Source organism: Apteryx rowi, unplaced genomic scaffold, assembly GCF_003343035.1.
Source record: "Apteryx rowi isolate R43461 unplaced genomic scaffold, aptRow1 scaffold_206, whole genome shotgun sequence".
In the NCBI taxonomy this organism is placed as follows: domain Eukaryota; kingdom Metazoa; phylum Chordata; class Aves; order Apterygiformes; family Apterygidae; genus Apteryx; species Apteryx rowi.
In genome coordinates this window covers 824,959-969,137 of record NW_020448375.1, presented here as the reverse complement: position 1 = coordinate 969,137, position 144,179 = coordinate 824,959, and the positions used below count along the sequence as shown (strand labels likewise).

The 144,179-nt window shown below is 36.3% G+C and overlaps 1 protein-coding gene across 10 annotated transcripts; it reads left to right on the top strand.

The window, feature by feature from the left end:
- The first annotated feature begins 84,076 nt into the window (after nt 1–84,076).
- Nucleotides 84,077–139,221, top strand: WDR11 (WD repeat domain 11). Of its 10 annotated transcripts, none has more exons than XM_026063977.1 (29): nt 84,077–84,251; nt 85,548–85,659; nt 89,889–90,042; nt 95,051–95,224; nt 96,574–96,760; nt 100,588–100,753; nt 101,891–102,005; nt 103,083–103,278; nt 105,102–105,202; nt 106,379–106,555; nt 108,415–108,499; nt 114,511–114,617; nt 117,000–117,075; nt 118,507–118,615; nt 118,953–119,077; nt 119,521–119,668; nt 121,540–121,646; nt 122,197–122,311; nt 124,069–124,240; nt 127,764–127,872; nt 128,710–128,772; nt 130,012–130,077; nt 130,888–131,059; nt 131,341–131,436; nt 132,366–132,531; nt 133,495–133,592; nt 134,621–134,766; nt 135,698–135,777; nt 136,935–139,221. In XM_026063977.1, exons 1-29 carry the CDS (start codon nt 84,166–84,168, stop codon nt 137,090–137,092), a joined length of 3,666 nt encoding a protein of 1,221 aa, XP_025919762.1. In that variant the 5' UTR covers nt 84,077–84,165; the 3' UTR covers nt 137,093–139,221. The 10 variants fall into 10 exon arrangements, with proteins under 10 accessions (XP_025919762.1, XP_025919761.1, XP_025919760.1 ...); XM_026063976.1 differs by having other exon boundaries at nt 106,376–106,555; XM_026063975.1 differs by having other exon boundaries at nt 105,099–105,202.
- Nucleotides 139,222–144,179: the final 4,958 nt, after the last annotated feature.

Sequence of the window (144,179 nt, the reverse complement as noted above, 5' to 3'; positions counted from 1 at the left end):
ACTATAGAGCACTATACACAGCTGTACATTGATGTCCATGTTTCCTTCTGAATTCCCTCTTTACTCAGCTCCTTCTCTTATTTTACTTAAAGGCAATACTCCATATCTACAGTTCTAGATAAGAGAAATCAATCAGTGACTCTGTAAGTATTTACTATGCTAAAAAATAATAGGCTGTGTGATTAATGTTCCTTGATTTTTCTTGTTTCTTGTCAGTGCCTTTTAAACAATTACCATGGTAATAAAGAAGCAATGATATGTCAGTGACTAGAATAGGTTTTGAAGAAATGAGGACAACATACTGATAAGATCTCCATTACATTGACACTGAAAAATTATGACCAGATGTAAGTCTTGAGCACTTGACTTTCTGGTTCTTCTAGTTTGTTTTAACTGGAAATTTCAGAAAATGTTTTTGCCTTTAGATAATATTAATCAGCTTATTTGCAGTTCTATTTTGAATACCAGATTTTTTTTTATTTTTATTATTATTAGGAGTCAAAAGCTGCCCCAAGAGTGTGGGAAAGGAGAGGCTGACCAGTTTCTTCAGAAAGTTCACTTTACCAGACTAACAATATTATATGGAAAGATATTGGATGGGGAACAGTATTAAAATTTAGGACAACAGTTAGAATACATTTAAACCAGAAAAAAAAGCTCACAATTTTCCCCAAGAAGAACCTCCTAAATCGTGGCTGGGAAACTAGATGTGGTATCATGGTGAATCTGATTTTCTATTATTTGAGTTGCTGGCTGTTTTTTTTGTGTGTGTAATGGATCATGAGGCAATTGTGTTTGTTGCCTTAATTATTTACTTCTCAGAAATGCTGTTTAGGTATGGTGATCTTGCTTTCTTGACATGTAGTAACTACCATTCCTTCTGAAAGTACTTGCGTGTTGGGAGGAAAAAAAGGCCAGCATCATTAAGGAACAGTTATCTAACCAACACACACAAGAATTTAGTATCTGTGATTATCATAGTAGTACAAAAAGGGGAGCATACAGATGGAAGCAAAAAGACTGCTATTTTGATCTTGCAATGTGGTTGATGTACTGTTTAACACATCATCTAAAAATAGAAAGAAAGGATTTTAAAGGGACATCCAATTTACCTTCCTATCTTCCTCTTTCTAACCTACCTGACCAATTTTTGCTTCAACTTCCCTGAGCAACTTTCAACAATATAGATTCTGACTTCATTTATTTTGCCCTTTCTACACGCCCCCCTCCCCATGCCATCCCAGGTGATGACTTTTATACCTCACCTTTTGCACATCACAGAACTGAAGGCTGAAAAAGGTGCTTAAGGTCACCTTGGATGATTTCCTTGCATAACACACATTGCAGATTACACCACTAGCTTCCTCTGCAGCAGTCCAACAAATCCAGGCTTGAAAAGACCAAACTACATCTGATCCCATTATGAATCTGAGGGGAAAGATACTATTCTCTTTGGCAATTGAACAGTAACTTTCACAAAATACATTAAAATGTATCCCAGCCATCACTTCTATTTTTCTTTACAAAATTTAACCCTTTAAATATGCTAATGTGCTATTATAAAGAAAACATTCAGAATCTGTATTCTTTAAATGTACCAATATTCCTTTAAAGTAGTCTGTGAACTGTCATATTGCCTCAGGAGAATAGTTTATAATTGCTCTCATAATGAAGAGTTGTTCACAAAGAAAGTAAGTCTATTTAAGTGTTTTCAGGAAACATCCAGGGTTTATATAGGCATCTCAGGTAAATAATTCCTGATTAATCACAGTTCCTTCACTCCATTCCTTGCCTCTCTCCTTGAACTCCTCCTACCTTGACATTTTTGTGTTTACTCTATCAGTGGACTTGATAGGATGCAGTGTACGTTTTTGACTTGAACCTATTAAGCAGAAGTACTTAACAGCAGTGATAATTTATAAGTCAGGCAGGGAGTGGTGACAAGACTTTCTCACCTAGTGCAATATTAGACAAAGCAAAGGTTTCACTTGGAAAAAAATGTATCGTAGTTCTGAGTTGATGTAGTCTTCTGGGTTGTTTCAGGTCCACATAATTTTTTTAGCAGTCATATGCAGTATGTAATCTTTATTGGAGAACTTGGGCTTGTTCTTCGTGATGATTTTCTTTCGTTTTACATAACGTTATTCCCATTGCAAGTATATGGTTGTTTTTTATATATGGAGAAAATATCACACACCTCATGTATACATTCAATAAGGTCAAATAAGGCTAATTTAAACTGTGACTTAACAGCATAAAAAGATGAAAATTATTTGCATGTCTAAAGTAATATCCCAATATCAAAACTGTAACTCAGAGCATTATCAAATACATGTAATTGTCTCAGTCACTCAACTGCCCATCTTATATCACATGGTAGAAGAAGATCCTGTTGTAGTTTATCCTTTCAAAGCCTAAATGTTCATGGAAAGACAAGCTTAATTTTTTTTCCTGTCTCATATAGCTTCAGCAAACTTGTGAGCTAAGTTTTCATTACAGAATCTTTTATGAATAATAGCTAAAAGTTAGCACCATCCATGGCATAGTCAAAAAAGACAGTGATTATTAAAAAAAAAAAAAAAAAAAAAAAAAACACAACAGGTTTTGAATCAAGAACTGAAGAAATCCAACTTCCAAACTATTGCGAGGAAATGCATTAAAAACATGTCTCTGCTTTTTTACACTTGTTAGAATATAACTTCCAATATTTTTACATCTTGGCTATTAAGCTTATTTGAAATTTCAGCAACTTTTAAAAGATGTCATTTTTACAGCTGAGGTGCTCCTCTTGATATTTGATTTTGACATAAATATGTCAGGTAGACTGGAATGACTGGCAGGTGCTGCTTCAGAGCTCTAGCTTGGCAAAAACTTCACTGGGAGTGTTTCTTTATTTGTGGGGAATGAGCATTTTTCTCTCACCAATTTACCTTTAGACACTCTACTCAAAACCACTTGTTAATTACTGATTTTGTAATGTGCCTTGTTATTCCATATAACTGAAGGTCCAGGTATTTGCTGAAAATAATTCATTTATAAGAGCTGATCCTTGATTTTATTTCTATTTGCTTGTGTAGTTCTCGGGTTTATTCTTTAGTAGTGATGTGTGGAGGCTGCCTTTTAGAAAGATGTGAAATTACTAGGTTTGAGAGTTTTCAACAAATCGTTCATAGCAAAAATACTTTTTAGATCACAATTAGCTCCCCATGCAGCATTACTGTTCATCCAAGTTAGGTAGTAATTGAGCTGTTCCTTGATTTGATGAACTAACCAGGCTGGATGCTTAAAGAAATATGTAAGATAATGGATCTCTGCAAAGGCAGTAGGTGTATGTGGGGGTAATTCCCTAGGATGAAGAAATGTTTTACTGATCGCTTTATGCAACTAACAGCGTTATGTTAGACTGTGTATCAACATTTTAGAATCTACATTCAGAAGTTTAGAAATAACTAGATACTGCATCTGATGAAAAGTTAATATATAAACCAGATACATTGGTTGAATTAACTCAGCAGGATTAACTCTCAGTTCTGCTGTATCTCACTCACATAAAATAAAAATGTGATCAGAGCTGCTGCTTTTTTCCTTCCTAACTTGTTTCTTCATTGCTTGTTCTCTACATGTCTCTGATAGTAACAGTGGGTTGGAGGCTGCTTCTCTAGGATAAGGTGTATGAGAGAGTGTCAGGGTCTATCAGAAGGTCTTACCAGACCACTGACGCAGCAATATGGCCTGGCGTCAATATATGGAGAGGAGCACGTTCCCTGGATCTTTGGAAGAAAGGAAGAGTTCTTTTCACTGTCAAACTGAAAACTTGGTTATTTCTTTAAAAATTCCTCTTTTGTTCTTTCCCAGCCTAAGGAACAAATTCTTTCTCTCGGCCTTTGCATGGCTGCTACGGCACTTATGCAAGGAGTAAAACAGTCATTGATTTGCAGCCACCATGCCTCCCCTCATCTGTGTGGCCCAGAGCTTTGACCCCTCTGCTGCATTGGCCTGTTACAGTTGCACCACTGCATGCTTTGCAATGCTAGTGCCTTTGCTAGGTTGGAAAGGCCATTAGAGATACATCAACATCCTTCTAAAATTTTGACAAGCAAGAAACGGTTACCAGGAATGTGGAACTTCTATTCTTCATCCTAGTCCAAAGCAGGCCCTAGATTTGCTGCTCCCCCCAGTAAACTGCAAAACCCGCAGTTTTGGTGAGGGTTTTTGAACAAGTCCACATTAAAGGAGTAGAAAAGATTTTGCAAGAGGGTTGGATGAGCTATAATAGATTTGTTAAAGATGTTCTCTGAGCACTCAGAGAATTTGATCAACCTTCTTTAAACTATTTGTTATGTAGAATAAAGACACATCCTTTCTCCAACATATAAAGCTGGAATAAGTGAAGTACAACTCAAGCTCATTATACATGCAGAGTGTGGAGGAAAAAGGATGAGCAGGGAGGCACTGTGGGGCGGAACATGGGAAGGTCGTAACGGGCGGAGCACTGCTGCCGGAAAAGAAGGCGGGGCTTTACAGCATTATAAAAGAGCAGGACGCGCTTCATTAAACGCCATTTTGCCACTCCTCATATTGGTGTCTGTGTGGTGATGGTCCGGGGTCTGGGGAGAAGGCCCCGTGCCTCCTCGGTAAGAACGAGAACGGTAACAGCAGAGATTTGTTCATTTGTGAATCCCCTAAACTCCTTCTCTAATAAAATCCAGTCATGTGGTTGTTTGCAGATACCAGCATACAAAACAGGTTGCAAGAGGGGTCAGACCAAGATTTGGAATTTGCAACATAAATCATGCATAATTTTCCCTCAATTGATTGAAGCAGCTGATTAGTATTGAATATTTTTTTCTCTTATTTGTAATTATACTCTGCTTACATTATTTATGCTTTTGCCCATGCTATATTATAATTGTTCATCCCACAATTAGATCTGGCTTTGTTTTCTCCTTTATGCTATCACCTTATTGCAGACAGCAGCCTTATAATGAGCCCTTGGTGCTCTCAGAGTACTTGTTTCTTGCTTAACATCTTGAAAAACTAAACAAACAAAATCTGTCCCTGTAAACCCCTCAAGGCTGACAGGCAAGCTGAGTATGAAATTTGCTACGTGCTAGCAATAATGCTGTCTACTGATGAGGAATGTTGTCTTCCAGCTTTTCTTTGGAGTTAATTTCTTGAAAGTCACGCCCATGCTGTAAGGAGGAGGTAATGAAGCTTTACTGAATAAAAAGCAAAAGTCTGTGTTGTCTGGAAATTATGCTGCCATTCCTGTTTTTGTTCTGGTTCACCTGTGAAATATAAAAGCACCCCAACTCTGAAAGAAGTGAAAAAAGCTTGAGTGGGCATCAAATCTGCTCCATGCTAGTGAGATCATCGCTTTTTTTCCCTCTGTGTGGTTTCTTGAAGTACTTAAAAAACATAACATCTCCTCAAACTACAAAGGAAGTACACTGACAAGTGTAATAAAGCAATTCTCAGCAGATACTGGCTTCTCTATCCATGCCTGCTTAGAGGAAGAGCAGAACAGCATGATCTGACCAACTCTTCTTCTTCAGTCTTTTTTGTATCCTCGGATATTTTTGGGTAAGTTCATGGTGTCAGTGTTGGTTTAAAAACAAATTTTAATCACAGTATTTGCAAGCCTTTGGAACAGTTATTGAGAAGCTAAAAATAGGGATTAGCTTCCAAGTGTCCATCCCTTGGTGGCAGCTGGCAGTGAAATATTCCAGTGACGTGACCTATGAGGCAGCTACTGAAATAACCCATAGCAGGGCAGAATGCAAGTCCTGATCATCCTGAGGCATGTGGATGGATAAAGTCAGCACTTTAACTAGATGTTAACTCCATCTGCATTACCAAGCCGTTTCTGGCCCCACACAGAACTGTTGCTCCCAGATTTTTGGTAATTGTCTCTATCACCCTTGCACGATTCATCTTTTTTCCTACCACAAAATTTAAAACACAATGTGTTTGTCTGACAAGAGAGATCTCACTGTGAACATAAAGCCTGCAGCTGGTTAGAAAAAAGATTCATATATAATATAATGAGAATACATTAGTAAAGTCCAGAAACAGTTACACCCCAAATTTCTACTACGTGGAAAAAATTCAAACAAAAAGGCTGGTGATGTTCATTTTGACCTCAGGAAACCCTTGCATAAATTGCTAAAATAGAATAGATTCTTGCTGCAGTTTCTTGCATAGTTTTCTTAATCATCAAAGTGATTCTTTGGCAAATTCTTTAGCTTTTTAAAGATTAGATGAGGACGAGGAGGCCACAGAAGCTTCAGAGAATTTTTTTTACCTTCAGCCTTATACAAGATATTTTTCTCTGTTGTGGATGTTTGCTGTGATCATAGTATATCTGGTTTAAACACAAATTAGCAAGGCTGTACTGTGCTTGGCTAAAGAACCTCACAGGACACTATTTTCTAAATTAAAGCATACATTCAGGTCGTTCTTGTCATTACTCTCCATCTCTTCACCTTCTACTGTCACTTAAACCAACCCCTGCATGTAACCATTTCTTCATGTGTTGAAAACATGTGGGATGTGATAGGCCCTCCTTCTTTAGTCCCCATCTACCTTTGCAGGTGCATTATTTGATGCACAGTTTGGATGTCACTTGGAGAGTCTTGAATTTATTCAGTTATGCTGCCACTTATCCTTTTCATTCTTTGACTGATGAGCTTCTATTGCATGCACAATCTCTCTTTTCATTACCACACTATGGGCTTTTACATTGTTATATCTGGAGTGATTATACATCCTGACTATGTGCTTCCCTGATTACAAGCTTCCCTTGTGAAGAGCTGCATCAGCACCCTGGTTTTCTGTATGATTTTTTTTACTTATCTCTCAAAATCTTAGCACTTCACTATGTGTTTGTTACCAGTCAAATTGTTCTTGGGATGGCATTCAGATATAAAGTTAGATATAAAGTTCTTTTATATATACATCAGTTGCTCAGTGTCTACATTATGCAAAATGAAATATATCCACTGAAGTCAATGGAACTAAACCACATTACACTGGAACCTACAATTTATACAGAATTTTTAAAAAATTGAATTTGAAAGGTTTTTTACAGTTAAATTGGTAATTCCAGTCTTACCTGATTTCAGCCATTGGAGGAAGACTGGTTCTAATTAGAATCTGATTCCAGAACTGAACACTTTATTTTTAATCTTTTCCCAATGCAGGTAATATAGATACAGTCTGCAAGTTTTGAATACTCTGGGCTCAAGAAAGGCTACACCAGCTGGCCTAGGAAGGTCTTGCTCTCCAGTGTCAGTCACACAGGCAGTATGGGCATACCTTCAGGCATTTGGGGTTTTGAGTAGAGAGAGGTTGATCTAATTCAGGACACTGGGGTGTTGAATCTCACCACCATCATTTATCTCTCTAGAAGCTATCCTCTTCATGCTCACCTCACTAGACTTTTCCTTCTGTTGGTCTTGGCTGAACAAGCTTTAACCTGAAATTCTTGACCCCATACCCACATTCTCCTGCAATGGTTTGCTATTAAGCAGGGAACATATACATGTTCAGATGGCTGTATATAAACGTATTAGTGCTGGATAGTAGTGATAAAATACTTATTACCACTGCATGATAATTAGATATTTACAGTTCATTTTTGTTCTGCAATACAACAAGAACAATGGAAAATATTCTTGTTCTGAATGCTGTTGCTGTTTATTTTTCTACTGCTATTTAGTTTTTGTAATCCAGGATTTAAATAGCCCCTTACCTAAAATAAGAATTCTTGTTTTTATTCTAAGCTTGCCTAATAGTTTAAGTCAACTCAAGTGAATGTGATGATAGACACAAAGCTTTCATATCAGTGAAGAATCCAAATACATTATGTTGCAGAAAAGATGCAGGGTGGGAGGGGGAGACTCTGCATCCCAAGATAAGCTGGAGATTCCAGAGACTGCAATATATTTCTCATTGAGCTGTGGGAGCCCTTTTAGGTCTCACTGTCCTCACAGAAAGTAATTTCCCAGCACACCTTTGGCAAGGGGCAAAAAGAGGCAACCTACAACCAGCAAATAAAGCACACACAGCAAAGTCATTTTAGTGAATAGATTATTGTCAGAAAATATGATTTCAGAGTGACAGTATTTGTTGCAAATCCAGATCTAGTGCAAGAAATAGCTTCAGCAAAAATGAAAATGGAAATATCCTTTACAAGTTAAAATATTTCCAGTTTCATGTCAAAGCAAGAAACTTAACAGAAAAGTTTTTTCAAGAAAGTTTAAAACAATCACTCTAAAAAAAAAAGCAACATGTTTTCAGTCACCTTTGGTACCATGCAATGGGCCAAATTTCAGGTGCTGGGCAAGGAACAATTGGTTTTCTTCATTTACTAGGCAGCTAAAGTAGGTGTGCCTATAGATTTTTGCATTTATTTCTGACAGTATCAGTACAGAAATTTTCTGATGCATTTCAAACACATAATTATTCTCAGCAACCTGCTGAGGCTAGAAATGGAAAAGCCTAAGGTATGGAGCACCTGCTAGGCTGACATTACATGCCCAGCATGCTACCAGCATCAGGGAGACTGCAGTATTGAGCCAGCACAGGGAGCCCTACACGTACAGATCAGGAATGGAGCAACGACAGCTGCTACTTAGAGTAGAAAATGATTTTGAGGCCTGTCTTATGCAGTGTCAGCTTATAAAGTCCATGCTTATTCAGTTGTCTTTATAAAGTCCATGCTGGTTGTACTGGGCTGTAACAGGAAATTAATCAACGCTAGAAAGGAAAGCCTTGATAGCATGATGTGACAGCATTACATTAGTCTATAAATATTACTTTTATTCATAGTAAATTGTCCTGGTCTTCTCTGAGTATTGGGAATGGCTTTTGGTCATGGACTTTTAAAACTTTTTTCTTGAAAGCTTGCAATACAATTAGTTGAGCAAAACCACACTGATGAAATGCAAAAATCCATCTTCTGGTTTTAATGACATTTGCACTTCCTTGCACTGCTCACAGATGGTTTCTGTTTTGTTTCCCATGACTTCATAAATGCATATGTTGTTCATAGGCAAAGGCAAAGAACCAGTATTTGGTTATGGAAGAAACTAGAACATCCTGTTGTTAAGGAGTCTTCCTCAGAGGTCAAAAGATGCTTCCCTGGCACATTTTGCACTGCCCCAGTGCATATTCTCTGCAATCCAGAGATGTTTCTTTCCCAGGTGAGTTACTTTAAAACAGATTTCATAATGCATGGTAACAGTTGGGGATGACTGGAAGAGGACTAAATACCACCTTTCAATCGGTCAGGTTTCTAATGAGACAAAGGCCGTGCTATGTGATTTCTGAAGGAAAAATACCAGACTGTGGGATTCCTTCTTCCGCTGCTATGATCTCAACATTTTGAATCTATAATTACAAGGCAACCAAGGACCCTTCAGGGTTTCTTTTTCTTGTTTTTTGAGTGATCAAGAAACCTTCATATATCCAGTGATATAAAGGGGAAGAGATCCTCATGTCCCAAGGCAGGCACTGGTGAAGCCTTGTCTAGAGTTTCCTGTGCAAATCTGGAAATACAAATGGGTAAAGGAAGATGAATGTGCACTGGAACAGGGGCAGACATGGCAAAATGAGCAGGAATAGGGAGCTTGTTTTATGGGGGAAGCCTAAAACACCTTTTCCTTTTGACCAAAACAAAATTACTTCTGTGAGGGGAAACAGCTCCTCACTCTAAGCACATTTAGGTAGGATGAAATTAATGCAGGAAGCATAGAAGCAGTACATTAAACACCAGGGCACAAGAAGAAAGAGACAGAAAATACCATGCCTGAAGTTGAAAGACTGCAAAATTGCTGATGTTTTCAAATAGCTTTCCACTAGGAGCCATGACTTGTGCTGTGTAAAGGGGGAGCCTGACACAGAATTACATGATGTTGGAGCCTGCATCTCGAAGAACTGGACTTGGCAGCTCTGTCTTATCATATCTGGTACTGCTGAGTGTCACTAGATGTGGCTTTGAGGAGAGGTTTGGAGGGTTAGTCAGGATTTTTTAATTTATAAGCCATGGCCCCAAAAAGCTGATATTCAGGAGAGCTGGTTATGATCATGTTGAACCTTCCAGCTGCAGATTTTTGTTAGAAAAGAGCCAAGAAAAAGGAGATGAGAGAGATCACAAAGGAATCCCACCACAAGAAGATACTGTCATATCCCATTTACTGTCACATGACTAATGCTGTTAGTGTGTTTTCATCTCCAAAGATCAAAGTAATCGTTACCTAGACTGGAGCAGAAAAACACTTAGCAAGACCTCATCTATATGCTACTGTTACAGCCATGTTTGTGTGACAAAGTCATGTCTGCATGTAAGTATATTTTTAGAAATGAATTTTGGGAAAATCTAGGTAGCTTTCCCATATTTCTTTAGTGAGAAAAAATTGTGCATATCCAGAGAATATGGGAATGGAGCAGCAGTATCCAGGGATTAAATTATTACAGGCTGTCCAGCTATGCAATGTTGTGGAAGCATTATGGGCTATTTGACTGCAGTTTCCTGGAAGCAAAAAATCTCAACCAATCTAAATATATAGAAGTATTTAGGTGGTCCCTGCTAGCCTATACAGAAGCAGGTTACAGCCTAGCTCAGCTGAGAGCTTTCTAGCTAGGCAAAGTAATTCATGATCAGCTGCCATACTTACCTTACATAAACACGCTGTACATGAGCTTAAACTGTCTTTAAGTCTTACTCTGTTGCTGGGAGGTTACAGGCACATGTTAGATGCCTTATTGTTTGCAGTTACAGGCAGGGACATCAGTCAATTAACTTCAGCCTTGACATTTCACAGACTTGTCTTAGTATTTGAGTCTTCTTTAGTGAACAAAAGCTCTCCTTCTGGAGAGAAAGGGCTGGCAGACATTTTGTCAGGGTAATTAAATCCAACAACGGTGCTGCCAGGGTTGCGGCTGTCAGAAATAACAAAGGAACCAGGCATGTATAAGCCAAGGGAATCAGGGAAGTATATTATGGCTTATATAAACCTTTGTAAGGGAAAAAAAAAAGGAAAAGGGAGTCCCCAAATAGCTAAATTAAAAGGTTTTTGCCACCTGAATCTTTCCACCATCCTGGATGTTAACCTGATGGATATTCTTCTCCCCAGCAAAGTTGTGCTGAATGTAATGAAAGGACTTACAGTGCTTAGCAGCAGATTGAGAAAACTTCACAGAAAACCATTTGAAAATTCATGGTCTCTTTGATGAGCTGATGTTTAATATACTTAATGATGCTAGTGTTAAGTAGCAGAATTCTTTACTGTCCTGAGGCCAAAGTTGCTTTAATAAAAGAGGCAAAAGATGTTGAGTCATGCACCTTCTGTCAGCTTGTCTCTTTAATTAACAATGAATATTAACTAAAATGTTAAGTAATCATCTCCAGTAAGTGATATGGAAATGAGTATGCTTCAGCTAGACAAGATTCATTGACATACATTAGTATATTCGTATTACATGGTAATGTTCTAATGGCTTCATGTTTTCAAATTTCTTTCCTTTCTTTTCCTGTTCATACTGACAAAACCCTATTCCTGAAAAACAAGTCCAGGCTCATCTTTACAATAGCTCTAATCCTATTAAATGTCCTGTATACATTCACCCTAAGTAAGAGGGGAGATAAAATTCTTGAGAGTATGATTTGTGCAGTGTTGGTCAAGCAAATAGAAACCTAAGCATCTGGGCAAAACCCACCTCCCTAAAAAAAGAGAAACTCTCTTTTCTGCCTGGCTTATGTTTGCCTTAAATTTTCAGAAATGACTTTGGACACAGTTTTACAACATCTGCTTCAAGGGACCCAGACATTCACAGTGCTGAGAACTCCCTCCCCTTAAATTCATTGTCTCAGGTTAGGTATCCAGAAACAAAGGCACCTTAAAATCAATAACCAGTTTTGAAAGTAGGCCCATTACTGTATGTATAAGTACATCTTATAATCTTTTAGCTACAACTGCGGTAGATGCATAGAATCACACAGACAGGTTATGCGAAAGTTGTAAGGAATTACTATACACTGAACAGTTCTATTTTTTGAGAAATTACCTTTGTTTCATTGGGATTGCCCTCTGTTAGATTTCTTATTACTTATTTTGCATTAAAAAAAAATCGTTTTGAGCAATATTTTGAAAATATATCTTTATTGGGCTCAACCCAAAAATCTCAGATTACAGATTCTCTAAATTTTGGGTTGCATCTAAATGTTCCAATCATGAATAATATTTACACACTTTTTTGAGATAGAGAGACCAACCCATGTAAAAAACTCCTTAAACTTTTGGCATATTTTAAAAAGAATCAGCATTTTCTAGTTAGTATATTTATATTGCATTTTCATGTTCTCTTAAAAACACATGGACTTAAGTCACAAAATTTGATTTCTCAGATAAGTATTCAGAAATAATCTGCAATGAATTATTATTTAGAGTTGAGGAATTCAAGTTGGACCTTCCTAAGTTTTGGTTTCTGGCTTTTATCCAGTGCCCATTTCTGTATCTTAACTGCCAAATCCCATTAAACTTTGTCAACTCAATTCCTTTGAGTCATAGGCAAGTCATAGGCATCATAGCTTGCCCTTCAAAGACGAATGATTTAATCAGAATCTTCTGGAAACTCCTATAAGAAAAGGACTCCTAGGAAGATGAGGAGAAACCTTTTATAGCTGTTCCATACAAGGTACTGGTGTGGTCAAGTTTTATTGTTCTGCCTTATGCGTACCTTTTCTCCATTCAGAACTGTGCATGATAACAGACACCTGACAGCTCAACTCCATATCAGAGAAAAGCAGATATCTAAATACAATTAACTACTCGAAATCCAGATTGCTGAAAATCATTTGCACTCATAACCATGGTACCTACAGTCCTATATTACATTTTTGGCATAAACCGAGTTAGTTCAGTCTCCGGAGAAGAAATTAATTCAATGTAGATATGTCTTTCAGAATGATCGGTAATAAATGCCAAGCTAATAAGTCAAAAAAAGCAATTGCACTGCAGTGTTACAACTATGCTTTTGACCACATTGTGTTCTGCTAAGGTGGGTTTATACGTTGCTGTAGGCTTCTGAAAAAGATTCAAGTGCCTTTATATCTCAGTCAGTTCAGAGAGGAAATAAAACAGTACTCAGACCTTTGCACGATCAACCCTTTGGCAGACCAATTAATTAACTCTCTGCCTGGATGCAAGAATTACAGGCTATTCAAATATTTTCTGCAATTTCTTTTTATTGCATAAAAATGATGAATTTTCAAAAGTCATCATCACCATCAAAAACAACCTGTTCTAATTAGACATACTTCACTACAAGAATAGTTGATGTTCATTTGTTCTGGTGCCATCTGCTATTACTGCTATAATAGACATTTCTGGGAAATTAAATATGGTAATGCTTTTTTTGTACCTTTTGTGTAACAAGAACTTATTTTAACATGTCTCTATCTTAAAAGCAGGCCAAAATAAAGGAGAAAGCAAACATGCAGCAAAAACTTACCTAGCTTTCAATGATGCTCAGTACTACTGTAAGCAGTTGAAACTCATTTTGTAGTTTTATTTCCCAAATACCTTGTGGCAGCCAAAGATCTATGAAAAATGTCAAGTTATCCATTTTCATTACTTCCAGAGGGTAAAGGATCTACTGTCTGTGTAGTGTCAGCTTTCCTCTTCAGACTGATGAGGATTGAATGGCCTTTATGAGAATGCAATTTAAGAGAAGAACTCTTCTTTGCTTTCACTGCAGGACTGAATACATATTCAAGCTGTTTCAAGCAAACACCAAAAATTTTACTGTAAAATTGCACTTTTGGTTATTAAAAGGGGAATTCATATTTGCTCTTTTTTAAAAAAAGGTATCATAATGAATTGGCTCAGCCATTCCTTACATCACTTGAACTGTATTGACTTCCTGCAGTCAGGGTGGTCAGAAGAATAACATAAGCCTGAAATATCTGAGTAGATTTTGTGTTGTCTTCTCTAATGAGAGTGAGTTCTTTTGAATCTTCACGGCTAGACTATTTTCCATATTTTTGTTATCACTTTAATTCTTGTGTTAAAAAGAAAACTGAACAAGAGCAAAATGTCATTGGCTTAATATATTTCAGTGTCAAAAGTTATGATCAACAATAGAAAATAGGGCAAACTGATGATTTTGGAAACAATTTCCTTTATTGTAACGTGCAATGTGAATAATGCAAACAATAACTGTCTATGAGAGCCTGACTAGGACGGTCTCACTTTCTGTCTGTGGCATGGCAAAATGACTATATATATATATATATATGTATGACAGTTTTAAGGTAGGACTGAGTTGGCAGACAGTATGTTGAGTTAAACTACAGCTTAGCTCAGACAGGCCCAGGAGCTTGGAAAAATAGTTCCTCAGTCCTTGTACGCTTCAGGTCAGTGGTTGCAGAAGGTATCCCCAGATGACGATTGTTGACTAACAGCCCAATTTAATGTCCTCTAGACAGTCAGTGTACGTATGTACCTGTTTTAAAATACCTTACTACAGTTCATAGGAGCTGCATGTTTCAATTACAATGGTCACTATTGTTTTTAGACCTAGCATTAGGTGCTAAAAGACTGAAAGTCACGGAGGAATAAACTAGTCTTTCATTCCCTCATGAAGGAGATTCTCGTGGGTTTGCATCAGAATGATCTCATGAATGGGCTGATGAATTGGTGTTGATTTTACCGTTGAAGAAAGATGCAGGATACCACTACACAGAGTTTGGGGGCTTCCAGATAGCATCAGGTATTCACCAGCAATTCTATAATCATCTGAAAACATTATACTTCTGGTATTAATTTTATCAGTCTGATAATGAACATCTAGATATATAGAGTTCAAATCCTGATGACTACAGAATGGAAAACAACATGAAAGGATCATTTTTTTCCATCCTTTGTGACAGCAAAAAAAACCATCATTATTTGAAAGATGAAAATATACATAGGAGTGCCAAAAATCAGGTTGGTCAAAGGCCTGATAAAGGTTAATGTATGATAGCAACTTTTCTATATTAATGAATTACTTTGAGGAATATACTTTTATCTCTCATAATAAATAAAGACATTTAAATCTGTGAGTTTAGTGGGGTTTTTATTCATTACAGGCCAGTGTACTAAACATACTGAATACTCATTTTTCTAAAATTTAAAAAAGATCTTGGGACATTCAGTGGAAATACAGGTTTAGCTTTATTAGGTTCTTCTTAAAAATGCAAGTCAAAATTGCCCATCTTTTTTTTTCAAATATCATACAGACTTTGAAATCCATGTTTAGACACATAAATATCTAGGTTTCAAAGATGATTCTACTAGACATCTGTGGCACCATGTTTTAGTATTTAATTACTTTTACTTAGATTACCAAATATGCAATTAGCAGTCTTACCTACAGATTAGTTTTGTAAACATTGCTCAAGCTGTTTCTAGAGCTTTGCCTGCCGTATGTGTACACCTATGCCCAATTTCTTCAGATCACTTTCTACAAAACTTAATGTCTTGTTTTTTCCTCTAAATTGGCCCATGATTTAAAATAATAGCTGCCAAAGTCTCAGTTCTTAATTATACACTTATAACCTGCAATTACATGGGTTTTGAAAGTGCTGAACTCTATCAAGTCTCTGTGACTTCTGTCTCTAATTATGGCAAGCCAAAACTGAGGTTCAGGATAGCTGTGGTCTGTTCTGAAGAAATCAGAGTGATTTATACTTTCTCTTTTCTCTCAAAGAAAGAAATTTTCTGTGGATTTTGATTCAAACTTGGCTCCCTTTCCTCCTGTCTACAGGGAAGTCACTTGCAGAGACTGATATTCAAGTAAATTCTGTTTTTAGCTTGAATTCATCTGCCTCTAAATCTAGCCTTATAGGATTTCAATTTAAGAAGATTTTTATTTGATTTTTCAAGCCAGCTTAGACTACCGCATGTAAAAGAGCTAAGTCTCTGATGCTATCTCCATGAATACTGGGGCTTAACTTAAAACCAAATACATTCTTTGACAGTTTTAGGCAAATCTTACTTTTAAATATATTTTATCCACAAATCACATACAATTTTGTCTTCTTTATGCCTTCATGCCCTCTACTGGATGTGAGTGCTCTTGTCCAGGCAATTGATACTTGGGCTGAATCCCAGTGATATGCATTCAGCCAGTCTGCTGCTCTGGGGTTAGGACTCTCTCCCCACCTTTCCACTGTGCAGTACGTATCTTCTTTTAAAAATACACAGCCTTTTCACCTCTTCCTCCTCCTCACCATGGGAGCAGAGTTTTTTTTTTTCTCTCTCTTTCTAAATAAATAATGGAAAGACAGCTTTGATCTTCTGGTTGGTAGAACAAGGTTTAGCAAGCTCAGGTTGCAAATGAATACCTCTTGCTGTCAGCTGCTGCCAATTTTTTTTTATATTTCAAACACTTGGTAGCAACTTAGGACATGTATAGTCAGTTATATCCCATTTCTGACCCATTCCATTCTTCACCTCTTTTTTCTGTGGCATTCAAGCTTGGCAGTGGTGGGATGCACTAAGGCAGATGAACATGCTTTGCACCATTTTCTTAGAGCAACAGACTTTTTAAAAATCAGTTTTTCAAAGTACAGCGCAAATGTTATCAACATCATCCTAAAATCCTCACTGTCTCTTCCATCAATTTCAACTCCTAACACAGCTATCTATTAAAATTAATTACATTAGTGTGTAGAGAAGAAGAGAGATGTCTTAAACAGATGCACATGATCAAAAACTACATGTCTTATTCCAAGGAAGATCTTGTCATTGTGGGGTTGAATTATTTTAGAGGAATTTCTTTTAATCTTTCTATACCTCTGTTGCATGGTTGCAATGGAGATGCAATATCCACAGCAGCTTAGACAAAGCAAACAACGATTCTATTACTATGTATTTATATTACAAGGTGCTGCCTCCATACAAAACTTTTGTCTGAACCTAGAACAATGTATCAGGATTCCCTTGTTCTTTTGATGGTTGTTAAATATTTAAATGCTGAACTTTACGACCAGAAAACAACTACATGGTTGGGCACTCTGGGGTCATTCAAAATTGGAATATCTGCCACTGAAAGAAAAAATAGAAGGCCATAAAGCCTGAGTCTTTCAGCTGAATTACAAACACAAATAAAATGCTCAAGTGCATCCTTGTACTTCAAGAAACAGAGGTTCTCAATACTCATCCTTTTAGCCACTAACAGATTTCATGAAATTCAAAGCTATTCATTACAACTCATAAGGATTTGTCCAGGTTCTGAGCTGCCTCATGAGGAGGGGAAGCTGAAAGGTAGCTTAAGGACATCTTCATGTTATTATCAGTATTAATAAGGATCAAGCCCTGTGCTAAAATCTAGGAATCCCAGACATGGATCAAGGAACATTTATACTTGGTACTCTTACACACAGAGTTTAGGTGATCATTGAAAGGTAACAAGGCAGATCTCTTGAAAGTTAGAATCTAATTCCCTCAAGCAGCTATTGAATTAAGATCATAGAGAATTTGTCTCTAACAGTTTATGAAGGTTGTAGAATAATCTAAACAGATTAAGTATGGGATTAAAATCACTGCATCAGAATATCTCTTTCCGTACAACCTCTTTTTGCCTTACTAGCTGAAGTAAAAAGGTTTTCCTCACATTATTTTGTTTATTTGAGAAAATCAGTTCAGGACAGTTCTGCAGCAATGGATAACTTGGTGCCTTTTATAGTAAATGAAATGTTTTGGGATTTCCTTCAGCATCATGGTTCATCAACAGAGAGGAAGAATTAAGTAACCATCCCCTCCTCAAAACAAGCGTGAAAAAAACTCCCTACAATCCTTTGCTGATTGAACCTGTTAAGTATATGCATTTCTGAGCTGTTTTATGAAAGACCACTATTGACACCGGAAGGGTGCCAGAGTTTGTGAGATTTCAGCACTGCTTAAGCGTGACCTCACCGAGCAGTGCTGAATGCCTCATGGGGAAGTGCTTGGTGAGTCTGGACATGCAGGAGCCAGGGATGATGACGTTTGTGTAGAGTACAACTAGCACTGTTAATTATTGTTTGGCAGGTCAGCACTGCCGGAACAACGAGGGAGATTTCTGGCTCAGATTACTGATTTGAATTTGGCTTCCCATTGGATGATATTAACTAGCTCTCTGTGCCAAATTTTTTAGTGCTTTTCTTTTTTTCTTTTTTCTGCCCTCTTTCATACCTCAAAATTTACTTTAGTCTCCACGCTAATTTAACTGTTAGCAGACTTCTGCACCAGGATTGTCTTCAGTTTTCCCCTCAAAAGTGATGCCTAATATCTGGATCTTTGTAAAAGACCATGTTATTTTTAATAGCTTCTCTTGAAAATGAGGGGAAGCACTACTACAGCTTTGCTCAACATACAGTAAAACATTACGATAAAAATAATACATTGGCATAAATTTGGTATAACCTAGTGAAGAATCCATTAGTTTAATTCACTAGCAATAACTCACATTGTTGGTAGTTTGACTTTCAATTTAGATTTTCTTATTGAAAGGCAAGTGGATGTTTTTAATATCTGTAGGTACCAGAGGAAATCATGATTCAAATTAAGATTAAACACAGTCTGATTTCCTAGAAAACAATATCAAAGACGTTTTGGGATCAGACTACAAAGAAGACAGGTGTTCATTTATAAACTGTTTACTGTTCAGCTCTTCTGCAATCTTTCTGCATTGACTACATTTCTCATAACATGAAAAAACAATGTGGTGATTCTCTCAGGAAATCTGGGGAAGAGTGCATTCCGATTAAAACACTCCTTCCCTTATTAATATGGTGAGGGTTTCTCTTTCCATTTCCTTCTGTTTTATCCTTATATACAAACTCAGAGAGGCTGTTCTTAGTGTTATGCAGGGAGACCACTAGGAAACAGCAGGTTCTGCAGGGGTTGGTGCTGGCAGCTGGGGTAGCAGTAATCTGCTTTCCATGGCACAGAACTAGTGTGAGTTGTTATAAGTTTTTCACAAGTGTGACACTAATATGTTAGGCTAAGTCAGTAACCTTCACAGGCATTTGCTTTCCATTGGACAAGGTGCTGTGTCCAGTAGCCAGGACAATCTGGGTAATTGCTTCCACATCCCTGTGTGAGAAAGTTATTGTCATACTGAAAGCCCTTAATGACAGTCATCAGAGCATTTTAAATGAAAAGACTATCTCAGACTTCAGCCTTGTTAAAGGCTGGTGAAGCCAAGCACTCTCTCCAGATCAAGAGAAAGAACAATCAAGGCCCATTCTGTAGAAAAAACAGCTGTGGATTGCAACAGTAGGTCAGAGTTAAACATTAGGTCCTTGCAAACCAAACTTGTGTTGTTCAAAATGGGACAAGAAGCAATCATACAAGACCTGACCAAGCAAACTACATAGCAACTTTATCTGAGGTCAGGTTATGGCTGCTATTTGCTTTAGCCAACAGAGTTGCAGTCATGAGACGTGTGAGAATGCCCTCACTTTTTCAACTGACAGATCAAGCTATGGGTGCTGTGTGCTGGAAGGCAGAAGAGCACTTGAGCAGCCGGGAGTATACACTGAAAGTGGGAGGATGGGTCTCCTGGTAGCAAACATACTGGAGCACCTTGGGGTTTTTAGTTTCTACTGTGTTCTAGACAAGAGGACTTTGGGAAGGGGGACAAATTGCTTAAACTTAAATGGCAAAATTAGACAAACATGGTAAGGTAGACAAGAAGAAATGCTAGTAAAGGCATTTAAAATCCCCACTTTTTATTGAACAGTATAGAATTGTTTCACATAGCATGGTCAAGAATATAAAATAAGTGAACTTTTTTTTTCTGAGTTTACCTGTATAACAAATATATACGTAAAAAATCAGCCTGATGGACACTGATTAGCTCCCCAACACAAAGAGCAATGATGCTATTCTCAGCTCCTGCCTAAAATATTATGGTACTTCACTTAAGAGTTGGCTTCACTTCCGTGATGAATAAAGACCTCTCTGCATGTACACAGCATGTAGGAGTTTGTAGAGCTTATTGTTATTTTTGCAAGATGAAAGGTAGTGTCTACATACAAGATGATAATATCCTGTGCATAAAGTCAAACTAAGACTCTCACACTGATTCTCAATTTAGATAGAAAAATGCTAAAATATTCTATATGTGTTTTGAAAACTCTGACAAGTTTAGAACAACCATAGGACAGGAAAATCTTAATTTTTCTGAAGACAGAAGTGCCTTAAAAGGAGGAATTCATATTCAAATACATTCAGGTCTCCCACTGTTGTATGCTCTTGAGAGACATGAAGCTTCATCCCAAACAAACAAGAAGGACTGAGATATCCTGGCAATGATTTATGGCCTCAGAATGCATGATCTTTGTTTACAATCACAAAAAAGGAGAGTTTCTCAATTCTCTATCCCAGTTATAGGAAGATGTGACTTCCTGATCTGGCCTTGGATAATGCAGAAAATCGTGGCACTTCAGAGATGTTAAAATTGGCCTGGATAAAAGTATACATGGAAATGTTCATGTGTGAGAGCACCAGAAGGACAATAGAGCAGGGTGAAAAGAATGGTGTATATTGACAGCCCTTACACCACTGACCCTGGCCAGACAATTTTGACTCACACATCTTGGCACTTATGAGTATGTGAGTACAAGAGGAGTGTGAGTAAGTGAAATCAGTTTGTACTAAACTAAGTATTACCTTCCCTTTCATAAGATTTTGCAATGAATTTTGCTACATCAGTGTCCTGCAGCATGTAACTCATTAGCAAGTTCCATTTTAAAATGAAGTAGATGTTTTGCTCCTATTTAGATTTTCTTGTGTTAAGATAAAAATTCTATATGACCACAAAATTATAATATTGGCTCTTCTGGGGTCAGATTGCTTTTCTTTTCCTTCATTTTTCCTATAAACTCCATCCTGGATCTGGAAAACCTTCATGACAAAAGTTTTATCAAAACTGGTTTAATCTCTAGAAAAATGTTCTGGCCAGCTCTAGTAAATGTTATGAAATAAAAACCTGCTTCTTACTGCTTTGCTTTTCCAAATAGAAATCATTTATTATCAGTGCCAATCAAACAGATTTCTGATGGCAATCTCTTTCTTTTCTCTCTGAGAAACAATGTTCCTCCAGCAACAAAACAGAAAACATGATGTTCCAAACAGTCATTGTAGGAGGTGTCTGAGAACCCAGCTTTCATCTCAGGTAGTCCTGTGGAGCCAACAGTAGTGTGACTCCCACAGGAATATCTGTCAAAAGTTTGTCACCACTGTGAGCTAAGGTGATAGCTCTGAGCATATTTCCCTGTTTTTGTGTTTATTTCAGGAGAGGTGGGGATTTGTAAGGTTCAGGCTCTGAAAGTTCAAAAGGAGGTTGCACTGGAGCAAGCAACATTAATTTCCTATTGCTGTAAGAGTAAAAAAATTTGGTGAGAACAAGATGTTTGATTTCCTGCCTCCTGCAAGCCAGAAGATAATATGGCACGCAATTTACTTGAATACACCACAGGAGCCTAGGAGAATCAGTTAACAAAATGAAACAAAATAGTATAACTTTGGAGATATCTGCTGTAGGCATAAGCAGGAATAGATAGAAATTGAAGAAACGCTGGCATGACTTAAACAAGAGCTGCTAGCTAGCCAGCTGACAGAGATAAGTCTGTATCAATGGGGACGAGAGCCGTCCATCTGGGGAAAAAAATCTGAATACTCTAAACATGTTGACAAAGCCAGTAATGGAACAAGTAATAACAATCAAATAGTACTGTCAGTAAGTGACTTTCACTTCAGACAGGCTACAAAAGAGACCAGAAACAAATAGATATGATGGGAATATAACCCTTTCAGAAGCCAGTCGGGTTTTTTTCCGATTACTCTTTTTCAAATTACCACTAATATAAATATATCTCTATGTATACTGGAAGTGAGAGAAAGTGCTTTTAGCCTAGAACCACAGCCCAAAGCAATATTTGACTCTAACAGAGCAGGGAATTACATGAAAAGCTGACAAAGCTGTTGCAAACTGTTCTCACCTGGCAGAGAACTCAGAAAAGCAGATCTTTCAAAGCACATAATCTTTCTGCTGGGTTATGAGGGAATCACAGACCCTTAATGAGCTGGAATGAATCTATCAATATGAGCTAAGTATTCTGGATATTTGAAGATCTGGCAGAGCTGATGAAATGAAATGTCATATAGAGAGTTTTATGCCTTTCCTCTTTAGTCCTAAAGGTTTATTGCACACAGAGGCAGAGATTGTCGCTCTCAGTGATGAGTAGTAGTGCACTGAAAGACCAAAACCACATCCTGTAAAATTAAAAAGCCCCAGAGGCAGACAGTCAGAAGAAAATTGAATCAGATAGCAATGGCTGAGAGAGAAGATATTTATTAAAAGCCTTCCAGAGATACTGACCATGCCCTGGAGGAATAGTTGTACATATGTTAACCACTGTGTGAGTCATGCATGTGACACCTGGCCAGTGATTTTTATGGGGATGAAAACTTTATTGTGTTCAATAGAAGGTCTGCTCCTCACTTAAACAGGGTCAGTATTGCATGCAAGTTATGGATCTTAAGCCAAGGAAATCATTTAACACTCTGAATTTAATTATGACACTTAAATGTTAGCCACTTAAACACCTCTGAAGAGCTAAACCAAACAAACTAAAAGAAGACTATAAGAAACAGTCCAGAAATTAAGGATGTCAGTGAAAGCAACTGTTAAAAACAGAAGATAGTTCAGGTGATCTGTGTGTGGAGGTTGGTACACTTGGTTAAGCAGAAGCACACCCTGTGAACAGAATTTCAGTGATTTGAAGTTCTCATCCCAAAATGTTTTATAGCACATACTAAGTGAAATACACACCTTGGACAGTAAACAATGGTGTCACATCTATATTTATTTATTGAAAGAGTGGCCCAGGATTAGGTACCTTACCCTGAAAGAGCTTCTGCTTGTGAATCTTGTGTTCAATTCGGTTTTAACCTCAGCACTACGTTTATTAGGCAAAGCCTGAATAGCAGACCAGGCATCAGCATTTTCTGATGGCTCATTTTGGCATGTCTTTGTTCAGCTTGTTCTCAATTCTACAACACTAATTCTTGGATACCTCGCTTTTCCTGTTAGAGCCTGGAAAGGGAATGTATTCTAGTAAAGGTTAACATTGCGCACTGCTGTGATGCAGGTCATTCTCTCAGAGTCTAAGTTAATATAAGGAAAAAATGAAGACAGCTGTGGGTTCTCTCCTAAATGCAGAAGAGATGTTGCACTGCCCTATTTTCCTGCAGCTGTGGGGTGACTGTTCATGGCTTGTACTGAGCTCTCTGAGATGGTAGGCACATAGTTCTTAGTGTTACAAACTGGGAGGACAAAAGGTCCAAGCAGTGAGGTATGGTAACTATCATTTTAATTCAAATTCAGGAGACTGAACATTTGTTGATAGTGTTGGCCAGGCAGTTAGTTTGATGATCCATTCTTTTTTTTCTTTTTTTTTTTTCCCCTAGACATTGAATCAAAGGAAATTTTAAAGGAACAAGGAGGCAATATGGTAAGACCTGATTTGTATCACAAGGTCCCTTATGTAGATTCCACTCTAGTAATATGAATTTAAGGAATGGTTCATTGCTTGCAAACGGCAGTCAAATTGCTGGTGTTTGCACAGAGTAGTACCACCAGCTTTGAAAATTTCATTAATGTTTTTGTTTATTTGTTTGTTTTGTGGCTCTGGAATTCTCAGTCTTTCCCTTTTCATTATAGTTTCAAGCACCTAGCATCTTCCTACATCAGTCTGCACAAGTGTATCATTTTGCCCATCAGAAATGTTATTTGAGATTACCATAGTAGTTCTAGCTTAATTTCGAGATCAAATAGGAAAGGACCATGAAAGAATAATATATGTTATGGAAAGTGATGGAATAAATTTGGTTTGGGGTGGTTTTTTTTTTACACCTACCTTATGCTTATTGGGGCCCAAACACTTATGCAGAAGAATATTCTTATTCATACAATCAAGCCCACTGTTGTAAATTAGGAATCAAAAATTCTGATAAACTTTTGCTGAATCACAGTGAGGATGAGTTAAAACATCTTGGAATATGTTTTAGACGTAACTTTTCATTATTTCCTCTAGACAATTAGCCTCAAAATCAATTTTACTTAATCACAGACTTTGCTCTTTCTAGAGAAATTGGTGCAAAAATTCCAGTATTTCAGTCCATAAACACTACCAAGCTTAGTGTGCCATTAAATAAATAGTGGCAAAATTTGTGTTCAGAATGCTACACCTTTACCTCTCGTTTGATATAAAATATTTACTAAAACAAATCTAGTCTAAATAAAAGTGACCTTCCTGTGATCCAGATACACTCTGGAGAATTCTAGATACCTAGATAGTATTCTAGATAGTCTAAATTCTAGATAGTCTAAATTTAAAGCTACATGGCTCTGACAAATTTCTCCATTAAAAATTTGTAATAGTGTCTCTTGTTCCATAATACATCAAAAATTAGCGCCTCTAGTTCCTTCAGAAAAATAAGAAGCATAGGGATAATTTATGTCCATATTTAGGCAAGATGGATAATCTGCTGCATTAGGGAGATGGCTTTTGGTTGCTGGCTATATAGTGAAGTGTGTGTGTAGAAAGATCCATTGAGCATTTCATCTTTTTTCTCCATGAATTTCCTACAAATGTGTCTGCATTTACCATAAGCAAACATTTTATTACAGAAATACCTAATCCTGAAATAGGATGCCCTTCACACTCTTTGGCAGAGTCAATTTGGAAAGTCTTCATGCTACTGTTTTGAGGAACAGATTAAGAGGAACTCACTCTGCTACAGCATGGACAGAATTTTAGCCATAGAACCACTGTAGATAGCACATTTGAAATTGTTTAAGGTCAGTATCTGATTTAACCCCATCTGCAGTGAGTTACTGTTAACACTTTGCCACAGAGCATTTCTGTACAATATTTGGTTACCTCCCCACTTTCTTCACTGTAGTTCCAGCTACAGTTAGCATAGATATTCATCTTACACCACTCTCCACTGTTGATCTCACAAAGCTCTTAATAAACCAGGTCCAGGAAGGGCAGATGAAACCCCTTGAAGTAGAGACACACTTGTGATGTAGAGTGCAGGAAACAGCTGCTGTGGAAATGGGCAGCTGGAATGAATAGGAACCCACCTGTGCAAAAGAATACACAGGAGGGGGCTATAAAGAGCATGTTAGCAGGTAGTATCAGTCTTTCTTCACAAACATGTTCTGCACAGAATAAATTCTAGGCTGTGTTTATTTTTTGCCTTAGAAACTTTCAGTTTTTTAAAAAATAGGTCTTTTGGATAGCTTTGATGCTTCTCCTGCTTATTTTAAAACCAGCACTGAAGTATGGCTTTCTGTCTTCTTGAAGACTGTGTTCAACAAAATAATTTTGATACGGTAGCAAAAAAATGTAAGTTTAATTTAATTCCACATATACATAATCAGGGATATTTTTCAGTTTTCTCCTAACCTCTGTGTGCATAAACCTTTTTTTCCTAATTATATATCTCTTTTTTTCTAAAATAAGACTTAAAAAAAAAAAGAAAAATAATTTTAAAAAACAAAGCTAAAATTATGTGCATGTTAATGCTAGCTGAAAAAAATACTGGCTTTCTACAACTCATTTCATGAAACTCTGAGGATTTTACAGGAGAAAGAGAAGGTCTCTCAGGGACAAAGAGCCTTAAATTTTAATAAGCAAATTACTAATTTTTAAAAGTTACTTATGCCTTACGTGTAAGAACTACATGAAAAAACATACTTTTTTATACAAATTCTACAGATTGTGGGAGAAATAAACTTATGTTTTTCCCACATGTTTCATCTCCCCACTCCCCCTGACACACCTCCTTAGTTTCTATTTTCTTTATATGAAGAAGTTATGATTTATCATGCAACTTTTGGTTTTGTTAATTATACCTACTATTGTCAGCAGATATTGAATGTGATTTAAGTCTGCAGTGCTTGCAGCTGATAAGACTAGAAGCTATGAAGTAAAACAGGGAAAAGCTAAAGAGAAAATCTGATCTTGCTCAATGATGAATGAACCTCTTCAAGAACCCTAAGGAATGGAAAGCAGTGAAAAACTTAATTTTCTATCTAAAAACCAGGGTAATTTAAGCATGTTTTTCAGATTTTATTCTCTGTGTATTTCTTTCTTTGGGGTAAAGCTAATGTCTGGCTGCAGATGCTTCAAATTTCCAAGGTTTCAAAGGTTTGAGTAAAGTTAACCTTAACTATTCTGTGTATATTTAAAATTCTTGAGATGAAATAGCTGCATAACTCTATTACTCTCTAATGTGCGCTGAAAACCCTAACCTCTGCTCATGGTGCAGTGTGAGTGTTGAAAAGTTGTGAGCTCAAGTTGGTGACAGATTTGTCTGAGATTAGAGATAACCAGAAAATATTGTGCTAGTTTGTACATTATATTCTTATGAGTGAGCTTCATGGTCATTTTAGAAATATGCCAAAAAGTCTGTGATTGGTTGGAGAATGCGTTCCAAAACTAGATAGGTAGTCTCACTTTTTTGACACATTTGATCTACCTGGAAGCAGGCTGTTCTGCACATAACAGGAAAAACTTGTTAGAAGAAGCATCCTTTGGCAATCCCAAATCTTTGGAGGTGGATACTGGTCATTTTTTGAGGCAAATACAATATAGAATCAAGTCATATCAGTTCATGAACATATTAAGAGATCTTTTTCTGAAAAGTTATAAATATTCCAACTCTCTAGGATATAAGACCTGCCATCGAAAAGAATTTCTATTCAGAAGCTGAAGGAAAGAGAGTCATTCACATGCACATGCACTGCAACATCACAGCAGCGACTGTTTAGGCCAGAATGTGGCCTAACACCTGATGCTGTTCATGGACACACTGGGGAGGGTGGAAGTAACGTGTCTGCTTTTCTCTCATTGCCTATATGTGTGTGTCTCTTTGACTCCCTTTCAAGAAGTCTGGTTCTTGCAAAGTACTGGAACTGGGATATTAAGCGACCTCAAGATTGCGTGCAGGAAAACTTTCCTGTCCCTCTACCAGTTGCCATGGTGTGTTAATTAGCTATCATGTAGGTAAAACCATACTTAAATTATTATTATCATTGCTATTTCCAATCTAGCAGGATGTGGTGGCCCACAAAGGAAGATCAATACCTGGAGACTCAAGACAGTTGTTTGGTATGGTATTTATTTCAACCACATAGAAATTAACAGAGCATGTAGGTATGTTTGTTACAGAAATAACAGTTTTAATAGCAGACTTCTGTAAGCTAACTGCTGTTCTGGTTGGCAAATTCTGATGTGAATTATTACATTAAGTTTGGCCTCGTGCTTTTCTGAGCTGATTGCCCTTTACTGGTAAAGGCACGCATATATTCCTAGCATCTGTTGTACAATTTCATGAGCCCTTTTGGTTGGGGGCAAATTCTGTGGTATTCTCAGTAAGATGCCATATTGTCAGTTTAGTCTTTCTTTTATAAAAGCATTTAAGTATGAAGGAATTTTGAAGGCTTTTTCAGGACTTGGGTGCCCATATCCTCCTACCCTTCTATATGATGTTATCAATTTATTGTTTTCTGTATTCTTGAAGGACTCCCTACTATGTATTTTTTTAACTTTATAAATATAGGTTATTGCATAGATTGAGATTGGTACCCTGCCCACATTGTTTAAGTGAGAATGGGTTCTAACAATTGCAGTGTATATTGTCTTTTAACAAATAGCTGATGTAAACTGAAAGTTTGGTGAAAGTTTTCCTAGGAATAACTGGAAAATGCAGGGTCCTCTTCAGTTATCTCTGACAGATATTTTCTATCAGAGCATTCCTGAGGTGGAGGGCTTTGAGAAGGAAGATGAATGGGGAAGGTGGGAGGATGTCACTGCAGCCCTGCCAGAAGCATGGTGCTATCCATTCTGCCTTCATGGAAGAAGAATGACCAGAGTTGTCATGTGATGCACGGTCCTGGTGAATCCTTTTTATCTGCAGAGGCAAGAGTCCTGAGATCAGGTGTCTGTAGCATCACTATCGGTATTTCTTTGGAGAAAGCATGCTCCAGATCAAAGTAGAGTGACAGCATCCAAAGGGCACTTACCTGTGCAAGGTCCACTGAACCTGGTCTGTCAACTTAGGATAAGTGTCTGCCAGATGCAGGGGCATAAATGCAGGTTTCACTGCTCAGTTTGTGAATCCCTTGTAACTTATTAGTTTGCAAAATTGTATACCTAAAAAGGATTTCTTTGGGCTATGATTTCAGGTATAAATTAAAGTACTCATCAAAAAAGGAGGATGGGAGAAAGGGGAAAAGAAAATATTTTTCTGCATTTTTATACCAGCTGAACTCTTGCGTTCCTCAGCCTTGTTTCATTGCTGAGGTTACAAAAGACCAAACTGCTAACCAGATTCTTATTAGAGTGCAGAGACCAAAATGCTTGGAGCTTGGGAGAGAGAAAAGAGATTTTTATAAAGAAATGTTCATATCCTTCTAGTAAGTTTCCCATAGCTGAGAAATATTCTTGCTGTTCCTTTCTTTGAGCTCTCCAAGCTAAAGCATAACAGTTTGTATAAAGCCATTTCCTAACAACTAAGAGTAAGTCATAGTAAATACACTGATTTAATAGAAGCAAGTTTGAAGCTCTTGCTAGTTGTTACAAGTCTTCCTTTGATATTTTGCTTAGAAGTTGACTAAAACAACCTTATAAACAACGCTTTCAGAGACTGGTCTTAACTACTTAAATCCTAAATGTGATGGCAGTTTTCTTAACAAAAGGTCAGACAAACAATTCCTTTAGTCCCTGCTTGAATGAACGGTTGGATGAATTTGGACATCTCACAGGAAATGTCATAATGTCAGATTCCAGTTTTAGAAAAGGTGAGATGAAGACAAGTGGGTTTCCAGTGCTACTATTATGTTAAGGTCACATCTCAAGAGCTGAAAATGATAACAAAAGATGGAACATCTTACTATCTCCGTTGTATGAAGAGGAAGTGAGAGCTGAAAAGCTTAACCGAGTTGACTGCAGTCTGTATCAGGGTTAGGAAATGACTCCATATTTCTTGTAGCCAAGTCTAGGCGGATGGTCCAGACAGTTGTTTCTCCCCAGCTGGCTGGATGTGAGGCAGCCGGAGAGGACACTGTGCAGCTGTACAGGGCAGCACTACATGAGCTTGCATGACATGCCAAGACAGACTGTGCTCAGGCATAGCCTTGTACCACTACGGTTCAGTGTACAGTTGGCACTTGCCATGCCATCTTAGGGCGCAGACAAAGCAAACACGTGCCTGTCTGCCCACCTTTGAAAGCATGCCTCAGTCACAGATACTATTTTTAGTATCACATGTGATTAGATGGCCCACTTCTTCCTGTAAAATATGATGTTTCTCTTCCTCAACATACAGATGTCAGATTTATGCCTTATGTTGTGGCTGCTGTGTTGGATGCATGAGTAAGGTCCCAATGCAGAGAATGTTTTCTCCTGAGCTGCTATATTCTGTATGTGTCAATAACCTGTTCTCATCCACAAACTCTATGGGAGACTGAGAAGATACCTGCTTTCCTCTTTATTCAGTGAACACTGAGGAGGTGTCAAGTGCTTTCCAAAGCTTGCTGTGGGATGCTGCTTCCTATTTCTGAAAGGTAATCAGCTCCTGCTCCTCTATGGTAAAGGATATTTTGAGCAGAGTGCATAATGACATCTGTATACAACTGAGATAAGGGTCTGAAGCTTGTTGTTTCTGTGTGATAAACCATTTTCATTTAATCAATGTTTGGCAATGGTTAGTGAGAGTATTGAATAAGGCTGAGATCGGGTGCTGCATGTTAAATAAGAGATTGGAAAGTGAAATAAGTATTTTTAATTAGCAGTTGATGTCCGAGAGCTGCAGCTGCCATAGCATGTTTGTTTACAATGAAAGAGCTAGTAAACGCCCAGTGAAAACACACTGTCCCCAGTGCTATGAGGTGCCTCAAGTCTTTTATTTCCAGTGTCAAAACCTATAAAATATCATTGCACTTATGAGGATTACTTTGAATAGCAAAATTCTGTGTTTGTTGGCCCTAGACATCTTCCTAACGCTTCAGAGCTCAGTGAAACTGTGGGGGACTTGGATTCAAAATTCTGTGTCGTGTATTTGTTTTATTCCTAAATATATTCTTTTTGCAATTTCTTTGCCATTGCAATGTTTCACTGGATCTGGATGAGGGCGGAGGGGAAGCCACAACCAGCTCATCCATTAGCTTTCATTCACCCTGGGCCTTCTGTAACTTACAAAAAACTGTTAGGAAAAACACCACGAGACTCATGATAGATGAACCCAATAGCAGAGTTTGATGCAGTGTGGGCAGAGCTTTATCACTTTTTCTTACAAGGATATAGAGAGTGACTGACACTTATCCTTGTGGGAGGACTCTGCTGCTGCATTAAGAATCATCAGAAATGTCCGCTGCACGACAGAGTTGCTTTTGGGTTGCAAAGAGACAAAATGAAAGACTTTCTTTTTCCCCCCCTTTTCTTTTTCATTTCAGCATTAGGTTATAAGGAAGCCAAAAGAGGCAGCCTGTCTTAAGCATGACAGTGCTTCTATCTCTTAAAGGAAGGCTGAGCTGGGAAGTAAAGACTTACCTATCTAAAAATATGAAAGGAACCCTATGCTTTCTGTTCTAACCACTAGAGTCCATGTTTATCCCCAGTGAGCTTTCCTGCTCTGCTTCCATGATCTGATTCCTCTCTGATTTGGTCTTAGGCCACAGACAATCACACCCCCTCAAGAGTGGGACCAGCACCCATGAGGACATGTGCTATGCTTGACAGAGGCTACTCAGCCTCAGCTAGGTAAATACTTGGTCTTCAGCAACCACATTCTCAATATTATGTGCCCAACAGCATATCTGCTTCTTTCAGATGTACCAGTTGGTGTAATAAAATTTATTACCTTCTCCTACAAACCTTGGCTTGCTTTAGTATTCTAACAAAATCTGAAGAGAAAAATAAAACACAATGTTGGCTCCTTATGTCTTTAACAAACATCTTCAAGTACTTCACCAAGGAATCCAGCCTTCTCTTGCTTTATTCTTGATATGTCTGTTTGAATAGAAATTACTGTAATTAACTCCAGATTTCAAAATATCAGCATGTTGAAGTGGCTGTGTACCCTCTAAATGAGCGTTGCTGGTAGAACACAGGCATTACAGAACACTGAGATAATTCCCATTCATTAGGCAAATAAATGAAAATATTAAGGACCTGGCAATAAATGGGAAACTAAACCTGTAAAATCTTCTTTAGAGGAAAACTTTAAGTAATCAAAAAGCTAATCATTATACTGAAATAAAAGAATTCAGCTTAATATGAGCCACCCTTTTCTGATTAAAAATAAGCAAAGCACTGCTATTCATTATTTTATATGCTATTGGCTGGCCTCCTATAAAAACTTTAGGTATCACTCTTCTAATGAAATGTCTTCAGGAAAACCTTTTTTCTTTAAGACAATAACTTTAAAAAAGCTGTTCTATCAGCAGGGCAGCTCTTGAAGAGAACGGAGATCACATTACTTATGTTTGCAGTGCTGAATATATATATTTACCTTGAGTGCAGGCAAAATAATGGAGCTGAGAAACTGATCAGTCCATAGGGCTGCTGTGTTGCCCTCAGTGGAACTGTCTGGACCTACAGAATCAGTGTGTAGCCAGATAGTGCTACAGTAGTTGGAATAAGCAACTCCAGAGATTACTCCTCTTGCAGTCTTTAAGCCAGCAGCCAGCTCAAGCTGCTCAGGACTTTAACTCATGGCTAATGGCTTCAGTGTCACTTTGTCTTTTCTTTTCCTCTTCTCCTCCCTTTCTGGACTATTTTCTAGGGGCCTGAACCTATAATTTCATGCCCTATTGTCTGTCCCCAGCTGTTCAGTGGCTCCTATCTTATATGAAACTGTAGGCTCAGGGGCCTGTACAGAAATCATGCCATCCGAGAACCACTCACAGTGTCTTGGGCAATAAGGTCCTGAATTCTGACTGTGCCCTTCAGGAATAATTACAGTAGAAAATTTAAAAGTTATTATATGGATGTTTGGTTCTTATTAAAATCTTAGCACATATATCAGATGAAATGAAAAGCTGAATGAGAAATGGGAGGCTGTGAGAATATGGAGTTGGCTTTGGTCATTGGTCTTAAGGGGTAAAATACATTATCAGAAACAAAATAAAAATAAAAGTGACTAATATTATATGTGCTACTCTCACGGTCAGGCATACAGATTCCTCTGGTAGAAGGCCAAATATGTTAGAGGAGTATACTATAAATTCTGCTGTTAATGATCTGGCAAGTGTGACTGGCACAGAGAAAAGCTGGGAAATTCCATACCCCAAAGTAGCAGATGTTGGCTGGATTAGCTATTATTTGGAAGGAAAAGAAAGAAAAGACATGACTGAGCAACAAGAAGAATCCAGTCTGTTTTCACATTGCATTCCTTTCTGGAAGGGTAAAGCTCACCACATTAACATTTTGGATTTGATGTTTAAAAACAAAAAACAAAAAATTAGGAGGTAGTTTCCAAAAGTAGAAATAATTCACTGACTATTGCACTCTGCTTTGCTACTGTGATTTAAAGAGTTATTTTATCAACAGGAGACCTCTCCAGTATCTGTACACTTTGTAACTGTGAGCAGACCAGTTTGGATAGAACATTGGAATGAAATACCGTGGAAAACAAATGTTTCACATTCTCTCTATCTGTTTTCCTTGGTCTACTTTTGAGGCTGCCTACCACTCCAGTAGACATTCTCACCAGTTTTCCTTTCAGGCTGATTTTCAGTATTATCCTACCTTTTCCAGTCATTTAAACTTCCTTCCTCATTGGATGGTTTCTCTTTCCTGAACATGCTGGCTATCTAATCCATCAATCTGCCAGGCTAACTAAGAGGAGTGCAAAGCCAGTTTGAGGCCACCTGACCCTGCAGAGTAGTGCCTCAGGTGTGAACCAATTTATCAACTGAGGCAACACAGGCAGCTATCTCCGATTCTCATCAGTCACCTCTGAGACTTACATATGGGACATCAATACGTAAAGAGGAGGTTTTGGAAGCGATACAAGAGAATTAGACAACATGCCTTGTATCAGTTTTAGTGGACAGCATGTAGCCACAACTCTTGCACTGCATTGCATGGAAAAAGCTCAACTGGTGTGTCATTTCTGTTGAAAATAGGGTAATATAATGGCAGTGGAACACAAGGATCACCTAGGTTCAAGGTGCAGGAATAGGGAAGAGTGTTTGTCTGTGACGTGGGAAGGAATCATTTGAATTGTCATGGGTGCATCAGAGAGAACTGGTAATGCGATACAGGAAATAGAGATTATAATCCTTGCTCTGCCACTAGAACATTATGGGACCTTACTTCTTCTGCTGGATATTGGCATTGAAAATAGTCATCTTAATCAGTAATACTGTAATGGTTTGAGAGTATAAGTGATGCCTATGCATAAAGATAAGAAGGACTTTCTTGTGCAAGTTCCAAGCAGAATAAACTGAAAACCCATGAGATCTTAAGTTGCACTTTGATCTCTTCATAAATAGTGGCCTGGATTGCTTTTTCTTAAAATGAAACAAAAAATAAGGATTAAGCAGAAAGGCTTATGTTTTTTGCTAAGGAGAAAGATCTGGCAGATAGGCCATAATGTTTCAGTCCTTCAGTGAAAATTGTGAGAAAGAGAATTTGCTAAAGAAAACCTAGGCCAAACTGAAGGATCACTGAAGTGTGAAGTTGCAGCACTATAGCATTACCTGAAACACATGTGTGATAAAGAATGACCAGGATGCTTGTTTAATAATAACATTAAGTACACAAGAGAAAAAGCACATTCATTACATGATAACTATATACCTTATAATATTATAATATATATATTATTATACCTTTACAAGAAATAAACAAAAACCTTATGGTTTCCTATTCTTTTTGCAGCAGGTACTCCTTGCTGATAGCGTAGGTTTAAGCAGCACTTGCTGTGACTAATGTTAGGCTCTCACAAACCTAGGTAACTTTTGTACAGACATTTAAGATCATCAAATTTGAAGTATTTTGGGCTTCCATATTTAGGAAACCATAGGTAGCTTACACATTGTTAATCTAACAGACCTGTAACTAAGGGCTTATTGACTTTAGCTGAAGCAAATCTCACTGTAGCTGTCTCAAGCTGAGAACCAACAAAATAAGCAGACAGCAAAAAAGTATGTGTGATCTGCCTAGCTTCACCTGGGAGCTCCATGATAGAGACAGAGAAAGTAAAACAGTCCTCTGGGGCAAAATTAAACTATCTTAACAAAACTACTCTCTCTCCTGCAGCTTCCGGAATTCACCATAGGCATGATAAATCTTCCCCAAAGAGAAGTGGAGTCCTGTAGATAATAGCCTTCTTCAGGACACTTTAAGGACATTGGTGGGATGTCATTAAAATAAGGGTGGTAATACTAGCTGGTATCTGGTAACTGTTAATGAAAAACTATGAAGATGCTTAGTGGAATATGTAAATGTAATAATTTAGGGAAAAAATTCAGTGTTTCATGATTTATTTAAGATCTGTTATGCAGTGTTTGTCATAGAAAGTTACTCTGAATGCAGAGGGGAAAATGTTGTTCTTCCAGCCACATTAAAGAGATTAAGTTTTATGATATGAAAATGCAGACCAAACAATTTTAGCCTCTTAAATGAAGCTGTGCTAATGTGGTTTTTTTGGAGACTAGAGGCTTGTGTACCATCTGCCCAGCAATTATTGACAGGAAGTGTTCTACATGTATCAAGAAAACGAGCCTTAAAAAAAGAGATTTAGCTTGGGTAATCCTATTTGAACTTCATTTGAAGTTTTATTGTTCATTTCACATGCTTAAGTTCAGGAAAACTTCAGGATTTTAACATCCACACATATGAAAACATTTCTAAAAAGGACAGAGGCAGAGTTTGTTTACAGCTCTACATCTAACCTTCTTAATTAACAAGCTCAAAAAAGTAGATTTCTTCGGTGTTTCTGGGTTTAATGAGTTTTCTTTTCTTTTCCTTGCCACAAGTGTGTCTGTTTTGCTGTAGATGTTGCAGATTCTCAATAGACCCTCTAAAAATCAGGGTCTAATTAGGACAATTGCATTTGAAAATGTTGGCTTAAATGACTGGCTCAAGGGCACAGAGAAACCTCAGAGCAGAGGATGAAAATAAGCACAGATTTCCAAACGCTTTGCCTCCTACTTTAGGGATAGAGAATCCTTCCCCTCTTGAAATGAAAATAAATGGTTTGTGTCCAAACTTTTTACATCTTTTCTGTTTCCAGCCAAGTTTTAGTCAATGTGTTTCACAAGCGCATTTTTTTTATCTAAAATATTTTACTCTCCCTAATTCTTCTCTATTTAATGCCAGATCTTTCTTCCTTCTTTTTTCAATGTGTTATGAAGTCTTCTTTAGCTTTCAGCCATGTCCTTTGTCTGCTGTTGTCTCATACTCATTTATATGTTAAAACAATGGCCTCTCTTCTATTATAAAAGTTCTCCAACTGCAGTTCCCATCTTCTCTTCTTCCACATCAACTCTTTCTCTAAACTCAATATTAATTTTCTAAATATCCAGTATTTATCACTAGAGTTCTGAAAGGACAAGTTTTAATTCCACCTGCTGCTGCTTTCTCCAATTAAGTTTCAGTTTCAGTGATGGAGAGGAAAGATGCCAAATTTTATGGTAATTCATGTCAGTTACTAATTTGAACCTGTCAGTATAACACCACATTTTGACACAGACAGGATACTCTTTGGGATACTCTTGGGATACTGTTTGTCTATTTATGTGTCGAAGACAAGAGATGACAAACAATAATGAAATGTATGCTGCTGTCAAGAGCAGTCATGGAAGATCATCTGCTAATTGTTTCCTTCCAGTACCTTCTGGAAAGCATTTTATTATTTTTGTCATACAAAACAACTGATTCTAATTGGCTGCTGGATAGAAGCAATGGCCTGCTACCTGTACAGAAAGGCCCTGATTAGAAAATTTAGTATTCCAGTAGCTTATTGACAGTCAGGTGAATGGAAAGTGCACCAAACTATTTTTAAAAATAAGTTCTAACAAGATTGTCTTCTGTTCTGTTTTTTTGAGCTCTCCAACTTGCTAAAAGGTGCCTTATATTTACTTATCTGATAACCTTGCATAAGATAGCCGCAAGCCATGGTAGGAGGTATAAGAAAGCAGGACAAAAGAATGTCAGGGAAGCTTTTCAGCATTGCTTCTTAAGTGCTTCTCTCCTGAATGTAAGACAATTGTGTATTGTCTAAGCTAGTCCAGCAAATAGGAATGTTCAGATTAGCTATAGAGAAAAGCTATACAATACCTGATTGTACCAATGGCTACAACAAAAGCCTCCTTTTCAGTCAAAATAGTTAGTAGTAAAAGAAAAGCCCCAAACCTCTTCAGCATAAAGTCTTTTCACCTGCCATACAGCGTTATTTGTTTCCATGTGGAAAACATTTAAAAATCCAGATGGTCATTGTTAGAGAATTACAAAATAATACAGCAAGAGCCCCAGGCAGTGATATGAGAACGGTTATTCAAACAAACACAGACTGAAGCAGTGAGACTGGGCCTTTCTCTCTTTCTCTCTTTCTCTCTTTCTCTCTTTCTCTCTTTCTCTCTTTCTCTCTTTCTTTCTCTTGTCACTAGCATTTTTTCTGGGTGTAGATAGGTGTGTGCTATTGGACTCTCTCCATATACAGGCTCAGCATTTGCTTTCTGTGACAGACAAATCATAAAAAATTGTATTGGTACCTAAGAATCAGAACTGTCACTTTGTTTAAAACGAAAGCCCATCATCATTAACAAAGGCCATATTGCAGAGAAATGAACCACAGAAATACATATTTTGATGAGGAGCAATCAAACAGTATTCTGAAAACCCTCCAAAGTGGAGGATGAATGCTGTGCATGAAATGTTGAATTTGGCTTGTACAGTGCTGTTGAAAAAGTGAAAAGCTCTTTGTCAGTGATCCCCACTGATCCAGACCAATGTGCCTTTTTCTGAAAAGTGTATTTTACTGCATAATGACAAGGGGCAAATAAATGCATTAATTAGGCATCAAAATGTCTTCACTGCCATAGTCAGAGCACATTGAAAGGAAAATCTTCCAAATGCAATTAAAAAAATCAGTTATTGGTGAGTTTACAAGTTTCCAGAGCCAAGTAACTAGAGGACAGCAGGGATGGCATGATTAAACTTTGCTGTGTTGCATCTAATTGGGGAATTATAGCCTTTCGATGTTGAGAAGGGCAATGAAGAGTGTAGGCAAGAAACACATTGTTAGCTAAAAAGGAGAAAACAGTTTTACCTGCACTTTGAAAAATCTCTGTGACGGCATGTTTCTCATGAGGATGCCTTCGATAGAATGATAGAAAGACCAGTGGAAACCCCTCCCCACCTCTTCCCCCCATTATTGTCATGGGACTCTGGTGTCTGGAAGTCAGGGGTGGATAGGAATTTTTGTGCTAATCTGTTTTCCCTGGAAGAGTGGGGTTATACCACAGAAGAAACATATCTTGTTTGATCCATTTTAAATTGTAAAAGTTAAGATTACAGAACCATGCACTGCTAAAATCACTTAGCCACTGAACTACTTTTTTCCATGAGCTGTGAACAATGGGTTGAAGAACAGCTGGAATCTCTCAGTCTAGAAGAGAGTTCTTCTAGAGTGAATAAGCCATCATGGGAAAATCTGTAGTACTTAGAGAATAAATAAGACAAAGCTCTAATCATGCATTGTAAAAGCTGATTTTAAAACAATGGATGCTTTCAGGAGATTCAGGAGAAAGTAAAAGCTATAACCCTGCCACTAAACCCAGCTATGATGACCACTCTTTTCTTTTTTTCTGATAGAGTCAATTAAATTATATTTCCTATGAATGATGCTTTAGATACACCCATCAATTTATTGGATTTGATGGATTTAAACTAAGTAAAAGAAATTGTTTATAATAAGCCTACAAATATTTGTGGATTGTTTTTGTGTTGCTAATACCACTGTATATCTAGTAGTCCAAAATATCTCCTTGCAGGAGTGCTGTGTGTGGATGTGTGTTTGAGGACTCTGAAGATGGAAAATAACTTCTTTGAGTCAGGATGCTATGCAAGCATGCACATAAAATATAGTATTAATGAATTTGTATCAGTTATATTTGATCAACTGCATGTTGCAGCTGTAAAGCAACTCATGTATTCTTTTGGTATCAATTTTATCAAGTAAATGAGTTATGAAATAATTACAATTATACTTCTGAATCCATTCTGTACACAAGACTATATTCTCCTGATGGCTGTAATTCAGCAGAGCACTTCTATCCCTGCTTGTCTCAATTTGGCTTCCATCAGACTTCAACACATGTTTAAAGTTCAGGATGTGCTGAGAGTCTTCTGTGTCAGGAAGTACAGTTGTTAAACTGTTAATGAACAATGATTACTAATTAAAACACAGCTTTCTTCTTGTCTTAGCACTTCTGTGACTCTCTTTACTATTTGATCACCTCAGATCTAATATTGTTGTATTGCTGTTGCTTTGTGAAAGAACAAAGACTGTGCTGTTTTTATTTTCTTAAAGAATAAAAATAAATAGTGAAACAGTATCTTTTAAATAAGCAAAGGTATTAGTTAAAAATATTTCTTTAAATATAGCACCTTTTTAAACCTGAAGGAAAATTATTTTCATAGGTCCATGGCACTGTGTGTGATAGTCCAGTTGCATATGATTTTGCTTTCAATTATTATGTGTTTGATTTTGGAATTACCTTACTGCAATGACACCTGATTTAAGCTAGCACCAGTGAAGGCTGAAACTTCTTATTTTGTATTATTTATTGCTTAATTACAGTGATTTAACACATTAATTTGAGAATAAAATCATGCATACACTTTATTGCTTAAGGGAGTAGAAGCCTAACTGAAGGTATGAGAGAGAGAGATCTGCAACAAGCACTGCTGAGGGTCAGAGGAGAAACGGACGTTTTACTAACAATGCTATCCGGGCTATTCTGTTGCCCAGAAAGACAGATGCCACGAACGGGAGCAACTGGGAAGCTGGTGTTAGGGAGTCAGCTGCTCTGGGATTCGGTGAGTTGTGGGCAAGGCAACGGAAAGTAGCAACGTCTGAAAACAGAAACAAATATGAGAAATAGCATCCTTGTAAAAGAGGAATCCATGATCACGGAATGTAGGAGTATCTGAAGAAAAGAAACTCTGCAGGTTGCTGCGGGTTTTTTACAGAAACTACTTGCAATGAGTTTGGTGTAAAAGCTTTTAATCTAAGGAAGTGTTAAACCTTGAAAGTAGTAAGCATGTTTCATCCTTTAATAAAATACAGTAAAACCTTTAATAAAATATAGCATAACACACCCTGTTTTCCCCTTTTTTTCACTCTTTTTCTGCCTGAACACATTCGGTGTATTTCTTCTCATTTCTCTTTTTTCAGAGTCTAATTCTCCCCTCAGGCTATTTCTGGTTTTATGTAAATTCTGTTATTTCATCCTCTCTTTTCACAGTCTTTCAAATACGTTTGACTTCTCTTGTGATTTTTATCTACTTTTAGCAGCTCACTTTTCTTTTCAAGTATTTCCTTTTCGTTCTTTAAAGAGACTCCTATGGTCACTTTTAGTTTTCCAGTCAAGAACCCCTCCCTTTTCTTCTCTACACTGTACTAAGCATGCTTTTCCTCCTCTCTTGTGCATATCACTTTTTTCTCTCACCTTCTACCTCCTTTTTTTTTTTCTTATTTTTTTTCTTTTTTTTCTCCTGGACACCAGTCAGCCTGTCCTTCACTATAATATTTAAAATGTGGCATGGTTGTGCCATTTGTGACATGATCAATTTGCCACAGATATTCCTTGCTCAGCCTACTTGTGAACCCAAATCGTAAACTCACAGAGGCTGATGGCTATCTGCATGGCAGTCTTTTATCCTCAAATGTCATGACACTTCCAGCAGCAGAAGTTCAAATAAAGTTTTACACATCTTCAGGTGGCATTTGCTGTGGGGAACTCCCTTGACAAAAAGTGCATCTTTGGAAGTGTATTTCCCTGGAAAGTTCTTAATATTTTCCCAGGAATATTTTCATTGTCACAGGAAAAAAATATGTGAAATTGGCTATGCTGCTCCCTACTGAATAGCAATTATATGTTCTCCATATGAAATGCCCCCACAGAGAGGTTCTGAGAGGTTTTGTGGCTGGGGGAATGCTGTAATTGAAATTACTTCACTTTTTTTGCAGAGGGAGTGGTGTGGAGGGCAACATCCACACTTTTGATTTTCATTATCATCAGCAACAGGAAGAAGGATTCTTATCTGCTAATAGATAGGCAATTTACATTGGTTTATTGTGTAGTGTACACAACCAGGGCATTTGTCAAAAAGAGCGAATATGGCAGTCCTCATCACTGTATAGCTGGTGGGTAAAATTCTTGATTGTAGTCAGAGCTGAACAGTAGAGTTGTACTTACCACTAGGAGGTTTAATATTGAATTCAATGGGGCTGAAATGAGGATTGAGAATATCTGTGTCACAAAATTTCACTGACAGTCAGATAAATACAAAGTTGCTCTATTGTGCATTTAATTATTTTCAGTTTTTCTACTACCAGATGTTAAAATAACTGAAAACATCTTCAAACATAACATTTGAGTATTTCTCTTAAAGGAACTTTAAAATTGTCTGGTTCTGTGAATGAAATGTACTGGGATCTGAAAGTTCTTCATCCTAATCAGCTCCCTGCAGCTCCTCTGAACAGAAACTTCTTATTTGATTATTCTTTGTTGTATGGCAAGCATTTCAACATTTTTGGTACTTACTCTTCTGTGTCAGTGGTGGGAATGTAGCTATTGTATTACATTGTGATTCTTCTTTACCATATATATCCTTATGATATCTGCCCAGCAAGGTTTTCAGCAGAAAGCTAAGGCTGTAGGTAGATAGGTAAGTATTATTATCACTATCTTAAAAAGGGAGAAAATAGAGATACAGTGAATGCTGATTTCCCCTGAGATCAGCAGAAAGTAAGCAGATGGGGAGGGGAAAAAAAGTACTTAAAAAAGAGATAAAACTCAGTACATCTGGAGTTTGATAGTGGCGTTGTCCTGTTAAAATTACAAATCTGCAGCATTGTTCATGCTATTCAGCCTCCTTGAGAAAGGCCACTAATGGTATCACTCACTGAAAGCTGACAGTTACCCTTTGAGGCAGACCTTTTGTTAAACAAATTCTCTCTGACTTGGTTTGTAACATGTCAAAAATTTCCATTTCAGAGAAGCTGATGAAAAATAAATAGTCCAGGAAATTAATGAGTGGAAGAAACTCCACCAGCAGAAGGCAAACTTTCTGCAGTTGCTGTTAACTCAGTTTCTATCTAGGCAGGCTGACATTAGCATTTTAGTTCAGGTCTGGAGTGAGCTTTTGGAGTGAATCTCCCCCTCATTCCCCTCCTACCACTTTTAGGTTTGTGCTGTGGAGTTGACTTGGAGTTCACAACCAGATTCTTTTTGGCAAAACTAAATCAGAAGATGCCTTCCTGTCACTAATTGGTGTCCAGTCCATTGGACGAGACCAGTCCAAAGCAAATACAGTGAAGCACATACCGTGAGTACAACAGATCCTCAGACCAAATGTTCTGCTCTACAGATATCTCCAATCCTGTGATACTACTTGCTAATAAAAAAACAGCCTCTGTGCAGCAAGAAAACACCAGGCTGAATCAGACACTGACTTTACAAGTTAATAGTGTTCTTCAGGGTTCCTGGACTGACCTGATCCAAAATTGTGCATGGTCAGTGGCTTATTCTTTGGCTGCATGCACAGTTGTGTAAACGGCAGTTTCCAGAGAAAAGTATTTCCTAAGCAACATGTTTTTTGTACAAAATGCTGGATGAAAACACACACAGTTTGGGCTCAAAGTGTCCACATTGTGTTAAGGAACACTTAGCTCAGGTTATTTATTGAAGAACAGATGTGAAGTCTTGCACCTAGCTGTTCTACCTAGGTTGCATGAAAGAGTGTGGACCTGCCTCAAAAGTCCTTGTCACTTCCCTTCTGGTAAGTTCACGGGTTCAGCCAAGGTCTGTCTTGTGTACTTGCTATGACTGATGTAGGTAATAAGTGGTACTTGACTGAGAAAGGGGCTCAAACTTGCATTTAAATTGCTGTAGATATTCTCTCCTTAAACACTGTCCAATGACACCATTAACCAAAGTTGGAATGCAGTAAATATTTTGGCCCAAAGAAGATGAAAATAAAGGAACCTGCAAGGATGATTTTGACAGTCATATAAATCAGTATTTGTCCTTCAGGCTACATCTCTGAAAAACTAATCTGACATACCTACAGGAGTTAGGCAAGAAGGACTGGCAGGGCCATCTGCCCATCCTTCCATAGCAAGCTACAACAGACTGCTCCTGAGGTTCTTCTCTTGGAAGAAGGTCCCAGGCCTCTTCTGTCTGTGATCTCTGCTGCCAGGAAGATCAGCTAGTAACCTGGGAATCTGCCGGAGCTTTGCAGTCCTGACCGAAATGACATCGCACATAGGACACTGATCTTGTGAACATGGTACCTTAAAGTTCTCATCTCAGCAGTTTTGGAGTTTTAAGAGTTATTATGCAATAAGACATTCTATCTAGAAATTATTTTACAGACCAACAATGCCCCGTGAATCTGTAATTCTGGGAATCAAATTATAAAACTACTGAATTTTATAATGATATCATGAAATAAAAAACTTAAGTAATAAATTCCTATGGGTAACCTTTTTTACATTTGGTACTTCAAAGCACAGAATATTAACAAATGTCTTATGTACTATCGGGAACTGCATAAATAATAATAATAGTAGGAATTAAAGCAAGCTCTGGTAGTAAAGGTCATGAGTAACTGAAATTACAAGGTAATACATCTGCCCACAGAGTGAGACAATAAAGTTTTAAGGTTGAAAGCATACGTTGTTATTGTTTTAATCAAATTGCAATGGAGGAGCTGACAAAAATATATCATTTATGAGTAGCTGATGGTATATACAATAAATGTCATATGTAAGAGAGCCACGGCATGTTAAAATATTAGAACAATCACAATGTTTGGATCTGGCTTGAGACTGAAGGAGCAAGGATGCTTGTAGCCAGTATTGTGTTGTATCGGCCCTGACTTCTGGATCCAGGTGCTCCTTTTTTTAATTACTTACCTGTTTGCTAAGTAAGGTTTTCTTTGATCTTTTACATGTATTTACAAGCTGGTCATAAAGCCCTGTAGAGTCAATGGAAGTCTTCAGTAGATTTCAGATGAGATTCACTTGAGATGGGTCCTCAGGTGGTACCTTTTGGGGATGAAAGTCTAATATTTTCACGCATTCCTTCATTAGTTGAGCTACCCTGCAAGCCAGATTCAGGAAATAATCCTCATTTAAAGCAACAAGTGTTTTACTCTCAAATGAGATGTAAGTCCAACGTTTTATGCTTATACAGGGATAGGAGGGCAGCCACAAAACTAGCTTGGCTGTCTATGCAGCCAGCAAGTCTGACTTCCGGCATGGCCACTGGGTGTTCTCAAGTACAATGGGGGTTTCCAAGTGCCCATACATCATCAACTTAATATTCTTTCAGCAATTAGGCACACCTACCCCTATTGCTGGTTTGCCAGTGCTGTAAAAGCTATGTAAATAACAGCTCTGAAGCTGGGAAGCAGATAAATCGCAGAGCATCCTGTGCTTTACGGGCACTTTTAAACCCACTCATCAGTATAGTGTTATTGACTTCAACAGTCTGGCAGATATGAAAGTACTTTTGTGAAAATGTACAGCTGTGAGGACATGGTTAATTGTCTCAGTTAAGCATCATGCTAATAGACATTACAATTGACTGAGGTGGAGAGAACTGAATCTATTTTGTCCCACTCTGCTACATCAGTCAATATTCAATTTCTGCTACTTCTCAGATGTCATTTGTTCAGTTCTTGCTGTCTGTAGCAATCATGCATGCAAACTTTTCATCTGGATGTCTTCAAAGTTTCATGATGTTGGAAGCGTAGGAATTTCTTCCATCTCTTAAAAAATGTGTAGGGCAATGTTTGCCTCTGCAGTTAATATATATTCAATTTTCCCATTAACCAGAATTCCACAACAGGTATTATTGGCATGAACTTTCTTAATTAGAAAATGCATTGAGTGTTGACCTGGCTGACAACTGATATCGACTTCTAATGTGGCTGGAAGCAGGAAATTTCATTAAGTACTTGTTGTTAATGATTTAAATAATTGGTCTGAGAGAAGAAAAGATTACTGTTGATACACAAAGAAATGTGCTGGTGTTAGCCCTGTAAAAATGACAAGCAAATCTTTAAGAAAATTTGTCTGAGCCTAGGAGTGCTTGGAGGTTCCTGGGTCACAGAAAATATGTCCCTGCTTGCTTGCAGGATTAAAATATTTTGGAATATTTTACTTTCAAATTTCAAGTTTTGCCCAAACAGATGGGTGGGTGAGGAGTGTCAGGAAATCCCAACACTGTCACAGATGCTCTCTTCCCTTCCTTTAACCAGCCACAGCTGTAGCACACATCAGTGAAGTTTTTAAATACAACTTTGTACTCAAACTATTTGAAAAAATAAATGAGGAGAAGTGAAGGTGTAGATAATCTTCTCAGGTAACCAGCAGCTGCCAGGAGTTAGCATGACTCCTACTACAAGATTGTTCAGCCTTAACAACACAGCTTTATTCCTGTTCGGTGCTCTCTGTGGGTTTTATCTCACTGTAAAACTGAGATTATGCAGATCCCCCCAGCTCACCCAGCTTGTCCATTGTGTGAGCTGCCCTCACCCAACCTTCATTCTCCTGCAGAACTCCCCAAAGAGGGCTCATGCTGCTCTGTGGGTCTCGTATCAGAAAGACCATCAGACAGCAGCCTGTCCTCAGCCTCCCAGCTCTAAGGAAAAAATAGGGGTGAGCATGGAAGTATTTAGTCCAGAGTGAGATGCTGTGCAAGGGGATAGCTTTAGCATCAGTATACTTACTGGAGAAATTCCTGCCTATTCCTGAAGCACCACATCTGATTATGAACTCGGAAATGCAACTGGTAAAAAAGCACAGATCACTAGCTGAGATTGTACCTATGATTTTATCAAAATCTGCACAGATCACTTTTAATGTTCATTAAGTTCAAGGCAGCAAAATTAATGATACCACAGCTATAAAGCATGTGGCAGCCCATGGTGCCTGTGCTTCAGCTGCAGACTTACAGACTGTAAATCACACCTGAGAGAGCCCAGTGAGTTCCTAAATAGGGTGGCTGGATTCCAGCACTGCTTCTGTGCTTGGTTACTAAGATATGTCTATGTATGTGGCAACTGTATCTCCAATTGCAGGGTAGACAGACCAGAAAATCTCAGTTTAAGATGTTCTATGCAATCTAGTGTTAATAGATATCCATTATATCTATTAGTGTTGTATGGATGAAGCATAGACCTTTTATGGGCTTGAGCTATGCTAAATAACCAATGCGTAGCTTCTGACCATTCATTGTTACACATATACACAGACACATACAAAAAAAATCAGCAGCACTTTGGAGCAACCACCACAAAGAACGCAAGACTGGAAGCAGAGTGACAGCTCAGTGACAGCTGAGGTGTATCAGAGGAAAAATGGGATGGGTTTCAACATCAGCGGCTGATCAGTACGTGTCTTATGGCTAGCAAATTCTTACTTCCAAAACTGAGAGTCCAGTGCCTTTTATTTGTGATAACTTTGTGTAATTATCTGTTAATGCAAGAGACACATTGGAGAAATGAGATCCGTAACTATCTTTGAGTAATTTTCTGCACAAATTACTTTGTGATTTATTATAGTTTCATGAATAGTGCTAAGAAATGTTTAGGAACTTTGCAAATTTTACTTCTCTATATTAAGCACTTGTATACAGAGTAGCCAGTATGGGTTTTGCTATGATAACTCATTATAGAATGTTCATCATATTACAAAATGTAATACCACGCTTATTGGAATCCTTTAACCTTAAGTATATTTTTTGCTGTCTTTGTCTAGTTTATCATTGTTTTTAATGTGGTTATGTTATGGTTTTGCAGTCCATGCATAATCAGAAATATACATCAGTCCGAAGAGCACCAAAGCTATTTTCTTTTAATCCGCAGAGCATAAAAAGCTGATGATAAAAAAAAATCTTGTTATTCACAGTCCAAAAAATTTTATAAATTATTAAACTTTTACAAATCTCTATGCTTTCCAAGGAGGTAAACAGAGTGCAAGTTATGCTTTTATAACTCCATTAAAATGGAGGCTAAGATTCTTGTGAAAAAAATTATTAACCAATGCAATTTATTATAGAATCTAAAAAGTAACTGACTTTTCTGTGAATAATTAGAAATAAAGATTTTCAGGCTGTGTAAAACAGCAGCCAGTTTGGAAACAAAATGCTTGGATATACCTCTACTTGTAGTGCTTACAGTCAAAAATAATGAATAGATCTGTTTTCTGGCTTTTTCTGCACAGTGGCTGCAGGTCTGGAAAAGGAAAAACAATACTGCCTCATATATGTGTCGGTCTTCTGCCCTTTGCCAGCCCTTCTGTTGCTCTTGCTCCACTGGATTCTCCTCCTTCTACAAGTCTTTCTGTAACTCTTCTGTGTGTCTTTTACTTGTGATACCTTATTTTCTCTCCATCTGTTGTCTTGACTTTGTTATTTGTCATCCATACAAATGAAGAGGAAATGACAATTGATGAATAACAATTGATTGTTTCCCAATCAATAACAAGAAGTGCATAACTTCCATTAACTGGATCACACTTCTAACAGCATTCAAGTTTCCAGCATCAAAGACACCAGCTCCCTGGGCAGACGTCAAATCATGTGACAAAGTACAACTAGCTTTAAAAACTCCTCATCAAACAAAATTCTTAGCACCTTTTATTTGCTGTAAAGATATTCATCTTTAAAAGGCATTTTTGTTGAGAGACAAAGGACTTAGCTTTCTGTCATAGATGGATGATATTAAAAAGGGGCCACTTAGAAAAAAAAAAGAAATCCATGCAGCAAGGGCTCCTGTTTTGTGTGTCTGATGGCACAGAGAATCCAGTGTTTAGAGTAATGTTTGATTTCAGCTACTTAGGTTATTTTCTGTTGCATTGTAGTCCTGTTGTTTTGCAGTTTATTTTTATTGGTTGAGATGCTTTGCTTTATTTTCCAGCATGGTCAGAGCTGACACTTTACATCCTTAATGCATGCTGTCCTTCACAGTTCCAGTTTTAATTCTGAAAATGTGTCTTATAAGCTTCAAGACAGAGATAAATAAAAGAGTCCCCAAGATCAAAGGGGTAGCAACAGATGAAAGAAAAATGGAGAATATCTTCAGGGTTTAACAAAGAGTCTTGAGGAAAAAGGCACCAAAGATTCAATCACCACCAAACTGTGGAGAAAAATCTTCTGTGTGAAAAAAGCAGAATTATATGAGGAACAACAATTGTTGTTATTTAGGCAAAAGCTAAATTTCTGATGGTGGTGTGAGAAGGAGCATACCTGTGAAGAAAGATGGTTTTCTGCTATCATCATAGAGACAAGATGGAAAATAGTGACATTCAGTGACCCTATGTCAAAGGATTCATTATTTACAACTCTCTTGAGATGAAAGGTAAAACAGTTCATATTCCTCATCCACGTCTGTGATTTGGAGTATAGGGAATAAGCTTCCTTTTCCAATACGTTCAGGCTGTGCTCAGAAAAGTTAATGATTCTGTAAGAAATTTAATAGAGTTACACCTCCATATGTTTCAGCTAAGCATGAGAAATAACTTAAATCATGCCACAAATACATAAGAATAAGCAAGTGTTGATGTGCAATAAATTGTCTTTCCAAGCAGTGCATTTAGATAATGAGCACATCAAAGTCCTAATATGGAGCCTATTAAGTCATGAAAATTCTTTCTACTGAATTTAGTTAGTTTTTGTTCAGGCTATGGAAGAGGAGTAAATATCTGCTATCAAATTCTAGGTCATTACTGCATATTTCTCTGATGTATAATTAGAGAAACTACCCACTGGAGTCAGTGGGAAAATCTCTCCTGAGCTTTTCTGGAAATGTGGAGTTGCCTAATTTTGCCATGAAAAAGCTGAGAGCATCTTTTAGCTCACTGAACACACAGTGAATGCAAGAGCTGAGTAAACATAGTGTGTGACCTGAGTAAGAGCTTAAGGCTTATATTGCAGGAGTAGAACAAATCTTAAATATGATCCTGGATATCTTGTTTGGCTATCTTAAAATGTTTATCTGTTTGATTGTTCTCTCCTTGAGCCATCCCACAGTTTTCACTTCTGGATTACTCAGTTATTTTTTAGAATATGAGTTTATGCAGTTAAGGACTATGTTTTCACACAGTGAAAGCATTCACAGTGCTCAGCTTATCTAAAAAGTTACTACTATTTTTTAGTGTTCTTAATTATTGCCATGTTTAGTGTTCTGTGACCCTTGTGAAGGTTATATGAAGAATTTATTGTCGCATATGCCTTCAGACATGGAAAATATTTACTTGTTTTATTCTATCTAGCTCTAATAATTAACTCTGTTATCTGGTGTTAGAAGCTCACAGGCAGAAGAACCATAGCAGGAAGCTTTACCTAAGTCTATAAATGAAGTACTTTAAAGAAAACTCTGCCCCGAAAAAAGCTGAGCATGCAGCAAGTCAAGCTTGGGTATGCAAAAGATACAGCCTGAGCCAGATTATACTCTGCTAAGTGGATAGCTAGCAGAATGGAGAAAATGATGGGAGGAAGTTATAGTGACGTGGTATGTCTGATGTATTGTAACAGTACTTAAGGAAGGGACAGGTGGAGGACTGTTGGATTAGGACGGCCAGAAAAGTTTCTGATTCAGCTGCTGCAGCTGAGGTAGCTTTGCTCCTTGGCTCTCCCTTGCTTAGAGTGAACAAGGAATAATTTAGACTTAACAGCAGTAGGGCACCTATGTCCTCTGGAGGGGCTGAGGAAAGCTAAGAGCTAAGGCAGTGTGAATTCCTCATGTTCTTGGAGGGCAGTAAGATACTCCCATGCCTATCCATGGTCCCAGGATGCTGGCACCGTAACTTCGACTTGTTTATCTAAACGCTTGGGATACGCTACAGCAAACTGCTGACGCTCAGCTTCACACAGGGTCCAGTTCTACCGCAGCTTGTAAGGTCTACAGATAACTGGCACAGGAAGATCCCTTCAAGCTTCAGGCTTTTGAAAAATGGACTAGGTTTACTACCATAAATGTCATCATAATGGGCTATTTATCAGAGCACAGTACATCGCACACTGGAAAGGCAACATATTATGGCATTGCTTTCACTGGAAATTTTGGGAGGAGAAAATAGCCTAGCAAAAATCAACAGTTTCAGAAATTATTTAAAGGGAATAACAAAGTGATCCAAAGTATATTCTTCTTGGGTTATTACATTACAATAAAAGCATTAGTATTATACAAGTCATTATTTTATCATTAGTTTAATGACAGCAGTTAATGAAGACTTTCAGGAAACATTCACACAGCTATTCGATATGATTTGTTAGACTACACACTTTCACTCAGAGATAACATGCAATTAAAATGCTGCCAAAGTCATCATCTTTGCAACAAAGCTTTATCTGTGTGTTTCAGCAACCTAACAATATATGCTTTCTTGTTGGTGGAAAATAGCTTTAGTTTTACCCATATGGATATGTTTCCCATCAACCTTAATTTTGCCTGTAGCATAAGGATAAGAAAATTTCTGTCATAAATGATTTACTGTGCTTGCAGTTCCACACGCACCCTCTTTCTATACCATGCAAATTTCAGTACTAGAAAAGGTTTGTTTAACATATATCACTGATAAAGAGGATATGAAATGATTAGAAAAAGAATGAGCATCTAAGTGATGACAGTTCTCTAGCAAAAATATCATGCTACTTTTTTTTCACTTTGTAACTTCTTGGGACTACAATTTGTTTCAATAGCAGCTACATCGGATTTGAAAATACACTACGAACTTCTGCAAAATGAAGATTTAGCATCTTTGTACCGATACTATAAAATTTCAGCAAAGAATTAAGACATAGTTTAATCTTGTTAAATTTTATTATAGGGAGGCTAAGTGGAAAAGATATGAGTTAATTAACCAAAGCTGTCTGTATCCATTTCTTGGGACTGCTTAGGTATATATAAAAGAGCTCATTTCATTGTTTAAAGAGAGGGTGATCCCAGTGAAGTGGTTAACATTTACTCTGCTTGTTAATTGTACAGTATGGCAACGGTGCTGTGTACCTGGAAAGTATTGTATATTAGCTGCAGCTTCTATATGCCTGCTACCATTTCAAGCACCATAAAGTCTCCTCAGGCAGACTGTATAAAGAAATGTTAGATGTAGTAAATTCCACTCCCCGCCCCCAATTCCAGCCTAGCTAGTGGAATAAAGATATGCTTAAGCACAGAAGAGTTGCAACTCATTTTGAATCTGAATTGTTTCAGAAATCTAAATCTACTGTTTGGTTTTCAAAATGGGCTTCTCTTGAATATTAAAACTGAGATGAAATTACAATGGATAAACATTTGAAATAGCTGTATATCGCCCACGGCTTTTAGATAATATTTTGAGCTATATTTTCACCTGCTATTCTCTCTCCTGATGTTGTCACTTCTGTAAAGAAATTCATGATTTCACATTCATGTTTATGGATGATGTACTACAAATGGGTCATTCTAGTTTTTAAAAGCATTTGCAAATGATTTTGAAAGATAGGTTTTCTGGAGATCATTTAGGACCTGTTAGACATCACTGGAAGAAATTAGAGGTTTTAAATTCATACTCTTGATTTGTAAATTATTCTGATTCACCGTTTTAAAACTGAATGCTTAATGGTTGTTTGGCAAATAACTAGCACCATACAATCTGAGTGAGTGTTGCCTTCAGTTTGCTGAGATTAAACACCAGACTGTTCTCCCATCCCTAAAGCGTGCTTCCAGAACAAAGCTGAGACAGAACAGCATTGAGCAGCTTGCAAGGTCATTGGTCAAATTGCCCATATAATGCCTTACAGAAGCAATAGATTGCTTTTCAAAACTTCAACCATGGAATTTAATAAACAAGCCTGTGATGTTTGGGGATGTACAGCTGTTTCTTTGCTGCAAGGTTGTGAAGCATTTACAGGGAACCTCAAAATTTGTTTGCAAACTGCAGCTGATACCTTATAAAACAAAATGCTGTTTTTCAGAGTGATCAGGTTAGAGTGCTGTTCCTTTAACTGTACAGTAACAGTATAGAAAGAGATGGCAGATTGTAGTCAAGGGCTTCATATATTTCCCACTATTTTAGTGTGTACGTTGCCATATAAAGATAGTTTATCAGTATCATATCTTCATCATATGTCCCCCTCTCATGCAGATCTAGAGAAAGGGAAACTTTAGCTGTCATTGATGCCAGTGTCAGCTCTGTATTTCCTGTCTTAAGTGCAGGAGCGGAGTCATGGAGAGTGAGGTCACTGATCGTTTTGATCATCTGAAATGGCAGAAGATTTACAGAGGCAGCCAGCCCAGAATGCTTCTCATTTATCCTGCCTACTGACAGTGAATCTGTGGTGTGGTAGTGACAGAGAGGGAAAATCTTAGCCATCTCTTCTGGATTATCCCATATGCTTTTCAGATAATGTTCCGAGATCTTTAATAGTTAATCTCAGAAAGAAAAAGAGGAGGATTTTGCTTGAAACCCTTGTTATAATGAAATTGCATTTTTCCCCTTTCTTCCTAGTTCAAATTGTTGTATTTTACATCTGCAGTCACCAAGTAAGGGAAGACAATGTTTGTTAAACAAATCATCAGGCTTTCTTGTTTGTTAACTCTTCCTAGTCATTCTGTGGATTGAACAGCCCCTGTGCTGTCTGTCTGTATGCTGCGGACTCTGGCCCAAAAACCTAGCTAACACATAGTGTTTGGATAAGGATGATTCTGGCATGGTGATTTGGATCCGCCCCCTCTCTGCATTTCCTACAAGCTATGATTTTTCAGAGATTTTTGTAGATTTGAAGGAAAAACATCTTGGGAAATGTGGGGAAAGCCTCTCTGAGTATCACATTAGGTTCAGAAGGCAAAAGCACATGGAAATAAAACTGGGGGTAAAGTTGCAAAAAAAAAAAAAAAAAAGTAAAACTGTGAGGGTTTATAAGTTGACCGTGTATCTCCTGGCAAAGCTGAGGGCCCTTCCATGGAAGTGTGGAAAGTCTGAAAGTCTGGGGAAGCTGGAGTTTGACTTATGAGATGTTACGCTTTGAGGGAATCAAATGAGCTGGATCTTGATAAGAAGGCAGAGCAAGACACTTGCTTACCTTCTGGCCAAGCATAATAAGCCAAAGAGCAGATACTGAAGAAGTGCTAATGATATGGTGTTTAGGGTTGTGACAATGTCCTGATGAAGCCAAGTGAAGACCAAGACAGGAGCTAGGGCAAGAGGGAGGGGAGGCAAAGATGGCACTTATATTTATAGAAACATCCTCATTCCAGCTGTGATTACTTTCCCACGATGAGGATAAGCGTTGGTGGATCTGCACTGCTTCTGGGGGTAACACATGTGTGGAGCAGGCCTGGTTGCACATGGCATGGCCAGGATTACAGAATCACGCTCTCAGTGCTGCTGCTGTCCAGCTTGCCAGATACCTCTCATAGTTAGTTTTCAGTCAAAGAAGGAAGCTAAAATCTTTCAGACTTGTTTGTCTACTTAGTAGGCTCTTAACTACACATAATGTCAGGACGGTCTGTTTTCCAAAGGTGCTAAGCCAACGCAATATCCTTTGATGTGAGGGAAAATCAGGTCATTGGAACTCAAGAATCAGGTGTGGGTTTAACTAGGCAAACTAGCCTGAACGACAACTTTTTCAGTTGCTAGTAAAGGGAAGAGGAAAAGATAAAACAGGAACAAAATCACCTGTGCATACACTACAGCAGCACAACAGTCTGCTGAAATGTGGTCATCCAGAGCTCACTTGCAAGGTTTGTTCATCAGTGTCAGGGCTACAAGACAGGAACACATGCTTGAATGGGTTTTGGTTTGGTTAGCACAGAGACCGAAAGCCATTTTCCTAGTAAGCACTCGTTTCATGGTGGTTGTACTAGTTAATGTGCACTTTAACTCTCTGCTGTTGTTAAACCTCTGTTGCAACCATGCCTTGAATTGCAAAACATATGTACTTTAATCCTTTAACTGTTTGGTCTTGGTTATTATGGTTTTGTAAAGGAAGAAGGGGTATGGAAGACCACTGGCACAGGTATAAAGCACTTCTCACGTATCCTTGAGCAACGCTGGAGCACAAAGGCACACTTTATGTTCTCCATGCGTACATCTCAAGCCAGCAAAACATTCAGGAAGCCGCCAGCAGACGGGGCCTCTACCTCCCCTGCTAGGGGAATACAGTCACACACAGAGTAAACATCCTGGGGTCTCTGACAGCCTGTCAAATTCATAGAAACGTAGGATTGGGGAGTCTTGCTATCCAAGGTCACCATGTCAGACATCTGCTTTGATGAATTTCAAAGGTGTCATCTTAAAACCAGCTATGTTTCTTGTCTCCTCCTTTTGGAAGGCCATATTGTCCACCAGTTAGAAACCTTATTTCAATTCTAAACTCGAATTTGTCCAGAGATAGTTTATACTGTCTTGTTCCTGCTTATACTCCTTATTAAGACATTGTCTTAAATACCTTCTTTCTGCCAACCTCCCTGGTGTCAATGTCCTTTAGAATATTTACAGGCTACACTGAAAAAAAGCATTTCCATGTACCTTACCATTTCCAGTGTAAGGTTGAACATTAGAGGTATAATTACATCTTTCAGCTTTTATGACAACATAGAGAAACAGAAAAACTTATTAAATTCAGCATGTTTAAAATGGGCAGCAATAGGCAAAAGCCAATATTTCCTACATAGTGTTCCTTATCTGCCATAATCCTCTGTTTTTATACATGAAGAAGTCCTGAGCCATACAATATTGTGAAGTTTTTAGAGTAGACATTAGCTGAAATGAAAAGCAGCAGTTCTGAACACAGTTTCTTCCTCAAAATCTGAAGTTCAGCAAATTACATTGACAAGGAATTAATAAAATGTTATAAAGTTTATTGTGTTTGAAATTGTTTAGAAATCACAACATCAGAAAAGCATTGTGCACCAGTTGAGTTTCTGTCAGCATATTTAGAAAAAGCTAGATGAGCTATGCCAATGTATTTTGATTTAGGTAAACTTAGTATCTTAAACAAAATTCTGCATTATACCAGTAAGGTTGCAGAGTAGGTTTTTATTGGTGGATTTCAACTGAGAAAAAACTACTCATCAGGAATAATAATAAACACAAATGCAATGCAAAACTTCTTCAAGAACTAGGAAATGTGTTAGTTTTCTGAGCTTATTAAAATTTGCAGTAGAAATCCTGTTTCATTTATTGTTCTGGAGGAATCACAGATGAGGAGAGAAGGGGCTTGGAAAGCTTTGGTGCTGGCTGTTGGCATTTCTCAGTAATCTCTCCAACTAATTCCCCAATGTAATCCAGCTTCAGCAGTCTGAGGAAAGAACTGGGTTCTTGGAAGGAAATTGGGACACTTCAACTGAATCTGCCAAAGAAGATGTTGAGCTGTTTTTCGAGTTTGTGTTGAAAGTCATAATATTTTGCACAACAAAAATAAAAATAATGGTAAGTGTTTACAGTGTTGAGCATACTTTTACACCTTAAGAAAGTTAGTTAAGAAGGACATTTTAATGAAATAATTTATAACTTAAACATCAGGATTTAAATTAGGCTTATCTAAAAAAACAATCCAACTTATGTATATCATCATTACAGGTGTTTAAGAAATGACAAACACAAATGTGAATGTAAAGACTGCTATTTCACTGGGCGTTCTTCGAGGAAAACAAAGGAAAGCAAATGGAAAACTTCCATTCTGTTCCAGTCAAGGGGTGAATGGTAAAAGTTTCTGCTATATTCCACAACTGTTTCAGGTTCAGGTTCCTACCTAAAGGGGGAGAGAGACCTCATTAGCACCATCAGCACTGCCTGCAGAGGCACCTGCTTAGGGTGTTGGATGTCAGAGGAGAGGACACCTCTCTGAGCAAATGTCCTTGAAAGGGATTTGCTTTCAAGACAAAAAAATAGGTTTTAAAAGATATCCAGAGCTTCCTAAGCTTGTACTTTTTAATAGTTATCTTGTACTGCCTAGTGGCCTCCAACCAATAATGCTACGAACACTTCTTTTTAAAGAAACACGGTCCCAACCCCAAAAGTGCTATTTGTCTGGCAGAGTGAGGCATCTGGAGATGCTTTCTAAAGTTAAAATGAGATGGCAGACCTTAGGGGAAAAATATTGTAGTCAATATTGGAGTCACATCTGGGATGGCACTGTTCATTCTCCTTTCCACTCTGAGTGAATGATTTAACACAATCAGGCATTACAGTGATTTAGCAAGTGTTTTAATTTGTGTGAGACATTGGTCGAGTTCATGTGGGGGCTGTGGTTAATAAAGACTGGTTGTCACTTTTTACGCACGCAAGAATTATAAACTCAGCATCCCTCAAATCTGAGCAATTTCTTTCTGTCTCCCTAAAATGCCATCTGCTGCTTCACATTCTTTTCCCACTTTTGCAATAATCAGCTAATTTATGCTTCAAGTGACTCAGCACAGCTGCATTCATTTCAGTAGAGGAGCATCATTTTACATTATGTGAGGAAAAGTTCATGAAGTTCTCTCTGGCTGAGATTAATAATAATAATAATAATAATAAGCAAAGTGTAGGATACATTAGAGTGAGCTGCAAGGTGTCTGCTTTGGCCCATCATTTTGGTGAGAAGACAGTCATTTCCATCCAAAATTTCATTCCTTACTCTCTTTAAAGTCTGTAGGTTAAGGCACTTTCTTCTATAAAAGCATGTCCAGACACAGGTCTTTAGACACTTGCCTTTATACAACAAGCCGAGTGGAAGCATTTCACAACACAGAAAAGTTTGCATTCAGTCAAGCTGATTAACTTTAGATTAGAACATATTAAAATAACAAATGTTGCATTTGTATAATTATGCTCATATGGGTGGTCTGGATTTGATTAGGTGTATAAGAGAACTGTATTTATCCTTCTCCATCTGCAGGGGCCCCATCCCCCTCAAATCTCAAGAGCTTTCATGGATTTCTGTGGCTGAGAGTGAATATAGGAAGATGGTAACTGCTTACAGTGTTGTAGAAGCAAGCCACCTTGCTAGCATGAAACTACTGTTAATACAAATTGCTCTTCCCTGTAAGCGTGGTACCTGCCTTCTGAATAAAATCTTATCTTTAAGGCAGCAAACTTGGTTTGTTCGCACCTCCCCCACCTTTTCTTCTTTTCGTCACCACTGAATCTGTTTTGTTTTCTCTTCTGAATTTCCCATAAGCCAAGAAGTCCTGAGTGCTTCACTTTGAACTCCAGGAAGTATACATTCAGATTTTTAGCAGATGGTTTCGACCACATTGAGAGTGGTGACTAAAAAACAGGGCATATGGCCTTTGTGGACAGAAAACTCCTGAGGCTTCTGTTGCAAGGCCTAACAATTTTCTGTGTATGGCAAACCTATATAGATGGATTCCTGTCTTCACTCTGAAGCCAGCCATCACCCATCTGTAAAATGATGTGCTATTAGCACTCTGGTTAATAGTGCTATATAGCTGTATCAAACAGACATTCTTGAATTAGGTCTTACTGACATGATGGGCTGAATTTTGGTGTCCTTTCCTGGCAGAATTTCAATTCATTTATCACTGAGCGAGACATGCAGGACTGGCCCCATTATTATGAATATATTTTCCAGTAATAGATTCCCTGGAAGTCTGAAAAAGAGGACCATTAAAACCTGAGAAAATCATATTGTACCTCTAACATTAAATGAGGTCTAAGTTCTTTTTGGTCTTGAAGGTATAAAGCAAGTTAACAGATTTTTAGACTCTATATTACCAGCCAGGACTCTTCTGAGTCATGCCGGCCTCAGGTACTGAAACCCGGCATTGAGATTCAGCCCAAGTGCTGCTGAGTCATGCTGGTGGGTGAATCCGATGAACTCAAAGCTGTCTATAGCAGTTTCAGAGTACTGAGCTGGGGTTAGCAAGTGAACAGAGTCTGAAAAACTGCTATGAAGAAGGGTACCTCAAGTTTCTAGCATGCAAATTAATCACTATTGGGGATTCTTGAGCGTGCTGAATTTTCAGTATATAATTCCCTTCCAATTATTTAAACAAAACTGAATAGGTAAATGGAACTACTTTCTACCACATTATGAACTGTGAGTCCTGGAGGAAATTATTGGTACCAAGAAGGTCTATTTCAGAAGATTGCTGTGCATGTTTCATTGCAGGACAGTGCTGTATGTGGACTCTTTGTAGGTTTGACTCTGGGCTATGACTAGAAGTGAATCTCTGCAATTCCTGTTCCACTGAGTGTCCTAAGTTACTTCCATGATGTTCCAGAAGTGAGCACTTCCAACTGAAAAAGGACAAATCTGAAGTATGCAAGATATGCTGTTATTCACGCAATGATTCAGATTTATTTCTTTTCCTCTGGTAATAACCCAGAGCAGGTAGCAACTGTGGAGATGAATACTTTCTTCCATCTCACAAAATAATTTGCAATTTGTCCCTACAGGGTGAATTGTTAAAAACTGATGATTAAATGTCATCCATGCTAATGCTGTTCAGGCATTCAGGAAAAGGAACTGAAGGAAGGTAGACATGTCTTCCTAACAGATGCAACGCATGCTCATTGACTTCAGGTAGCTGTGTCATGTACAGCCGTTGTCCATGAGAAAGAACATGCTGTAGAGTGTTCACAACATCCCTACCAGGCCAGCTGTTTAACTTGCTTGCTTCTAGAGAATGGGCTAATTTCCAGTTTTCTGAATGGTCTTAGGAATAAGTGTTTCAGCAACTTATGATATTACCTATTTAGTAAAGTTGTACCAGAGCCCTCTCATCCATCAAGCCTTCCTTTTTTTAAAAACAGAGTTTAAAAATCTGAGCCTCCTTTAGCTGAGGCCAGAAGGAACTGGAGCCATCTGGACTGAAGCAGGGCCAACTGTGAAGCAAGACTGAGTTCAGAAGGTAGAGTAAGAAGTTTTTCTAATGGCATAAGATTTCTTGGCTGTCTTGGGCAAATAAGCATTCAAGGCTCCTACTTTAAATCTTTGGCTAAAGGTGCAACTGACAGAGGGATACAGTGCATGTCTTGTATGGCTTATGATATGAATGCTGAGAGCAGTTGTACTAAATAGCAGATAGAGCTGTAAACTCGGAATTCTGAAAGGCTGTAAACAACATCACTTTCCACACTTGTATTTTGTACTGCCTACTGCATATAATGAAACTGCAAGCAGGGAAGGAGAGGGTCCTAGTGCTGTGCCTGTCTTGTTAGTCCTTTTACCGTAGAACTCCTATTTAAATTCAGCAATGCTGTCTTCATGTCAGTATCATCTCTGTAGCAGAGAAATCTGTGCGAACACATCTCCTTTGGTGTTTTGGCTGCCTGGCAGATTTTAGCAGGGGAAACTGTACTAATTCATCAGTTAATAAAGTTGTCAAAGGCAGGTTAGCTGGGGCATATAGAAATCCTGGTTGGGATTAATTACTGTTGTGGTCCAGAGAGCAACCTTTGTCATAAGGATAGAACATGTTTCCAGGTTTCCAGTTTTGCAAAATGAGTTCACTACAGAAATCCCCTCAGGTCTATGACGCTCCAAGTCAGACAAGGGGCAGTTTGTGTGAAAAGAAAGCTAAGGCAGAGCTGAGTGTGCTCCCCAGTCATTTTGGAGAGAATGAGGTGTGCACTTTCATTTTTACAGGTGACTTAATAGCTGTAAGCTCAGTTTAATAAAGATATAGTTTCAGTAGTCTGCCTAAATACAATTAAAAAAATAGGTTTGCCCTTAACTTTCACTCGGCCCAGCAGACTTAAAGATATTAATTTTGAGCAGAAAACCGATTTCTAGCTCAAAAGAATATGTCACACTAGCAATGGTCTTTGTCATCCAATCCAAGCCATACCATCTCCCGGGGTGGAGGCCAGAGTAGGCAGGAGAGAAAGGAGCCCCCTCTTCAGAGGAGGACAAGGTGCTATATACCTCTTATTTAAGATTTTGGGATCTCTGGGTTCCATTTTTGGCTTTACCAGGAATATTCTCAGCAAGACTGCAAGGCAGTTGCAATTTGTAAGGTGAATGTAGGTAGTAGTATCATGTGCTTATCCTTCAATGACTGTCATGCTGTCATCAAAGCAACTATAACTAAATCAAAGTTTTGTGAATCCATACAGCTGTTGTGACCTGATGTTCTCCTAAACACTTTACAGGGAAAGCACAGGTTTTTGCATCTTTCATGGACATCTTAGATGCCTGAAACCCCAGGTTAGTGGAGCATCTGTGAGAAGTGCCATTGCAATACTATGGCCCTCTTGATGAAAGGGTGAATGGTAACACATTCAAAAAGGTCAAAGCTGAGATAGGTTGCAGCCCTAGGGTCTATGCATTGGAGATGGTTCTGTTTTCCAATACATGTACATCAGAGGAGCGAGATGTTTCCTTAGTAGGCAAAATAACTATCTAGACATCATGGAGCAAATGTAAGAGGATTCCTGCAAGGGTGCCAAAATGGGGTATGACATCTCTGATGTATTGTACAGGAGGAAGGATAAGAGCTGTCAAAATCATTGATTTGCTTGAAATCCAATTCAGTCTCAACCAGCACCATCAAAGTCATGTTGTGTTAGTTAAAAAGAGTAGGCCTGACCAGCCTTTCTAATAGCCATTTTGGGTAAACTGCATTTTTCTTGGGAGAAGCTATCCTGTTTCCAAATGCGAGTACTCAAAGGTCACAAATCTCTTCCTCCTAGAGTATGAGAGGAAAATTCATTATTGAAAATGCATGTCAAGGGGGACAGTAGGGGTGGAGCATGATTGTTTACAGCATTTTAAATCTTTAGGATGCACTCAGATCAGCTTTTATTTGAGGACTATAAATTTTTTGTTTGTTTGTTTTCAGTGAAAGTAGGAATTCTAGGTAGCCCCAGGATTAAGGAGCTGGGGCTTCAAGGGAAACTGTAAATGTCGTGACACTGGTACAACTACAGATTTAGCAGCTGTAAAGTTCCAATATTGGATCCTGACATGGTTCAAGTGTATGAATTTCCCAGGAAAATCTTCATCATACATTACTTCATCTGTACATTAGTGCATTATTTCAGCATGGACTCTAAGAAACAAATCATTCATACTTGTTTGCAAATCTGAGATCATTCCACCAAATATTTTAGTTGTTTGTATATGGCCTTTATTAAGGTAAAATGAAAGAAAGAGGCCTAAAAGATGATTCTATTGTGTCCAACTCTGACTTTATATGTCATCTCCATTTTCATCCTTTCCTGAGAAGAGAGTAATATGAAATAATTTTTTTTTTCCCTCTTTTGATATAGCTTTCCTGAGAAAAGAATAATTTGAAGTAAAGGAATTTTTTTTCCTCTTTTGATACATCTCCTAAATTAAGTGAATTGTTCTTTTTAAAGATAGCTCATGTAGTATTAAATGTTTGTGCCACTTTCTCTTCTTTATCTTTGGAATTCAGCAGCACTGATAATGTTGTGGTCACAGGCAACAAACTGTTTCTCAGCTCCTTATGGACAGGACAAGTAGATAATATTTGAACAAAGATTTAACAGAGATATTATGTAATCTTATTGTACATATAGAAGGCTATTCCTATGCAGTGTTATGCTACCATAGCAAATGGCATTGACAGCCTCATATTTCCTCTTCTGTGTTCAAGATGCAGCTGCCAAAGACTAGTTTAAGCTTTCAGTGACAAACTGTGGGGAAATTATGTTTTTAATCAATCATACAGCTCAAGCTGGAGTGCCCAAAAGTTATATTCACTTTCTATCCATTCACTTAGAATGTTATAATTTGAATAATTTCTCTTTTCATTATGAAAATCCCTAAGAATGTGATAGATCCTTTAACAAATTCTGGTTCAGGACTCACTTTGCAATTACTCTTTTTGTGCAATGTGTGGCATTGCCTAAAATTCATTGCTTTCAATTGCAAGCTGTCTAAAACAAAATGAACGAAAAAAGTGTCATTATATAATTCGATAATAATATTAGTGATGATAGCACCTAATAACCATTGAGTACAAAGTATTAATAATCTACTTTTACATTACCTATCTTGCTCCCATAATGTATTCTGAAATGCAGAGCTGTCTTTGCAAGACCAGCCACCTGTTATGTTGTTAAGTGCAAAGTGATGGTGACTACCTTACACAAAAACTTGTGGACATCATAAAGGTAGGGAAATCTGGCATCCTAGTCAACTTCATAAAATTCATTTGAGTTTAGTGGGCTCAAGGGCAGCTGTTTGGGAACTCCACCTAAACGCATTCACCCATTGTCTGTTAAATGTGGGTATGAAAGAGTAGCATATTCACCTCAGGTTTTTGATGGTGAACTGGTTTTAAATTGAAATTTAAACAAAAGCTAAAGTTACCTTTTATTCACCCCAAAATTTCATTTTCATCTTGGGCAAAATAACGGTTCTTTTAATAAAAATAATTTTTAGTTTTTAGAAAAAAAAGTCTGATTTTTTCATTTAAGATTGAAATGATATTTTTGTTTTAAACACAGAAACCTTTGAAAAAGACTTAAAAATTCATTTTTTCATATAAAACCTGAAAACTCGATAATTTTTACTGGCAGTAAGAATAAATATGTCTGTAATATTTTCATAATATGTAGTGTTATAATAAGGAGTATGATTTCCTCACTCTCCATAATAACCAATCAGTTTTATCCGTGCAAACTGACAGAGAACCAAACTACTCAAAAAGCCTCTGGAATTTACAATACATTTCCTTTCTATGACCTGAAAGATTTGTAGTTTAAAATGATTTCCCTTTGATTTCTTAATGCTATAAATTATAGACTTATAGTTTTGATTGATTTAAGTTTAGATGAATGTCTCTCAGCACCACAGTATCATTGATTAATTTATTCTCACAAGTTGCCTGATAAGTAGGGAAATACTATCTCTGTATTAGGCAATTAACAAGATAGATATGGAAGGGCTGAAGACTGAATGTACATTTGCTGCACTGTGGTCCAGGAGCTTGATCTTCACTGTCCTTGAAGTCCAGAGACAGATGATGGCTGCCTATGACCTACTGTTAGGTCGTTGATTACATTCCATTAGGAATGATTAGGTCAAACTTTAGCTATTCTTTTTCATGCGAACTAGTAAATCTATGAAATCATGCTAGGCCAAAAAGAAGATAAAGTCATGCTTCATGCTGATTGCACCCTTCTTTTACAGCTAGACTAGAATTTTCTATTAAACCTAAGAAGTGTTTCTGGATATATCTCAGATATAAAATTAATTGTCAGAAGTTAGAAACTATTGGCGTAATTTCTGACTTTTGGGAAACCTCTCATAATGAGATTGTAGGTGTTAACCTAAACATTAAATTATTCAGTTTTAATTAGAAGAGAAACTGATTGAAATTAATTGGAGATCCACTTTAATCCAGCTAGTGAAAGATCTGGCCAGAGGAGAGCATTTACCATTAGTGCTTTAGGCAATATTAGAATGAGACTTTCTAAAATAGTTCATGCCCAGAAAGCTCTTCTGGCTACTGTTCCACCATTTTTAGAAAAATTCTTTGCTGGAATGTTAAAGGACGGCAATGTTTAATTTGAATTTAAAATGAAGTCTGGAGTTTCCATTGTCCTGACTGAGAATAAGACAAAACAGACTCCTGCCTCCCTCAGTGACCTTAGGCATGAGCTAAGAAGGAGAGAAATTTGGAGAACCTGCTATTTGCTCTTAAAAAAACTAAATATTTCAAAGACTGATGTTAAAGGAGCTTTACTAAAACAGAACACATGGAACATAGTAAATTAATAAAAATCATGAATATAAATATTCCACAAAATTAATGTATTGCTATATGTATTGCAAAATATATCTGCAGTATATATCTTTAAACTCAACAACAGCAAAAAAGATTTTTAAAGTCCAAACCTTTTAAATTCTGAAGTATTAAGGAACACTAACAGACAGCCAGTTTCAAAGATTAAACTGCAAAGAAGCAAAACATTGCCCCGGATTCAAGTGACTCCAGATAGAAATGTCAATCATTTGCCAAACTTAATGTAGGCTATTAAGATTGCAGTATCATGTAGCCACAACACTGAAAGATTCTATGTTTACATTAACTCCACCAATCCTGGGACAAAGGCAGAGGTGTATGTCTGGTTGGAGTCAGCAAGAAAGTGTCTCTCTGCTCTGGGTTTACAGTGATCCCCTATAATCAACATTGTGTGAGCTCTACCCAAGCAGAACAGCTAGTGTGAAGCTACATGTCTGAGAGGGCCATGCTGACCATCCTCGAACACAGTACTGTCGGGTAGGAATAGGTAGGTGGGAGGCATTAGGAGGGCAAGAAACATATTCTTGAAAATTGCTTCTCAGAAAGGAGTTGTGGAACATCCCAAAATCTTTGAATTCCTCCAGCTCACAGGGACGTTATAGCCCAAAAACATTGGTTTTACCCAAGTGATTTATATTGATTACACAGAAAAATAGTCAACCACTTGCCAACTGTATGGGTAACACTCAGCAGGGGGAGGACAGCAGACATTTGATCTAGCTTTTTAGAAACCTTTATCACTACTAGATGTGACTGAAATCCCATTCTCCACTCCTTTCTCTTTTCTTTTTTCTTCTATTTCTACTTTGCTTCCCATTTCTAGTCTTTTCTTTTTTCTATTCTCCCTTTACTTTTTTTGGGAAAAAAAAAAACCCTACTGCAGAAAGCAAGATAGCAACAAAGCATAATGAAATACAAGTCAAAATAATTTCTAAATCTGTTTTCCCAACCATGAACTTGTGGGGATACATTTTTAGCATACTGAGTCATTTGTTAATTAGAAGATGTTGATGCCTTTGAGGATTCCAGGTGGTATGATCAAAATTCCAAAAGTATTTGGTACTTCTAGACTGTTTTGAAAACATCTCTCTGCTGTTAACAAGTGGGTCAAGATATGTAAAAGCTGAAAAGTTGAAAGGGTATTCAATTGTTTAATCAGAGCAAGTTAGGAGTTGAAAATCATCATCAACAAAGTATGAGCAGTTGCCTTCAGGAAAGACTACAGTAAATGTGACAGAGTAATACATGCAAATACACTGACAAAATCCACTTTCCTGTAAGTGAGTTGAAGAGACAGGTCATGTCATTGGTGCAATCAGTTATCTTTATAAAGACTGTAGGGTTGATTTTCATACTGTTCTTTTGCGAAATTAAATTTACATTTTAAATCTTAACTCATGCCATCTTAGTAATTATTTTTAGCACCTATCTGTGCCAGTCACTGTCACTGCAATTTCTGTAAATTAAAACCAGTCATGGCAAGGCAAAATTAAAAATGTAGATGTCTCAAGTTTAATACCCGTTGCTGTTGTGGAAATTTGGAAGCTTTGTTGACAGGGCAAAAAGTTTTCACTGCAAGGATTAATTTGCTGCCATGGTACTTTCTCAGCAGAGTAGCAATGCTGACTTTGCTTGGCATGATACATATTAACAGGTAGTCTGTGTTTGGATAAGCCATGCCCAGATGAATCAAATGCTGTTTCTAGACAGCATCCCTTTTGCCAGAGAACAATTTGTGAGATGTGCATGGCAAGACTGTTCACATCACAATCTATGCAAAGCATTGGCTTCACTTCCATGGTAAGAGCGAAAAACCAGAAGAGTTAGAACTTGCTGTTAAGAGAGAAAAGAATGGATCAAATTCATTCTTGCAGTAAATCCACTGATGTTGCAAGCTAACATTAGAAAACTTCATTCTTTTCAGAGGCAAATTTATCACAAACAATGACGAGGGGTTTTGTGTCACATTAACACTTTGTAAAAGAGCCAGAATGCTCATTCTTTATTAATGAGGATTCTCTTTCACAGATGTGCTTTGTCGCAGTAGCTGCAAGTGGTTTCAATGTTACAAGTACTTCTATGGGAAATGCCTGGGTTACTAACAGTTAAACAATAATTTTCACAGAAGAGTTGATATGAAATACACAATGCATCAGTTAATGAGGAGTTTTTGCTAAGCAGCCTCCTGCTGTTTGTGAATCCTTTTTATGTGAGGAAACCTGGATAGGGCATCAAGTGGGGACATAAGAGACTCTCATTTTCTTCCTGGATGTTCCACTAGTTTGTTGGATGACCTGGATGAGCTGCTTTATCTTTCTGTGAGACAATTTTTCCTACAGTAAAATAGGCATCATGTTACTTGCTTCCTTTAAAAAGTGAGTGGTGAGGAAAGTTAAGTGGGGTACAATACTTAAGTATTCTTATTTCTGTCAATTATAGGAACATGAACATTTTTCTAAGGCAAATGTCCTCTGTTGATCCCTTCTACAGGTTTTTGTACTAATCTGCGAATGTCTTTTTCAGGCAACTAACACTGATTGACTTTAGTAGCAAACACTTACAGGACTAATTGCTATTGTTGTTATCACATCACATCATATAAAAAAATCACAGTTAACCAAAGGGAAACTAGGGTACCACTGAATGTTGACCATTAAAGACTTCTTTTACGTGACTGTGCACATGTACTGCAGTGCATGAGTAGCATGATTTTTCCATTCATTCTTCAGAGCTACTTACAAAGAAACATCATTCTCCCACCCCCCACATATCTGCTAGTGTTTTGTGATCTATCTGCAATCTGGAAGTATTGCCTACTACTAGATCCTGTTGTACACAAAGGTTCCTCAGACAGTGACTCACTGAAGTGAATAGAACAGCTACTTAAAAAGTACAAATCAGATTGTTTTCAGCTTAATCAAAGACATGGGAACTCAATTTGTCCAACAGCCCTTCTGAGGGCTGATAAGATCTACATGAAACATGGAAATTGGGAAAAAATGTTGTTGCTGATTGTTAATAATAATGCAATCATATTTTTCACTAATTTTTGTAATGGAATGAGAAATTTGCTTAATTATATGATCCCAATGGTAATATCTGAAATAATCAAGTTTCTATTTGGTTTTTTATTCCTCCCTGCTACCATTCTTGTGTAACTTCTAATATTGCTAAAATAATTGTTAAATTAATGTCCAATATTATAAATTTTAATAAGGATATGAGTAAGGATAGAACAGCATAAACATTTACAATGCCAGTATAATTAGTCTCATCTGTTGCAAAAATTATTTCTTGCGAGCTGCTTAACTAGTCCTCCAAAGTTTTAAAAACATAGTGGAAAAAGCAAGGTAAAAACTGAAGAAAATTTGATACCATTTCAGAAGGGGAAAAGGATGGTAAGGGTTTTCTTTTTTTCCCCCCCCGTAAGCGAGCAATTATTCCTAGGTAAATTGTAGCAGAACAGATTAGACATGCTTGTTCATACCAAGCAAAAATCAAGCCCTTGAGATTACTTGTGTTTAATTACTTTACAAAGGGCTACAAAAGAAAAGATTATACTTTGAAACTGGCTTTCTTCTTTAAAATCATATAAGAAATTGTGGCTGTCAGCCATGCAAATCATTGCAGCTATCCAACCTGTAGGATTTTACATGCAAATAAGCATGTAAAAGCAGTTCTACACCTTGGAAAGTCAAAGGACTTAAAATCTTCTGGAATTTAAAACTTCATACTTAAATGCAGTTTTGAAAAATACAAAACCTTATGGGTATGTGTCTGCTTATTTTTTATGGTACACTTTGTGCACTTAAATTGCACTTACAATGTGCATGAAAGGTTCTTATTTTTGGCAATAATATATTCTTACTAACATACTTAAATGATTGAATTTTCCTTTAAAGGAATATAGAGTAATCTTATGCTTGTAAATGAAAGAATACATATTTGCTCTTTGATTCAGAATTTGTCTTGACTCTCTTCTCTTAAGAAAATAAGTCTTAGAAGAAAATCCATATGTGGACATTAGGAACAGAAGAACTTTAGATCACCATGTATATCTGAGGATATAAATTTGTATGGAGGGTAATGTACATTGGTGCTGACAACAGCCGATTAATCATGCATTTGCTGAACCAAGAAATAAGGATTTTAGAATTTTTGTCTGATTAAAATATGTACATATAAATGCTTTTAATAAACTAAGTGAAGAGATGACAGTGTGACACCTATGTTCATTTTAGAAATATAGAATGCTACTAGCAAAATAGAAAGAGCCAGATCTCTCAGTCTAAATCCATATGGTGGTGAATACAAGTTAATGACAGATTATGCATGGGCATAGTGGCTTAATGCCAAACAGGAGAACAGAATAATACATTAGAACTCAGAGGTAGATTTTTTTTCTGCATTTCAGTAACAAATGTATTTATACATGATTCTGTAAGGTAGAGATTTGTAAAATATAAAAATACATTTGTAAAATATAAAGTCATATCATTGAATAATTAGGCAACAATAATTGTTTGGTTAATTATTTTAAAGAAAGAAAGCCCTATCCATCAGAACTATTGATTCAAACATTTGGCTAACTGCCCATGAGTTAAGCAGGAGGAAAAAATTCAGACAACTCTAGATGAGAAGGATAGAAAGAAAAGCTTCTGGTTAACATTAAGGTGATGAAAAGCAAGCCTATAAAACTACCAAAACATTTACTAAGGTAGCAAACCCTGCTGTGTTAGGCTTTGGTAAAGTCTTTCAGTTACCTACTAGTTTTTTACCTTATCCATTTATCTTTCTTCTCCCAACCTCTATGCTGCTTGTTTTCTTCACTTGCTTCTGCTCATCACTGATGAGTCTGAAGCAGTCTTTTTGACCAAAGCACTCACCACTGAGTGACACAGGCAGTGGAAGAATCCTCTTTCCTTTACTCTCCCCCATCAACAATATGGGGAAAAAATGCCTTCTTTTGGAGGCTCAAACCTCTGCCTTTTGAGCCAAAGAAAAGGGAGGATTAACTTGTGGCAGTATGTTCTCTTTTTCTCACACAAGAATTTGGAAGGTTTTTCCTCCTTTCCAGAAGGCGTGAAGTGACCTATACCTGGCTGCCCTTCCTCTTTCAGGGACTAAACAGCTCTCGTTCCACTGAAGAGCTGAGCAGAGTGAACAGTGTGCCATGTCTTGGTTTCTGAGCTCTCCAAAATAAAGACATCAGCACCCACTTTGTGGGTGAGTAAGCGCTGCGCGGTTGATCGCTAGGGACAGGATTTGGGCTCCTGCTAGGGTTTAAGCTATGTCTTACAAATTAGTTTGCAATAGACAGAGTCACCCCAGAAGGGTCATCTGTAGCTTGGAGTCTTACTGCTGAGCACCTCTTTCACAGTTTGTGTGATCGCCCTGCATTGCCTCTCATGCGCACAGTGAGCACTGCACATCGACTGTACGCTGGAGGCGGATTCAGCCATTTGGATGTGAACAGTGTTGTTTCACTGACGTATTTAGTTCAAATTGTTTAAAACTCAGGAGAAAAATTGATTACAGAAAACCAGCAAGAGAGTTTCTTTGAATGCGTTCACGCTCAGTCGTGGCTGAAACTGACTCTGGGAGGACAGGCATAATAGGTGATATACCAGAACAGGTTTAGTATTGTAGAAAGCCTTAACAAGTCAGAGTTCACGTATATGAAGCAAAAGAAACATATGCTTTCTACCTGTCCAAATGCAAGTCAGAAGTTTTGAGCTGTCTGCATTAAAATGTCTGAAAATATTAAATCGAAAGTTAGACATAGGATTTGTGAATTCATTGGAGAAATTATTTGTTAATAATTAATTTTTATTATCAAAATCAAGAATGCCTTGTAATACCACCACTCTGACTTCAAATCTCCCTTGGCTTTAATATTATATGACTCATGCTAAATATTTAAATATTTTTATACATCTTCTGCTCTAAAGCACGCATGTCTTTGATGTGATTCAGACCAATCATTCTGTTTTCAAATTATGGATATTTTATTTAACTTCTGTAGAGACTGGGGAGCTAGAGAACTTTTATAATGGAAAACTCATCTATGATAGTCCACTCTGTGTAAAACATCTGTGTTCCCCAGTGTGTGCAAAATGTAGCATGCTGTTAAAAGAGAAGAAACATGGGAATGCAAGAACGACAATGGAACAGAACCGATAAGCAGGAAAAAGCTTTGTGCTTTGGGCTCAGAGCTTTAGATCTGTTGATCTTGTCAGTGCAAAACTGTCTGCTTCATTCATATTAAACAGGATATCAGTCCTTCTCTTCTCATAGGAGCTACAGCAATATGTGCAAGGGCTACACTAGCTCAGAGCAAGAAGGTTTTATTTAAGCCTTCTACAGAAAAAACTACAGAGACATGTTTGCCCAATTGCTACAGCAGGAAGAAATAGTTTACGGGGGAATAAGAAATAAAATGAAGGAATCCCTTTCAAAAAAAGTTGAAATCTTAGCCTGTTAACATCACGTTTACCACAGACTTATGTTTATCATGGTTTGGCAGCTGATTTTTGTTGGTTGTGTTGATCAGCATTGCTTCATTGTCTCTTTGTGATCCTTCACCTTTTATATTTTCCTGTCATCTTTTGTCTTATACCTCAGTAACTTCTTAGGAGTTAGGTCTAGCTCTTAGCTGAGCTTGTTGAGCTCCAGATGCAAAGAAGTTCTAACCATGGACCAGAACATGGTCTTATTTGGTAGTGAAATGATGATTGAAGAGAAATGTTAGGCTGTGGGAAACTAGGTCCATATTGAAATGAAAATTGTAGCTTCCTTGATCGAGAGAGATTGAGTGCTTCTCCAGACCACAGAATCATACCTTAGCTTGATACTGCAATAATCTGTTTTTTACTTTGTCAACAACTTCATATTGCTGATCGTTGCTTAAAGCAGTGTTGATACCATTTCTGTGTCCAGGAATCCATTTGGAAAGGAATGCAGACTGTTGACTTTGAATAGTTTGGGCACTCAATGAAACCAAAAAGACATGATGTGAAAAAACATCATCCCAAGACAGAAGAAAACTAGTCATCTTCCCACAGTATGTAGGAAGCACTAGTATTTTGATATATATGTCATTTATTTTAATTTACCAAATATTGCTTAGATAGTTGATAATAATTAACAGAATGTGTGATAAACTATGAGAAGATTTTTTCATTTTTACCCTCTACAGATCAGTGCTTCTCAAACCCATCAAACTTCCTTTCTTTCATGCTTTCATTCTCCTCTCCAAGGAGGAGAAAGAACTGAGGTAGTCTCTGCATCTTAAAAGTATGGGAGAAATGCTTTACTGTGTTAAGTCTCGCACCACAGGGAGCATGCAGAAACATAATTCTCTACACTGCTACCGCAACAAGCTGCCTGTGGTTTACATCTGCTGCCCATTAAAGCTTAGAAGATGGGAACTTTGGTGACATTAGATACTGTGCTTTTAGTACAGACATGTAAGTCTTAAAACTCATTGCCTTTTCCCAAAATGAGTTTAAGAAATATTCTCCCTCTGGCAGTCATCAAGAACACTAGCAATCTTAGAGAAGTCATTTCTCCTGTACTGAAGTCCTCAATGTGCCCACATGGCAATCAGTGTGTACACTTATTAAATGATACCCGTTATCAATTAAGAATTGGATAGTCCTTAAACTATACCAATTTTTTGGCAGAAGTTTTTTTCAATGTCTTCCTTCTCAAGGGAAGATGAATATTTGTCATGTCCCTAGTAAAAGAATATTCCTGCTTCCCATGCTGGAGGTACTGAGAAAATGGTACTATAATGGATCTGGGGAATTTTAGCACAATGAAGAACTTACCAGTTTGCAGACTAAATGCATCATGAAGAAGTGAGATGAAAACAGACATATATGGACTGTGTGTTTGTTGGATAAGGGTAAATATCTCCTTACTCCATACAGGAAGGGAAATTATTTTGCTTTTTCTTCAAGCTACTGTCAGCACTTTCATAATTTAGGAAAATTAAATGGAAGCTGGATGAGCAGGCTCCAGTGGTAGGGACTTCAGGATTGGGATGCTTTTTTTGTGCCAGCCCAAGCATGCAGCAGCCTACTTTCCCCAGGATGTAGATACAGAAATTGTCAATATACAAACAAAGGTTTAGTACTACTTCTAAAGGGAAGAAGTAATTTATTCATTACTCAACACTGGCAAAATTGAAGATTTGACTTACAGTGAAATTTCTTTCATAGTTGTGGAAAAAAATGAAAAAGAAATGTTTGCATATAAATATTTTGAAGTAAAGGTTTCTTACTCTTATGATTTCTTTTCCAGTAAGAATGTCAGTCATCAAGTATATTATTGTAAATATGGCCTGAGGGAACTGGCTTAAAAGTGAACATATGCCTTTCTTCCCGATCTCATGTGAGTAAATGTAGCTGTCCTACTTTGGAAAGGAGAGACAAAGGAAAACTGAAATCACTCCCAGTATTTGCAGTACAAGAATACAGAGATTCTTTTATGGCAAAGTTTCAAGGCAGCAATCTGAAAATGTTTTGCAAGAAAGAGACAGAGGTACATTTTCAAAAGCAACAAAATCAGTTAAAATCAATAGATTTTAAACTCCTCAGACACCTTCCACTCTGGAAAAATCTGACTCCTTAAATTACCTCACCAGTGTTACTCTGAAAGGTTACTTCCATTTTAGTTTGTTGTGACAAAATCATTTTTCAGATGCTTCCAAATATTACTTGTGTGAAAAATTATTACAACTTTGTGCATTCCCATATAAATCCCCCTATACATGTAAATTTCCACATACATTTATTATAGCTCTGCCCTGTGCCCCTACAATGAATGAAGTTCTAAAAAATGTGTTTTCTAGAGTGGTTTATCTTTTCTAAACTTTTTCAACTTTGACTGGGTCATTTCAGGGGAGTTTACTGAAGAGTGAAAGAACACTGTGTTTCCTTGTAAAAGTGCTAGATATCAGAGATTTCCAAGTCCTGCATTTCACTGTAATTCCCACTTGAACAGAGCTCCCACTTCTGAGGTGTGAGATGTCTCTAACTGATAAAACTCCTGGAAAGAATTTCATGTCAACCCCTGAAGGCCTTTTCTTTAAATCTCTCTCTGTTTTTCCCCTGTGCTTCACAATCTGAACAATCAGAAACGGAAAGGTAAATAAAATCAAGTATGGGAATATTGCCACAATGTGGAGGGTCTTAAAGTCAATTTATCACACAACTGAAGCCAGTCAAACTATCTCATGCCTGTATGAGAATGTACTAAAACAACAGCTGCTATTATTTTTGTGACATCCATTTCATCTTGTGGGAATAGTATCACATTTTAAAGAATTGCCTTTAAACAAGAGGCTGTGAACATTTTAGAAAACCACTAATAAGCAAAGAGCTAACTCTCTCTCCACTACTTTCACTGAAGGGAAAAAATAGATGAACACTGCTGATGCCACAGAATGTAAAACAAGATACACAGCTCAGTCAGGACTTCCTAGAAATATATCTCAAGAAACTCACAGCTGGTGAGGCAGGGGTCTGATCTCTATTACAATGTTTTTTCTTTTTTTTTTTAAATGGACTCTTCAGAGGATGATTTTCATATATATGTATACATGGTATTTGTCTATTAATAGACACAGTATTTCAGCAAAGTCATTTTCTGCCCTGCAGACATTTACAAGAACAAGACATTTTATATGTCAAATATGATGGCTCTTGTGAGGAATTTTATTTCTGTATTACATTTATCAGTGATCATAAAATTTGCTTTTTCAGCACTATTTCAAAACCAGATCAAGTAATGACTGTACTTATGGGTAACATTTACATAAATGCTTTAAAATCTGAAATCTAAACAGTAACAAACTGTAGAAAAAGTACTAAGAATGACTTGATTTCTCTCAGTCACCTAATGCCATATAAGAAAGTAGTTTAAGTGTGAAAATCGGTCATTGCAGGAGTCAGCCTTGTTGAAGAAAAATCTCTTGTGACTTGCCTTTACTCCACTGACCATGTATTTTTTCCTTTTTTTCACAGTTCCTGGACTCTACTCTAAACTAGTTGCTACCAGCTTCCACTTTTTTCCACTTCTTATGCATGCAATTTTTCTGTAGAGCTGCCTTCTAACTGGTCTGGCCAGTCTGCCCCATAGACAGACCTGTTCCCCTCTGCTGAGAGGCCATCCAAACTGCACAGTTACCCATAGCCAGCGAGATGCTTTCCACTGACCTAAGATTCTGTGCTGTTTACCACAGTGGTTTGCTTTCAGAGCCTTTTTCAGGGTCTTCTTTCATCCTTTAACCAAACCTTAAAGGTCATTTGGTATTCCTTCCTTCAGGATGTTTCAGTGTCCTTCCTCTGTGCAGCCAAAAGCCATAACCTGGGAAGCAGCCTGTACAGCAATATTGCTAGAATAGGTGGGGACCATCTTCAGTGGACCAGCTGATTTTTCTACATTTTTTAAAATATTTGAATACCAGCAGCTGCGTAGAATCACTCTCTCTCTGGCTGTCACAAATCTGAATATTTTCTCCAGATGCCAATATGTAGATTATATAGATTATAATTTTATTCTGCCAACTATATGGATTGCCACAGTATCTTCTGATTCTTATGAACTGCCACCCTTCTCTCTCATTTCCAGGTGGCCAATTTTTGCTTTATTTAAACTGGTAAGGTGACAAATCCCAAATCAAGTCGATGAGAAAATCCTCAGCTGCTCTGGTGCTCTTATACCTTTGTTCCAAAACCCATATCTTATCTTCCTGGTTGTGTTCAATTTATAATTCCTCCAGAGGAAAATGAAATCATGGCACATCTAGAGATAAGTCACTGTTCATCACTGACTGAATGAGAAAGCAAGCCTTGCACATCCTATTTCCAAAATTCTTCTGAAACAATTTTTCTCCTGTTTACCTGCCAAGGCTTTGGTCCCCCACTTAATATATCTCAGTGTATCAAAGAGGACAGAATACTTTCCAGGAAGGCTTTCAAAAGTTTCACCAAAGAACCCAGACCCAATAGCAAATTGCTGTGCAGCACTCTTAAAAAATGTTTTTATTAGAAAAAACATGAGCAATTACAAAGCTGCTAATGAGATTTAATATGTAGCGCCTTATCAGAAACCACAATCTAGAGTCATTAATACCACTCAGAGGAATGGGTGAGAATACACCTATAACTTGTTGTAGTGTCAGTCTTCTATAGTACCAACAGATAGCACAGTAACTGTCATGAGGACTGAAGCCCCATCAAATCTGATGAACAAACTCTTATTTTAATTAATGTTACTGTTTGTTTGCTAAAGCCATTTGTGTTTAAACAGGGACTTGATCCTTCACAGGCCTTCTTAGACTTTTATTTGATTATTTATATAGCATTATCTTACCAAGCTTTAAGCATCCTCAATCTCTCTTAAGCTTATAAGACCTTCAGAAGCTCAAATCTCCACAGTATCACCTTGTTCATAAATCAATCCAGACCACAGAATTCACATCCCATTTTGTAGAGGGGATACACTGGTGCAGCACTCATTATGTTTCAAGTGACTGATATGCTAGGATGTTTGTTTCCTAGCGTCATGTAGACTGGACTTCCACATATTGAATTATCTTGCCATACTGAGATTTTCCAGGGATGTCTTCCATCTAAATCCTTGAAGCAGGACCCTAGCTGATAGACATTGACTGCCAAAGTTCACTGGACATTGGAATCAGACAAGTCATATGAAATTTTTTTAAGAATGTGAGAACATTTAATGAAAATGTTATACAAACATAACATAAGACACAAATATAGTAACTGAAGGCATTTGAATTTCTGGATTTAGTGAAAATAAACATTAATAATAACATGGATTAAACTTTTCCCTCCCATTTAATATGCAGTATACATGAGGACACTTTTATTTCTCAATATTCACTTTATCAAGTGAATGATTCTTAAAATCAGTCTTTATTATATTTTCCAAGATTTTTTTCATGAAGTATGTCTTAGAGATTTCTTCTTCCTTAAACATTTATGCCATGGAGCAAATGGGCTGTCAGAAACATTAATTGATTTAACAGTCTTGAGTATACTACATTGCTGCACATAGATTTCAAATCTCAGCTTCAATTTAGTAGGCACTGTTACTCTTATCCTATATAAATGTGTCTTAGAGTAAAATGCACCAACACAAATAAATTACTAGCCACAGAAAAATTTAGTTTTAGTGTATGCCTAATTAAATAGTAAACAAGTGCTTTCTCAGAATGCTAAGTCATTTCCGAAGCTCTGAATACAGTCAGACAAGCTTGCTTCTCGCCTTTTATCTATCTTCTAGATCATTTAGTAGTATGGATATCTACTGCACAGTCTCTAGCATCCCAGACACAAAAATTCTGTGCTTATCTGTAACAATATGAACTCAAGGTGTATAGAAAGCCAGTGCCTGAATTTCAGCAATAGTCATCAGCAAAAAAAGCTCAGGATTATGTTAGCATGATTGCAAATTTTAATTTTACTTCTTAGGAAAAAACTAATTTTGAAGTCCAAATCAATCAAAGGGGCATTAGGTATGGATATCTGGGACTGGTATTCTCATTCCCTCTCTGTGTCTGTGAATGATTACACTGATATTTCAGATTTATGTTTGTGTATCTGAGGTATTTCTCAGGAGGTTTTTCATGCTGTCCATGTGTATGATATTACAGGGTTGATGGGTACCCTACTACTCTTATGCTTTATTATTTTCATGTAGGGCCTCTAGGTTGCAATTTAGCTCAGAACTTCCAACACAAGATGCTCTACAAGTACAGAGAAACAGACAATCACTGTCTCAAGACCTCATAAACTGAACAGACATCAGAAAGGTGGGAGAAAGGAAATATTCATTGTCTTTTACTAGGTGAGAATGGAAGTAAACAGACATAGATTCTGATAAACTCACTATCACTGCGTACTTTTTAATGGATATGACTGCATTAGTCAGCATTAGATAAGATGGCATGATTTAAAGAGATTGGCAAGTTTGTGGTAGAAATAGATATTAATCTTTTTAGTTTCAGTTCACTTCTTATTTGTTAGTCCTCTCTTTATTCTATTTATGACTTTTCTGATGCTGTGTTTCCAAGTATTTAACAAACTTATTACAGTCAAAGTTGATGCAGCAGGAATTTACCTGTTCAATCATATTCTAGTTAATTATTTCATGGCACCGATACTTGGATGAGAAGATGTTGCCTGGGTAACAGAATAATCCTCTATTCTTTTTACAAAAGCTTTACATCTTTTATGATTCATTTCATCCCTCATTCAAAGGATCAAACCACCCCAATATTGTGGTCCAGCATCATTACACTGTATGGTTCCAACTCCTAAGTAGTTTTTGACTTTCTCTTCACAAAAATCTACCCAAGCCAGACAGAAGAGGGAAATACGTGTGTCCACGTTTTAAAAAGATAACAGACACAATGCATTGTTCATATGCACAAGAGCTCCAGTAATTATGGGCAGTGTGAGTCACACAGAGCCAAGAGCAAAACAGCAGTAGGAAGCTCATTCTCTCCCATGTTGTTCTCATATCTTGTTCCAGGTCTCCTCAGACACTGAGCTGCACAATAGCAATGTATACCAGTGGAATGAGATGTTTGCCCTGAAAAGGGCTAAAAGAAGCCCTGCCAGAAGGCTGCCAGTGTCATTATTGCCAGATACAAGAGAAGAATTGTAGCTTGATCAGAGGACTGTTCTCTGAATAGTTGTTCCTAAATGATATTTCCTGAACTCACATCTGAAATTCAGTTATGTTTAATGAAAATTTTCTTTAACAGCAGCAGATAGGAAATCTACCTCAGCTGTGAACTCTGCTATAGCAACATCTTTCAGGGAAGTGGGTTCGTCAGCAAGAGTATTCAAAGAAAGGTAATGAAAGGACACATAAAGACCAGTGCCTCTCAATGATTGTGTTAGAGTAGTCATGGATACTTGAGGATAGGATGAAATCAGAAAGGAATGTAACAAAACTGGTGCTATAGAAATTAAGTTTAATTTCTAAATAATAATTTATTCTGCATTTCATCATCTTTTTGGACCTTTAAAAAAGAGAAATGCTGAAGGCTAAGGAAAATATTTGTGGAAAAAAAACAGCAGACCACTTCAGAAACTTTTTCTTTGATGACATCTATTCAAAAACAAGTCTACCTTCAACCCTTGATGTCTGTCTGGTCAGTGAAGACCCAGTCTGATGCACGTGAAAGCCATGTCTGTCTTGTCCTCTATCATGCAACTGACCCTACTGTCTTCCTCCATTTCTGCTCCTTCTTTTCTCCCTCTATCTTTCTTAGCTTTTCACTTGATCCTGAAACTGATGCCATTGGACAGCACCAGGTGATGGGATGGGACAGCCAGGGAACATCTGCTGAAGGAGAGGCAGTTGACTAAGCCAGCAGGATTACAAACCAGGTGTGGAAAACAAGCCCCTACAGAGTTTGTCAGGGTTGACCTACCAGCCCTGCACCTTTGTCCACAGTTACTGCCTTGTATCCTGAAAATCTCAACATTCCTCCCATCTTTTACCATTCTGCCTCTCTTCCCTTTTGGTCTGTTTTGTCAAAAATAGGAAAATAACCATGACTTGCAGAACAATCAGCTTAAAATTCAACAGTAGAACTAACCTTCTTCCTCACTAAGAAAGACTGAAAGATTTTTAGACTTAGCTGAAGCACATTCACTTAAAGGGAACCTGATAGATTTTTGAGTGTTTCTTGCACAAGCATTCAAATTTAAGTCTTTTTCCTATTACTCTTCTTTTCCTCTTTTTGTGCAATTTAACCAATGCACTTCTAAACTTTGCATCCACTCTGAAGAATAGCTGATACAGGACTAAGCCACTCTTGAAACATGTTTACTTGTTCAGTGCTGTGAGATGACAAGGTTTAGTGATCCCTTTGGCAGTCTGAGACCTTGTATTCCAACATGATTAATGTTTAAAACAACTTCTTCCACTGGGATCATTCTGAGGAGGTTGCTGCTACATTAACTCAATTCTCACCCTTCCATCAGAGTTTGGTTCAAGTGGGAAACTTTCAGCACTTCCTCCCCTCCCATCCACAAGCAAAGCACAGCAAAACTAAGCCAAGCAAGGAGAGAATAAGTGACTGCTGAGTGTATTTTAAAATACATGTCTCAAAGTGGCTGAAGTCTAATTTCTTATCTTTGCTCTAGGTGGATACCATGAAGTATGTGAGAGGAACTGTTGGTTTTGTACCACAAAACCTCTCCTTTGTAATAAGCAATATTACTTTTACTTTACTGTGCTGGTGAACAATTTACCAAAGCTGACTCAATAGTTCATTTCTCTATTTGCTGAAAAGGTAGAGTTTGTTACCAAATAACAACAACAACAAAAGGTGCAGAAAAGCAATGGAAAATGCCTGTCTGCAGTGCTAAGGATCATAGACTCTGGGTGATGTACTAATTTTATTGGATAAAAGCCTTCACATGAAAGAAATTTCAAATAGGTACTGATAATCATCTGTGAATCTGTAACATATATGAGCATCATGCCTTTGCTTCATTCTAGGGTATTGCATAACCACCAGAGACAAAATGCAGAAAGTACAGAGAAATGTTTTGTACTTCAATGAAAGATGTTTTAGTGGCAAATAAATTGCAATTGTTGGGGGGAACTTGTTTTTCTGTCTTTTTAAATAGAGAATAAAAGAATGTTAGTCCTGTTTTCAGGACCATGCTTTTTGTTTCCTATTTCATTTTGGTATTTAGTTATAGTCCTTTGCCCTTGGTCTGAATGTAACAAGGCATTAATATTTATGAAAATGGCTTTGTCCTTGCCTATAGTAGGATGAATATCTGTTCACAGAGATCTGTAACTGGTGACACTGCTATCTGTTAGTAAAGGTGGATGTTCCACTTAAGATGGACCAGTTGGGAGTTTGTGTACCATCCTAACCAAACACTGGTGAGTGCCGAAGAATTTTTTTTTGTGGCTGTGACTCACCATCCTTAATCAGAAAATGAGCAATAATTTACTCCAATTATCAGCTATCTGAATAGAAAAACTGATATTTTCTTTCATCTTCCTTTTCACTGTCCTTCTCCTTGCCTTTTATTTTCCATGAAACCCTCTCATTGCCAAAAAGTTGAATGACAGCTGGTCCTGTGAGTATTTCAGTTTTGGAAAAGCCATGCTTTCCAGACTGACAGGCCCACCCATATCTGAACCCAAGCAAAAGCATCTGGCCTCCAAACTGGCTGGAAAGAAACCTAAGATAAGGGTCCAGGCAATTTCTAAAAGGTTACAGCTATATCTGCAATGTGGATGTTTGCACATGATAATGCCTTGTTCATCTTGAAAGTAGCACAGTGCCTTGCAGTAAGCTGCTTGTCCCAGAGTGTTTCCTAGAGGATCAGCTTCACATGCAGCAAGACATAATGGGCCACGTAGCAGCTTAGCAACTGTGCCACAGACAGCCTAGGCTGGGAGCCATGGAGGTATGGAGCCCTGCTTTCTGGCCTGTGTTCCACCAAGCAGTAAAGGCATTGCCATAAAGTGTCTGCACTGCAGTTGTATCAGAGAACCAAAAAGTTGGAAGCAAGATGCTATTTTTGAGTAAGAAATCAGTGTAAACATATTTCTGCTTTGGTCTATAAGAAATACCCTTCTATTTTTGCCTTTTCTAAATAGCTGAATGAAATAGCTGACGGTTGACAGATAAATATGGCAGTGAGTTAGACTTCATTCAAGCACAGTAGAGTTCACTGTTTTCTGAGTATTTGAATATTTTGTACTGCAGAAAGTCTCTCTCTTCTTATTTTGCTCCAGTCTGAATCTGCTGCCTTTGAAAGTTAATATATACATGTTCAGCAGCTTTAGTAAAACTGGATTAGGCCATATGTGCTCACTTGGAAGAAGAGTTCCTAGACGATTTTTGAACTTTTGAGTTGACTGCATTTGGCATAAGGAAGCAAGTAATTGAGGCTCTGGTCAAAAGTATCTGATTTCTCATAAAGCTGATAGGGTTCTCGGAGTGAAATGTTTCAGACTCTGAAATTTGTATATTCATTTTGTGATTTTGTGTTAATTTCAGCAGAACTGTGAAGTCTCAGCAATAGAATCTTTTTCGTAAATACCTTTTCTATCATCTTTTTCTAAAATTATGAAATGAAATGCAAAGATCTCTATTAGAGTTACAGAGTTAGGCTGTGATTAGATTAGTCGACTTCAGATGCATTTTCTTTGCAACTCCCCCCAGTTGCTTGATTTTAAATAACAAAGTTATCCACACTAATGCTCACTATTGAATTCCACTTGAATTCAGCAATGCTTTGAGATATTTGCTTTCTCTTTCTTTAGTGCAGCTTTAGAAATATCTGAAGTGTTTTGCTATACAAACATGCTTTGCTGAGTAAGGATGTGATTGCTCATATTTCTTTGTTGCATAGGAGCACTCTGCTGAAAGACAACCTAATTCTCTGAGTCCTGATAGATCTGAGAATGGGATTACTCCTACCGCCCCAGTTCAACAAGGGACACTTAATTAGGAGAACACTTAAGAAGTCTTAAATGCTTGGAGTAGAAATGATAGTGCTAGGGTAATAGCAATGTGATCTGTAATGCAAATACAACTCTGCCCAATAGTCTACATGACTTAGTTACATATCCTGATTTTAAACAGGGTTTTGTATAATGGAATGTAACATAGCACATTCTCCAGTTGTGGTGGTTTGTTGGTGGATCCCATGAGCTCCTAGAGCTCTAGCTGAAGGCCATGGAAATTAAGGAAGTCTCAGAAGCTTTCACAAGGATTATTCCTGCAGTAATTATTATTATATAAAAGATAAAAAGAGGAAGACTGTGTGTATATCTATATTTTGGTGCCACTTTTTATTGCTCAAACTCACACCAGCATTACATAGAATCATAAACCTAAAGCTATGTAAAACCATAGTTCTGGTTATTTATTTAATATGACGTTTTTTACTTCACTGATTTTTATGGTCACCCACCACCTTGTTCTCCATATGAACCTTGTGAGGACACCTGGAGCTGAAGCTGTGCAGAAAGAATCCTCTCTCACTGGGCATCATTTCTTGGACATTTGCTAATCCCAGAGGCTTTAGTGGGTTGAACAGCATTACTGACTGTGCAGTTAAGTTTGATATTTATTGCTTGCACAGCAATCAAAAATGTATCACTATATTTACAGGTGAATGAGCAGACTAAGTGTCTCACCTGAATATTTTGCACTCTTACTTGGCAATGGTGGACGATAAGATGTAAAAATGACCACTGCATCACATCAGCTTTTGCCACATTTTCAAAGAGGTCACCAGAAACCAGTTTTAATTCATCTTTTCAGGCATTGATTTTTTCTAAGATCAATAAGATTTCAATTTTTATGAAACATGAACTTCTGTAGATTTATATAAGGCACCTTCGCAATATGATATATTGATTATTACAGAGCTTTAGAGCAGGGTGTATTGACAAGTAATGGTATCTGTAGAAAGTCTCTCTTGATTCTGAGGAGCGTACTTGTGCCATCAGAAGCCTTTCTTGCAAAAGAGGTCCCGAGTGGACGCTGAGTTGATTTTACTGTAAAAGAACTAGAAAATATTTTTTAAGAAAGATTATTATCACATAACCATCCCTGTAGTCTCTACCTTTCTCTTACAATAGCTTCCACAGTCCTTCAGCCTCTTCTCATTTGGAATAACAGCACCACTTCCTCTTTCTCCACCCTTGATTTTAGAGTGCATACCGTTGACCACCTCAGAAACAGTTTGTGTCTCTAGTTTTGGTTCACATCCATTGCTGTGTCTCAGTCTCTTTGTTGGTGAGGAGCTACAGGGAACAAAGGGGTCACATGGAGTCCATTCAGCACACACCTCTTCTTCCCCTCTGACAGTTCTTCTCCTGTATCAGACATCTCACAATATTCCCATTTCTTTCAGCTCTTCCAGTGACCCTTATCATTGTCACAAATCTCTTCCTCATCTCTTCTTTCTCTCTTTGAAGAATCTTGATATTCAGAGACAACTGATGCACTCTGAAGTGATTTTCGCCCCACTATCTGACCCAGAAAACTAGCCCACTCTTACATTCTTAATTCTTCAACCTATTATTTTGCTGACACTGTCATCACTTCCTTCTATCTTTCCCTTCTCCTGGTACCTTTCTTCTTATCTTCAACTACCTTAATGTATCTCTCTCTCGGGCATTTCTTTTACTCCTTGGTTTTCTGAGGTCAAGAAAATGGATGGAAAACTTACAAGGCTGTCAAAAGGAGCCTCTGTTTCTGTTGTGTGAAAAAGTCCCAACCCACCCTCATCCCCCCAAAATACTGCCAAAAACCCAAGCCAACAAACCAAGCAAACTATCAAAAAAGACCCCTAAAACATGAGTAGCAACAGGATGCCCAAGGACACCGAGTAAAAATAAAGGATAAGCAAAAAATAACTAAAATTAATGAGGTTAGTGTTTGCTCAGGATCTTGCAGAATTGATCTCTTGAGGTGTTGTCCTCAAATGGTGTCAAAGAAAAAGGAACAAAAACAATCCTCTATTTCTCCGAACAGTGAGATATATTTTGGGATCAGACTTTGAGAAAGGAGTTCCAGTATTAAATGGTTACCTAAAAATTGTATTGAGTCATGTACTGTGTTTCCAGGGCAGATTTCTTTAGAAGAGAGTAGGAAAAGACATCAGCTGCAGGTAGTTTCTTGAGTTCCCCCTTTTACAAATTCAATTGTGATTAATAAGAAAAAAGAAGAAGAACAGGACCTTTTGCACCTTTTGTAACAAACTGACACCACAACATTTCAGAAACATATAGCTGACATTAGGATCTTGCCAGCTTTGGCCCTCTAGTGGCATCTTTTTCACTAAAAAAAATAACAATCAAACAATTAATAGCCATTCCTATTTTGAAGAGAAGCAAAACCCACAAACAGTACAACATATGTCAACTACAACTCAAAAAACTTGCCTGGAGCTATCTGAATCTGGCCATCTTACTAATGCTGTGGCACAGAGAATAGATGTAGCTTCCTCCAGTTCATTAAAAATATTGGAATTCCAAACTTTTTTCCATTCAATATAACAGTATAAAACAAACTGAGCACATGGTGTCTGCTGACTGCTCCTGGGTTTTGGCAGGGATCACGAAATAGAATTTCAAAGAAATGGCAAATTTTGCTGCTCCAGTTTGACTGAAAAACTCCAGATGCTTCAGTGCTTTGCAACCTGGTGCATTCCTGCGCAAATGCACAGTGTGTGCTTTTGTGTTGTTCTTGCGCTAGGATGTGTCCGTCCGGATGTCTTTGCCAAGTAGGAATGACAGTTTGGAGAACGGGCAGATTGGAGCATGGATAACACAAGGTGGGACTCAGTACCTCGTGGTTAAAGGTTTTTGTCACTTTTGAGGGACGGAGCAGCAACACTGTGATTACTGCAGCAGAGCTGTTGCTGTTGTCTTTCTCTATTTAACAGGTAACTTTGGAGAAGAAATGAGTATGATGAAAAAATTAGCTGGATCCAGTAATTGGTTCTGCAGCAGCAAGGCACCCAGAGATCCGGCACACAAGGGTTTGGATGTGACAGATACTTTGTCAGATACTTTTCAGATGGGTACCTTTGAAGGCACAGTTGGACATTTTTGTATTACAAAACTTTTGGCGTCCCGGTTGTGGACTGGGAGGAAACACATGGTTTCCCAGAGGTCTTCAGCAGAGGCAGGCTAGGGTTCGGAGATCCCTGCGGAGCATTTTCTTTCCAGGCTGTACGATCAGAGCTTCGGGAAGCTAAACCCGTGCCCCAGGCCCAGCGGCTCCAGGCGGTCGCTCTGGGTTTCCCGGCTACAGCCTCGGCAGAAAGCGGCACGGGCAGCGCAGGGGGCCCTGCGTCCCGCCCAGCGCGGCCCTCACCGGGGCAGCGCGGCGGCCGCGCGGAACTCGCGTTCTGGAGCCGCGGGGCCCACCCGGAGCCCGGCGGCACGAACCGGCGGCGCACCGCCGCGGCGGCGCTTCCTGCTCGGCGGCGGCGGAGTCGGGCAAGGCCGGAGCGCGCTGGGTCACCGCCACTCCCCGCCCGCCTGTCGGCATGCAGCCCTTCACGGTGAACATCAAGCTGTCGGCGCGGACCCTGACGGGCGCCCTCAGCGCGCCCAACAGGGGGGCGGCGGACTGGTGAGGGGCCGGGGAGGGGCTGCGGGCGGGGCGGGGCGGTCGGCCGGGGCCCGGGGCAGGGGGACGGCTTGTGCCGGGCCCCGCCGGGCCCCGCGGCCACAGGGCTTATCCTTTTCCCCGGCAGCGGAACGGGAGGGCCCTGAGGCCGAGGGCCGCCTCGCCCCGCGGCACACCACAAGGCCGTCTTGGGGCTTCTTCGTGCCGTACTGACGCCCGCCTCGGGCTTCCGGCCTTCTTCCGCCTTAAGTTGATGGATCCTCGCTCTCTTCTGCATTACTTGGGTCTCTTCAAGCTTTCTGCTAGCTAGAAGACCCCGTGGTTTTAAATTTTAAGCTGAGATTTGCATATAGGCACTTTTATGTGGTGCGTTGTTGTACACAAGGCAGGGTCCCATTCTGCTAGTCACTGGGCAAACTTATGACAGCAGAGGCCAGCAAAGCATAGACAGAGAGCAATGAAGTTTGAGCTGCCTAGTTCCCAAGCAAGTAAAAAGCCATGTCTTTAGAAGAGTTTATTCTATTTCTATTTTGATAATAACATTTGTTTCTTTAGGCAAAGGATTTATTGATGTAACAAACCATTGACACTTGGGTGGCTTCTTCTGGTTTCTAATACGGGCCTTTTTTCTGTTATATTTTGAGTAATGTACAAAACAGATATACATTGGTTTTTGTATTTATCAACAAGTTCACCCAACTGTTCTGGGAAACATTAACCTAATGCTGTTGAATCCGAGGCAGAGAAGTTAAAACTTTTGAAAAGTATAGCCTTTAAGTTTGTCAGTTCTCAAAGCAGTGAACATTGCCTGAAGTTCTCTGTTCTATGTTGACACTTTGGTTTTCTTCCTTGACTGTTCTCCCTTGCTCAGTCTTCACCATACCTTTATGATTGTCATCAGTGGCTGCATTAATCCATCCTGTGAGGTCAAACAGGCCTCAGCAGATTTTCATGATTTCTATAACCATTCATGCATTTAAAAAAAAAAAAAGAATATTTTACTTATCAGCATGTTCATTTATAAAATCCGGGAATGCTTTTACAATTTACAGAAGGGGATATTTATAGATGGACACAAGGAGATGCTTTGTGGCTTCTTAGGGTTACATCAGCAAAAGGTTCAGCAGATGGTGCTGGAATTGCATTTCATAGTGCTTTGGGGTTTTACTAAGTAGCTTTTACTGTGTGATACTTGTGTCTCTAGCTATGAATTCATCTTACCAAAAAAAAGCATTGTTATGGGTGTGAAGTGGTTTTTGTTCTTTTTTGACTGTTTGATGATGATGTATGCTATTCTAGGGGATGGCAAGGTTTGATTGCATATGGATGTCATTCTCTTGTGCTGATAGTTGATGCCAATACCGCTCAGACTTTACAAGTTTTGGAAAGACACAAAGCTAATGTTGTCAAGGTGAGATATACATGTTTTAAGGTATATTATTTGATTATGGTGTATATATTATTATTAATCACTGTAAATACTTGATATTATGTGGAACTTGACTTTTACATTAAGCCTGTTATAAAATGCCCATATTTTGAATGATCTCTTTTATGGCTAAATCAAACCATATATGTTAAAATTTTAGCTGATATTGGTGGTGTACCTTTAGATAGATAGAAACATACTTGATTGTGTTGTAGGACACAGACAAAAATGTTTCTAAGGAGACTCTTAACATTGCAAAACAGTAAATGAATCTTTTTTTGCTGCCCCTGCTGATCATTCCTGTTGTGGGGGAACCAACCCAGCATTCAGTCAGGAAGTTACTTTAATTTTTTCTTGTTTTACCTGTAGAAAATGGCAGCCAAAACTCTGACCTCTATTTTAGCCATAAAAAATGGCTAAAATTTAATGTTAAGTGTAGGGGAAACATACTTTCATTTGCAGGTCCTCAACTTGAAATGGCATCAGTGAGAGTGTTTAACTTTGGATCAAGTGCGGAACAGGATGCATTTCTTTGATAAATCATTTGTTTGACTGTGGAGTATGACTGGTTCAGTCAGGGTTTAGGGGAATGTTTGACTGACAGATTTAATGTTAAATAGCCCTTAGCCCAGATGCCACAGGAATAGAAATGTAATCAGTTATGTAGGTGATGTTCACATACCTCTTTGGAAAACCATTAATAATTAGAAATTCTGTAGGACACGTTGTAACAATTTTTGAGGGAAATACAGGTCTTTTGCTGTCCTTCCATGCTCTCCATCAGGCTCTACACAGGTTCTTGGGCTGCAGATGCTGCTTCTCCATGGTCTATGACCAGCCAGCGAACTAGAATAGAGGCTACATCTCCTCTGCAATCTTTACATGGGAGGGTTGTTCCATCGTTTCTGTAGGAACCACTTCTTGCCCATGTATCAGAGGAAAGATGTGAGTCACCTCACTGTGTAGAATTTCTGTTTTTGGATAAATATAAACTTAAATTAAAATGGATGGTTTCGGTCTTCTACTTCCACTAGGTAATATTTTATATTTTATAAGCCAAAATAGAGTAGGCTTCAAAATAATTAACAGAATAAGAATGTGTTTGTTCCTTTAAAAATTTCTCCCTTTTTATGTTGCAGTGTTGACCTGTATGTTTAAATACTTGCTTACGTATTCTGTATTGTGAAATATGACCTGTTTATGTTGTTACAGAGGCAGCACTAGTATTAGGTATTTAAAGCCCATTTTCACAGTTGTTCCATTTCATGTGTTCAGATTTCTGTTTAGTTGCCAGATTTGATATAATGCCATATTAGAAGACTGTCAGAAGTTTATGAAGTAAAACTTTACTGTAGGTTGTTTTTTTTTTTGGGGGGGGGGGGGTTAAAAGAAAAAGTGTAAATATGTCTTTTGTAAATTGCATGCTATTTTTTCCTGTGTGTAATTTTCTTTAAATAAACAATCCTCAGATAGACACACTGAAAGTGTTTGAGACATGACTGCTCTTGGTATTTTAAAATTAAACACAATTATTTTGCCTTTGGATTTGATAATATCAATTTACTGACTTCTGAGTCATCATTTTCTGATGATGCCTTCCTGAACAATAAAAATCTTAACCTTTTAAAGTGTTTTTAAAATGTCAGTATATTCAATAGTTACACAGGTGGTGGTCTTTCTGTATCTTCATATAACATAATGTGTTTCTGTGCTACAGAGTCTAAATGCTTTTTTTTCATTTTGCATAGTATATTGTTCAAATTCTAGATGTATATCTTACTGCTTGTCTTGCGGATAGGGCAATATTGATGTAGATCCATATAAGAACTTGGCCAATAACCATTCAGATAATCACGTTGTAGCTTCTAAAAATGATCGTACAGTTTAGGTGTCACTTTTGCTTGTTTAGGCAGAATCTTGTAATTGATTATGGCAGAAATGAAGATTGAGAATTAAATTTCAAAATAGATCCTTAATATAAATTTTTAGACTTGTGTACTGTAACATATTTAAAAATAATGCTGAAATACATTTGTGCAGTGCCGAAAGTTAATTTCTTCCAGCACATTTGTATATTTACCCAAATCTTATAGTGAGTTTTGAAAAGATTGTAGTGATTGCCCAAACACTTCTGTGAACTTCGAGCTCGTGCTGCCAGTATGTATAGTCTGTTCAGTGAAAAATCAGAGGTAACATATATGATTCTCATTAAGAGGAGGTTGTTTACAGTTATTGCAGAGCAAAGGTGTGTATATGGCTGCTGTCACAAAGTAAATGGCACTCTGTGAATCAATGCCTTTGCTTGCCTTTGGCACCTTGTTTGGGTAAGCATATCTTTGGCCTTAGTTATCCTCAGGCTAGCTATTACAGTGAACAAAAAATAAATTCCAGTGTCTAGAATTGTACAAAAAATACAAAATATATGCAGTAAGGAGGCAGGAGCTATAGTGACGACTTTGTTCTAAAATTTCCACTTAGGTTAAATAATAAGTTGTAGCAAAATCATTTTTTGTTCCAACATTTTAATGTGCTTCAGTTACATTTTCAAGCTTTGAGAAGTAACTTCATTTCAGTAGGAAACCAAATGTTGAAGTCCAAATAGTCTTTATATAATTTATAAGATAATTTTTCAAAACCACCATCTGGTGGTTTATTAACAGAAATAGACTCTAGGAAAATGACTAATTTATGAGGAGCGCGAATAAAAAAATATTTTCTGCTTTAATTAGTAGATATTATATGAGAAATTATTATGAGGCCATGATCATTTCACATACGTTTAGACACATTCATAAGTGATTTTCTTCAATCCCTCATTATTTTATTAAGAATTTATGCTAAGACCATAAGCTGGAGGGGATCTTTAAGAAGTCCACTGTGTATGTTTGACTATGTTAAATTTTTGTAGTATAGGTTCATACCAACAAACTTGGTCTATAGGGAATCTTCTCCCCAAAAGCCAGTGCTTCTGTTGTGCAAAATTTCATAGCCCATCACTGTCTGTAATTAAAAAGCAAAGAAATAAACAATTGTTTCATAATCCTTCTTCAATCCATTTAATGAGTTTTCTTTAAATACTTCCTGTCCTTTGGCTTCATAACTTTGTCCGGAATAGGTAATGGTCCCACTGAAAATTCCGTCATGTTAGTTTTCTGTATGATAGTTCTGTGTTTGTGGGAGATCAATAACTTTGTACGGAGTGGGTTATACCTGATTTTATGTTGCTGTGTGGATAAAAAGTATGCTTATAATAAAGTATTTTTCTTTTCTTTTTAGGAAGAGTACTTTTACAAAAAATGTAATTATAGGAACAATTTTTTGATTCATCCCCAAAAATGAGAAGAATTAAATGTACATTTGTGTCTGTTCTGATATATTACCGAACAGGGATAATCTTGCTTTGTGAATTTGGTGAGATGCAGGGCACAGATTGCGAAAAATAAACAATTCTTGCACCTGTTTCTGACCAATGCTGCTATATTTTTGAGTCAGGATGGAGAGGCAATGATCAACATAGTAAGAAAATAATTCCTTCTAGGAGAGGATCAGGTCATGTGTGGGGACTCTCATGGAGGAGCACCGTGTGACTGCAGTGAGGAAGGAAGGCTTGGAGTGTTAGAGCTGCATGTGCTCTGTTTAAGAATGCTTGCTTTTTACTGTTCATAACTGCTGACAGCTCCGCCCTTGGGAACTGATGTTTTGCCGGCTTGATATTTGTTTGGAAGTAATATCTATTTAACTGAGGAAGAAATAGCTTTGTAGATTTCTACTATTACTTTTTTTAATATTACATATTCACAATTCACATGCAGGTGCCCTCACAGGTTATTATTATTATTATTTTTTTGAACAGCAGGGAGCAGAAATTACAAAACTAAAATTCGCAGATAGGGGAGACTCTCACAGGAATTATTTTAGCTATTCTGATAGAAAAATGCTTTAGCTTTATAGTTAGAACTCTTTTAAGATTGCTTACTGTGCATATGCAATATTTTGTTTAATTTATTCATCTATGCTTTTTGAGGTGCATCCTGGTCATACCAGGGGTAGATGGGTAGCAAAACGGCAGCTAGTTTCCTGAATCCAGCTGTAAATCCAATTCATTTTTCAATGTAGTGCTGCCTAATGATAATTCTTAAATATATGCTTACACAGATATCATTAAATGACCAGTTAATTAGCCTTTGACCAGTTTTCATTTGTATCTTCAGGTTAAATGGGCTAAAGAAAACTACCATCACAATATTGGCTCTCCATATTCTTTACGTTTAGCTTCTGCTGATGCTACTGGAAAAATAATTGTTTGGGATGTGGCAACAGGAACAGCTCGTTGTGAAATACAAGAACATACAAAACCAATTCAAGGTAATGATAATCTGTGAAGTTTGTATGGGAGTTATTTTAGGGAGCCTTATGTACAAGTCCATCAGCTAGGATTTATAAACTATGCCCAGTTCTGCCATTGAAATTTACTGTTGGGGTTATTTACCTTCTGTATGTTTATTTACTCATCTTCTATGTAAGACTTACCGTCTCCTGGAGTGATGCTGTGTTAATTCATTATGGTAGTATTTTCCAAGTTCTTTTGACAAAAAGTTGCAAACTGTTTTTATTAATGTTATTGACTGAAATCGTAATATTAAGTGTCAAGCACATCTTCCTGGTTTTGAATTAAGGATCTAGTGCAGCCTGCACTCCATCTGAATATTAATGCCATTTGTAGAGGGGTAGTATTTTTACAGCATTACATTGCTGTAATTTTGATTGTGCACATTTAATTTAATAATTATTTAGATGATTCATTGGATAGCTACTGCTGGCCAGACATACTAGCTTGATAACATAAATTTGCAATGTAACCATAAAAAGAGTTTTTTTCTGAGCATCTGTGCAATTGGCATTGGCTGTTCATAGGAGCGGTAATGCTTTTCTGTGCATAGATAGCAATAACAGAGATAAATGTGAAGGATTAACAATTGAACAGTCAAGAGAAAGAGGAAACTTTGGGTGGATACAAATGTTTTTTGCTTTCATTTGAGAAGATAGCTTAGTAGTGGCATTTGCTTCTTATGATTCTGCTTTATATATGGTAGTCCAGTGCAACTGGGAGGGTCTGGAAAATACCCAGTAAATTCTGCCTGAACAGTTCTGGGCAGCCAGATGTTTGAAGATTCTTTATCTTGTTTGCATAAAAAAGACTAATTCAGTGATTCTCAGCATATCTCTAGTTTTTTAAAATGTACACATTTCACAAATTTTGGGGGGAAGTAGGAAAGAAATAGAAAAAGAAACTAATCATTTTTGATGTTGGAAGCTATTGAAAATTTATATTTGCTTGTGCTAGGGGTAGAAATCTCTAGAAGTTTTGCCTGGCGTAGAGGTTAGTGCTATCTTAATGGGGCTTTAAGGGAAAAGAGCAGAAAAGGTAGCCACTGACCTGATATAACACAACTAAGAGAAGATGGGAAAGGAATAATATTTCTCCTTGCTTCTGTTTGTGTTCTTCTGTTAGTGAGGTGTGTTATAGGTAAACGCGACAAACTGACAACCACTCGGGCCGGGTTGCATAAATTCCAATTTAATAGAATAATTGAGCAAGTCACAAGTAAGCAAAACAGCGCTGGGTAGCCGGGGAGTCTCCTGCTCCACCAACGGCGCGCGCGATTCCCCCCCCGTCTCCTTATATGCGATTCCAGTTCCGGGTATACATGGCACTTCCTGTAACTTCTGCGGCTGCGCCGGCTGTTGCTAGGGGGTCTTCTTCAGCCTTCTGGTGGTCGTGGGGATGAAGGCTGGAGTCTTCCTCTGCATTGTGAGTGGCGACCCTCAGGTCACGCATATATTTTACAACTGTGTGACCTCGCCATCGCCATATTAGGCTATCTAAACTAACATCGCCGCCTCGCTGGCTCCACTCAATTATCTCAGGCGGGGTACATGCCCTCATTACAGGATGTTGTGGTTTTAGCCCGTAATTAGCACCTAGTTTCATCGTATAATCACTTCCCGAGTTGATGTAACAAATTAGCACCTATCACAAGGTGAATGCTCCCTTTCGTTAGTTAGCATCTTGTACTTCATCAGTGAAGAAGTTACAGTAGTGGTTAGAACAAGGAGTCAAAAGATCTAGACTTTCTTCCTAGTAACATCACATATCCATTGTCATCTTTATTATCGCTTTAATTGGTGCAGTTTGTAGTTGATAGTACTACTGTCCTACTGTTGCAACACTTGATTTGGGGGGGGCGGACTTGTGATAAACACTCTTCTGTGTATTGAAAACATTCACGCCAGATCCATCCAAGAGCTGGCTTGAGTACTGGTTAGCTTTGTGAAGGACGTGCTACTGTGGCTGGACTGTTTCCAGTACCTGAACTGCTGCTGGGACTAGGCTGCTTCCTGCATTGGATTAGCTCTTTTGAAGTCAACTGGGAAGGATAACTCTACAAGTGCAGCAGCATTTACACGCTCTGCGGCACATTGTGAATTTTCTGTTTATTGCTACTGCTGTCTGAATTAGCTACATGTCTACAAATTATTTCTGAAGTAAAATTTAGAATACCTTTCTTTTGCAAAAAAACTCTACCATAGTGAGTTTCTAAGAATAATTTATAGTTTATTTGGACTGCTTTAAAAAACTTACCATGACTTTTGCATTTTTCCTGTTTTTTATTTTGAATTCTGTCATCTGAAAACCCACTTACAAAATTAGTTTTTTTACATTATGCTTCTGTTTTTATAAACCCTGTGAAAGTAGGTGCAATATAGTAGCAGTGCCTGTAAGTCATATGGTAGGACACTGAATATTTATTCTTCTTTTGAGTGCAGTTAATTTTATTAGCATTTTCTTGTGTTATAAGTTGTTTTTTATCCCTGACACTGAGTCACCGAATGTTTAATGTGGTTTTACCCATGCCGTATGAAGGTGTGTTTTTGTTTTTTGTTTTTTGTTTTTTTCCCATGTTTGCAGACCTAGTGGAAGCCTTTCAGTCTGCTGTTCTATTGGGTGGGAGGAAAAAGTCAGTAAGCACTAGAATTAAAATTCTGTTGTTTCCTCAGTCCCTGGTTTTATTTACGAATAGCCTATAACAAAAGCAGCTGGTCAGCTACTTTTCCTTTCCATCTGTTTCTGAACCTCTGGCTGTTTTCTGCAAGCCTGTAGAAAACAGTGGAAACGCAGAGATATGGCACTGGAGTAATCTGCCAGCTCTCTGTGCGTTATCTGCAAGGACTTCGTAGGATAAAAGCTGGAGCTTCACTGTTTCAGTGACAAAAAAAGTGGTGCTTCATTGTAATGCATACTTCATTTGATCCAAACTCTTCATTTGGCTGAGAAGGAGTTAACAGTCTGGGTACATATAGTATAACTGAGTAGGACACAAAAGGCTGAAGGGTTTTTTTTTCTCTCTTTCTGAAACCCAATGAGAAACACTTAACAGCTCTGAAAAAAAACCCTGAACTGATAAACAGAAAAATGTCTGAGGAGAAAAGTTTTTTCCACATTTTAGTATAAGGGAATATGCTGTAAAGAAGCTGTGAATTGGTGAGGCCGTGCAGTGGTGGGAACTGGACTGGGGGCGAGGCTTTGTCCATTGCCTGCCTGACTCCTTCCAGTGTCTAGTATGTTGTCCCGTGTAGTGTGCGTTGCTACACAGTTTTTGGTAGTTGTAATACAACTCCTTTCAGAGTTTGCTTTTATCTAAGGCCCTCTGAATTCAGTTAAACCAGTGCAAATTTTTACTACATTAGAATATGAACATAATGCTAATGATAAAACGTACAGTGCAGATAAAATGATTTAACATATATCATCACTTTTTTTTTCTTTTTTTCATATGTTCTTTATTGAGTAGCAAATCAAACACTATTCCTCAACAGGATACACTGAAAATACATTATACAGTCCACTGAGTGTCTTTCATGTTTGTTTTTTAAAGAGAAAAATTGCATATTGAAAACCATTGCCTATGAAGAATTGAATAATTGTTTCTTCTTCTTATCAGCTTATCAATTACTTTTGAGATGTTTCTATTTCATACAAATGATTTATATGCATTTTTATAACATCCTGATGTTAACTTTATTATACATGGCATGTGAAAAAATGGTACCATCTGGTATCATGAGCTATAAAATTTAAATTTAATGGAAAGAAAATTGAAAGTTTTGTTACTTACATCCTGTGTTTCAGATCAAAGACATTTTAGTACAATCATCATTTCCAGTCTTTTTTTTAATCTTACTAAATTTGTTCTCTATTTGTGCAGTTTTATATATTCTGCAAAATTTTAGATTTGTTTGCAGCTTTTATTTTAGTTTGAAAGACATTCCTTCCTTTCTTCCCTCTCCTCTCCCTGTTTTATTTTTACTTGTCCTGGTTAGAACACATTGTCCAGGGCGTTCAAGCAATAGAGATTTATTCTCATCTGGCAAGTAAATCTAAATGGAAATTACAAAAAGGGTATGGGAAGAGAGAAAAACAGAAATTTTCAGAGGGCATCTGAGTACCCCTCTCTGATTACACCTTTCTTTTGGTTAACCATGTATACTGTCAGGCTATATACATAAGTATTTCGAAATACTAAAACGTTATACATATAGTCTAAAACCAGAATGTGTCTAATATAGGTATAGATGTGCTAAGGTGAAGCAATACTTCTTAGTATGGGGTAGCATACTTGATGATCTCCAAATGAAAAAGGATTTACATGTTTCAATACAGTTTTACCAGTGTAGCTACCTCTGTTTTTTCTGGCTGATGTAGCTAAGGTAGAAAACAGCCTTATATAGCTGTTTATCTGAAGTATTTGTTAAGTGATTTCAAGAAGTGATGGTCGGCAAGCTTGCCTCTTCAGACTAACCATATCACTTAAGCGTTGTACTTGTATTCTTGAGTGTAGCACAGTCACTTTCATTTTACTTTTGAATTCAGGACTCTTTGTTAAAATTATTTGAAATAGAAAATACATTTTCTTCCATGTCTAATGCTGGCACCATTTTAGTTTTTAAATATTAATTTGGGAGGTGGTATGCTTCTGTTCATTGTGATTCTGTGATGGTTCTGCATACTAGTGTGTTGTTTCATATAGAATTTCGTGGCTGAAAAGAATTGAATCCTTCAGCTGAGATGTGGGTTGTGTGCATGTGTGTGGACATCAATAATCCACTGCATTGTTACTTGTTACAAATGTAAATTCAGGGAGCAAAAGGAATTTATTTTATGGAATCAAGAAATGGAAACATGATGTTCATAAGTCAGTGTTTCTTTTTTTAAAGACACGGTGTTGCAGAAGAATAATAATTTTAAAATAGATCAAATTTTTTTTGAAAATTAATTTCAAAGTTGACTGTTTTTCATTCTTTGTCTTGACAGACATGCAGTGGTTGTGGAATCAAGATGCTTCTAGAGACCTACTACTTGCAGTTCATCCACCTAACTATATTGTATTGTGGAATGCAGATACAGGCACCAAACTTTGGAAGAAAAGTTATGCAGAAAATATTCTGTCTTTTTCATTTGACCCCTTTGATCCATCACACTTAGCTTGTAAGTTTATAAAATAGTAAGAAAGGACAATTTTAGTACAGTAGGCTAATTTGCACTGGCAGAAATAAAAAAAATGTGTTTGATGTTATCAAGAATTGTGGATACTTACGTCAGTACCATTAGTTCAAGCTGGAGTTGAACTTTAAGGGGAGAAAAAATAGACCCACTCTAAGAAATATAGCCAGAGAGTTTGCAAGAGCTTGGTGTGACCTGAATATGTGTGACCAGGAAAAATGTGTTAGTTACATGAGAGTTATTGAGATTAAAGTGATGGATTAGAGATAATAATGTCATTAATGCCAGGAAGAATTCTCATGGCAAAGACAGGGGAGTCTTTCATTCACATTGAATTGAAAGATGCTGTTGTGTGAGGGGAAAAGTGAACATTGGTAGGGAAGACAAGTCAGAGGTCTGAGAAGAAATGTTTGAGATTTTTGTAAAGGTGGAAAGCATGTGAAGAGCAAGCTGGAGGAAGCCAAGTGCAGAAAGCCCTGTTAAACTGCCTTAACAAGCTAGAGAAGGCTTGGATGCTGAGAAAAAAAATCCAGTTAGATAAAAGTAGACCAAGAATGAGTAGCATCTTCAACGTAAAGGTTTTTTTTTTTTTTTTTAAGGAATGCAGTGTTACCATCAGTTTCAGAAGCAATTCAGATGCCGAGGGAGATGCAGTGCATATTTATTCACATTTTAGCGGAAACAAGGAGAAATAATGAGAATGACCATTTTATTCTTTAATTTAGCTTAATCACTCCTGATCTGTAATGAGATAAGGTGCAGAATCGAGGCTTTATATTTGTCTTTTTATATGCTATGCCATTCAAACTGGAAAAGACTTTTTGTTCATAAACATGTAGAAAAATCTTAACTATCTCTTTACAGCTTAACTGAATCTTTATGCTGTCACATAAGTAATGTGAGTTAATGATTTTAATGATTCTCTGGGCAGTGCTCTGTGTGAGAACAGAAATGGTGATATAGCCAGTGTCAGTAACCCTGCTTTCTTTTTGCACTGTGAAGCTTAATGAAGAATAACTGATGACAGAGATTCACTGTACGGAACAAATATGAAAGGACAAACAAAAGGTTTCTGCCAGTAATTTCACAGTATTTTTTTAGTATAGACTTAATTTTGAAAAATGGAGTTTTGTGGATTTTAATGAATTGTAATAGACCATCTGCTACGCTTTCAGTAGAAGGTGCCTGTTAGCTAGAATTACGAGTTTTCTGTCTAGTAGACTATTATTAAAGCCGTTATCATTTCTCCCCACTGAAATTGCATTAAAATAAAACACCATGATAAGATTGCAGATTACATTTTGCTATAATAAAAACTGTTTTTCTTGGTACAGTGCTCACCAGTGAGGGAATAGTGTTCATCTCCGACTTCTCTCCTTCCAAAGCTCCTGCCAGCTCAGGGAAGAAGGTCTACATCTCCAGTCCCCATTCCAGTCCTTCTCACAACAAGCTGGCTGCTGCTACAGGGGCCAAAAAAGCCCTTGATAAAGTAAAAATTTTGATTAGTAATGAAAAACCAAGGTAGGTTACAAATATTTCTTCTCAGGTTTTTTTTTTATACCTATGTATTCTGTAGATATTATTAGATTAAATATTATGAGATAATTTGTAAAAGATCACATTGGGGTAGGAGACAGAGAATAAAGAAGTTGTTATTATATATATTTGATCCTATTCTTCATCTTTATGGCATTGAAACTAAAGACCATCTTGAGGACATGTGAAGAAAGTCAGTTTTTGTTTTTTAATAAGTTCCTGATGCATTATCTTTCTTTAACTTTGGTTTCTTAATTAAGGTTCAGTTGATTTCCATTTCAAAAAATGGTTCCTCATTTTAGTTGCCAAGCAAGAGAGAATCTGTTTTTAAATGCACCTTGAATTTTAAAGTGCTCTTTGTGCATTCAACAGATCTACCCTGTATGTGATTTTTTTAATCGTATCTATTTATAATATAGACAAATATACTTTTGTTTGCAAAATCTCTCATTACCCTGTAAAGCCAATACAGCCTTTAATGAAGGAATTGGATTTTGTTCTTCTTTGACATCACTGAATTACTGCACACCTTCTGATTGAAAAGCCAGTTTTTACTCTCATTGGCTGAAACTGCAGATTGCTAATGGTGCTGCTGTTATTTGGCTATTTGTCTTTAATCTTGATAATTTTCAAAAACTGCATCCAGTTAATTCCAGAGTTTCCGGGAATGCTCTTGGCATCCATGGGCAGACTTCTGTTGACTTTTAGTGAAAATCAAGAGAGGAAAAAATGGTCAAAAGCAAATACGAATGGTTTATAAATAGCAGATCTTAAAGTTAAGTGGCTGTTGACTTAATTAAGAGAGGCAGTTACGATATGGACAATTGAAATGAAAACAAGTGTGTGTAGGGGTACTGAAAGCTTAGCATAGGAAGAAGCTGGATATATGCTCATGGATGGGAACCCTGGTAAAGCATAAGATGATCTTCCATGAGTGAGAAGGAAATGGAAAGCTTAGAGATTCTTACAAAGACAGGGTTTGGGAGGTTGTGGGTCTAAGATTAAGGGAAATGGAAAATGGTGATACAGGGCATTTATGGGGGAGAATAGAGGGAACCCATGCTTGTAGTCAGAACTCCACCTATAAACACTAAAAAGTAGGAAATCTTGTAGGCTACAACTATGGACACCTTTCAGACTTAGGGGCACTATGCAAGTGCAGTAAGAAGTTGAATTCTCAAGGCAATGAAACTGAAAAGGAAAGGTACAACACAACTAACAAAATCTCCATTTGTTTGACACTGAATGCTGTGAATAAACCAGTTTGTCTTTCATATTTCAGGTTATTTGATATTTAGTCCTGTGTTTAAATTTTTAAAATAGGCAAATGAACAGTACTGTCTAGAAATCAGTACTTCACACAGATCCAAATTGCCGTTTTTGAAATATCTTTTTTCTTTATTGACTATATTTTGTTTCAACATCTAAGCTAAGTGAATATAATTGAGAATTTACAAGTGCATAATTTGTATTATGTCAAATATCAGCTCAACCCAAGAACCACAAATGCCTGCTTTTTTTGCAGCATTTCTTACAAAACTTGGTCAGAAGGTACCTGTTGTATATGATTACTTTCCCTATTTTGAATATCTTTTAGTTTTGTTTTATTATCAGAAACCTTTGAAATGGAGCATACCTTTAAAACTGAAGCTTTTGTCTGGTTTGGATGAGAAAACTTACCAAATTGTGCATCATCCTTGTTTCTGATAGTAATTGGACTACGACTCATTTAAAGTGAAGTAATATATTTAGAAGAAAGGTACTGTTCATAAAATATGTTTTTCATCTTGAGGAATGGAAGACTGCCTGTTCCTCTCTTAGATTCTAACCATGCTGAATAGTGTTTATTTTGCCTTCTGATCATTGTTGCAGCCTAGTCCAAGTTAGTGGAGCCACAATGATACGAGAAAAAGAAGAAAGAGATGGAGAAGATGTTCTTTCTCCCTGTTTGGTTTCAAGTTCAAATGTTAAGCTTTAGGACGAGCAAGGGCATTATATAAGGGTATAATATTGACAGTTGTTCTTCCAGTTCTGTTTGTAAAAACGGCTGTATCATCCCAGCATGTTTTGTATAAGTGGGTGGCATAATGTTCTCCCTTAGCTAACAGTTTTGTGCAGATGTAAGTTCAGAAACACCTTTTTTGACCAGGGGAGTGGGAATGAAAAGGGGCTAAAAGAATTTGTTTCAATTGTGGAATGAGAAGGGATATAGTCAGAGAACTGAAAATTAGTAGTGGTACCTGAGAAAAGTTCTGTCACCCTGATGTTGTGTGTGATATTGCAATAATAGGCTTTTAAAATTTAATATAATATAAATAAAATTAGAATTTAAACATACGTACCGTGTTTGTGTATTTTATGACTTTTCAAAAATAAATTTGTTACAAGTTTGAAAGCTTTTTAGAAATTAGCTAGACCTTTTTTTTTCTGGTATAATTCTTTTTTTCCTTTTGCACTTTCCATTTATGTACTAAAAGTATTTCTCAAATCAGTGACTGTGAGAACAAACTAATCAGACTGTATTGTCAGTCAGCACTTAACAACAAACTTTAATGTGTATTTGAAATTTATGCTCCATTTTAATAAGTTGTTTAAATTGCAAACAGCAGAAGACTTGATGATGTGTCACTCTGTAGTCATTTAAGAAATTGTGATTTTTATATTAAGTTAAAGGACATGATCTTATCTTTTTGTGTTTTATTATGCCTGACTTGTACTAACATCAGACAGAACACCTGATTTCCAAACATTGAGATAGTACATATGCTGCTGCAACATTCTGTATATTCAGGAATAACAGCAAACCAACAAGTGCAAACAAATCAACAATGCATTTTTCTGCATTCTTCTGATTGCATTTTAAATTGTATATGAATGTTGCTAAGGGTGTGATAGTAATCTCTCTTTCTCCCTCCTTTTCCCTCCAGAACAACACAAAAACTAGAATGGGAAAAAGGGAGGAAAAATTGTAGCAGCAGTGATTTGTCTGACTTTACGTTATTTTGAAGAAGGAGGAACAGGAGATTGTTAGGAAAGTGACTGCAAACATAAGTTGACTTGTACTTGTGAAACAGAAGCAAGATATTAGAAGCTTATAAGGGGGGGATTTAGTGTGTGGTGGAATGAGGAGATTAAAAACAAACAAAACGCTTCAAAAGGGATGCTTCAAAACTGAGCACAGTGTCAGGATGATTTGCTTCAGTGTGACTTACATACAGTTCACTGGATTACATGTGCCTAACGAACGTCTTTACTTTGCAGCCTCTTGCCTGTCAAAATTGCATTGTGTCTGACTTAATAGTGTTACAGTCACCATTCCTGTATAACATTCCTGTTCTTTATTACTTTCTCTGATTTGGAAGACTGGTATTATAGGCTAGTTCAGTTCATTTCAAAATAAAGTAATATGTATAATAATATAAAAATTGAAATAAGCAGTATGTGTAAGGGCAATTTCCCATGAATAACAGTAAATGCCATGGTAGCTAGCACTGTTCATAACTGAATTGCTCAGTATTTGAGATGTGTAAGAATTATACTTGTTTCATTTGAATCACATATTATTTTAAAAATTACTCTATAATCTCTTTTAAACAAAAGTTAACAGTGTATTTTGAAGATCAGTGTTGCTTTGTAGTACTGTAGCAATTAAATGGATTTCTGCAGTTAACTAGCAATCAAAATAAGCAATATTGCAGCAAAATTAATCCTGTTAATTTTATTTTGAACTCAAAGTATTTGTTAATACAGAAACTGATTAAAGGTGTTCTTCATTTTGGGGCTACTTAAAATTTATCTCTGATATATTACAGTGCTGAATCTGTTACACTCAACGATTGTCTTCAATTGTCATACTTGCCTTCCAAAAGAAATTACATGTTGTTACTCTATCCCAGAGAAATTTTGATTCTTGATTTGGAAGTGAATCAGACGGTGGGTGTGATTGCAATTGAAAGAACGGGTGTGCCTTTCCTACAGGTAATAAAAATTTGACTAGTTTCTATCATTGTAATAGACTGTCAAGATCAGCTGTAAGTTCATGACTCACTGATAGTTGTGTTTTGATTGGTGAGATGAGTAAGAAAAGTAGTAAACTCGCTAGGCAGGGAAAATGGCCTCTGAGCCACTGTTTCATTTAGTTTTCTGATGTCTGCAGCAAATCCATCTCATTTTGTGGTGTTAAAAAAGTTACCAGTGTGGAAACAGTGCTGTGGAGGACATTTCACTTTCTGGCAGTTAAGATTTTTGTATACAGTTGATACTAGTTCTCTGAGCCTGTACCTTTGCTTGATCAAGTAGCTAAGTCTAGTCTGATGTGTTACTGAAGCATCTTTATTGTCTTGGAATCATGAATTCTCACATCAAAAAGGAAAGTTTAAAAAATTATAACTGAAGTATATTTATGAGAAAGTGGATGTTAAAAAAAAAAAAAATCCTGAATTCCTCAAAGCCATCTATCTGTGCTAGTATCATTAGCATCATCTGTTGATTCTTCATATAGATTTCAAATATACTGGTTATCTTTTGAAGAAAAGATTCTCAAATCTTGTTTACATAATGAGGTTCATAATTCCCATATGTGCTAGTGACTTTATGAGCTGATTATAGAAGTCTTCAGGTTCATTTAAAAAACTGTTGTGCCAAATTCACTAAATTCTTGGATTTTTCATGAATGGGTGTATTTGGAGCAATAAAGTGTAGTCTCCAAAGTTACAAAGAGCTGTGCTTTTTTCCACAATATACCATTGTGCATTTTACTACTTTATTAGTTTTAGGAATAAGATTAAGAAAATTTCCTTTAAAAACATGAGATTAAAAAATCTAACTGAATTTCTCATTATTAAGAATAGGTGATATGGAGCTGTTGCCTGGTTTTGTTGTTGTTGTTGTTGTTGTTGTTGTTGTTGTTGTTTTTTACTTTTTCTGGCACTGATTTTTTTTACATCAATTTTTGTTAAGTTTGCCTTAGTCACCAGTAATGCAGCTAAGCTAATTCATCAGAATAGTGCCTTACTGGTAAAGTTCTTAATGATTGTTGCGTATGCATCATGTTCATTTACAGGTGTACTTTGCAAAGGATATAATTTTGTTAACCAAATATATCTGTTTATGTAGGTAATTCCTTGCTTTCAGCGTGATGGGTTATTTTGCCTACATGAAAATGGCTGTATAACTTTAAGAGTTCGCAGATCTAACTGCTGTATAACGGGAACTCCAAATGAAGAACCAGGTAAGTTTGGTGTCAACAAATGGCCAGAAATGAACTTTGAGGCATTTCAGTTATTTAGCACCAGTATTCAGACCTGTTGCTTCAGGTTTGAAGGCATCAACCATCATGCCTTGTTCAGTATGGTGAATTACAGCTTTTCAAGTGTTTTTTTTCACTTAAGTAAATTCATTGAATGTATACTGCATTTTCCCAAAATTGTTTTTGGGTTCCCTGATATGTAATACAAAGTAAGACATGAATAACCTGAAAATCTTTCCATTACTGAAGATACTATTTTAATTGTGAAATGGCTTAACAATCAGATATACAAGAAAATGTTAGATAAAAGGTGATTAATTTGTTCTTTTATCTTTAGGGAAAAATGTATTTTACTGACAACCACAAAGGTTTTTGGAAGTCATTTGGTCTGAAGAATTGATTTTGGAACTACTTTCCATTGACTTAAATCTACATTAAGTTCTAAACTATTAAGGCTTTTATCTTTTTTACAGAATATTACTAAGAGTGACTTCTAAATATATATAGTTAAGGGGATAGTAAAAGACATCTAAAAAAATAGTTCTGTAAATGTATAGTGAAGGGGTCAATAAAATATGACTAAAAATAATTTTGTAAATGTCAAATCCATTGCGAGAATAAATGATTTTTTTTTAATTACATTTTTTTAATGAGGTTGGTAATTTGGCAATTTTTAATGAGCTACAGCATTACTTTGCTTCCAGTTTTTACCAGCAAGTCAAATGAATTTTGGATTGTGGAGAGAAGATGCAGTTTCTGTCCAGATGTAAAACAGTACCTTTTTTGATTTTGCATGATCCAAGTGGAATGAGCCACTTTAAAGACAGAGTTGCACTTTGGAGAACTCTGCACATGCCATGCACTGAATACAGCAAAATCAGCAGTATCTAGTCTCTGATTTTTTTTTTTCTTTTTTTTTTCCCTCCCCCGAATAGTTCACAGGAAATGTGGATTCCAACCAAAGAACTCAGTCACTGTAACCATTTACCTCTGAGGATCCATCTCCTTGTATGTTTTCTGTTCTAATTGCTTGTCTCATGTGGCACATTGATGTTGCAGATCCCGACCCAGTTCAGGAGCTGATTTATGATTTAAGAAGTCAGTGTGATGCAATTAGAGTAACAAAAACAGTTCGTCCATTCAGTATGGTGTGTTGCCCAGTGAATGAGAATTCTGCAGCTCTCATCGTCAGCGATGGCAGGGTAATGATCTGGGAGTTAAAATCCAGTATTTCTGGCAGAAATTTGCGGAACAGGTAATGGGATTTCTTTTTCTCATCAAAGCTTTCATCAGCTACATTTAGCAGAGGCACTTATTGTTGAATTATATTCTAAAAGTAACAATGTTTGTTGTGTTTGTGTGTATGATAGGGTGGCATGTGCTATACATATGTATGAAAGGAAGATGAAATATATCATCCAAAAGGATTAGTATTTATTCTTCCCCCTTTAAAAATAATTTCTTCCTAAGTGGATGGCATAAGGAAACAAAAGATAGAGGAATATTCAGAGGGAACATTTTCTTCTTATTTGGCGTTCTTTGGGCTATATAATTTTCCATCAGTTTCAATCACACAAAAAGCAGCCTACAAAATTAGTCTGGAAGTTACTAGATTTTTAGTAGGGAAAAGATACTCTGCTAGCTTCCCATGAGGTCAGTACAGAGCAAGATGAGGCTGCACAGCAGGTGGTTGGAATATGGTGGTGTAAACAATTAACATATCTTATATCCAGAGCATTTAGTGGTTTAGATTTTGAGCAGTTTCTAAAAATGCTATGTGAAATAGTATAGTTCTTTGAACATTCAGTGTCATTTGACTGCAATAAGCCTTTGACTATGGAATAAAATAAATCGCTTACCGGCATAAAAGAGAGAGAAAATTCTTGATACACTTTCAAATGCCAGAAATACCAGATTTTCAGCGTAGCTCCTTTTGTTGCTCATCAGTGATTTAACATTTTTATTGTTGGTGTTCCCAAAAGTACTATTAGCTGGATTCTTTGTGATGCGTATCCAAGAGTGCTCTTTATGATCCATATGTTTCTGGGTTTTATTCCTTGGATTCTTTAAGTACATTTCTAAAACAGTGATTTTTGTCATGATTATATAACTAGGAATAATGGAATAATATAAGAACTACTGGGCCTAGAAGGTTCCCAAATATGGTTGAGTTGTACTGAAAAGAAAAGAGTATTTCTAGCTGGCACAGAATTTTTAAGGGATTTTTAGGAGTCTTCCTTTGGCTCTTGCTTTTGCTGGATTTGATCCGATCTTGCTTAAAATTTGAACACAGAGACTCTTAAAGTGGGAATTTAAGGAGAAAGGCTTTCTGTGTGCCTTAAACTGAATTTTTGCATACACCTGGGTGCAATCCATGGTCTTTGGTGATCACATAGGACTATCCTCAGTCCAGTAAGATTATTGTCAAGACTGCAGGGGCTGTTTGAATCCCTTTCAGCTGGAGATTACATTGGAACCCCAGTTGCAGTTCCTAGGAAAAAATACCCCCAAAACTGATGCATAGATACCTGACAAGAGTATAAACACAGGTAGTATGGTAAGTTTCTGTTGTACCTTTGTATACACAAAGGCAATCGTGTTTCATCTGCTTATGTGAAAGACATGGCTTCAGTGTTGGGCTTCATTATCTGGATCCTATATAGGAAGTACTCTCTGAGCAGAACTTTTGGAATCTGTGTTCTTAAATGTCTAAACATTTCTGATTGCTCATTAGGTGTATTCATTAATGTAGCTGCAGATATTAATAAACAATGTATTTAAAAGGCTCCTTTCAATGCTTGGGTGCACTTCCGAACAAGAGACACATATATCTGTTTTTCCATGTATAATAAAAGTTACTGGCAAAAATCCATGCAAGTAATATGAAAATAGTTCTGAATTGTGTATGTTTTCTCATGGTAGAGTTGTTCACGGAAGCTGATGTAGGAAGTAATCATTTCAAAATGATTTTGCAAGTAATAAGTGGTGGGAATGCTGAAAGAACAACATGGGGAAATCCCAAAATTGAGGACCTGAGGCAATTTGCATTAGGAACTCATTTTCTTTCTTTTACAGCAGTTCAAGTGCGTCACCTTTGTATTCCCCAGTTTCATTCTGTGGGATTCCTATAGGAGCATTCCAAAATAAACTTCCAGACCTTTCTTTAGATAACATGATAGGTAAGAATTTCTTACACTAATATTATGGATACTAATTTATAGGATTTCTGAATCATTGCACCTCTTAACTTACTTGAGAACTACATATGTTAGATTTATTTTCTGTGTAATTTTAGTAACAATTACAAAATAAAAGAAAACTATTCCTGCTTGCTAAAGAAATTACTGATTAAACTTTAAGGCTTTTTTTATTGAGGACTATTGTTCAGAGTTCATGTACTCTAAGAGAAAAATGTAATTTAAATTGCAATTTGGCCAAAAATCCCATTCCTTCATTTTTTCAAAATAATCTTAAATGGATGAAGATAATTTAACTGATATATCCCAGGCATTTGTGAAAGCTAGATAGCAACTAACACATCAGTACTGAGAAATGTTCCATAAAGAAGTTCCATACAGATAATTATCTTTATGTACTGAAATTGATTTTTATTGGAAAAGTGTCTAGTGCTCCTCAGAGGTGCCAAGGTACAGATTTGGATTTGCTGTTGGTAAAAGTTGTCTGTATTGCAGACATCTCTTACCAACATGGGATGTTATCTCACACTTAATCTCCACTGTTTAAAGATGAAATGATTTTTCTCTTATCTGCAGTTTCTGTAGTCATTTACATCATAGAAATTGTTAATTTGTGCCATATATCACTTGAACTGGTACAACTGACTGCAGAAGGCATACAGTAGTGAGATTATATCTTTATTTTTGCACATCTTTAGTGTGTCAGCTGAGCAAATTTCACTCTTAATTTCTAGCAGTGGACTGCTCAATTTTACTGCTTGGAGTTATATCTGCATAAGTCTTTGAATTGTTCTAATAATTTTAAAATGTTTGTAACTTAGAGGAAAAAAAAGGAGGAGAGGAAACAAATAGAAACTACCCTTGGATGCTGGAATAATACTGAAACAATTGTAGTTTATTGTTTTGCACATGTTTTTTTGCCTTTTTAGCTTTAGAAATGGAAGTTAATACTGGAGAAATCACTAGCTGAAGTGCAGTGTTCCAAAGAGTTTCATCATATATAGTACAACAGGAAGGAATGCCTCTTTAATTGAACATTGCTACTTTATATGTTAGGTTATTCGTAATTCTTATTTTTTAACTTCTTGTGTCTGATAACTTTCTATGAACTCTGAGATTAAAATGTAATACTAACAGGAGCTTTAATTTTTAAAGCAGGGCAAGGCACAGCTGCTGGAGAAGAACAGTCAAAAAATTCTTTTCTACAAGAAGTGCACCTCAAATTTCTGCTGACTGGACTTCTTTCAGGACTTCCTTTGCCTCCGTTTGCTATCCGTATGTGCCCACCTCTTACAACAAAAAACATTAAACAATATGAGCCACTCCTTGCTGTTGGTAAGTATCTTGAATAGTTTATTGATTGCTCTGGAAGTTATATATTCCAGGTTAAATACAACCACAGTTACTAAAACAAAATGAATTTCTATTTTTTGATCTTGTATAACTAATCCCAAATAGTGACCCTTGTGTTAGTTTGCATCTCAGATATTCTTTGGATTCTTTTTTTTCCTGCCTTGAGCTCATGGCCTGAAATGTGGCCTGAAAAATTGCATTATACTAGCTACTTTGTATTTATCCCATCATTTGCTATAATTTTGATCTGTTGATATGCTTCTCATTTGCCATGCTGCTCTCTCTTCGTTCTAGACATCAATAAATATGCAATTCTGCAGCTTTTCTTTCCTAGAATAAGTAAATGAAATAGAGACTATATATTTGATCTAAGTACCTAAAAATATACTTTAAGTGTGTGATTTTTTCCTAAATGAAGCTATTTTGTCTCATCACAAATGTAGTAAAACTCATCTAGATACTGTAGTAGTTGTCATTGAACACCTGATTTTTTAAAGGCTGAGCTGTCCCTATTTACATTTTTAGATAATATTATCATTCTGGCAAGCTCTTTGAAACCACATCAGGGATTTCATTACCTATCCATACTGATTGGTGTCTATCTGTGCAGTCAGTTAGAAGACTGGAACAGTAGACACACAGACTCTGTAAATTAAGATTTGTAATAGATTGTAGAATCACATCTCCTGATGCTGGTTGTTCAAACATGATCAAGCATATCTAAAATATCAGTTGATCCTGGGCTGTCTTCTAGGTTACAACACTGCATGCTGCAGTTTTATTCCCAATACTTCGCTTCTAACCATGTCTCCAGAAACTGTGCCTGTCAGAACTTGCAGGTTGTTTGTTAGTCTTAAGGTTCCCTGTGCTATAGAATCTTCTGGATGTGGCGTAGGTTTTTGGAGGGAGGGAGATAAAAGTAAATGTTACACAGGAGCTCATAAGCTGCTCATGAGCATGTCACTCCAGTAATGAGTATGTCATACTAATGCATGTATGTACATGTGCAGTTCTCATAATACTTCTGTTATCACTCAGCCCAGTGTACCATCAGTAGTTGTGCTCTAAAATGTAGGCAAGCTGCCATTACTTGATATGATGCTACTAAAACATAACTTTCAATGCTATAGAAGTTTCAGCTGTTGCTGTTATAACAAGTAAAATATAAGATTAAGAAGCTAATAGCAGGTACAGAGAACATTTACAGCAAAGTCTGCAGCATTCTGCGCTTGAGGTACCTGAATGGCTCTTTGGGGTTCCATTGTCATATTTAATAAAGTTGATATGGGTGTAAAGAAAGACCATAAGTCTTCCCAGTGTCTATTAGAAAATTATAATTCAGTATTCCCCAAAGTTTTTGATCTAATTGTAGCTAGCAGCTACTAGTTTATTGATTTGTAATTTGAAAGAGGTCATTATCTCAGGGATGAGAAAATAGAATTGCTTTAATGATCTGGTAAAATTTACTCATGATTCTCCCCTGGGATTACTGATGAAAATGGTTAATAGTCTTCCTTGAGTAATCAAAATAAAAACAGTCCTTTCTCCTGTGATTGGGTATGTGGTGAAAATGCAAGAAGAATCAACAGATTTTCTGTGGGCCCCGCAAATAGGTTCAGGAAAATGTCTTGACCCAAACTAATTTGGCCGGGTGCAGAGAACCTCGGAGCGTTTAATTTGTAATTAAACTGTAGAAATCAAAATATCTTTTCTAAAATTGCATAATATATAGTAGTTAAAGATGAAAAAAGAGAAATAGCTGTAAATCTTGCATTTTCACTCAAGTATGAAAGGGAAGAATAAAGCTGGTCTGTATATTTTTTTTAAATCGCTTTTTGTAGGTACAAGTAATGGCTCTGTCTTGGTGTTTCATCTTACAAGTGGACTCTTACACAAAGAGATAAGCATCCATTCCTGTGAAGTCAAGTAAGATTTTAATTCATACTATAATCCTTTTGGGAAATGAAAATTAAAACATTTAATGTACAAGCAACAAGCAACGTGGGTGTCTTGTTTCATTGGTAATGACACTCAAGAAAATTGCCTGTTGAGTAGTATGCCATAACGAGTAATATATTGACTGTATGTAAGCAGTAACTCACTATCAAAACTAGAGTGAAAATTACATTTGAATTGTGTTTGTGCAGCTGATCTAAGATGTGTATCATCTGTGGCTGTTTTTAGTTTCTTTAGAATATTATAGTACAAAGAAGTCTTTTTAATACAATAAACTTTATTACAGTGTCTTATTTATATAAGAATCATTACTTGCACATTTTACCCTTTTGCATAATTCTGTTTTGTACACCAGTGTGTTTCCTGTCCTCATGTGAGGCTGAAACTTGAGACACTTCTAGCCCTAGCTGAATTCAACATAATTTTCTCTTTAAAAGATTTTATAGACCCAAAACATGACTCAACATTTAACCGTCCTAAATATGGAGCACAGTAAGTTTTAAAGCTCTTATACTGTGTGTTTTTAAGTGTGTACACAATGGCATTAACTATATGGCAAAGATACCAAAGATGATGCTTGCTGGATACATATTTCTGGACTGATTTGAGCATAGGAAATAAAATATTTTTAGTAGTAGTAGTAGAACAGATTCATATTAGAGTTGTGTCATGAAGCCTTGTTCAGGTTTAGATCCTCATTTTACTTTTATTCTCAAAAACAGAAGAAAAATATGGATGTCTCAGCATAGATAGCTTTAAGAGAGTTCACTATCTAAATATACTTTGAATCTACCACCTAAATCATGTAAGTGCAGTTGCATTTGTGGGTTGATTGATAGGTATTGTAAGAACAGAATTTCCCTTTCTGTTGAAATGCATTTGAGTTTTACCCTTGTTTCATACCCTTGTTTCATACAATTAACTACTTACAAGATGTTTTCTCTTTTTGTGTTCTCTTATGCAGCCCAAGGGGATACTGAATCCTGCTTTATTTTTCATTCATGTGACTATAGCATTCAAAATTAACGCCACTGCTAACACTGTACAGATATGATTAAAAATATTTTTTAAAATCACTACTAACATTTTGCAGATAGTGTTGAAAATGTTTTCTTAAGATTGGGATGCATCTGAAATACACTTTGAAAATATTTCTTTATCTTTTGTTTGATTTAGATTGTATGTATTATTGGAAGTATAGTTAGTGTGGGCTTTTCACTTTGCAAAGGTTTTGCAACATTTGAACTACTTTAACAGTACGCTGGCTTTCCAGGAACTGTCCTTGCATAGATGGTGTTTTCAGAGCAGAATTAAGATGGTTATGAATTTTGTTTAATGCTCATAGTCAAAAGCAGTCATCTGAGCAAATCTTCTAAAGATTTATTTAGTTTCTCAATCCAGCTTTTAATGGTCTGAGTGACTTTCTACATAATTCTGACAAGTTCAAGGGAATGCTTTAAGCAATGTGGAATAATGCATGATAATTTTTTAATTAATATTTATGGAGTGCAACAGTTTTCCTTCCAGTGGGAATTATTACTTTACCTCCAAAATGTTGGAATCAGTTTTAATTTATAGTAGACCTGCAGAAAACAGCATTATTTTAATATGTAATTGATAATACCCTGGGACTGTAGGTAAATGCCAGCAGAGTTTTCAGTGCCTGTAGTTTAAGAACAGAAAATAATAAAACTCAGGTCTTTGAACCTTACCACTCAGGCAGCTGTCCTTTACATATTACTTGTGCTAACATAACTAGCACTGAGTTGTTTAGGTGCTAGTAATTGTGACTTTAAAAAAAAAAACAAAAAACCTTTGCAGAGCTGTACTGTGATTAGGAGGAAAGAAGTGATTCTCTGTCCTGCATTTACGATAGCATTAAAGAAATAATGAAACAGCTAAATAGCAATCAGTGACAAAATGAAAACTTATGGTTACTCATGAGTAAGAACTATGCAGGTAAATTCTTTTTCTTTGAGTTTAGTTTGGTTTTTGATTGAGAGAGACAGAAAAAAACAGCAGAAGTGCTTCAGAGCACACTGAAGAAAAAGTTAGGCTACTGCTAGGAGCATAAGTGAGGGGGTAAAACTAGAAGGAGATTTTAGAATGTGTACTGGCTGAAAGAAGCTATGAGTGGAAGATCAGTCTTTTTTTGTTCCTTTAGGATACAGAGAAATGCAGTTAATTTTTATTACTAAAAATGTAATTGATTTTTTTATTACTAAGAGGAATTAGAACAACTATGAAATAGCTAATTCTGTTACCTTTTCTGTTTTCTAACTGGAGCAATCTGAATTTTTCATAAGCCAGTGCGGTAAGATAGGTGATGATAATACATCTTCAGTGTGGAAGAGAACACGTTCAAGGCATATAATTAAAACGTCTGTGATTAAGCTTCTTGCTCATTCAAAGTGGTTCATTCTGAATGCCTTTACTGCTACTTTGGCTCATTCCCATATAGGTAACTATGACTAGAGCAGTGCTTCTTAGTTTTTTGCTGATGCCTAGCAAGTTCAAGGTAGCAACAGTTTTAATTTTAAACTTAAAATCTCACTGATTGTAACTAGAATATATATGGCCCGGAGGCAGAACTTGGCGTCTTGCTTGAGAATTACTACACAACATCCATGTTTTAGCAGTCAAATTTAGGCTGACTCCCCTTTGGGAAACTATTTTGCAAACATTCATCACCTCCTTAAAAAAATAAAAACAAAAACCTTTTCTCACTTAGAGAATGTTAGTGAACTTTTCTTATTTTTGTGTATTTGTAAATTATGCATTGCCCAACAAGTGCAAGCAGCCTTGCAGTGAAATCTTGTGTATTCAGATTTGAATTCTCAAGTCATTGATACAGGAAATTGTGGAAGCAGAAGTATAAATGGGTTCAAGAGGAGACTGGAGGTGTGAATGATTGGTGGGGTGTCTCAGTGGCTTTTAAACATCTCTGGGACTCAGGAGGTCTCTAGATTGATGCTTATCAGAAGCTAGATGGGTAGACCAAAGGAAGGAACACTGTTTGCCCTGATAATGAGTCTCTTCCCTTAAGCATTTGCTAATGGCCGCCAAGTCAGATATCACATGGGCCGGATTTACTTTAAATCTGATCCTGTGTGGCAGTTCTTAAACTCTTAAATATACTTACATGGTGTCTGATGCTATGAAGTATAACTGTGGTGTTTTATTCAGGTGCTTGACACTAATAAGAAAATCTTCAGATTTCTAAAGGTGTCTGTTTGAGCTGTTTGTAGGCAATGTTGGAGAGTTACAAGTCAAAGCTTGATTTCTGTTCGGGCTTTTTGATAGGAGGGCTCTGAATGTGCAGAATTAGCATGTTATACATTGACTATCAAGTATCACTGTAAAGATATTGCATTTGAATGGGGAAATTTGCAAAATCAGGTCAATCTCTTTTAAAGATAAATTTTCTAATTTGTAATTTTCTAATTTTTATAATTATGTCAATAATATACTGTCATCCCAAATAAAGACTTATAAACATTGAATGTTACCTGTAGTTGAAATATGCGTATAACTAAAATTAATAAGCTGCAGTGATATGTTTCAGAATTCATCAAAAATACACTGTATTATGAAGAGTAGCTTTTCATAAGAATTAGAATCAGTCTGTCTTCAAATTCTTATGAAAGAGGCCAAACTTGTTGAGAAGAGTAAGCCATTGTTGATAATGACTTTTAAGTTTTGCAATTGAAATGGAGGGTTTTTTTAATGTTATCTAAGACTTACTATATTCAGCACTTATTGTGGTTTCTTTCTTAACCTTTGCCTTCTTCAAAAGGAAAAAAAGTTGTTATACTGCTGGCATTCACATTTGGACATGCAAAGCATGCGAATTCTTTTGAAATACAAGCAAAATACTTTTGAAGTAATTATATTTGAGGCTGAAAATATTTTCTGATGAAATAATTGAGGTTTGAATTTTCTTTAAAATACTGTTTCATTTCCATTCTTACTAAGTAATTGAGTCAAGCTGTATGTATAAAATCTCTGATTTTTTTTATTTTAAAAGAATAGATCTAGTCTGTAAAGCTAGCTGAATGAAACCCTTAATTATAGCAGATAAAGATGCCTCTTAGGAGGAAACTTTGCATAATGGAAATATTGCAATAGGGAAGTTATTACTTGTTTCCTTCATTAAACCTTGAACCACTCTCTTCATTAATTCAGTGAATAAATACTTTCTTCAGAATCCTTAGTTTATGTGTATGACAATAAAAAAGATACACTGTTTCAGGTGCAAGCAGATTAGCTAAGATTTCTTTTTGATTATGAGTGTCTTAGGATTCAACAGATCTTTATTAGTATTAACAAATGGCCAGCTGGCAGCAAAGAAACAGGACTTCTCATGTGTTAAATCTGAGCTGATGAATGAAATATAGAAAATGCTTCAGCTTTTTGAAAGAGAATGCAAAGTAACTACTAGGAATAGCAATATGTTACAGTTATTCTGTATTATTTCTAAAAAACCATAATAGAATAATAGATAAGAATTAGAAAGCTGTCAGAATTCATATTTCATCCATTTCAAAATGCTGTCTGTATTTATGATCTTTTACAGACCTGAAACATCACACATTGCATGCAGTCATAAATTTCTTTTTAGTTGTTCTTGTAATATTACAATTAATAATTGAATACTTTTTGTTTTCATTGAAGGTATTGGCAGAACTTTTACAGGTCCTGTTGTGAAAAGGATCAGGTCCTAAATTTTTAACTTTTCTTGAGGACTTAGGAGTAAAGCTTCCCACTTTTAATAGCTTGAACTAAGAAATCAAGATAAATAAGGATATAATTTGTATGTGTAAAATATTACAGGAATGCTTTTTGCTTTCACTGTCTAAATTGCATTTAGGAAGCTTTACAACTTCTGGACTTAATACAGTGTAAGCTGAATTTAGTGACAATTAATCAAACTGTTATTTGTTTGTATTTTACATATTCTGTTGTGAAACAGACCATGATTTTACAGTTGATGCAACAGGATAGTGATCTTGGAGATAATTCTTAAGTAATCTGTGTCTGAAGGATTTGAGAAAAAACCAAGTCTTTTTATCCATATTAAAATGAACTTGTGCATATGTTTGTGTATATATGTGTTAGAACAGTCTTAATTTTCTTTCAGATTAGTTCCTCGATTTATTTCACAGATAAACCAGTAAAATATTTATGCTGGCACAAAGTATATGTATGGGAAATGGGGAAGGACAAGACTATCTCATTCTGAAAATGTGCCCTATTACATTTTGAAACTCTTACATAGTTTTGTGGTCTGGGGTATCCTACTCAAAAGAATTTGCTTCGAACCCATATAGCCTGACATTGTGTTATATTAGATCATAACTTTACACCCTTATAACACAAGGTATTTTTATTTTGATGCCTTGGCATGGTCTAAAAGAGAAAAATCTGTGTCGGGTTGTCTGCCAGTTGTTTTGTGATAGTTGTCTTTGAATCTGTTCAGTGACTATCTTTTACATTCTTTGTCTCTCCTAGCTTTGGAGTGAAAGGTACAGGTCTCCCTTCCCTGCTGTTCATCTGAACTTTTTTATATCTTGGCAGATCTGAATTATTTCATAGTTCTTCACACCTGGTAAATCACTGATTTCATCAAAGCTCTGCTTTTAGTCCACATTAGTGCTGAGCATCTGTGAGGGATTTTTACAAAAGTTGTCAGTGTGCCTAACTAAAATTTTTGTTTTGGTCAACAAGAACCTAATATGCCAGTGTAGTCTGAAAAGACAGCTCTTATTTTAATTTGGTAACTTTATTATTGTACCTACATCACACTTGTAAATGCATGTCTTCTTTTTACGTTAAAATACAGTGTTTCCATAAATTGTAGAAGACTAGGTCTATGCTGTTTACCAACTGTATAAAATCATTACTGTATTTCAATCTAGGATATTTTCCAGCCATTCAAATATTTCTGCTAATACGCTCCATGTACTCTCTTCTGATGACAGGGGAATTGAGTGGATAAGCTTGACTGGTTTTCTTTCCTTTGCCACATCAACACCTAACAATTTGGGGTTAGTAAGGAATGAGCTGCAGCTGGTGGACTTACCAACAGGTTAGTATTTCCTGAGAAATCTGTTCAAGAGGCTGACAGGTTTGTTGGTGAGTGACAAATACAAGTTCTTACTACTTTTTTTTTCTGGCTGTCATGGCAAAAAAAGAATAATGAAGAGGAATTTAACTGATTCTGCTCTTCCTTCCTTGTGAAACCACATAATGTGTTCCAACTGGTGCTCTACAGACTGATTTCAAACAGTAAGTTTGTACAGATGTCTGTGGCTTGGACTCAATAAAAGAATGACCATGTGTCAGCAGGAGGTTTAGCTGCATTCACAGAGTGTGGATATTAGAGGCATATTTTATTGACAGAATTCATGTATTTCCAAATATGTTTTGGGACATATATGAATACATAAATACAGGCTACACCTGTTGTTTCATGGGCAACTGACATAGTGTTGAAGCATTTATTGTGGTGCCTATCAGCGATGGATAATTTTTCAAGCTAGATCAGGCTTCTGACCAGAATTTGTGTCTCAAAATCTAGTATTTCAAGAAAAGATACAATGATGCATTTTAAGTTGATGCTGTTTTTAAAATTCTTCTTCTGAATTTAATATTCACTCTTTTTTAAAGTCATAGTTTAATACACTTGTGTATCATAGTATTTCTACATGTGTGTTTGAATGTAAAATGAATATTTTAATAATAAAATTCCATACTTTTATTATGGGAATAGTTTAAAATTATATATTTTTATAATTTTTATAAAAATTAAATTATATTATTATAATGTAAATTATATAATTGGAAAAGGTAAAAATAAGTAATTTAAAAAATATATACTATTGATAGTAAACCTGACAGTCTGAGTCCATGTCTTTTTCAGTCACTCAGACCTTATGGCACATGACAAGTGCATGTGTGATTGTTAGTTCAATATTTGCACAATACCAGGGAGTGTAATTTGGGAGATTAGAGAGCCCAGAATAGGAAGCACTTCAATAATTTTAAATTGTTTTTCAATGTGAAAACCTAGAACCATTTAATTTCTAATTGAAGAGCCTGAGTCTTGTTACACATGAATAATTCTGAATTGTTTTATGTAGCATTTTTTTACACTTATGGAAAAAACTCAGTTTTTGTATTTTCAGGGTGCTGCACAAAGTGACTATTCATTTAACATGACAATATTGCAGGGTTTTTTTCCTCATAATCTCTTGCCCATTTGTTTAAAACAAAATGGGGAGCAAAGAGATGAACTTTGTAAAATGCATTTCATGTAAAACGTGATTTGGATTTGCCACTTAGCTTTTAAATCAGTATGGATACATTTATAATCACGAGCGATGAAAGTATTTTCACAGGCAAACAAGTTTCAAATAAATATGGATACCTGATACTTTAGCATATGGATTATTTAAAAAAAAATTACATTTCCCCTTTTAAAGCCTACAAGAAAGGCATAAGTACTTAACTGAATGAGCATTGGTTCTGTCATCAGTATTCGCCCAACTTTTCTTTTTTAGGGCTAGGAAAAAAGTGCTTATTTGCATTCACTTCATAAATGCTTTGACAAAATTCTTGTTTATAGCTCAGAAACATAACTAACAATAAGGAAAAATAATCCTGAGGTGTTTGATCAGTAATGAAGAAAATAGAGCTTTAAGGTTTCCTGTTGGCTGGCCTCGACATGAGCGCTGCTAACTAGTATTGTCGATAGCTAGCTTTATTCACATAGCTGGTGTAAGATAAGTAATTTAGCTGTGAGTAGCCACGAGAGAAGTATTTTTGAAAATCTGTTAAGGAAAGAGAAGAAACTTGCATAAAAGTTGCTGTGATATATTTAATGTTTGTAGGTCATTCTTTATTTCCGTGGTATGTATAACACCTTTAATTCTGCAACGCTTTGTACAGGTGGGTCAAAATTTTGTTGGAGATAAGATCATGAGTTTGTATGTTTTTTTGTCAGTGTTTGTTGTTTTACCTGGAAAGAAAATAATGGTTCCACTAAGAACAGAATGAGTTAATACTTCACCGTAGAAATACTTTCAAAGTTGTTCTCAATTGAATATTAGATTATGGCAGAATTTACTTCTCTTACAAAATTTGAAATCTGCTCAGGGATTTCTGACTTGAGGAATCAAGAATATATTTCATATTTTATTGTCTTTGAGCAGAAACTAATAACTCCTTGAATTCTTTCTGTACATTTACATAATGCTAGTTATACATTAATCTCAGTAGCTGTGCTCTGGAAGTGAGTCGTTTATGAAGCATTAGACAGTGGAGTTCACATTATGGTTTAATACCTAGAAATACAGTAAAACCTTAGCAGTGACAAGAGTAACATAAGATATGGCAGGCCGGTTAGAGATGTTCTAGTTTAATTTGGTTAACTATTTCTGTTTTCTCCCATGTCTCTTTTATGTTCCAGGTAGGAGCATTGCATTTCGTGGGGAGCGAGGTAATGATGAGCCAGCTATTGAAATGATAAAGGTGTCTCATTTGAAGTAAGTAGATTAGCCTTGTGAAGTTTATAAATTGTACTGTATTTCATGAAGATCTTCATTGCTTATTAGAAATAATCCCTACCAAGAACAATCACTTCAGAACGCAGAGAAAAATATGCAAACTGCATCAAGAGAAAATACACTTTCACATTGACAACTTCTGTACTCTGAAACTTATACTTAAACATTTTCACCTTCTGTACTCTGATCTAATATTCTAATGTTTCTCTGGTTGACCTTGTCAAAAACTTAGGAATCCAATTAAATTTCAATAGTTTGATTTTTGCTATAAATCTCCTTTTATATGATTTAACCCTACTTAAAACTAGAAGATTGGGATTAGGGATGGGGTATTTTTTCATGAGTTTATTAAATTCCTTAAATATATATTTCACACCTTTGTAAATAATTGTCTACTGGAAAACCAGATGTGAAGTAAAGATATTTGAGAAGCCAGCTGATGAGTGACTAAATTGCTTTCCATCAAACCCTGCTGATTTTGAGATCTGGTCTGTGATGGGAATCCCTAGTCTTTATTATAACAAAAATAATAACAGTAGTATTCTGTAAGTTTACTTTATTGTTGTAAATGTGGTTAAAATAGTGCTGAATTTAATAGAATATTATCTTTAAATTTTCAAAGGTTTTTCTTTATAGTAGAGAAATAATGTTCTTTAGCTTGAATAGGAAACATCTTGGGAATTATGTATGTGTTCCAGGGAATTTAGATGAGTTCAACCATATAATGGTCTTGGTAATATGTTAAAAATTAAGAACAGCAATGGTATTAAGTGAGAACAAGAAAGGTTAGTTTATTTGAATAAAATTTAATGCAGTTGAGGAGAGTAAATAAAACTAGAGAGCCTCTCTGTATTTTCATGTTACATGTAAAAAGTGCTGGACTGAAAGTGTTTTAGCTGCACAGATGAAAAGTCTGAAGACATGATTGACAAGTGGTTTAGTATAAGAGGATCTTGTACTTGTTTATCACTGGATAAGGGAAGTGGCATGCATCTGGAGTAGAGAAATTAATCTATCCAAATTACAGTCTTGGCTTGTCGTTCTGATACCATGTGTGGTCATCAACTCAGGCTGAATGTGGCCAAATGGGAGGTGCTGCTGCTTTCTCTGAATTCCTTCCCTTGTCTCCTTTACAGTAATTGAGCAGCACCACCAACCTGACAGAAATTTCTGAAAAAAAAATTTTTTTTGCCTTGAAGGAGGACTCTCTTCAGGCAGACTCTTTTGCACCCGAGTAACTCAAGGAAATCAGAAGCTTGTGTGTGGGATTTGAGCCAAATTAATTTACTCCGCTTCCTCCTAGTTTTTGAGGGTTTCCAAAGTGCTGTTATGAACTTCATGTATGCAGTAAAATGCTAAAATTAAAATGGAATGATTACCGTTGATGTAGTAAAGTCTTGTTTATTTTAGGCAGTATCTAGCTGTAGTATTTAAAGACAAACCCCTGGAAATCTGGGATGTCAGAACATGCACCCTGCTCAGAGAAATGTCAAAAAACTTCCCTGCAGTGACTGCTTTGGTAAGGAATAAGATCTCTGTTGCTTGCTGTTTATTAAATCTAATATGGTCAGATAGCATAATAACATTTTGCCACAAAATTTTTCAAAGATTTTTTTATCCATAGCATACAGATACGTGCTTTCACCCTTCCTTTTTCTTTTCTTCCTCTGTTATCAAATAGAGGCAAGAAAAAAGGAAGTACTTGGTGAAAAATTGGTCCGCTTCTTGGGAGGTGGGAGATGAGGAATCAAAGAAGGCAATTTTCAATGAAATCATTATAATTAGCAAAAAATTCCTCAATAAATTTAAGGAGTAAAAAATCATATTTTCCATTTTGCCTGAATGATTTTTCACAGGAATGGTCACCTTCTCATAACTTAAAAAGCTTGAGAAAGAAGCAGCTAGCAGCCCGTGAGGCCATGGCCCGACAGACGGTTGCCTCAGATACTGAAGTTAGCAGTGTAGAATCTTCTGTTATCAGGTATTTCTGATTTCTATTTCGTTTAATGCTATGATGCAGCACTTGTTGTTTTGTACTGTATACTGTTGTTTTATAAAATGGAATATTTTGGACCTGATTCCTGGATACATATCAGGTAAAACAACTTTCTGGGCTCCTTTTAATACCTAAACAACACAGGAAAGCTTTTAAATGTGGAACTTCGATTTACTGCTGAATGAGAGTAACAGTATAGCAAGCAGGACTCCTGTCTGTTAGTCCGTTAGTTATCTGGTTCTTGAAGTAAAATTCTTATTTGCCCCTTGAAATTGCCACAAGTATATAAATGAGTTAACTGTTTTTTCTTGTAAATTGCTTTGAAGGTAATAGGCGTTTTTACACTACTTCTGTCATTAGTTAGGGAGATCTTGACTTGCAGTTCTGATTTCAGGAAGCACCTATGTCTCACTGTGTTCTCTTTAAAGTTTGTTACAGGAAGCTGAAAGTAAATCTGAGCTGAGCCAGAACATTTCTGCCAGAGAGCACTTTGTGTTTACAGATACTGATGGGCAGGTTTATCATCTCACAGTAGAAGGAAACTCGGTAAAAGATAGTGCAAGAATTCCTCCTGATGTGAGTTCCAACTTTCTATATAATTGGTGCTTTAATTTTTTTCAGGTGCCAGAAAGAAAAAAACATTAGGAAAACACTTTTTAATGGCAAGTGGTGACTAAATTCAGTTGCTTGAAATATGAAATAAAAGTTCTAACTTTGAAGTCTGTAACAATTCTCTGTGTTTTTCATGTTCTTTATGTTTTCTATTTAAAAAATGTTGGAATAAATGGTTTTTATATAAGCTAGAATTTTTATAGTCCCTGACTTAATTTCTGGATAAATGACACAATATATATTTTCCTTAGTTTTAGTAAAACACATACAAAAAGTTTGAGTAACAAAAGAGTTATTATTTGGCCTATCTATGAGGTAAACAGAAGCCATGAAGTTTGGTTATGGTTATGATTTGAAATGTGACAATTTCAAAAACATGATTTTGGACATCAGTGTTTTTTGATTAAGGTTTTCAAATACATTTTATTCATTGCCAGTTATTTAAAGAATTTCTAGTCTTGCATTTTTGTTTCTGTCTTTCTGGATTATCTTTGTTTTTTGAACTTTTTAAAGAATCTATAGATGCTTTAAATATTTTGTAATTGTAGTTTTCCACATAAGTTTTAAGCAATGTTGTTTGATTGCCAGTGAAATGGAGATGTCCTGAATAATTTCTTTCTATAGGAAATGTTGTTAAGATATGGTCCCAAAATTATGAAAAAGTTAAGAACATGTTTTCAGAGTTAGTAGCGCTCAGCTTCATTTTACGTAGTGATAGTACATAATAATAATAATAGTAATGGTACATAATAATATCAAATTATTAGTTGGAGAAACTTCATTTGTTTTAATTTGTTGCAAATAATGTCCTTAGAGTTTTTAGGACAGCTTTATCTTTGCTGAGAAATCAAATGTTTACATCATTTGCAGATGAAACTTAGCTGTTCATATGCATCATTTTAACCTGCTGAAGAAGGAAAAATTCTCATCTTCAAGAGAACTTCTGCTTTTAGTTAGGTTCTTTGACTCTCTCAGTCCTGCAAATATTAAGCGTGTGTAATATATTACACATAGCTACTGTCTCCTGCTTATGCCTGCTTTCTTGAAAGATTGAAACAATCTTAAATCAGAGTCCTCACAGTGCCAAACAATTGAGTTAGGCAAGGGTGTAGCTTTTGTAGGCAGCTATTTTCAGAGATAGCTTTACAGGTAAATAGGGCATTAGAACCTGTCAGACAGTATAGTATTTGCAAACACTTTTTAGGTTGTAGTAATTTAGATATTGCTGCTTTTCTGTAGTCATGATAATTGGTGGTGGTTATTTCTGTAAAATTGTGAAAAACCCAAGCTGTCTCTCTATCTGTTTATGTGGATCTCCAAAGCATGGTATTGAAATATGATTAGGCATTGTTAATGGATTTTATCTTATGTCATAAGGAAGACTTGAGTGGGCCAGAACCTTCTTGTGAGTTTAAATAATTTTTTTTTTTTACTATTTTTTTTTCTAATCAGTCTCGGAGGCATTGATAAGTTGATCTGTCAAACTGGAACCTTTTTATTTTTGTGTCCTATTCTAGCATACACTAGTATTGTTTTTAATAATTGAAATCTGTCACCTTTGACTTTTTTTGCAGCAAGAGACAAAAAAGCGTTTTCCATTCCTTTACACCCAAAATGTCTTAAGAGGAAAAAATCTTTTGAAACACACTGAAACAAATTTGACTGACTGATAGGTGTTTATATTCAATCAAATTGTTTCTGTTTTAATGGAGCGGAATTTGATCTATTCATTTCATATAATACTTGAAAAAATTAAATACTGATGTTGAAATGTTTATTCCTATGTTTGGCCCTATTAATGACAAGATTTTATTCTGCTTCCTAAATATTTCCAGGGAAGTATGGGTAGCATTACATGTATTGCCTGGAAAGGGGATACCTTGGTTCTTGGAGATGTTGATGGAAACTTAAACTTCTGGGACTTGAAAGCTAGAGTATCCAGGTATGAATGCAAATTAAGTTTGACAAATATGAGATAATGAGTGTTAGAGTGTGTGGTTTTTTTCCTCATTTCTGTTCTTCGCTGTAGGTGGTCTTCTGTTTGTCGTGTTTGATGAAGCAATATAAGTATTTCAAAATAAAATTTCAAAAATACCTTCTGCCTGACAGTTCTTTATATTTCCCAGTTTGTGTTTTCAGCTGACATGAAATAACATATTTTATCAAAGTTTTAATATCATCTAAAGAGCTTTCTCATTATGGTAAAACTGTAATGGCTTCTGATAAAATGTTAAATGTTGTAGTATGTTTCAGGTATCTAATCGCTTTTTCACGATAGTTTGCATAACCATTTGTGTGTGTGTGTACATACGTATATGCATATGTACTTATATATACATGTGTGTTTATATGTATACACACACACAATCTCTCTCTCTGGATATATATACATATACAATATCAGGATCTGTAATGTTTATGGAGAGGACTTACCCACCCTCAGTATTAGTTATAGAGTGATAAGTGTTAACCTTACGCTTTTCTTTTCTTAGGGGGATCCCTACACACCGAAGCTGGGTGAAAAAAATACGTTTTGCCCCAGGGAAAGGAAATCAAAAGCTTATTGCAGTGTACAATGATGGAGCAGAAGTTTGGGATGCAAAAGAGGTACATATCTGTTGTGTTTCAATATGCATTTCTTTGCAAAATACACATACCACTTCTCAAAATCAGGAAGAGTACTCAGGATTTAAGTTTTACTTAGCCATGATTCCTTGCTGGCAGCTATATAATAAAGCTGTCTGGCTTTTCTCAGAGAACTTCTAGTTCCTATAAAGCATTTTCAAACTGTCATCACATTAAAAGTACCTTTCACTCATAAAGCTGATATGTCTCCGATATACCCTTTGTCATTTTCTAGTAAAGTTTTTGAGGCGCACATGGAAGATTTAAGGGGGAGAGCCTCAATCTTGAAATTTGAATCTTTGAACAGGAGAGTACTTTTATGAAAGATTTCCTAACTTGTATGCATATTAAAGAGTAGGTATTTTTCCATGCATGGATTTAATTTATTAGGGAATACCAGGAAGCTAGACACTTGATAATTAACATTGTCTAGCTTCTCATCTTACTTGAAAATTCTGTAGTAAAGAGAAATGTTCATAAATCTTCTGGGGTTTACTTCATACATCTTTCAGGGGATTATAGTTACTATGGGAAAGGAAGGATAGTTATACCATTTTAACTTAGCCCCCTGGAGTAAGTTCAGAGTATAAAATTGGTATTTTAATTTTTTTTCTGTTGACTTTCTAGTGAGCACCAGTTCCTAACACGGACATTTAATTTGGGTAGTATGAAAACTTCCTTTGATGATTAGAGTTGGAGCAGATGTGACCAACAACTGTGAATTATGTAGGCAGAGTAGAAACCCATGAGTCTCTCCTTCAAGAACATTTGAAGAGCTTTGATGTCACAGGATGTTCCTCCTGTAGCTGTTCTCTCTTCTTTTGGGACAAGAGAAAGTGATTTCCACGTGAAAGTCTTAAAATGCATTCAGAACTTCAGCTGAAAATCTATAGAAACATTTTATAGTCTCACTCCTATAATCCTTATAATTCTCTCCCTAGAACTTCACCTTTGCCTACAACCAGTTAACCAATACATCCAGTAATGTCTTCAGTGCTAAGACTGAACAAGCTCTTGTATATTACATCTCTCTAACTCCATACTTTGCTCTAGAACAAGTGAAAGGAAACAGCAGAACATTGATTATAGTGGAGGCTTTCATAGCATTTCCTTATATTAACATTTTTAATGTTTGTGATGTTACAGAAGGGTAACAAAATCTGTAACAACTGACATATGGTTAAAAGTTCAGTTTTAAAGGTTTTGCTTATCTCAGGGGGTTCTTTTGTTTGTTTGTTTGTTTTGTGGATAATAAATCATCCTATTTCCATAATGCTCTATTAAAATTAGGCCTAAATATATTTCAAGACAAGTTCAGTATTTAACAAGAAAACATATGTTTATGAAGAGAAAGAGTAACTGATGAGAATCTCGCTTCTGCCTTGATGTGCCTATGCTAGATTAAGGGATTGGAGTTAGAGGGTATGTAAATTCTCACCAGTTTTGCCCTAGAAACTTTATTTCAGAAAAGATACCACAAAGGCAGTTATATGGCTGTACTCAAAAGGATCCTCTCCCAGGTCTTGGTTGGGGAAGAAGTATTGTCTTAGGGCAATCACATGCCCTACTCCAAGGTTTCTAAATTTTCTGCTTTCCGGAGGAGACCATTATTAAGATGAATTATGACTAACTTCAGCTTTTATTGCAAATTTTGTGGTATGCCTCATGGGAGTGTGACACAGTATTACACTGTATGATAGAGAGCCTACTAAAATTGAAAAATATCTCAACTTTTCAAGGTACAAATGGTAAGCAGTTTAAGAAGTGGAAGAAATGTCAATTTCCGGATCCTGGATGTAGATTGGTGTACTTCAGACAAAGTCATCTTGGCATCAGATGATGGGTGCATTAGAGTCCTGGAGATGTCCATGAAACCATCATGTTTTAGAATGGATGAACAAGACTTAATAGGTATGTTGATTTTGCTTTTGCTATTGATTGCTGCATATTTCATTTTGAAAGTGGACTATAAAAATGTTCAGTACTTCTAGTAGACCGGAAAATGGTCGTATGTAGAAGATTAGGTATCCTTATATATTTTTCATAGATACAGACAAATTTTGTAGGCTTAGGAAATATGGGTGTTTTTATAGTAAAAGTTTAATCTCCCAAATTAGCTCTACTTTTTAATATTTTATTTGAAATATAAACTAACAAAATATGAGCTTTTTTTTACAGATGTCTAGAAAATTAATGTAAAAAATCAGTACATCACCTGTGTCTCACTACATAAATCACTGAAATTCATTGCATAATTTTGCAACATCTGTTAATATACAGAAGTGTGTTTTTTTCTGTGAAATTTCCAGATATTGAAGCCTGCTTGTAGACTAATTCTTTGCTTTCCAAAGTAGATTTTCCCACAAAACTCTGAACTGTTAGTACTTAATGCTGTTTGACTTTTTTACCATACACTTAAATAGGGAATTTAAATAGTTAAACTACATTTTGCTATTTATTACTTTTACATTTATAGTCTCAGGGGACAAAAAGACTATGCAGATAAAAGGTAAACACAGGAAATTCTGAGTTATGGAATGCTGTTTTTAAATTATGAGCCAGTTGAAATAAATGTGCAATGAGTTACTATTCAAAATGAGAAATGTTTTATGTAATTTGCTGTCATATATGATAAATATTTTTGGTCACTGTAGTTTGTCAACTTTTGTCTAAAGAAAAAATAAATTTAAAAATCAAAGATCAACTTAGCAACACAGTTGTCTGTTAAGATACCTAGATTTAAAGAAAATATTCATTCATGTATAATTATGTAATTGATTTAGGAAAGTTTAAAGGAAAATTAAAACTAAGAACTAATCATGGTTTAATAAATTATGGTTTCTTTCTGGTAAGTTGCTAGAAACCCAGCAACTTAGGAACCTGGCTAGACTGAAAATTCGATGTAAATTTGTATCTTTTGTTTTACTCATGACAGACCACACTGGCAGTAATGACACAAACTTGCATTCATGCTTGAATATTTTTGAACAGAATTCTCAAGAAAATAATATTCTAGAGATATGGTGGTTTCTTCTACTTCTCCTTAATTTTTTTAAGCTAGGGGCTTCAAAACAAGTTTCTGTGCTGTTTTGTAAACTAACAGCCACTCTTGGATACTTTGATTGAAATAAGATCTTTTTATTTCAGCTGTCAAAGAAGCAGTTTGATCTAATGGCATGTTACTATAAAAGAAGAAAAATACTCTGTTTCTTGAATGTCAAAAGTCACTTCTCTGTAATCTAGCTACAGCTTTTAGGCAGTCATCAATATTTTACTACAAGAAAAACAAAATCATGAAAAGTTAAAATATAATGCAAGATTTAAAAGAGTCTGCTGGGGTCTACTTAATGGAGATAGAAGTTTTTCAGTTTCATATACCTAAAAAAAAAAATCTTAAAAAAAACAATGCTTCTTTCAGATTTTGAAATATGATTTATCAGAGCAGGTTATCTACCAATATAAACAATAGCATTCCTTACCATTCTGATAGAATATCAGTGTGTATGTAGTCTGTTCATACTTTTAAGTTCTCCATTATCAATTTGAGTAATTGTGACTCTGGTAGTAATTGTGTTTGTTTGTTTTTTTCCTTCCCCCCCCCCCACCCCTTTTATTTGACCATAATAAAACGCAGCATCCTATATTGTTAGGCCAATGGATTGAAATATCTGTTCTCCATTTGTTAGCTGAAATTGAGATGCATTTTAACAGTTGCAAGTTCACTCTCTTAGTGGTGATAACTGCAAGCCGCTAAATACAATGGCTTAGATTTATGACTAACTTTTTTGCTACTCTGATGAAAGGAAGGTGTTTCTGACTTATGAGTTGTTTCATTTCTTTCGTGTTAATTATCAGAAGAGAGTGAACTCTGCACTCCGCCCCTGAGAACTCCTGTCATAGGCCAGTCTACTATGTAGGGAGTCACAAAAGAATATTTGCATAGGTTTGTCCTCAAAGCGAACAGAGTTTGCCTTATGACAGACAGTTTTACCAAAAAATATCACCAATTTCAAGCTGGTGAAGATAAAACTATCCTCATGAATAAAGAAATCTTTTTCATATTGTTTCCTGAGAATTTTTCCTACCCTTTCTGTGGCAGCTACCCAGACAGATTCTTTTGTTCTGATGCTCTCAGTGAAGTAGTCTGTAGAAAAGGAGGGGAGGATAAATATGGTCTATCAGCTTGATTTCAGAGCATAATTCTGTGGTTTTTGTTTCATAGAGCAGTAGCCTAGACCTCTTATGAGGATACCTTTCTTAGGAGAAAGAAAAGATGCAAGATTTCTTGAGTGCTTTAGTTAAGCACCTTCTTTGTTTTTGCTGCTTTACTTCTAGGCCAGGTTAGCTATGCAGATCCCCCAGAGCTTGTCAGATCAAGTATTGTCAGAGAATAGATCAATTGTCTCATTGTTGTGCTCCTGAGGAATGTGTAGTTCTTTGTCTCTTCTTTTCTGGTGTTCCAGATAACTGCTTTTGTTGTGGTCTTTTTGGTCCTTGTCCTGTCTTGACTCTTAAAATCTTCTTAACACATGTAGACTCTGACCATGGCAATACGTAACAAAAAAACCCCCAAATTTCTGATGCAGGGAGCTGTGCTTGTAGTGTCAGAGGAAAAAAATCATTTCTCAGAGCTATTTTTATTATCAAATAAATGCTCTGTAATATTAAACTATAAAAATTGATGTTGTAAAACCAAGCAGCCTGAAATCAGGATATGCCAGGGTTAAGGTTGCCTGTGATTTAACTCCCCTTCTACCTGTATACTATGGCAATTTTAAAATTCCAAAATCATGTTTATAAGACAGCTACATCATTCAGACCCTATGAATGACAGTAAAAAATTATGTAATAACGTAGCTGCCTGGTATTTGTTTTCATCTTAGAGTCACTGGGTAGTATTTACTGCATATCATCCAAACCTCATACTGAATATTACTGACTTCTTAATTTGTGTGACAAATAGATGGTACTATAATTTTCATCCTATTTCTTATTTTATTTGCAGATATAAACATGTATTTAACCCCCATTTTGTACTGAAGAAGATATGATTGCAAAGTAAACTAAAATTACTACCTGCCAGTTGGGTATGGGTCCCCAAATAATTAGTGCCTTTTATGATCAGAATAGTTTTCTGCAAATTGATATTTGAGCTTCTGAGTGTTTAATTTCTTGAAATATGATCCCTTGTAAATTCAGTATTTCTGAAGTTCTCATTCCAGCATGGTGGAAAACCCTGTGCCTTCTATGAAATATTCTTGCTTGAATGTAACAATAAGTTTTTATGTCTAGTAACCCATGGTGTATATATGAAAAGATGTGATTTATGACTTTCTTCTGGTGCTTGCAAACAAGGTGGTACATTTTATGGTTAGTGAATAGAGTGTTGTTGCACATAAGCCACTCAACAATGAATCTTTTCCTTTTCTTTCAGAACCTGCATGGTGTCCCTATCTCCTTGTTCCAAGGGCTTCATTAGCTTTAAAAGCATTCCTACTGCATCAGCCATGGAATGAGAAATACTGTCTAGATATTTTACACGTGTAAGGAGATACACACATATATATACATATATATGTATATTTATGAAGCATATATATCAAAAAAGTGGTTGACAATGAGGGGATGACAGGTCACAGGTGTGTACAGGACATAGAAACAAAAGAAATGAGCAAGGAAGGAGAAAGTCAAATTCTTACAAAACCTTGTAAAGGGATAATCTCTTGTAAAGGGATACATGGGAATCTGTGAGCACGGACAGGAAAGAGAAGAGGCGAAGAGATTGTGAATTGTGGTGGGTGTAGGAATTCATAATGTCTGCAGATTTGTGGCGGTGAGGAAGAGATCAGTGCTAGAAGGACTAACCAGTTGCAGATGCTTTAGTGCCATTTATATATTTTGTGAAACGGATAAGGCAAAGGGATAGGGTTGATGATACAACTGTAAACAAGGAAGAAAAAAACAGGAAGAAGAGGTATAAGGTGTAAGAAAAAGGATTATAAGACAAGAATGTAACTGCTAAGGTCTCAGAATTGGAAGGAGTGGTCTCAGAATTGGAAGGAGTGTAAGAGAGAAAGGTGATTTAATAGTGAACAAGGTGTTGATATTTTCAGGGTACTTCATTAACTTCAAGGTGAAAGAATAAAGAGAAAAGGGGGAAAAGAAACATTAGTGGCACTGATTCAGTGAGGTTGAGAGAAAACAAAGATGGTCTTTAATTGTGTTTTGTAACTAGTAACTAGAGAAAAAAATCTTATATGAGTTGCTTCTGTCAGAATACAATAAATGGTTTCCACGTATGCTCTTGTGTTTTCTACTACCAATAATTCTCTTTCATTTCAGATAATATTGTCAATTTGGTAATTTTTTTTTTAATGCAGTGATTATCCAGAAAATGAAAATATTAAGAACCTGATTCAAGAGCAACTGAATTCATTGTCCAAGTAAGAATCTTCTTATTAAAATTACTAAGGTATTGCACTCAGAGAAGGCACAAAACCAAAATTTATGATGATTGACAACTTAATGAAAAAATAATGCTTTTTGCCTCATTAAAGATAAGCTTTGAGTAATGGCAGCTTTTAGTTTAAGCATATTTAATAACTTTTATGTAATTCCTAAAGATGACCCTTTATTCATTTTTTAGAAAAAAATAATTTTTATTTTTATTTTCTCTCATATAAAAATAAACCATAATACATGCTTAAAATATATTTTTTTTAATAAGCAAACTATCTTGAAGTAGTTTGTTAAATAATGACTCAAAAATCAAAATGTACTGTTCTGGCTATGTAAAGTGGGTTGGAAGTCAGTATTTTTAACATGGACTTATTATAGCAGTGGCTGCCAACAAAAGATTTAAAGATACTGATTGGAATCAGCATATAATTTCTAATTTACTAGTGAGCATTTGCAATTTATTAAGCAGTGCTTCTCCGTGGTACACAGTCATTTGATGTTGGTCCAGACTGTGTTGGACTTGAAGGACACTGCTACTTAAATATTCCAAGGTTTGTTAAGACATTTAAGCTCTGAGGCAGAAAAGACACTTTTGAAAATATTCTGTTGAAGATATACCTCTGGAGTAATGTTCATGCTCTGGATGATTCTTACTTAAATTGCTCTGCTTACCTAGAAATCAGATTTTGGCATTCCATTTAAATTATGAAAATTATTATTTGAAACCAGGAAACAAAGGTTTTCAATTTTCCTTTCCTATTTTCACTTAATAGAATAGTTTTTCTTTTTTTACCAATCTGAAAAATATTTAGAAAGCCTGTATGCATGCGTGTGAACCTCTTAAACTATGGCACTGCATAATTATATAGTTATTTGTAATTATTTTAATCTTGTAGCCTGTAGAATCACTGCAAACTAAATTACAGCTTCTTATACACCCATGTGGTTGTTCCGTTTATTACAAAAATAAAGTGTTTTTGACAGACTGACTGTTGCTATTTAAATTGGTTGAGTGGCTTGCTCCTTGAGATTTAATTGTATTTCAAATTATGTATACTTCCTGTTGCAACTTTTATTTGATAGATACTTTTTTCAGTTCTGAAAGAAGCTACGCATTTTATTTTTTGATTTTTCATTTATTAGGTAATAAATGCTATTTGTGTTTGGAAAAAAAAAAGTGCAAAACATTTTTACAGATTACTTACAATTTTCTCCTTTTGCAGTGACATAAAGAAACTTTTGCTTGATCCAGAGTTTACTCTATTGCAAAGATGTCTTCTAGTTGCAAGGTAGCAGAGATTCATATAACTGTATAAAGTGTTTCTTAATAAAATCTTCATCCTATTAATGCTTATGAATGTGCTTAAATTTTAGTAATCAACTAATTCTCCTCTAACTCAGGGCACTTGCTGAAGTACTTGAAATTATGCATGCGTTTTAGTGTTTTCAAGATTGGGAATGGAAGTGTAACCTTACTGAGACACTTGGTTTCATTTGCTGGGTATAGAGAACTTTCTTCAGTCTTGGTGGTACTTTTGTAAATGCAGTTCTACTAACTGCATTAAACTTATTTGTACAGTGCCCAAAAGTGTAGCTCAGACCTTCACATCATACAGTATATTATCTGCAAACACCGGGAGGGCCTGTTCTTTCTTTCTTTCTTTCTTTTTTTTTTCCTCCAAACTTACCTGTTCTGTGTTATTTTTCTGCTTAAACTGTAGTTAATTTTGGTTGTCTACAGTCACAGAGTTTTTTCAAATTATTCCTAGTAACTTTCTTGTTGTTGAAAGAGGATATTAATGATTAAGTGTAAAATCATAATTAAAAAAGCAGTTACACATGTATTTATATGCTGGACATTCCCTTGTAGCTTTATGAACAGATCACTGAATTTGTTTTCTCTTGTAATACAATCTTACTTACCTAGTTTGCTGAATGACATTCTGTAATCTTTTTTTGTAATTTGCCACATTGTTAATGCAAAGTACTTCTGGTGCCCACAAGAATGCATCTTCTTTGTATAAATATGTTTTAAATTTATAACACGTGGCATATGAAAAATATCATTGTGTTTCTCATCCTGATTTTTATCTTCTCAGACTGTATGGGGATGAATCTGAACTGCATTTCTGGACTATTGCTGCCCACTATTTGCACAGCTTATCCCAGGAAAAACTTGCAAAACCAGTGGATACAGCTGTACTTCAAGAAAAATTGGTCAATCCATTGGATATATGCTATGACATACTGTGTGAAAATTATTACTTCCAGGTATTTCAAGGAGTTAAAAAATATTTTTAATAAGAATGTGATCAGAACAATAAAAGGTCATCTTTATAACTTTTTTGGTAACTTTGAGCTTTTCTCTATACATTTTTCACTTATTAATAACATACAGCTTTGGATTAAATCACTCAATATTATTTAAAAATAGGGGATTTTTGAAACTCCCAACATGTTTACGTATTTTCGAAATGCTTATTTTCATCTGTTCTATTACTCTTATGCTTCTGATTTTTTTTTTATTATTATTATTATTATTCTTTGTACAGAAATTCCAACTCGAAAGGGTAAATCTCCAGGAGGTAAAGAGATCCACATATGATCACACCAAGAAATGTGCTGACCAACTTCTTCTCTTAGGCCAGGTTTGCGGGCAGTATTTGGATTTTTTGTTCTTTTTCCCTGTCCTTTTTATATGCTTATCCTATTCAATTAAGGTTATGTCTGTTTCAACTCATATGTGTCGCTTCATAGCTGTATTCCCCCAGTGCATAGTTTTTGCTGTCTTAGTATGTTATTACATTGTAGACTGACTGTAATGACATGGCAGATGATAGTGGTCACATATAAAAATCTTTCCTTGTATCTTATTTCTGTAATTATTTAAGCCATCAACTTGATTGACCTCAACTAATTGACTTATCTAAAAGTTAGGTACCTTATTATAATGAACAGGCTGAGATGGCATGTCTGGAGAGTGATTCATCCCATTCAGAGATAGGTATCTACAGTCAGTGTAATGAGTCTTCCTGGTTAGGTATTCCTCTGTAGCATCTTCAACAGTTCATGGAGAGGCAGCTACTCTACAATAGATGTTCTTCTTAAGTGACTAACATTTAAATGCATGTTCACCTTTATTTTAAAATAACAGACATTAAAATCAGTTCTTGAGATCCTGGCCAATTTCTCTATCTTTATTTTTTATTTCTTCTCTGCTTATTTTAAATACTTCTTATCCTGTTATAACTCTGTGAAAGATGATGTAAATAAGGAAGTAAATGTTCTGAAGTAAAGTTTTCCTTGGCCCCTTCCAGGACTCTTAGGCTGATTAAACATCTTATATTCATGATGAGTCTTTAAATGCTATCCTCACTAGGGATGCTTTTCTGAAATACAGTCCTAGTCATTAGTACACTGGTAGATATTTCTCTAGTCTGTTTTAGAATAACTTTCAGTGTTATTTCTTTCAGGTCTTAAAAAGTTTTAAATACAATTTAAAGACTTTTTTTAAGTGAATATGTCATGGTCAAAGGTTTTTGTTTGTTTGTTTGTTTTTTCCCCCCCTCCTTTCCAGACTGACAGAGCAGTACAACTACTGTTAGAAACAAACTCGGAGAACGCACATTACTACTGTGATTCACTTAAAGCTTGCTTGGTCACAACTGTCACCTCATCAGGTCCATCTCAAAGCACCATTAAACTGGTAGCAACCAACATGATAGCCAATGGAAAGCTTGCAGGTAAAATGCAATTTGGATTTTCTGTTTGCTTGAACTAGTAATTCTGCTTATTATTATGAAGGCTGCTAATGCAGCTGGGAGAGGAAATGTCCTGTTATTATAGATCTTGTATGTTGTATATTTTATAGTATGTGCTATATACAGTGGTTAACCCAGAAATGAGCAGCAACTCAGTTAAAAGTTCAACTCATTTTGACTCTTTTTTTCTTTTTGCTTGAAATCATATTTCTGGAGTGATTCTCTTAGCACTTGTTTGCATGCACCAAAAGAGGTCGAGCATATAAAGCTACATATTTTCTGTTTTCCTAATTAAAAAAGTAAATAAAAATTCATGTCTTATTTTTGAAGTTAAAATACAGGCTTAGTTTCATTTCCATTTCAGAACTTGCTTCAAAAAGTTTTTTACATGTATTTTTATATGTACAGATTAATTTCATGTATGAGTTGTTCATAATATGGGATTGGGTGAAACATTCAAAGACAAAGAAAGTACATATGCCCTTTTTAAAGTACTTTTCAAGTACTTTTTCAAGTACTTTTTTAGTACTTGACTAAAAAAGATACTTTCCACTCTATGGACAATGTTAACACTTCGCTGTTAACAATTACAGTATGGACAACATTAAACATAAAGGATTTTTTTTCCAAAATCAGTTTTTCTGATTTATAGAGATCATAGTCTTTTTATGATGAGAAGTTCAGTGAACTTCTTATCATTTCAATTTATGGTAGAGATCAATGGGAGCTTTGTGAGGTACTTTGAAGCTCTTCAGCCTAGGGAAGAGCCTCAGCACCCAGGTTGTATGGAGAATCAAGTAGTAGAAACTAGGGTTTTTCAACATCTTCATATGCAGGGAAGGAATATAACAGGGATCCTTTTTCTGGGGATGAATGTTCTCCTCACACTTATATAGTAATTCTTTTTTTCTTTGGCTTATTATATAATTTGCTTTTATTTTCTAGAGGGTGTCCAATTGCTGTGTCTGATAGATAAGGCTGCTGATGCCTGTCGCTACTTGCAAACTTATGGCGAATGGAATCGTGCAGCATGGCTTGCAAAAGTTTGTAATTTCTCAATTTTTAGTTTATTAACATAAACTACCTGCTTAGTAAATGTAGGTATGAAGGCTGCTGTCAGTGTTAAAATTCTCAAAAAACTGAAGCATCAATTCAAAATAATATGATCGGTTCTTTCCGTGCATTAATTTATATCAAGCCAATCCATTCAGTCAATATTGACAGATTCTTGTGTAAGAAAACTGCCATTCAGCCTCTTGACTGAAGAGATATGCCCTTTTCAACCAAATAACAGCATTGGGGCCTGAAAATGGCTGGAATGCTCAAATTGCTACTTTTTGAGCAGTGATTTGTCAAGTTGTTCAGATAACACATATATAAGCTCTACTGGCATATAACTGCAGCAGCACAGAGCTTGTCATAAACTGCAAAAACTCACTCTTAGAAGTGGATAAATGCTTAGGCAGTGAACTTGTACTAAGCTTCATGTAGTATGTTTGCTCTTTTTAAAGTTAGCACTAACCAAACAAATTTGCACCAACTTCTAGTACGTAGACATAGCTATGGTAACAGTACCTTGACATACCTTTAATTTTCCATATTAAACTACATAATGGACAAGAGTTAATCAGGATGATCTTTCAGTGTCTCTAAAGTTTCTGTAATGTTTCTCCTGCAGAAAGGATGGAAAAAAAAGTTTGAGTTTTCTAAATTGATGAGTTCCACTCTTAAGAAAAAGGGGGACATTTTGTGTTTCAGTCTTCAGCAAAAGATAAAGAATTCTAAGTTCTTGATATTCGAGGTTTCAGTAAAGCCTTGCCATAAAAATAATATTAAATAATCGCATGGAAATGTCAAGTGACTTGATTGGGCTTTTTTTCTATACATATTTTTCTTTCTTTTCCTTATTGCATTCATTCAAGGAATTAGTGTATTTTTTTTATAATAAAATTGGTAATTTGAGATGATGTTATTTCTGCCTGAAGGACTGAAAAATGGAAGGAAAAGGAAAAAGAATGCTTTCTTAAGTTAGCATCTGAGAATTCATAACTGGATTTTCCATCTGTTAAAGGTTCGTTTAAACTCGGAAGAATGTGCTGATGTGTTAAAGCGTTGGGTAGATCACCTTTGCTCTCCACAAGTCAACCAGAAATCCAAAGCCATTCTTGTCCTCTTGTCACTTGGATGCTTTACAAAAGTTGCAGAGATGTTGCACAGGTAAAGCTGAGAAAGCATGATCTATATTTTTTCTTGTCTAAAATTGTCATTTGAACATATGTCACTCAGAAGCAAAAGGGATTTCCACAATTTAATTTCTGACATTTGTTTTCATTTAGAGTAGTTGGATTTTTTTTATTTAATTGACATTCACCTCAGCAGTGCATCATTTCTGTATGCTTGTACTGATCTTTTTGTTGCATTTGCAGGAAAAATACTGGCATTCTAATTTACTGCAGCCTTTAAGATTGCTAGCACATTTTGACCAAGCAGTAACAATTTATAGTAGCTGCGATTAGTTCTAAATAAGTTAAGCCTTGATCCTTCAAAAATTTTGTATCAAATGTCAGTTCCTTGGGTTCAAGGAGGAGTGGGATGCAGGGTGGTGTACGAAGCTTGGTGAGAGAGCAGTGCCACACTGATGGGTAGGAGGGGTGTGCATGAGGGGACAGTGTGACGTGTTCCTACATACTGCCCCAATACCGCAGGGTAGCAGCACTTCACTGTGTGGGAAGCACTGAGCAGTGTCATCAGGTAGCGAACTGTCAACACCCTGTGAAGCATGAAGGTGCCGAGAGCAAGCTGGAGCAATAGGGGAAAATGAGGGCATAATATGTGATGTGGTACTGTGAATATGTGCATGGTGGCAGCTAAATGGTGGCATTGTTTAACCGTAATGATGTTCAGAAGCCCGGTTCAGCCCTTGGTGAGGAAGAGATTTGCCACTCCAGAGCTATGTGGAAAGTTTTAGAAAGCCTGTACACAAATGACTTGATACAGTGTCCTGGAACATTTTTGTTTTCATGTCCTAACAAATTTTTCTTCTCTTCTCTTCTCTTCTCTTCTCTTCTCTTCTCTTCTCTTCTCTTCTCTTCTCTTCTCTTCTCTTCTCTTCTCTTCTCTTCTCTTCTCTTCTCTTGACATTCAACAGTATGAGGTACTTCGATAGAGCAGCTTTATTTGTTGAAGCTTGTCTGAAGTATGGGGCATTTGAAGTTAATGATGATACAAATATCCTTTTTCTGAAATCATGTTTTTCATTCCTGTACTCATATACAGTTTTGTATGACCCAATTTTACATGCGCTAGAGTGCACAGGAATAGAAATTCCTATTTTTGTTTTCCAGGGTGTGTAGTTTGAAGGGATAATTAGGAAATATGTGAAAAGGAGTCCTTTGCATAAATCCATAACATGACCTCCTTCTAATATTCTGCCACTGTTTTCCAGCACTACTGGAAAACAAACTAAAAGTGAAAGAAAAAAGAGTAAAAAGAATAAAGAACAAATGATAACATGTTCTTTGCAGAACTTGGTAATTGTTACTTCAAAGCATATAGTGAGATCAGTGGTTCAGTTGTCTTTTAAACATGGTATCTCAGAAAAAAAGAAATTTCAATACATTGAGTCCTTCTGCACACCAGCATAAGGTTCTGCTGACTGAAGTTCTTTATGAAGGGGTCAGTTTTGATATAAGGAGCATAAGGAAGGTTAAAAATCAGAATTCAGGATGAGCTGAAAGTGTAATAAATAATTCAAATGGTATCTAAAGTATTCCCCAGTACCATCTACACTTATAACCTGGTGTTACGGAAACTCTGAACAGTCATTATTACTTACTACGTATACCTAAATAGAAAAGTTAGAATGCATATGTAAATAATATTTGATTGTGTTCTATGGAGTCATCACCAATGTCATCTCATAAATAAAAAAGCCACTAGTAAGTCATGTAGATAACTCCATGTGCATCTGATCAATGACCACGTCTTGTAGTATGTTCGTATAATTTCTTAATTTCTTTGCAAGTTAGGGCGTGGTAGAATGGTGAGCTGCTTATGTTCATTTGCGTTTTATCTATTTATATTTTATTTCTATTTATATATTATTTTAGTTAATAATACTTCACATGTCACCTGGTAAATGCTAATATGCAGTCAATAGCAGCATTTAAAGCAACTTTTTTTGTCTTTACTTGTGCTGAGAAATATTTTAGATGGAATTTAATATTCCAATATTCCAATAATTCCATATTTAATAATTGTTCCAGCACAAGTAGTAATATTTGGCATTTTCAGTTTAGACCTTACCTCTGTAAGGAGTGAGAAAAAATGGGTTCTGAGCTTTTAATTTTGCCTTCCACTTGTGTTTTCCTTAATCCTTCATTTACATAAACTGATCCATGCCGTATTTGCAGATTATGCCAGGAGCTTGAAGGTCCTGGGCTTTAAGCAGGGAGCTATTCTCTTTGCCTCAAAAGCGGGAGAAACTGGTAAAGATTTATTAATTGAGCTCAAACAGCCTGAAGAGGAAGTGACACAAGAGTAACAGTTTATCATTAAAAGGAGATTTCCTGTCCAACAGGATGAGATCAGTCAGGATGAGAGTCCGCTGTGTGAAAATGAATTTTCTCCTGAATCGCTATAATAGCTGATATATTTGATTTGAGCAAAAATTGTTAAGTATGTGTGGAGGCAAGGTTAAGAACTGATTATTAATACACTTTATCTCATTTTTATGTTTAAATTGTCTTCATCTTCAAGAGAAGAAATGGAAACATATGATAAAGTTGTACAAGAATATTTCCAACTTTTTCAACTAAAGCAGAGATGTGAAAATTTAAAAATTTGCTGAAAGAGTTCTAAACATATGTAGAAGTCTACATTTACTTCTAAAAATCAAATCTTTGTAGATACTCACTACTATTGTATTTGTATGTGTAAATGACTCAATCTGTACTATAAAAATGTAAGTATATTTAAAGAATAAATAGAGATCACAAGGCACACAGTTCTTCTTTCCTGGAAAGCCATGTTTTCTCGAATCCCATTTTTCTGTTTAAAATTATTGTATTTTAAATGTTCACTGTATCGACATTTTCATAACTGTCTGAAATGGAACCTTTACTGGGTTTAGTTATAGAAATCATGCAGTTTCTGAAAATCCATCAAATATCCTTTGTTCAGTCAAGATATTCTTATATTCCATGTTATTGTTACATGTGCATTCCCTTCACACCTTAGGGACTAAATTCTGCCTTGTGTTGACTGGTTACTGGGATCAAAGGACCGGAAGCGATTCTACCTCAAAAGCAACAAGCATTATGGTTCTGCATAATACTCTTGAGCTGCTATTGCTGTCTCCACTGTTACTGATTTATTTCCTATTTGATTGTGTCATTAACAGTAGGCAGAAAGAGCATTGCGCAAAGCCAAAATGTTGGCAATTTAATGAGGTACTTTTTAATGATAACACTTGTTATGGTCCGGATACTTAAGGATGTCACTGATGACCTCTTTTCATTTTCATGCCAGTATTGCATCAGAAGCAAGATAGCTTTCCACAGTATCATAATGTTTAAATGTTTGTTTTCATTACTGTTTCTCATGTTGGACGTATCTTTTTTATTTATTACTGAATTCATTGAGAGATTTTACAACAGAAGAGTAGATGTTAACGTTAAATCATACTTACAAATTGAAGACTGAAGCATGTGAAAACTATTCTTAGCTAAAAAGACTTTATTCCTCTTTAAATAAAGTTGTTGGAGCTACTGAAGTTTATTATGCAGTAGTGGAAAGAATATCATGTAAAATGTCTCTCGTTGCTTTGAATGTAATTCATGCATTGTTTACTTAAAGGGCATTGGATTCTCCTTATGCCTGAGTATTTGTAGATGCATATTCTACACTCCTTCCTTGAGGAGCACCAGCTTCAGGACATCTTTTAACTCTACAAACCTTTTCTTTCAGATCTAAAATAGCATTTCTGATAAAACTGGAAAGGTTTTTTCGATATCATTATTTTCAGTAATGATGATTTTTATACAAATTGAAAATGTGAGTTTTGTTTCTCTAAACAGAAAACTAAATGTTTTAAGTATAGTGTGTCTGTTTCTTCCTGCCACATATTACATACACCATAAAGTACATTCTGTTCAATGTATTGCAAACAAAGCTTATATAGTTACTCTAGCTTGGGAAAACAATGAAATTTGCCTTAAGCATTAACTGGAGAACAACAAAGTTATGCAAAACTGCCTGTCATTAACAATGGGGTAAATTCTGGCTCACATTGACTACTACTACAACACTCCTCAATTCCCACTCTGGTTCTCAGAAGCAATGCTCATAGACACAGTTACTACACGGTTAATATAAGCACACTTGAATTTTGTCCTCAACAAACCACCTAGAGCTGTTTGTCATTAGGTCTCTGGGAAAAAATCTGCTTTAATATACAGTTGGAATTATAAATCTGATATTATGTTTTTAAAAGAAAAACATTGCAAAGGTCTTTTAATACTGAATGTTTCTATATACTTTTAAGTGTGAAGACTATGTGATACTCCATGTTGAAACCTATATGAAGAAAATATAGTGTAAAAGTGTTTGAAAAATTCATTTAGATAATAGTGCAGTTACACTACAATAATAAACCAGACTTTGAAAATTTCCTGCATGTCTTGATTTAATACAAAAATGCCATCAGTTTTACTTGGTCCAAATGGTGATTGTGTTATTGTTGTTCTTGTTTTGCCTTCCAGACTAGAACTATGCTCATGGCTAGTTTTAGTAGACGAAGTGGTTATCCTTTGTTAATGTTGGTTACATTTTCCATATTATTACTAATGAAATATTGGTTGTAATGTTGGTTAAGGTCTAAGGTCTAATGTTCGTTAAGTTGTAATTACCAACCTTAATTAACAAACCTAAAATTAATGGCAGTTAAATTAGAGCAGGGCATTGTCCGCCCTTTCCAATCTTTAAAAGCATGGATATAAGCGATGAAAAAAAAAAATACTTCCTTTTTATTTTCATGCTACCCTACAGACTGCTAATACAAGACTTTTTCACCCTTTTCAGCTGATATAAGCAAGCTTTGCCCTTCTTGATTTTTGTTGAGATAGCAAGTACTTCCACATCACTTAAATCAGTGTAGATAATCAACTTTTCAAAATATGAAATGCATTTGACAACAGTGCTGAGATCCATGTCAGTGAACTCTTTTTTTCTCTTTCCTAGTTCAGGTAACTTTCCTCTTGGTTCTTATGGTACTTCTGTCACATTGGCTTAAAAGTTGTTAAAAAAAAAAAGAGAGAGAGAGAAAAAAGAGAGAGAGAAAAGAGAGAAAAAAAAGAAAAACTACAGATGAATGTCTGATGTATAATTGGAGTTTTACAGAATGGAATATGAGAAGCTTCTCATATAATATGTTTAAAGGACAAGCCTGAGAGTTTGGTATGTGTAAAGAAAGTGAACTAAAGCAATAATAGAAAAAAGCTTCCAGTAAATACGATTTTAACCTCTTTAAACCCCTGTAAGAATTCCTTTCCCTAACCACTATGAATAATACAAGTGGCAGTTAAAGTTTATGATCTGTATTTTCCAGCTTTTGTGTTTTGAAGCTTCTGTCAAAACTGAAGTCTGTAATGCAGCTACAACTATGGAATCTGTGTTTGTCCATTCTTGGTAATGAAGAAACAGTAGAGGGTTTGCAATCCAATGTGTAGAGAGTCTTCATTCATCTCTTTTTGAACATGGGTCTTATGTTAAATAAGCTTGTTGTCTGATGATCTGAGCAGATTATTTGGTAGCTATTTTAAGATTTATTTATAAAAGGCCAGGACCTTTGTTTGTAAATAAGGGGGTTTTGTTTGTTTTTGACTGAATGTTGTTGTCTGGATGGAGAACTTGTAAAATAGATTTTATGGCATAACTAATTGTGGTTACCCCTTTTATTATATTACATGAATCATTTTAGACTTGTATGACCAAGATTGCTTCATAAATAAGTAATGTGCATATGATTCTGCAGGGATGTATAAGCTGACTTCATCTCAGTGAAGTGTTTTGAAATTTGCACGTCTTTTCTGTGAAGCTCATTCAGTCCTGCAGGCATTTTCTTTTTCTTTCTAGATCTCTGCTCACATTCAACTAGTGCCCTTTACAATCTGAGAGGTCTGTGTAAATATTATCATGGGATTTTGAGGATATTACTTAATTTAATTTTTGTTTTTTTTATTCTTGATGTAATTCTTAAATAATTTGGACTTACTTTCTTTGATTCCTCCTTTTATGATAATTGATTTTTTTTTTCTAATAGCAAACAAAAAGTCTAGAAAATAGTTTAGTAGCAGCATTTCAGTATAGCAAGACCTGATTAGAGTTTATTTGGAACATGGTATGTGACACGATACAGGCGCAATCTATGTAAATTAGTCGTATCAATTAACAGTGTCTAAAACTGCCTAACTTGGATGAACTTCTGAAGTACCTTTTCAAAAAATTAAAATATATATCATTATATATATTTGATTCATGGGGAGTAATCTATGGAAAAGGAAGAACTGTACTATTTTATTGCAGTGTAAAAATGATTAGTACTATATTGCAAATAAAATATTTATAATTCACTTTCATTAAAATTCAAAACATTTTTGACAGTCTGCCAATGTAAAGACTTTGCAACTAGATAGAGGCATATATTATATATCGAGGAAACCTAGTCCAGAATATTGTGATCAATATCTGAGTAAACAGTCTAAGAGATGTTGTTTTGCAGGAGTTGACCCTGGAGACAGAAAAACAAGAACAATCATAGATTCTTGAACAGAAGGTGGATTTGGTTTGGCAATTGCTAGCTGCAGCAAAATTGTGTTCTAAAAGCTCAACTAAAATTTTAGTTGATGACGGGTAATAGTAAAAATTTGGCAGTAGAATTCAACACAACTTGATATTAACATGAGCACTGTGAGAGCATTCATTAATGAGTTCAGGGTAAAAATTCTGTATCGATCTAAAGATTGGCATAAAATTCTTTAGTCATACTGACTCATTAGTATCTTGAATTGTGACTGCTTGAGAGTAAGTTGTTCACAGTTTATACTTAAACACTGAAGATACAAGCCATAGCTGTGCTATTTTCTAAGTAGCTCAGCTGGTATTGCTGGAGAGCAGAAATTTCAAGCAGAATTAAAAAGGAAAGAGCTAAGATTAAAAAGAGTTGGCATGTAACATAGTTTTCTTAACGCAGCATGTTTTATAATTAGGTTCCATGATTTCACTCTATGAGGGTTAGTGAAAATTGGTACCTAAAATTCCTGTCGAATTTTACCTGTAAAATTCCTTTTTTTAATGAAAGCTAAGCTAAAGTTTTTATATTTAATACAAGCAGAACAGAAAAAAAGAATATGCCCCACAATGTCTAAATGATGTATTTAACTTCATATGGGAAACCATTTAGCATCCTACTGGTCATCAAACTTTTATCCAGGTTATTATATTTTTATTTTCATTGAGTATGCTACGTTGATTTTATTGACTAATGATTTTAGTGACTTACTAATCAGGTAAGTTAATGTAGTCTAAGTATTGCAAAGTGTAATATTTTTAAAAGCTGATACAGATGGATCAGAAAGAGTTGAGAAAACAAGTAGGCCTACATTGGTTACACTCAGGCCTTATCCTGCAAAAGTTTTTGCACATATAGCTGTATTCATTTGCTGTTCAGTTTATTATATAAGTGAATTAATAACTTGAGTTAATAATAGCAATTGAATAATGTGTTTAGTTAACTGTGCAGTGGTTAAAAAGAAAAATAGTGCCAATGTACTTTATTGCAAAAGCGACTCTTGTAAGAAAAGAAAGTTAGATTCTATAAGGCTATAAAAGGTGGCAAGGGTGATTTAGTGAGTGAATATCTCAGAGACAAATAACTGAGCAGAGACAATGCTGGGGAAAGAATAGCTTCTGCCTTCTTGTTCAGTAAAGGTGGTGCGGACAGATATCAAAGCCCAGCATAAATTTCCAAGAAGAGTGAGAAATACTAAAGGAAATCAGGAAAGGAGGAGAATTTAACACTTCTTAAATTGAACTGGAGAGGAGAGGTCTTGAAAAGTCCTCTTTCTGAGTGTCTGGGGGAAAAAAGACAAGTTTTTTAAAAGCTTTGTGTTAAAGCATAGGAATAAGAGAATGGCAAAAAAAAAAAAAAGGATGCTGAAGATATATTTGCAGATACTCAAGGCACCAACTTCACTTTCTATTTAAAAAGTAACAGTTTTATTAGAAGTTTATTCATGAGGAGATTCAATGGAACAGTGTTCTCCACTCTTTGAAGGTTGTAGTACTAAAAATTGCACTTAAATATCAAAACTCTGTGTTCATTTTCCAAAAAGAAGCTACAAACGTGATTCAGATTGCTTACCAACACATATCTATTTCTACAAGTTGATGGTCTGTTGTATGTTGCTTTGTGTAGGTAGGATCTCATAGTAAGTTGCCCCACAGGCAAAATATTTTGTCCGCACCCATCGATTCAAAGAGAGAGGAGAGGCATTGATTACTTAACTTGGCATGGAATGAGAACTAGAGCAGGGGATATTGACTTATTTTAAAGACTGGACTTATTATTCACTAACAAGAAACTTGTCTTAAGGAAATCTTGAAATACATTTTAAGCAATAACATTTTGTTTAAAAACCTGTTTTGGATAAAGTCATAATAGAAGAAAATTGAGTTGTGGTGGTGTTCTCTTTAATCCTTTTTACTTTTTTAATAACTTTTTGACCATTTTATATGAAGATAGCACTATTTAAAAGAATGAAGAGAGAATTTTTGCTTTTGTTTACTCTCTGCCATCTTAACACAGGACAAAAAGGCATATAGTTTTTAATGCAATGTCTAGTTAATTATTATAGTGGAAAATTCTTGACTTGCAAGAAGGATAAGATCTGAAACTAAGATTTTTCAAAGATGATTGGAGGATTTGGACACATATCTTTCAATGTAGTTATTTTCCATGAAATTCATGCCTAAGCTAGCTTTGCAATTCTGAAACCCAAGTTCCGTAATGTATGGGCAGATGTTGCCAATACATACTGTTAAACTTTGTTCTTCAAGTTCATCTTCCTTCCCTATTGCGATTTTTTTCTTTTGCGTGTTGGAGGGACCATGCAAAATTTACCAGAATAAGTTGAATTTGTCTGTGTTTCTTTAAAGGGTGATCAAAAGACACAGTCTACTTTTTTAAAAAAAAATTTTGCTTTTGACAAGTATTTAGTATGTATAGAATATTAAGGCATCCTACAAAGTACATCCTGACAATTTAAACAGAAGACACTAGTTTCTTAGCAAACTTTAACAAAAGCAAACAATGAAGAGACACTGGAGATGTGTAGATACAGTGTGTTTTAAAGAATCAAATATCAGAATGCTTCCAACATTCTGTAAGAGAGAACACTGACCTTTTCAGCGTTCTCTATTATTTTACTGTCTCCTCAGTCCATATGAGTAAATTAAGTTGTAATGACTTGGGGGAATGGAATGACCAGAGAATTAAAATGTAAAATATTGAAAAGGGCAAAATGTGATGTATTAGTGTAGGTCATAGGTACACCTTATGAGGGGTTACAACT

Coding starts and splice junctions, on each gene's coding strand:
- WDR11 (XM_026063974.1), top strand. CDS start 84,166: ATGCAGCCCTTCACGGTGAACATCAAGCTGTCGGCGCGGACCCTGACG. Junction 114,618..116,999: donor GCTGGTGGACTTACCAACAG/GTTAGTATTTCC, acceptor TTTATGTTCCAG/GTAGGAGCATTGCATTTCGT. Junction 119,669..121,539: donor GTGCAAGAATTCCTCCTGAT/GTGAGTTCCAAC, acceptor AAATATTTCCAG/GGAAGTATGGGTAGCATTAC.